Source organism: Tachysurus fulvidraco, chromosome 4 (genome assembly GCF_022655615.1).
Source record: "Tachysurus fulvidraco isolate hzauxx_2018 chromosome 4, HZAU_PFXX_2.0, whole genome shotgun sequence".
In the NCBI taxonomy this organism is placed as follows: Eukaryota; Metazoa; Chordata; class Actinopteri; order Siluriformes; family Bagridae; genus Tachysurus; species Tachysurus fulvidraco.
Window position 1 is genome coordinate 23,833,971 of NC_062521.1, and position 122,427 is coordinate 23,956,397.

At 39.7% G+C, this 122,427-nt stretch overlaps 5 protein-coding genes, 1 long non-coding RNA gene and 3 pseudogenes across 9 annotated transcripts; 1 reads left to right on the forward strand and 8 right to left on the reverse strand.

Annotated features, from left to right (window-relative positions):
• Nucleotides 1–6,357: 6,357 nt before the first annotated feature.
• On the reverse strand, nucleotides 6,358–8,145 carry LOC113637539 (annotated as a pseudogene).
• A 179-nt stretch (nucleotides 8,146–8,324) lies between these two features.
• LOC125141090 (uncharacterized protein K02A2.6-like) lies at nucleotides 8,325–9,999 on the reverse strand. The gene has a single exon (XM_047812808.1). The coding sequence runs from the start codon at nucleotides 9,107–9,109 to the stop codon at nucleotides 8,456–8,458; it is 654 nt and encodes a 217-aa protein (XP_047668764.1). The 5' UTR covers nucleotides 9,110–9,999; the 3' UTR covers nucleotides 8,325–8,455.
• Nucleotides 10,000–10,022: 23 nt separating this feature from the next.
• Nucleotides 10,023–11,489, reverse strand: LOC125141089 (GTPase IMAP family member 9-like). The gene is made up of 4 exons (XM_047812806.1): nucleotides 11,413–11,489; nucleotides 11,084–11,172; nucleotides 10,792–10,828; nucleotides 10,023–10,714 (listed from the first exon to the last, which is right to left on the reverse strand). Exons 1-4 carry the CDS (start codon nucleotides 11,417–11,419, stop codon nucleotides 10,038–10,040), a joined length of 810 nt encoding a protein of 269 aa, XP_047668762.1. The 5' UTR covers nucleotides 11,420–11,489; the 3' UTR covers nucleotides 10,023–10,037.
• A 13,551-nt stretch (nucleotides 11,490–25,040) lies between these two features.
• Nucleotides 25,041–73,170, reverse strand: LOC113637532. Its single transcript, XM_047812154.1, has 11 exons — nucleotides 72,948–73,170; nucleotides 72,420–72,600; nucleotides 72,230–72,318; nucleotides 43,618–43,654; nucleotides 42,804–43,543; nucleotides 33,161–33,403; nucleotides 31,664–31,951; nucleotides 31,353–31,548; nucleotides 26,890–27,017; nucleotides 26,240–26,270; nucleotides 25,041–26,172 (listed from the first exon to the last, which is right to left on the reverse strand). Exons 2-11 carry the CDS (start codon nucleotides 72,424–72,426, stop codon nucleotides 25,322–25,324), a joined length of 2,610 nt encoding a protein of 869 aa, XP_047668110.1. The 5' UTR covers nucleotides 72,427–72,600; nucleotides 72,948–73,170; the 3' UTR covers nucleotides 25,041–25,321.
• On the reverse strand, nucleotides 46,138–47,100 carry LOC113637533 (annotated as a pseudogene).
• A 4,515-nt stretch (nucleotides 73,171–77,685) lies between the features above and the next one.
• On the reverse strand, nucleotides 77,686–81,029 carry LOC113642454 (GTPase IMAP family member 9-like). The gene is made up of 4 exons (XM_027145982.2): nucleotides 80,898–81,029; nucleotides 80,374–80,501; nucleotides 79,726–79,756; nucleotides 77,686–79,650 (listed from the first exon to the last, which is right to left on the reverse strand). The coding sequence occupies exons 1-4, from the start codon at nucleotides 80,902–80,904 to the stop codon at nucleotides 78,764–78,766; spliced, it is 1,053 nt and encodes a 350-aa protein (XP_027001783.2). The 5' UTR covers nucleotides 80,905–81,029; the 3' UTR covers nucleotides 77,686–78,763.
• A 9,905-nt stretch (nucleotides 81,030–90,934) lies between these two features.
• Nucleotides 90,935–111,705, forward strand: LOC113642407 (GTPase IMAP family member 9-like). Of its 4 annotated transcripts, none has more exons than XM_047812805.1 (5): nucleotides 90,935–91,096; nucleotides 94,385–94,432; nucleotides 109,513–109,598; nucleotides 110,257–110,287; nucleotides 110,363–111,705. In XM_047812805.1, the coding sequence occupies exons 2-5, from the start codon at nucleotides 94,426–94,428 to the stop codon at nucleotides 111,226–111,228; spliced, it is 990 nt and encodes a 329-aa protein (XP_047668761.1). In that variant the 5' UTR covers nucleotides 90,935–91,096; nucleotides 94,385–94,425; the 3' UTR covers nucleotides 111,229–111,705. The 4 variants fall into 4 exon arrangements, with proteins under 4 accessions (XP_047668761.1, XP_047668759.1, XP_047668760.1 ...); XM_047812803.1 differs by having other exon boundaries at nucleotides 90,936–91,096; nucleotides 109,513–109,640; XM_047812804.1 differs by lacking the exons at nucleotides 90,935–91,096; nucleotides 94,385–94,432 and adding an exon at nucleotides 99,579–99,704.
• Nucleotides 93,339–95,295, reverse strand: LOC125141091 (annotated as a pseudogene).
• LOC113642462 lies at nucleotides 96,349–99,658 on the reverse strand. Its single transcript, XR_003440568.2, has 5 exons — nucleotides 99,525–99,658; nucleotides 98,652–98,725; nucleotides 98,433–98,502; nucleotides 97,405–97,578; nucleotides 96,349–97,310 (listed from the first exon to the last, which is right to left on the reverse strand). It is a non-coding gene; the product is annotated as an uncharacterized LOC113642462 (long non-coding RNA).
• Nucleotides 111,706–122,427: the final 10,722 nt, after the last annotated feature.

Consider the following 122,427-nt stretch of genomic DNA (forward strand, 5'->3'; position numbering starts at 1 on the left):
TAACTTGTAGTTAAGAATAAGTAGAAAAAAATAAAACAATACTCAAAATAGGTTAAAGTTTAAACAACAAGAACAACATGAACAATAAAGAACAATAATAAGTAGTCTGAATATTTTCAACCAGTATCTAGATATATTTTCTTGGCTGGAATGTTTTAGCCTTTAAGTAGTTGCTGTAGTTTGATAAACACTATTGCAAATCGAAAAATCCCACACTTCAGTTTGCCCATTCCTCAGAGCACCAATGACCAGCACCAGTCCCTCATCATCACCACAAACAGCACCCCAACAAAACCCACCTTCTTATTGTCTGGAGCTACAGACTCATCTGCCTGTTCTTTGTGATCTCCAACCATATTCTAATGTCTTCCAAAGATATTCCAGTGATCTTCCATTGTCTCCAGTGTTGTCTCCTTACCTCCTGTTATTGACCTGCGTTGCTCCTCATTTTGCATCTCTGTCTTCATCATTCATCACCAGACTCTCAGTAACTTTTTGAAATATACTTACATCAGCTCTGCTCATGCACAGTCATCCATTTATGAATCCTGTCCAGCTTCCATGTCATATGATCTCTGCTGGTCCCATCTAGCCTCCAAGGTCCTTAGACCTTCTGGCTTTGCCAGGCTCCCTTATCTCTTCAGATCTTTATCTTGTTCAGTCATTTTGTCTGTCTTTGTTATGAACTTCTGTTCCTTGGCTAGTTGCTTCACTTGACCTCTGTGAGTCTATGCATTCCTGACAGTGAAAATTGTTTTTTAGGAACAGAAAGTTTGTCAGAGAGCATCTGCATTCCATTCAGAATTTACACAGCAAATACCTGGTGTTGTAGAATTATTCAAAGTAGAAGTATTTTAAGTGCCCACAATAACAATACTGTGGATGTCCAGTACCACAATATACTGCATTACTGAATACTGGCCTGTCTATTTGTGACTGTTGGTAATATTATGCAATCGAAGGTCATTTACCCTTACATAGGAGCCATAAGTCTTATTTTATTTGCTTCTCTCCAGACATTTCCTAGAATTGTTTTTATTTAGCATCAAATTACATTTAACAGCAAATGAAAGAAATGGTATTTCCATCTTCAGTCAAAATGTTCTGTCCCCATATGTGATTACACTAAAAAATACCAGCTAGATTTTAAGTTAATAATAATTATTATTAAAGAATAAAAAAAATATTATTTGATTAATCAAAACATTTTGGCTTCAGTATATTTTAAGGCAAGATAATTGTTATGCAAGACACAGAGGAGGAAGCCGGAGTGAAAGCAAACAGAGTTTATTGCCAAAAATACAGAAGTAGCGTTATCTGGTGGTGCGCAGTGGAAGCGCGGCCCACAAAGGTCCAGAGTTATAACGGCAGTCTGTGTTATCCTGTGGTGCGCGGTGGAAGCGCTGCCCACAAAGTCCAGAGCTAGGGGAAGAAAGGCAGTCGGTGAAATACCCAGGGGAGCGCTTAGGGGAAGCACGAAGCTGAACACGAACACTGGAGTGTAGAGGAATGAACAGCCAAACCATGGATAATAACTGACGGTGAGTGCTGGTGAGAGAAGGGATTATATACAGTATGGTGGCAAATGAGAGTGGAATGAGAGTCAGGTGTGTGCAATTAGTAAGCCGGCGAGCCGCTCCGTGCGGGCGGGGCACGCACGGGAGAAGAGCAATAATAGACAATAATAGAATATGATAGAGAGGTACAACATAGATAGATTTTTAAAATGTTATCTTTTTAGCCCAAAAGGGTTTTCAAAAATATATACTGTCAATGTTATGCTTTATCAACATTTAGCTGGAATGCACAGATGTATATAAAGGTTTATCATGTACAAAATAACTAATTGTAAAAGCTTAAATAGACTCACCTTCCATTTCCATTGCACTCAGTTTAATGCTGAGGTAACATGCTTCTCTCTGGTGGTGGTGTTGTGGTGGTGCATATTGATGTAGTAACCAGTGTTTATATACTGTACTCAGGTTATTATACACACCCTCTATCAGATTCTATCAGATTCTTTGGGGTGGATCTCTGATTCTCAGTCCTCCTTTAACATCTGGTTCACAAAGAAAGATTAGCCTGTTTATTGATCCAAACTGAAATTAATTTTATAAAACTTTGTTTACTACAACTATAAGCTGACATTCAGCTTTTGAGTTTGGGTTTTGTACAGAATGTATTTATTCTTTTTTTATTTTAAATAAAAAGTATGAGAAAATGGAGAATGCAAAATTTTTATGTTGTTGTTGTTCTGTAAATTATATCATTTCTAATGTCACCTTTTACTGAAACACTGAATCCTTCTTGCTGGTCAGTTTTTCTGCTGCTTTGTTAAAGTACTACTCTGTACATCTATCTACAAATTGAAAACCAGATCTCACAGGATGGAAAAATATCGCTTCGAAAAAAGCTTTTTCTATTTGATATTGTGATGTAAATCATTTACAGGATTGTTAGTAAAACTTCCAGCATGTCATAAACAAGCTGATGAAGGCTTTTTCATGTTTATAAAATGGAAATTCAACCTTACCTCATGACTCCATCCAAAGAGTTCACTCCAGCTAAAGTCGACGTACCTACAGTATAAGTAGAATAAATATGCAGGATCAAGTGTAGGGGTGTGCCATATCATAACATCCACGATAATACCGGTATAAATTTTTACATAATAAAAAAGTGTCATATCACAAAATCAGTGATATGGTGTTGTGATAACCTATAACTGACTGTTCCCTGCCGTGCACATTGACGCAATGTCAGCAAGTGAGAGCAGCATGTTTGCCTCTGCTGATGGTTTAGTACCAAAAAAGGAAGACACTTCAATAGTATGGAAGTGGTTTGTATACAGGAGGTCAGACATTCAGCAAAACACAGTCGTTTGCAAAATATGTCAGAAAATGGTGTCTGCAAAAGCTGGAAACACAAGGCATGGAGTCAACCGAGCATCACTGGAGTACTCACCAGTTACACTCCTTATGACAGGAAAAGTAAAAAATTATAGATAAAAATAGTAGATAGAAATTACTGATGCAGTTTTGTATTGTTTGGCGAAGGATATGATGAAGTGTTTTGTGAAGTTTGTGAAGTAGGATTCCTTTTATCATGACAGAGTCACATAGTTGCATCTGTACCCCATCTGAAAGAGCCAATTGACCCAAGGTGCCTCAAGAGACCAAAAAAAGGACCGTTGGAAGCTTTTTCAAGGGTACAGCAACAAAGAAGCTGAACTACACAGCTACTTGAATTGTCCACCAGCAGATAGTGAGTGATCCACTCATGTGGTGGAAAATGCATGAGGGGAGCTTTCAGGTCGGATCAGCCATTTAGCCAAGAAATACCTGTGCATCCCTGCTACCAGCACTGCTGCCGAGAGTCTGTTCAGCATCGGAGGGAATGTAGTGGCTTTTCAAAGGTCATCTCTTAAGCCAACATTAGTGAATATGCTGCTTTAATTTTGTTTGCACTAATAAATGCTGCTGCTTGCATGTTGCAATCAGAGATAAAATGTTTTCAGTATTTTTTTTCCCTATATCTGAAATATCGCAAATTTCCCTGAAATATCATGATATAATTTTGAAGCTATATCACTGACTCCTAATCCTGTGTTTATTTTTTAAACTTTCTGAACAAAGCCAAATTTATTTAAAAAATTCCTTATTTTCAAAGAAGGAACACACACACCCTATTTTTTTCTGAGCTATGACAGTGATTGTATTTTAGATCTATGCTGTGTAGGTTTATTGGTTTATTGCGTATAACTTTCTCTGGGGTGGATCACTGAAACTTAGTTTTCCTTTAACTTCAGGATCACTAAAGAAAACTTTAGCCTGTCTGAAGGAGCAAATACAAAAGACAAACGGAAAGATATAATAAGACTCACACCCTGACAAACATCTAACCATCACTGACAAAGTGGTAAAAATCATTAATCAGATGCTATTCTATGTAAACATGCATAGAATTTGTCTGTTACTGACAGACAAGCAAAAAAATATTTTTACCAGTACACTGGCGGTCATTTCCACTGGTGGAATGGAAGTCAACTTATTGGACATTTTCAATCAGTATAAAAAATTACATTTTTAATGGCCACAACTCTGATATAAAAATAGTCAGGACACTGTTGGATTTCAGTGTGAGACATTTTTTCCTCTGTGCATATAACCTTAGTGGTTGAAGAAAACTCCTTCAAAATTTTCAAGGTTATGATCAAGTTTGGGTTACAAAATAGGTTTGATATCCCCATTTGCTTTAAATATGTAATCATTTGTGTGGAAAAAACTAACCTTTTTTACATTTTTCCATGTAGAGTAAGTAAAAACAGAAATAACTAGATTTGAAAAGTTCGTCGCAACAAACTTTGATGTTGGCTTTAATGGTGCAAGTATTCGCAAAGGCCGGCGCATTTTGGAGGCGAGTGGACAGAAAGATTGTGAAAGCTACTGGACAGCTAGGGTGCCAATACATTTGGAGGTGAGTGGACATGAGCATGTGATGTGATCTGAATACCCGTGAGGTAGTTCCCCTCATTGTGCTGAGTGTTTTGATATGTCACATGTCCATGTTGTGCAAATTTTTTATTTTCACATGACGTCACGTGACCTCACGTGACGTCACGTGACCATAATACCCGTGGGGCAGTTCCCCTCATTGTGCTAAGTGTTTTGATATGTCACATGTCCATGTTGTGCAAATTTTTGATTTTGCTTGTGGGGCTACACGTGACGTCGAGTGACGTCACCAGAATACCCGGTGGGGTGCCAATACTTTTGGCAAAAAGTGCTACTGAGGGTTCGGACATTTCATGTCAATACTGCAGTCATTATGGGATTCTACCTATTATACTGCATAGAACAGTACATGCAATTCTTAATGTTGGATGTATTGTGTGTGTGAGAGCTTAGAGGACTTTTCGGAATTCCCTATTCAAGTCTATGGGATGTTCGATTGTCAACTACGGGAAAACCGGAAATTCCGTCGGAACTTCAGAATAAAAACTTGGTCCAGAGTAAGGTCCTAAAGAACTTGTCCGAGTTCGGTGTAAATCGCTCAAAAACTTGCCGAGTTATAAACCTCAAAAGTTTATAATGGAAGTCTATGGGAAAAAAGCCCATTTTGAGCTTCCGTACCGGGAATGCCGGAATTCCGATCGCTTAGAAAAATAGAATGCCGCATTTAAAAATGTTGTCTAATAATAATAATAATAATAATAATAATAATAATAATAATAATAATAATAAGCTTATAACGGAAATCAGAATGTTGGCTTCTACAAAGCCAACATAATTATGAACCACGACAAATTTTTAAAGCCATTAATGTCTACTTTCATATATGTCATTAACTACAACTACGGAGAGCAACATGAAAAAGAAATTCTATACTGATCAGTACATCCTGAAAACAGCCTCTGTTTGTCTGGGAATTTTTTTGTCCATTTGTCAGCTGGTGAAAGTGGCTGTGATCTGCTAAATCTCTAACAAATAATCCAGTAATCATAATAACGTGTCCTTCCTAATAATATTATCCTTCGTATAGTAATGAAGGATAATAACGTATTTGTGAAACAGGAAACACAACAAAGATGTGTATGCACTTGTTACACACACACACACACACACACACACACACACACACACACACACACACACACACACACACACACACACACACACACACACACACACACACACACACACTCTCTCTCTCTCTCTCTCTCTCTCTCTCTCTCTCTCTCTCTCTCTCTCTCTCTCCCTCTCTCTCTCTTCTGGGCGAGAGCTATAGCCTCCTAAGCACCTGAGGTAATTTCTTCTAAACAATTTCTGCTTATAAACACACATTTCAAATTAAATACTTATTTACTTCTGAATATTTAAGGATATGTCCTTAATATTATACAAAGGAGAATGCCTCAGGTAATAAGAGAGGCACATTTCTCCCTCATGTGCACAATCAATGTCGGCAAATCCGTCAAAGCCCGCTAGAGAGCGCCTAAACGCTACCTTTGTAACACTCGTTCATTTAAAGTTTACAGGATGGCAGGAATGAGTGTAGTTTTTGCAGATGCTTGTAGCTTTCTGTTGTGTCTGCGGGCAGAATAATAATAACGTGACACCATAGTTTGCTGTGTAACTCACGTTATTCTTTTACTGAACCGGAATTGAATGCAAATATCAATACATCACTATAGGTCACCACTAGGGGGCAGGCTTATCACAAAACTATGAAACCCCATAGTACATACATTACAATTTCCTCCCCCATTAGATAATTAAACTGAGAAACATGAAATACAAAACCAAAACGTACTGTACTACATCAACAGGTACTAATAAAAAAACGTTTCTAATTAAACATAGCTACAAATCAAGCCTTTGAGGAGGTTTTCTAGTTCTCTCAGGATAACATCTCTGTAAACCTAGGTGAGATTCAGGTGCAGGTGCAGGTGCAACCGGCATTGTGACATCTGGTTCATCTTCATGCAACTCAGCTTCATTCACGATAACTGATGTAGGAGGGGTAGTGTTGACAGCATTGTTGTCCTTGGCATTTGAATCAGGTGTAGGTAAAGGTGGGGATTTTGTCTGGCAATCCAACTGATCTACATGGCGTCTCCAAGTGTTCTCTCCAACCTTCACTGTGTACGTCAAGGGTCTAGTTCTGGTGGTGATAGTACCTGGTTGCCACTTTTCCAGTCTGTAGTCGCGTGCTAAGGCCTCTTGTCCAACTCAGAAATTTCTTGTAGGTCTGTCCTTCATCTGCTCAATTTGTTTGTTTTCCACGTAACGTGCGAACATTGGGTTTGATGAGATCCATGCGAGATCTTAAGTTTCTCTTAAGGAACATCATCGCTGGTGTTTGGCCTGTCGTTTGCGTGTGTTGCATTTCTGTACATGAAAAGAAAGTTGTCTATTTTGTGTTGTAGTGAAATGCTGTCATCGTCCATTGCTTGTATTGCTTTCTTGAAAGTCTGTACAAACCTTTCTGCAAAAGCCATTAGTGGCAGGATGGTATTTCACAGAAGTGATGTGTTTGACACCATTCAGCTTCATGAATTTCTGAAACTCGTCTGAGACGAACTGTCGTCCATTATCTGTGTATATCTGCTCTGGCAACCCGTTCCTGGAGAAAATTGTTCTCAATACCGAAACAGTGTTTTCAGATGTGGTTGTCTTCATCGGAACAACTTCAGGCCATTTAGAATGTGCGTCCACGGCGATCAAGAACATGGAGTCCCTAAATGGTCCAGCAAAGTCAACGTGCACTCGTTCCCATTCCCAGGGATACAAAGGAGCTAATGGTGGAGAGTTCTGGGTCCCTTGACATCCAGGACAAGCCTTTGCCAGATCCTCAATCTGCTTGTCGATTCCTGGCCACCACATAACTATGTGCAAGGTTCTTCATTTTTACTGTGCCCAAATGCCCTTCATGTAACGTGTCCAACATCTTACTGCGCAATTTGGAGGGAATGACAACTCTTAATCCACACATCAGCGTCCCTTGACACACAGAAAGCTGTTCTCTTCTCGCTGAGAATGCCAGATACAGTGAGATGCCATGTGCTGGCCACCCGAGAACTGTGATGTCATAGACTTTGGACAACGTGGGGGTCATTACGGGTTTCTTTCTGAATAGTGGCATTTGTTACAGGTAACTGACTCACAATTGTGGTGTGAAACACTTCAGCTGGATCCACACTATTGACTCGTCTGTTGACTTCAGTGGCAGACGTGACAAGCCGTCTGCGTTACCATGTAGTTTGGTGCCTTTGAACTCAATATCATATTGGTGGGCACCCAAGAAGAGTGATCAATGCTGCAGCCTAGCTGAGGCCATCGCTGAGACACCCCTCTGCACATTGAAGATCAAGACCAAGGGCTGATGGTCTGTGATCAGAGTGAATCTTTGACCATATAGGTAATGGTGGAACTTTTTTACACCCCACACAAGACTAAGTGCTTCTCTGTCTATTTGTGCCTAGTTACGTTCTGCTGCCGTTAGTGATCTCGATGCAAAGGCTATCGGTTTTTCTGTGCCTTCTGGAAACTTGTGTGACAGCACAGTGCCAATTCCATATGGCTATGCATCACATGCCAGCCTGATGGGTATGGATGGATTGAAATGTGTCAGCACTGTATCAGAAGTTATGAGTATCTTGGTCTTTTGGAAAGCTTGTTCTCAACTGTCTGACCATTTCCACTGTGTTCTTGTTTGCAACAGTGCGTTCAATGGGTGTAGCACGGTCGAGAGGGTTGGAAGAAATTTGTGATAATAGTTCACAAGTCCGAGATATGATCGGAGTTGAGACACATTCTGTGGGTGTGGTGCATTTAACACAGCTTCAATTTTGTCCTGTGACTTGTGTAGACCATCTTTGTCTATCACATGACCACAATAAGAAATCCGAGACTTGAAGAACTCACATTTTTCTTTGTTAGCTCTTAGTCCATACTCACACAGTCGAGTCAGCACACAAGTTTTGTAAGTTTTGGAGGTGATCTGCATCATCCTTCCCTGTTACAATATTATCGTCCAGGTAACACTGCGTTCCTGGAATACCCTGCAGCACCTGGTCCATCGCTCTCTGCCACAAGGCAGGGGCTGATGCAATTCCAAAAACAAGATGGTTGTACTGATAGAGCCCTTTATGTATGTTGATGGTCAAGAATTTCTTGGATTGCTCATCCATCTCCATTTGGAGGTATGTTTTGGCCAGGTCAATTTTTGAGAAGTGTTCTCCACTGGACAAGGATGCGAAAATATCTTCAATGCGTGGCAGGGGATACTGTACTGCATGAAGAGCTGGATTAATGGTCACTTTAAAGTCCCCACAAATACGCACATCCCCTGTCTTACCCTTTTTGATCACAGGAACTATGGGCGTTGCCCATTCACTCTGTTCAATTTTAGTCAGGATTCCTGTTTTTTCCAAATGATCCAGCTCTGCCTCCACCTTGGGACGAATTGCATATGGAACTGGGCGGGTTTTAAAGAATTTTGAAGAAGTGTCTTCTTTTAACTCCAGAGTCCCTTTTATTCCTTTAAGTGTTCCTATTCCTTTCTGAAACACAGGTTCTGCATTTTGTACAATTTGCGATAAAGTCATTTGTGTCCCTTTGCATTCAAGTTTTTTATTGCGTGCCAGTCCAGAGGTATTTTCCTCAGCCTTTCGTGTCCGAACAATGCAGGCCCTCCATTTTCCAGGACATACAGGTTGAGCTGTTGCTGATTTTCTTTGTAATTCACAGTTACTGGTAATTTTCCTTTTGGAGACACTTTTTCACCAGTATAAGTCTTTAATATCACTGATGTCTGTTGCAGTGGTATTTTTTGAAAACAGTCGCTTTAAATACTTATTTACTTCTAAATATTTAAGGATATGTCCTTAATATTATACAAAGGAGAATGCCTCAGGTAATAAGAGAGGCACATTTCTCCCTCATGTGCACAATCAATTTCGGCAAATCCGTCAAAGCCCGCTAGAGGGCGCCTAAACGCTACCTTTGTAACACTCGTTCATTTAAAGTTTAAAGTTTTCTATGGCAGGAATGAGTGTAGTTTTTGCAGATGCTTGTAGCTTTCTGTTGAGTCTGCGGGCAGAATAATAATAACGCGACACCATCATTTGCTGTGTATCTCACGTTATTCTTTTACTGAACCCGAACTGAATGCAAATATCAATACATCACGATAGGTCACCACTAGGGGGCAGGCTTATCACAAAACTATGAAACCCCATAGTGCATACATTACACTTTCCTTATATGAACTCCAAAGATTTGTCTTCATAATATTGCCTAGCATAACGAAAAAGCTTCTCTCAACTTCCAGACTTGCTGCTTTCATACGTTTGACAGCCTTCTTTTTTCTCTGTCCAAAACTTCCTCTTACCAGACACCCTTATCCAGAGTGATTTACAACTGAGCAACTGAAGGTTAAGGGCCTTGCTCAGGGGCCCAGTAGTGGCAGCTTGGTGGACCTGGGGTTCGAACCCATGATCTTCCAATCAGTAACTCTACAACCATCTTCTTCAGCTATTCTATTTCCTTCTGTCTCCGTGCTTCATTTTCTTTGAAGATTTGCTGTTTCTCCGCTTCTGTCTCTCTCTCTGCTTCCTGAAGCATCTCTGTAGTGTAATGTTCTCCACCATTTACAGTGACCATCATATCAATCTGGTCCAGAAGCTGGATGACTTGTTCTGGATTCTGGTCTTCATTATTAAACATATGGTATCCTCCATTGCATTTCATGATAAAATTCAAAAGCTTTGTATTGTTTCGAACAAACTGATGAATATTTTTCCCCTTTAGTTGATCTCCATGAGTGAAGAGAGCCATAGTGTACTTGGAGGACTTTTCTCCAAAAATGGCTTGAAATAGCTGAACTGTTTTTTCTTCTTCCTCTGTAAATCTACTTATTTGAATCACAACTAAAAAGACATGAGGTCCTGGAGCAGAGAAGGGAATGCACAGCTTAATCCGACCGACCACCTCATCTACAGATAACTGAGTGTCAAACAGCCCTGGAGAGTCAATAACAGACACTTTTCTTCCATGAACATGTCCATTTTCTTTCTCACACTGTGTGGTTACAGATGAAGACATATCAGATTTAAAAGCCTTTTTACCAAGTATGGTGTTTCCTGTTGCACTTTTGCCCACGCCTGTCTTTCCGATCAACAGGATTCGAAGCTCGTCACTGATTTCTTGAACTGATAGAACATAACATTAATTTCTTGTCTTGTTGCATATTAAAAAAGAATTGGTAAAACTAATGTACAGTACACACCTTGTTCATCTGAAGAACTGTTCTGTTGCTCAAAGAACTGTGGGGAAAAGGTATTTAGACCAATCTATCCTAAAAGTACAAATGTACAAATAATAATATAATGTACAGGAATAGTCTAAAGTATGACCTCTGGTGATCTTAATGAATTTATCATACTATTATCAATATACTTAAATTATTTTTGTCTGTTATAAATGGGACAAGGTTGATGCTAGAGTACGCTTTCATGCACATAATGTAACATTACATTTAACAAGCGAAGCATTAAGTCAGTTGTGAAATTTCAGCCTACCTGAATCCCAAAAGCCGCCACAATCACAAAACATGTCAACAACAGCATTTTAGGAGAAATAAGCCAGGCCATGTACTGCTTTACTTGCCCTGAGAAATTTTATATTAAAATTCAAATAAAGTAAATCAAAGTATGGCAATAAACACAACCATATCACGATTATTATTACAAAATACTGCAATCAAAATGAATGTTTAAACACAACTGTATTAATATAATTATTTGCTATAATTATAAAACCTAGAAACGAAAACAATTTTATTTTGAGAAATCAATTAATCAATTACAATTTTATCAATTACAATCAATTACAATTTTATATGTCTCACCTGCCATCTTGTTTGGGAATGTTTGAGTCTCACAGACCTGAATGTGGAGCTGACCGGCTTTCAGAAACTGAGTTTTGTTTTGCACAGAAAGATCAGTTTAATTTCTACTGAAGCACTTGACCAATTCATGAACTAAGCCTAGTCTGATTTTGTTGTGTGAGAACAAATTATTAGCTCTTTTAAAGCTAAGGCAGCCTTTTATTGTCTTTATATGTTAAATCATTATTATTTAGAAATTACTTATTTAGAAATTACAATTAATAGAGATACTCTGATCACAGCAATTCACCAGGTGTAGCTTCAATGTTTTAAGCTTTTAAGGATTTTGTATGCCTTTTAACATTTTAATAAAAACAACACAAAGAGACACAAATTTATCACAATGCTAGTTTTGCTAGTTCTGCTAGAGCAGAAGATTTTACATCGCTTAGAGAGCTTGTGTTACTTGAGGATTCAAATACAGTACCATCCTCTCCGGAAGGCACTGTTTAAAATCCTCAAGTAACACAAGCTCTCTAAGCGATGTAAAATCTTCTGCTCTACTAGAAGCACACCATCTATCAAAAAGAATCCCCTTATTTTCAATGTATGTTTGGCTGGCAATTTTCCTACGAGTACGAAACTGCTGCCTGTAGGCCTCTGGGACTATCTCATAAGCTTTGAGTACTGCTAGCTTAACCACATCATACTTTAGACTGTCCTCCAATGACAGGGTTGAATAAACCTCCAAAGCTTTCCCAGATAGTTTGCACTGCAACAACAATGACCATACGTCTTTAGGCCAACCCAAAGAAATTGCAATTCTTTCAAAAGTGTTAAATTAGCTGTCCACTTCCGATTCATGAAAGCTTGGCACTAAAGCACTGTGCTTGCACACAACAAAAGTGGCTGAACTCGAATTAGCTGAATTGACACATACCAATGAGGAGATCCGCGGGACAGCGGAAACAGCTGCAGCCTTCGCCTCAATGTCCAACTGTCGAAGCTTTACTTCCTTATCGGCTTTAATTTCGAGTTTGCGCACCTGCAGACGCAGATTTAAATCTGCCTGGCGGATTTGTGCTCTCTCCTGAGCCTCCATCCGGAGCCGTGCGATCCGCACTCTCAACTGTGCGTCCCCTGCTGACCTGGAAGTGCTTGGTGAAAAAGCCTCAAAAGGTGGAAGAGTTGCAATCAATTCAGCTTTTATATGCTTCTTTAAAGTTTGCTTCGGAATCACAATGTGGAAGTGATCAGCTATTATTAACAACTCATCCTTTCTGCATTTATTAATCACCTCCAATGAGGGACTATCTACAAAACTCTGCAGGATAAACGCCATGAAACTTCACCAAAATGCCACAAGAATTAATTTGCTCAACCCAACGTTCACCCAAAAATTCTGCCCGAAAACCAAACACACACCTCAACCCCGAACAAAGGTGACCGCATCCGCTTTTTAACGAGCCCCCAATTATGTTACGTCTCGCTATGGGTCTAGAGGATATGCGGACGTAACACGTGAAACTTTAGTTATTAAAAAATGCGGGTTAAAGAAAACCTCAGTTCTATTGGTGAATTGTCATGTGTGTTCAAGTAAACAGGCAGAGACAGAAGCTGAGACTGGTTTTGCTTTTTAATAAAAATGAGTTGAACAAAAAATAAACATTCAATAATTCCGTAATCAGTGAACCAAAATTAAGCTCAAAAGTGTGTATTTACAAACTATATACAAACTCAAAAGATAACGATAACAGTGAGGGACAAGAGTGGTGCTAAAGAAAAGAACTCAATAAAACAAACACATCAACTAAATCTCAGGTACAAATACTTAGCTAACAAAAGAAAACAGGAAAGAAACATCTTCAGCGTAGAACGCCACTAACTACGCTGCATAATAACAAAAGTACAAGGATTGGCATCCGCTCATAACCTAGTGTGTCTAAACAGTTTCACTCTGCGTGATGAAATGTAAGTCACGTGACAAACTAACCTGGTCCCAATCACTATGTATCGGAGAAGGACTGGAATAGGCACCGTTAAACTGAGATTCGAGTCACAGCATAGACATTGATAACTGTATGGAAGAGTTCACAAAGCGAAAACCTTAACACACAATAACTAAACACATAATTAGAAATAAACAAAGGCAAAACAAGAACAGGTAAGCAAACGCAGGTGAGCAAACAACCAGGTAAGTCAACGCCCCTCTTTCACGCTTGTGTCACATCCTGGTCTTTATATCTGGCCAATAACACCGGATTGGCTTCTGGAGTGGTTCGTGAAATGATGACTGGCGGCTGACTCATCCAATCACAGGACCTGCAAGGCGGAAGAGTAAATAAAGGAGGAAAGAGAGAGAAAAAAATACGGGACATAGCATAGTTAAATTCTGATATTCATACTCTAGCTGGTAGCATAGAGATGCATACAGTGTACAGCGCATAAAGGCTGTGAGCGACTTGCCTCACCCTATATCCTGGAAACACCTCCTGCAACTTATGGGCTTTCTGGTACTGATTTTACCAGAAGTTTATTTGAAGCTAGAACACAGTTGCAGAACCTCTCCACCAACTCATTTCTTCCCTCATTCACCAGTCTTCCAGAATTTAAAGGATCTGTTCAGTTCAGCTGGAATGGCACCATTTTTTGGAGGGAGCAAAACAGCCCTTCATTGTATGGACAGACCACAAGAACCTTGAGTACTTCCAGACAGCAAAGATGCTTAATTCCCACCAGGGCCCTCTTCTTTAGGTAGGTTCAATTCCCCTTTACTCCACCAAGCTGGATGCCATCTCCTGACAGTTTGCTCCTGCTGAGGAGGAACCAGCCACTGAACACATCCTCCCATTTTCAGTTGTGATTAGAGTCGAGAGAAGAGTTCAGCAACCCTGCGCCAACCAACCTATACCTGACAGCTGTCCATAGTTAAGGATCTATATTTCCGATTTGCTGCACTCTTAAGTCCTCCATTGGTGTCAGAATTCTAGCCTGTTCTGATATCCTAGCTCTGCCCAAACACTGTCTCTCCTGCATCAACATTTCTGTTGCAAACTCTTTGTCTATTTGGTCTGGGTGGGATATGCCCACAACTTCTTGACATCAGCCACCATGAGTCACAATTCCAAGGTGCCTAAGGAACACCCACCATTGTTCTGGAACAATGAACATCTTCACCAAGGATCTGGAGCCCTTGGACCCCTCTGCCCTCGCGCTGGCCAAAAGCGCACATTGCTCTGCTCAAGTCATTCAGAAGTTATGCCTAATGGACTAACCAGAAATGCCAGTCAGCAACTTCCTACCATGTTGGAAAGAGGGTCTGGCTGACCACCCAGGATCTGCACAAAGTTCTCCTGACACTGGCACTTCACTTCATTCCCGATCTCCAAGCTATTCAACCCAGTAACGGTTTGCCTAAAGCTTCCCATGGTCCTCAAAATCTACTCTACATTCCATTTTCTGTCTCAAGCCTTTGTAAGCCTTTTCTTTGTCTTTTTGAAACAGAAAACAAAGCAAGGTAAATGGTCAAAAAAGAAACAGACAGAATTGATAAACCACATTTTGCAAAGTCATTAATAAATCAAAATGAGGCACATGTGAGCACAATCAGGAAAAAACAAGAATTGCAACAATGCATAATTGTTAAAACCAAAAAAGTGTAGTCGTTGCATATGATGGTAGTTTGCCGTTGCCACTGACACTGTGCAGAGTGTTGTAATCCACTAAACTGATATGAGCATATAATACTGCAATATAATAATATAATAATGCATAATAATAATATATGTTGCATTCTCTATATGCTGAAATGGTAGAAGTTCAATAGCAGTTGAGAAATCATGGCTTTTTTCATAATTTGCCACTTCACTTCCCCTGATGTACAGTATGGCAGATGCTCTCTCTCTCTCTCTCTCTCTCTCTCTCTCTCTCTCTCTCTCTCTCCCCCCCAAAAAAAACCCCACCATATACAGCTTCTTGCCTGTCTTGAAGTATCACAAATGCTTTTTTACTCATCCTCAAGCTTTACAGGTGCCGTTATGCTTCCTTTCATCTATTAATAATGGGTGATTACAATCAGGAAAAAAGAGTCCAATAACGATACAACAAAGTAAACATAAGATGATGAACTAAGAGGAACTGCTCACTTCTCCTTGGAAAATTTATTTCAACAAAACAACTGAGGAACTGGTGAAAGAACTGGAAGCATTCTGAGGAAAAAGTTACCACCCTGGCGTATTGATTATACCCTCAGCTTGGAATAAACTACTCAAAAGAGCATAAACATAGCCAAAAACAAAATGCTGGTGCATTGTATGAAAAGAGAGCCTTATTAACTGTGAAAGATGATTTATTATGATTATAGAAAAGCATTGTTGTTTATAAAACAGTTTCTCTCTGATTTACTATCCAAGATACCACCCTTGAATCAGTGGTTAGGTAGAGCCAAATCAAAAAAAAGATGTTTTTAAGAACATACTGTGCTGAAAATAAAGATGACTGTGCATGATTACTGCTGTTGGCAGAATATGCCCAGAACTCACTCAAGTGCTCTGCTACTAATCTCACCCTAACCCCAACCCTAATGCATCCTGGGTACCAGCCTCCACTATTCCCATGAAATGCTAACCCCATGGATTCCCCTGCAGTTGACAGATGGTACAGTGGAGTGAACAAGTGTGGGAAAAAGACCACCAAAGACTAGAGCAGAGGGCTCAAACTAACAAGAGTTTTGCATTCAAGAGTCATAGAAAGATGTGCATTTTGCCTAGCCCTCTACTTGTTGTTTGGTGATAATGTAACCTGTGCCTGTTCCTAACATTGATTTTGTCTTACTTTATTAAACTTTAATAAACTGTTTGACTTGCATTTGGTATTGTGATAAAAATAAGCCTGTAATAGGTCATTGCTTAAATTACTGTACTTAAAATAAAAATTAAAAGGAACTATATTCATTTAAATTAAATTTTATTTATATAGCACTTTTAACAATAGACATTGTCTTAAAGCAACTTTACAGAACATAAGAAACATAATACATAATAAAAGGTTAATATAATACAAAGATTTGAGATTAATATTAGACATATTTAAATGTGCTTGCATTTATTCCCAACGAGCAAGCCTGAGGTGACTGATGCAACTGTTAGAATATATATATATATATATATATCACCGAAACTCAGTTCTTCTTTAATCCCAGGTTCACAAAAGTAAATTAGCCTGTTTGAAAGAGCAAATACAAAAGACAAACTGAAAGACACACCCTGACAAACATTCAACCATTATTAAAGGAGTGGCAAAATGATTAATCAATGCTATTCTATGCATTCAGAGAATTTGTCTGTGTTACTGCCAAACAAGTGACATGAAATTAATTCTTTTTACCAGTACACTGGTGATAATTTCCACTGGTAGAATAGAAGTCAAATCTTTTTTTGATTTTCAATTAGTATAAATAATTGAATTATTTTATGGCAACAAGTCTGATAAAAAATAGTCAGGACACTGTTGGCTTTCAGTGTGAGACATTTTTACCTCTGTTCATATAATATTAGTGGTTGAAGTTAACACCTTCAAATTTTTCAAGCTTATGATCAAGCTTGGGTTACAAAATATGTTTGAAATCCATATTTGCTTTAAATATATATACATCTGTGTGTAAATAAAAACTAGCTCTTTTTTCTATGTAAAATAAAAAATAAAAAGGTAAAACACAACCACTACATATTCTTAAAGACATTAGTGTCTACTTTCATATCTGTCATTAACTACAACTATGGAGAGCAACATGACAAAGAAATTCTATACTGATCATCGACACCCTGAAAACAAAATTGTCAAATTTGTCCACTGGTTAAAGTGGCTGTGATCTGCTAAATCAGTAACAAATAATTCAGTAATCATAATTATTCACTGCATATAATAAAATAAGGATTATAAACTATTTGTGAAACAGGAAACAAAACAAAGATGACAAAATCTTTGAGAGATAAGACCAAATAATAAATTGAAGCTTGCTCAAGAGATACATGATAATACTTTGCCTTCTAAAAAGACATGGGGAAACCTGGAAATGTTGGAAATGCACCAACTCATAAATCAAAATGAGACACAGGTTGGCACATTTAGGTAAAAGGAACTAATAATCAGAATCAGAATAAGAAAGAGCTTTATTGCCAGGCATGTTTTCACATGCGAGGAATTTGCTTTAGTGACAGAAGCTCCACAGTGTAACACTGTAACAGAAAGACATATACTATGTAGGCAAAATTGTATGTACACATGTACAGGTTTGAAATGTGCAATTGAAATATACAGTACATATACAAATATAGGCAATTTTTATTTACAAATGTGCAAGTGTGAAAATGTGCAATTGAAGTATACAATATATACAATTTGTATGTGCAAATGTGCACTTATGAAATGTGCAATTGAAGTAAACAGTATAGACAATTGTATGTACATATGTGCAAGTATGAAATGTGCAATTGAAGTATACAATAGTACAAATGTGCAAGCGTGAAATGTGCAATGAAGTGTTGTGAGTTCCATGTGTGTTAAGTGTTCATCAGATGGATTGCCTGAGGGAAGACACTGTTCCTATGTCTGGTCGTTCTGGTGCTCAGGGCTCTGTTCAAAGAGGGAGTGTGCTGGATGTGAGGGGTCCAGAGTGATTGTCTTTGCCCTTTTGCTCTCTCTGGAGAAATACAGATCTTGGAGAATGGTTCACTCAGCAGTCCGGACTACCCTCTGTAGTCTCCTGAGGTCAGATTTGGTAGCTGAGCTGAACCAAACAGTAATTGAGCTGCAGAGGATGGATTCAATGATGGCAGTGTAGAACTGTTTCAGCAGATCCTGTGGCAGGTTGAACTTCCTCAGCTGGCGAAGGAAGTACAACCTCTGCTGGACCTTTTTCACAATGGAGTCAATGTGAATGTCCCACTTCAGGTCCTGGGAGATTGTGGCTCCCAGGAATTTGAATGACTCCACTGCTGTCACAATGCTGTCCATGATGGTGAGTGGGGGGAGAGCAGGGGGGTTTCTCCTGAAGTCTAATATCATCTCCACTGTCTTGAGCGTGTTCAGCGCCAGGTTATTAAGGCTGCACCAGACAACCAGCTGTTCAACCTCCAGTCTGTAAGCAGACTCGTCACAGTCCTGGATGAGGCCGATCAGTGTGGTGTCGTCTGCAAACTTCAGGAGCTTGACAGAGGGGTCATTAGAGGTGCAGTCATTTGTGTACAGGGAGGAGAGCAGTGGGGAGAGGACACAGCCCTGGGGGCACCAGTGCTGATGGTGCAAGTGCTGGATTTTAGTTTTCCCAGCCGCACAAACTGCTGCCTGTCTGTCAGAAAGCTAGTGATCCACTGACAGACAGAGGAGGGCACGGAGAGCTGGGTTAATTTGGGCTGGAGGAGTGATGGGATGATGTTGTTGAAAGCAGAGCTGAAGTCCACAAACAGAATCTTCACATAAGTCCCTTGTCTGTCCAGATACTGCAGAACATAATGCAGTCTCATATTGACTGCATCATTCACAGACCTTCAGATAAGCCAAAACCAGACTTTCAAATGATTTCATGACCACAGATGTTAGAGCCACAGGTCTGTAGTCATTGAGTCCGGTGATTTTGGGTTTCTTTGGAACGGGAATGATGGTGGAGCATTTGAAGCATGAGGGAACTTCGCACAGCTCCAGTGATGTGTTGAAGATCAGTGTGAAGATTTGGCCAGCTGATCAGCACAGGTTTTCAGACAGGCTGGTGAAACACTGTCTGGGCCTGGTGCCTTTCTTCTCTTGATCTTCCTGAAGACCTGACACACATCATCTTTACTGAACTGAATTGTAGGTGTGGCTGATTCAGGGGTTACAGGAGGTGAGAATTGGTCTTTTTCATACCTGCAGTAGAACTCGTAACAACAAGATTAGTATCTAGTACTGGACCTCTCCCTCCTTCTTCATCTTTTTCTGCACAACCTTTTTTTCACAATGACACTATAACTCTGGACTTGAACAGCACAGTGCCACTTAATACACACCATACTGCACATGGACACTTTAAGGACAATCACTAAAACCATACGCATTTAGGTCCTGTAACATGTATTATTCATATATTTTTCACATATATTTTCTACCTCCTTTTGGTTTTATTTTTATCCTTAATTCCATTCCTTTTTATGCTTGAATACCGGACAGATGTAAAAAGCATTTCACTGCATGTCGTGCTTGTTCTGTCGTTTATTATGTACAACATAAACCTTTCATAAATGGACCACACGATAGCCGGCCATGACTTCTTACCAGAACTTTTATTCTTCTCCCCAACAGTATTGTAACACCCCCAATATAGGTTACCAAGCATACTATATGCCTCATAACATAACATCAGTATTATGTTACCGTAAGTAACATAATACTACCACTCGGCGCTTCTCTCTAATTAAAAGCAAAGTACTTTAGACTGGTACATGGAGAGGTCGGTTGGGAACCCAACTGAACTTCTGCCGTGCTGGATGAATCTTCAAAGAGCAGAGATGCCTGTATCTCTGCCGAGTCAGGTAGGTCAGAAGTCACAGGAGCTATTGGAGTTGGTGAGAGATGAAACCTGTTTCTCCTTAAGGTACCTCTGGGTGTCGCTATAAGGTAAGACCTGGGAGAGCCAGCGGGAGACACAACAGTGCCCTTTTCAGAAGTGTCTTTGACCCACACATGTTCACCCGGATGCAGGAAGGTCATGTCACGTGCTTTGTGTCTTTGGTTCAAACATTGTTTCTGTTTCAGTCTGTACGTCAGTTCTTTCTGTTTTAGCTTTTCCAAATCTGCAGTCTCTGGAATGAGCTGAAACGGAATCACAGGTACTTGTGTTCAGAGCTGTCTTCCCGTTAGGAGCTTGGAAGGACTGTAACCGTTGGCAAGAGGGGCTGCACGGTAAGCCATAAGTGCGAGGTAGGGGTCCGCAGACTTCTTAAGGAGGTTCTTGATGGTCCTTACAGCTCGCGCCGCCTCCCCATTACTCTGCGGAAAGTGAGGACTTGCACCATCGACCAAGGCCTTGTTGGGAATTCAGTAGGCATCAATGTCTCTTTAAAGTTATTTTTTTCCCGAGCACATGTGTCACAGTTCTCAATCTTTTTTTTTTTTAAATTAACTTTTTATTCAGAAAGGCAGATTCACATCACATACATTAGTTACAATTCTAGTCGTACAAGTACATAGACGGAGATGGGTATAGATATTTTAGATGAGATTGATCATATTGCCTTCCTGACCTTTTCTTTTATGAACCACAAATTATTCCAGTTAAGAACCAAAACAAAGCAAAACAAAGCAAAACAGAACTGGGGTGTGCACCACCTCAATTAAGTAAAACATCATATAAAAAGAGGGCAGATCTACATTGAGCACAAATACAGTTAAATGAAATCAGGTCTAATTGGTTTTACATACTCAGTCCATTTAGTCCAAATCTTATAGAATTTTTCTTTTTCAACTTTGAGGGAAAAGGATATCTTTTCCATAACATAAATCTCATAGATAATTTCAATCCATTCATTAATAGTGGGTGGATCTACTTTTAACCATTTCCTCGTAACAGATTTCTTACTGGCCGCCAATAGTATCATAAGCAGTTTTTTATCGTTAACGTTCCATGTTTCCAACCCTAGATTACCCAAATATACAGTTTCACATTTAAATGGATTGTTTACATTGAATACATTGTTTATGTGTTCATGGATCTCTTTCCAGTTATTGTCTGGCAGTCCCAAAAAATATGGAAGTGATTGGCTCCGTTAGATCCACAATGTCTCCAACAGGCATCTCCGCTGCCTTGATATCTTTTCTGAATGGGTGTAATAAAAAAAATCGTGCAATATTCTTCCAGCAAAACTCACGCCATGTATCAATCATTTTTGTAAGGACTTTGCTGAGACCCGGCCACCAAACTGACTGCTTAGCTCTTTCTCTGCACTTAGTTATACCCAGACGCCCCTCATGCAACTTACCCAGGATATCAGCTTGGAGCGATTTTGGAATGACAATCCTGAGTCTATTCAATAAGAGTCCATCATGCACACAAAGGGACCCTGAGACAGCCATGTAAGGCTGGATAGTTTGGTCAACCGAGAACTTACTTGGCCAACCTTCCACTTCTTTAGCTGCTGGAGTACAAAATCTTTGTCTTGGTGCTCCCGGATCTCTTTGAGCTTCATTTCAGTAGCTGGAAGGCTCGCCATTACAGAGTCAGCATACAGGTCAATATCCTTTTCAGAAAGCCCTTCCGCTGTACTATTTATGGGAGCTCTAGACAACACATATTGGACTTTTTCAGTAAGTCTCGGAGTGGCTGCGTTTTCTCTGCCAAATGTGGTAAGAATTTACTGAGGTGGTTTACCATTCCCAAAAACCGCCTTACTTCACTGACATTACATGGCTGTCTCATTGCTTTTACTGCTTCCAGCTTTTTTGGATCTGTGCTTACCCCAGATGCCTCAATGATCTGTCCAAGGAACTTGAATTTTGTCTTTGAAAACTCACATTTCTCATTGAGTGTGACGCCAGCTTCCTGAAGCTTTGAGAGCACCCTTCTCAGCCTCTCATCATGTTCACTCTTTGACGATCCCCAGACGAGCACATCATCCATTTGTCAAACAACACCTTCCAGTCCCTCAAGAATCCTGGACATGCGCTTTTGGAAATGCTCAGGTGCAGAAGAGATTCCAAAGCATAGACGGTTATAGCAGTACCGGCCAAATGGAGTTATAAATGTGGTGAGCAAAGAGGATTCCTTTGAAAGTGGAATCTGCCAAAATCCTGCATTGGCATCAAGTTTGGAAAACACTTTGGCTCCTGCAAGTTGTCCTAATGTGCTTTCTACTGAAGGGAGAGGGTGTTTTTCTCTCATAACCGATTTGTTCAATTCCATGAGATCTGTGCAAATTCTTACCTGTACTCTTCGGCACCACAACCATGGGAGCACACAATTCAGTTGGCTCCTCCAACTTTGAAATTACACACTGCTGTTCCATACACCTCAATTCTTCCTTCACCTTTGGTAAGAGAGGGAGGGAAATGCGTCTTGGAGTCGATATGGAGAAAGGTATTGCACCTGGTTTCAGCACAATGCTGTACTCACTGTCCATTTTGCCTAAGCCACTGAAGAGTTGTGGAAACTTCTTTTCTAACCTTTCTTTAGAAGTTAAGCTGACAACATCAAGCCTAGCTACTAGTTGAAGTGCAGTTACTATTGGTCTGCCCAACAAAGGCATGTACCACATAGATTTCCTGAGTCGTATGTTTGTTATGCTTGCCAAGGGTTGCTGAGAATTTCCCTTTTTTTTTTTTCCCTTCAGTGATGTTCCACCTGGTCCCTGAAGGACTATCCTGGGAAGTTTCAGTTTTTGGAACTGGCCCTGGTTGTACAGTGTAACTGGAACTGCTGTTACATCAGCCCCTTTGTCAATTTTGAACATCGTCTTGAGATTGTCAATTTTTATCTCAGTCATCCTGGGGCTTCCTGTTACATCAGATGTCAGTGAACCAAGAAATGCAGTGGCCTCCATTGTATCTGAAGTTAGCGTTGCTATATTCACCTCATGTACCTTCCCTGACTTACATGCTCTAGCATAATGTCCCTTCTTATGACAGAGGTGACATATTGCATCTCTTGCAGGGCATCGCTGCAAATTACTGTACTGTTTAGCTTGTACACTATGCAGCTGTTCGTTTGCCATGTCCCACTTGAAGTTTGACTTGAGCTGATCCTGTTGTTTTTTTTTACTAGTTCACTCTGTCGAACTCGAACAACAGTCTTCTCAAGTGTCAATTCCGGGTCCAGCTGTAGCTGTTCTGATAGCCTTTTATCTGTCAGACCCACGACGAGTCTATCTCTTACCATCTCATTGTGCAGATCGCCGTATCCACAGTGCTCGGCTAAACAGTGCAGCGCCATTATGAAGTGATCCACGGACTCGCCCACTTCTTGCTGCCGCTGATTAAACTTCGCCCTCTCAAAAATCACGTTCCTTTGTTTAATCTGTTCTTTAGTACTTCATAGTCACTCACTGCTTGAGGACTTAAATGCAGGGAGGTGAGTATATCCTCGACTTCCTCCCCCATCATATAGATCAAGGCATTCACCTGATTTTCATCCGCCTGTGTCTCCAAGCCAGATGCAACACGAAATCTCTCGAAACGTTTTATCCATTTCGGCCATTCATCCGCTTTGAACGTGAATTTCTCCGGCGGAGAGACTTGAAACTGAGCCGTGATAGCGTCATGCTAACTCGTCTCGTCAATCCTTCACGCTGACCACACGAACGAAACCGAAAGCTACACAGAATTCAAATTTGCTAACACACACATGCATAACGCTATACTTCTGACCCCATGTTCTGTCGTTTAATAGGTACAACATAAACCTTTCATAAATGGACCACGCGACAGCCGGCCATGACTTCTTACCAGAACTTTTATTCTTCTCCCCAACAGTACCGTAACACCACCCAATATAGGTTCCTAAGCATACTCTATGCCTCATAACATTACTTTAAGTAACATAATACTACAGTGCTCTGTATGTATGTGTATATGACAAATAAAATTTTATTTTATTTTATTTGAGACAACAAAGATGTACCGAATATAAACTAAAACAAACATGTAACTTTTTTGTAACTGTAGCAAAGCACCCTGTGCCTCAAAGCTTCATAGCTCTGCCTGTCTCTTAAATCTTGCAACCCAAATAATCTCTTAGTGCTTGCAACATATCCATTTTTCATTGCACACAACCTTCCCATCAGCCTCTCCATTTGAAGCACCGCTCTCTAAAGCCATCCTGCTTTCCCTGATGTATCACAAAAGGAGAATATAGAAAATAATGTCTCTGATATTTGATATTTAATTTTCAACTCCCATTAGAAAATGTTCTACAGTGTTCTTCTTTTATCCAGATATTTATATTTCGGAATGGTATAGCAGCACAGACCGATGGTCATGGGCAGTTGAAAGCGCAATAGTGCAATACAAAAAACCCAGAATTATAGCAGTTCTTCGACAAGGTGCCAACTAATAGAATCATGAAATCTAAGAACAGAAATCTTATAGTGCAACAGTTGACAAGAGCAACCGACTGTGTACTTATTAGTTCTGGTGTATATTGTACAAAAGACTAAATGATGTGACAGGATGGCAAGAGTGAGTGGTCTTTGCAGGTGCTGTTAGCTTTCTTTATATTAGCTGTAAATCTCCCTAGGAATGGAAACTGGTGTCCAATGTATTTCTAGGAACTGCAGATACATATCATAGATGTTTCATGCTCTAAGTAATAACATTATATTATATGATCCGAACACATCTTGCATACAATACATAGTAACAAAAAGTTTATATTAAGTGCTGCTTTTGTGAAGAGATTTTATAATGTTTATAAAGGATCAGCTGGACTGGTGCTTATACTTATAAAAATGGCAACACCCATGGGCCAGTGTACAGAATCAAAATTGGAAAAAAAAAAGAATAGAAAGATTCCTCTTACATGCCAGTTAATATCAAGGTTACAGTTATAAAAAAAGAAATAAAAAACACAAATGCTTTTGTTGATTTTTGCTAATTTTATTAAGTTAACTCTCTTTAAAGAATAAATAAATAAACAGTCAGAAAATAATGTTTGCCAGGAAACAACAGTGTCAATATTAAGAAAATACACTACAATAATATAGATTTGACTCAAAATTGTTCGTAACTACTGAAAGTATTTCATGAAAAAAAAATTTAAACATAATAATTTTCAATCACACTAAATCTAAAGGAATTGAACATTTTGAACATATTAATTTTTTTATTTAAAAACAATATTTGACACGTTGCTCAAAATTAAATTAGGAGTAAATTATTACTTTAAAATACATTCTGATCTTACATGTTGTTACCAAAGAAAAAAATGTATAATCGGTGTGAGAATTAGCTTGATGATATTGCCTATAAATCCAAACAGAGAAGTGCTTCTCTCAGCTTGCATTCTTGCTGCTCTTATATGTTCCTCATTTCGTTGCGCTTTTGCTTTCTCTAGTGCCTCCCCTTCAAACTTCATCTTTAGCTCTTCTATCTCCTTCTGTCTCTGTGCTTCATTTTCTTTCAGGATCCGCTGTTTCTCTGCTTCTATCGCTCTCTCTGCTTCCTGAAGCATCTCTGTAGTATAATGCTCTCCACCATTTACAGTGACCATCATATCAATCTGGTCCAGAAGCTGGATGACTTGTTCTGGATTCTGGTCTTCATTATTAAACACATGGTATGCTCCATTGCATTTCATGATAAAATTCAAAAGCTTTGTATTGTTTCGAACAAAGTGATGAATATTTTTCCCCCTTAGTTGATCTCCATGAGTAAAGAGAGCCATAGTGTACCTGGAGGAATTTTCTCCAAAGATTTCTTGAAATAGCTGAACTGTTTTTTCTTCTTCCTCTGTAAATCTACCTATTTGAATCACAACTAAAAAGACATGAGGTCCTGGAGCAGAGAAGGGAATGCACAGCTTAATCCGATCAACCACCTCATCTACAGATAACTGAGTGTCAAACAGCCCTGGAGAGTCAATAACAGACACTTTTCTGCCATGAACATGTCCATTTTCTTTCTCACACTGTGTGGTTACAGATGAAGAAGACATATCAGATTTAAAAGCCTTTTTACCAAGGATGGTGTTTCCTGTTGCACTTTTGCCCACACCTGTCTTTCCGATCATCAGGATCCGAAGCTCGTCACTGGATTCTTGAACTGATAGAACATAACATTGATTTCTTGGCTTTTTATCATATTTTTGCTTAAATTATTATAACTTTACCTTGTTCACTTGAAGACTTGTTCTGTTGCATCTGTGGGATAAGAGCATTTGGAGCAGTGGTTTACTTTAGATATTCAATATAAATACTAAGTTTGTAAGTACAGTACAGATCCAACATGCTGGTGAAAACAGAATCCAGATATTTAGAGGAAATATCATCAAAGGAAAGCGATTTTACACCAGATCATGTGCATGCTGCAGAATCAGTTTGAAATTGCTTTTGGTTGATTAAAATATTTTTCATGTCAATTGGTAAACTATATTGAATGCAATGTTTCGGCCCAATACTTTAGCCATAGAAGTATGTGATGTGTTTTATAATTAGTATTCAATATGTTTCTTCCTTATGTGGTCTAAGGAACTTTTTCCTTGCCATTATTGCTTTTGGCTTGCTCATTTGGGATACTTATTTTTAAATTGATATAAAGAGTTTATCTATTTCTGTAAATTTGCTTTGTGACAATGTCCATTGTTAAAAGCACTAACAAATGAAACTGAACTGATTTGAACTGAATTGAACTGAATAAGATAACATATTCAGTAACTTCCAACCACAATTTAATGCTAAGCTGCAGCTCAATTTATTGTACACAATATAACTTAATTCTTCATAACAGAAGTATTATGCCAGTCATGACATTTCAGCCTACCTGAATCCCAAGAAATACCATAAGCAAACATCCCAAACATACAAATAGTTTAGAAGAAGGCAACCAGGACGTTTTCTTCTGTTCTGTGTTCTGTGAAGGCTTTTTTTCTGTAAGCTCATTCTGCAAAGCTGAAAAAGAATGACAGTAATTATTTGTTCAAGTCCAAATAAAATAAAAAATGCAAAGAAATAAAATAACAACTTTATAAATAAATATTTAGAATTTAGGACTTTTCACACTTGAAATATAGAACTCTGGGTCTTTGTAAACCTCGGGTAAACAGAAAGCTTGGTTATCTTCATGTTTCATAGTGCTCATACTTTACCCGTGGTTTACAATTAATCCTTGGTGTTCATAACCTGGTATTTCACACGGTACATTAATAATCTTTGGGTTAACGCTCTTATTTAATCTTTATTCGTTGTTTACGGTTTCAACGACCATGATGTATAACCCTTACGAGTCCATGGTCCCACATGAGGAACCTCCTGAATTTTATTCATGTAGCAATGACAAGTTAAAATACTCCACCATTTATGGTCAAACAGAAAAGAGAAAGACATCATTCTAAATTGCAACCGGTGTATTTTCATTTAAATAAAAAGAAAAATTTGAGTATGGGTTCCCTTCTGAGCCTGGTTCCTCTCAAGGTTTCTTCCTTATATCATCTCAGGGAGTTTCTCCTTGCCACTGTCACCTCCGGGTTGCTCATTAGGGATAGGTATATATAATTATAAATTTAAAATTTATCTTTTTAAAATAAATTTTAAACTTTAATTGTATATATTCAATTGTTTATTTTTATTCTATTTTTACTTCTTTTTATTATTATTATTATTATTATTATTATTATTATTATTATTATTATTATTATTATTATTATTATTATTATTTTATATGCATTTCCTTTTCTCTCTCTCTTTTTTGTTTCTATACTTCTGTAAAGCTACTTTGAGACAATGGGCAATTGTTAAAAGCGCAATACAAATAAATTTAATTGAATAAAATCAAAATGCTGTGATTTTGTAAATCAGCTCTTTATAATGAAGCAAAACTCAACGTATCATTGTTGCACAGACACGAGAATTATGTGTATATAAACACTGAAATGTTTACTTTTAAATGGATTTAAGATGTAATATCCTCTGTGTAAGATGTATCCTCAGTTTTTCTGTCTCTGTTTAACAGCGCTAATCTAGACACATTGTGCGCTATTCATACGTTAATGATCTATGTGGACAAGGTGTTCTTTTGTATATTGCTTCATCTAAGATGTATTACTTACTGTATATCCCCTTTGCTTCTGCGCGCAATTATGGGGTCAGAATTGTTTCGTTATTCTGAATAAATATACTATGATCCACAAATAAATATAAAGAGTTTCACAAATATTTTTAAATCAACAAATGGACAATAAGCATTTGGTAAATATATGTTACAAATTTCACAAAAAGAAATGAAATTCACAAATAAATAAAATGGGATTTGCAAATATTTTTTTTAATAAATATATATTTAATTGTATTTATTTGTGAATGGCTTCCTGCTCATTTGTGAATCGCGTTCTGTGCAATTGTGAATCACTGCGCGCATTTGTGGATTGCGTTCTGTGCATTTGTGGATTTGAAACATTTCTAACGTCAAGACGTGCACAAGAATCCACAAATAGGTGGACTCCGCCCACCGTCTACTCCAGCCAATCGGACAACGGTCTCGTGGCGCTGACCAATCGTGGCACGGTCTACCTCCAACCAATCACGTTCCGATTTACACTCTTCACACTCCATCACAGTAGGTGGCGGTACCAATTGTATATATGTACATAAATGTACATACAATTGCAGATTATTATTATTATTATTATTATTATTATTATTATTATTATTATTATTATTATTATTATTATTATTATTATTATTAAAGAGTACCACCATTTTTTTCTGACAGTGCTCCTAGCACAAATTATATAAGACACCGGTCTGCCCGACCGTTGTCCGATTGGCTGGAGTATACGATGGGCGGAGTCCACCTATTTGTGGATTCTTGTGCACTTCTTGACGTTAGAAATGTTTCAAATCCACAAATGCACAGAACGCAATCCACAAATGCGCGCAGTGATTCACAATTGCACAGAAATCGATTCACAAATGAGCAGGACGCCATTCACAAATAAATACAATTTATAAATATTTTTTTTATTTGCAAATCCCATTTTATTTATTTGTGAATTTCATTTCTTTTTGTGAAATTTGTAACATACTGTATATTTACAGTATGCTTATTGTGCATTTGTTGATTTAAAAAATATTTGTGAAACTCTTTATATTTATTTGTGGATCATAGTATATTTATTCAGAATAACGAAACAATTCTGGCCCCATAGCAATTGCTTGAATGTTCGGTGTTTTGCCGCTTCACGCTACCGACTACCGAGCCTGTTTCTTTAAGTGTTACTCTGTCCTGCTTTTCACGTGAAATGAAACACTCGCTGTTAAATTTCTGAGTGTTCGGTGTTAAGGATTTTACTCGTAACCGTCTAACTTCTAAACGTCGCGTCGTTTCACACTGAACAAGTTTGGCACCAGTGCCAGTGGGAAACGTTACTCAATGCGTAAAAGAGGAAACCCGGGAGTAAGTGTAGTGTGAAAAGACTGGACTTCTTCTTCTTCTTCTTCTTCTTCTTCTTCTTCTTCTTCTTCTTCTTATTATTATTATTATTATTATTATTATTATTATTATTATTATTATTATCATCCCAATCTTAACATCTGATAACATTTATAGAAATTGAATTCTCACCTGCCATTGCACTTGTTGATGGTTGAAGTATCTCTGTTGTGTGGAGCACACACACTAACTTTCAGTGGCTACGTAACTCTGTTTTGTATTCAGGAACGATCACTTTCACTTTCATTTCCTCTCACAGAGCATCATTTACACATCACACTGGATCTGCTCGTGGCACTCATTCATTTCATTAGTCAGCATTCACACATTTACATTTACATTTACATTTACAACATTTGGCAGACGACCTTATCCAGAGCGACGTACTCTGTAAGTGCTTAAATCTCTATCATTGGATACATTAATGCTGGTTGATTAGGTTCCATACTTAAGATACCATGAGTAAAACATTGTTCAAAGGTACAATGAAAAAGTGTCAAAGGTTGTGTTTTTTTAAATGCAAAAGATAGGGAAAGAAGTGCTTGTGGAAGCGTTTTCTGAATAAGTAGGTCTTCAACTGCCGTTTGAAATAGCCAGTGAAAAACAAAATCCTTGTGGTCTTCAATTTTTCCCCACAATGTCTAAAATCTATCTGTCTCACAAAACAAAATATGTTATGTGCAGAAAGAATTAATGCATTTTGAATACAATATTATTAAATTTTGCAAATTAATTTAAGAAATACTTCATAACTAACCGGACGAACATGTTTGCAAATTTGATTTATTTCGGTTTTGATATTTGCAAAGTTCCACCTGGAAGCATATTATTTACACAAGGGTGTGGCATTAACTGCTTTAATACTAATGTGTTTATTCCAGTACTTCTGCACATGTACTATAGAACATACAGTATTTACACTGATCAGGGCACTTTTGTGTATTGTCTTTTGTTTATTGTTTTTGTTTGCACTGTCTTTTGTCCTGCACTGTCTTTTTGTCTGTCTTGTTTTTCTTGTTTGTCTTGTCCTGCACTGTTTGCACCAGGTTGCACAGATGCACTTTATGTATCTAGGACTTTTTGTTTGTCCGATAAATTATACAGTGACAATCAGTGGTCAATGTGATGATATTTATTAACAGAGCTCATGTCAGACATACCACACATCACATAAGAACATTGCTCTCATGTGTTCTTATTACATACAGTATGCCCCCAAGGGGTGGGAGGACGTTCTTAAGCAATATCACTGTCATTTACACTTTAAGCATCACTCATTCAAGAACACTTACAATGACCATTTCATGAGTTCCCACTTACAACGTCCCTTTCACGAGCTCACATATTGAACAGGTGGACACCTGATTGCTGACTGCTGATTGTTAATAAAACATAATTAAGCACAAAGCATCCATCTAGCCTACAGTACAGTAGTCTGCAAGGCAGATATATAATCGTGTAAAAGTGTGTCTGCAATTATGTACCTTCAATATTCATGAGTTTGATTTTTTTCTAAAAACAGTCAAAATGTCCACATTCACCATACAAAAAGTTCTCTTTCATCATCTCGTGTTCGAGATCCACCTATGGGAAGGGCATCCGTTCCTGACCTCTACAGAAGCATCCAATTGCACCAAGTCTGGCTTGACAGACAGGAGCGCGTGCCAAAGGCAGGTAAGGTAACGCCCCTTACCCGAGTGCATAATGCACCTGCACGCGCTGCCATTCCTCAGTTTACTTTCGCTTCTCACGACTTCTGATCCTACCTCACAGCTCCCTGGTTTTTTGGACTGCACTTTCTGTCTTCAGGAGGACATATCGCTTGATCAGCCTCCGCCGGACGTGTTCGTCCTCAGCCAGGTTAGCTTCGCGAGCCGCCTGTCTCAAGAGGCTATTGATCTGCCATAGAACTGTAGCCATTGCCTGGCGCTCCCAAAAAAGCTCCTGCGTCGCAGGCTCAAGACGGCCACTTCCCAGTGTGTCGACTGCGAGCTGTCCGAATCGGAGGGGGAAAAAGGAGACCCCGCCACGCTCCCGGGGGCCACCCGTGGCGCGGCTTCCTCTGACTGGGCCGACATGTGTCCTTCCCAGTTTGAGGATTTACTACCGGCCAACGACCGCTTCCCCGAAGGACTGGCAGGTTCTGGGGATGAGGCCGAGGCGGGCCTTCTCGAGGGCTCGGATGACGAGGTAGCCATCCCGTCTTCCGCGGCCCCTCAGGCTCCCCCCGCTCCACCTCAATCGTTGCTGTTGGAGCTTTGCGAACGCGTGGCCGCGCGCCTCGACATCGAATGGCCGGCTCTCCTGAACGCTTCGGATCAGGAGAGGGACGTGTATGACGGTAAGCTTCTAGGGCCTCCTTCCGGCCCGAGGAAGCAGCTCCTGCCCCTCCTCCCTGCATGTGCAAAACACATGAGGTATTGCTGGGGAGATCCGCTTGATCTAAAACATGGTCTCGCGGGGCTTTAGGTGAAGGATATGGCGGGTCTGGGCATGGGCGACCCCCCCGTTATCGAGCCTTCCATCGCCAGACACCTTAACCCATCCCTGGGCGGGTTGCTCGCCCCACCCAAGCCCGTCCTCCCGGGCAAGATGGATCGTTTCTCCGCATCAATTTTTTCCACATAAGCATCTATCCTCCGCACACAAAATTCCTTTGTTTCGCCTACCAAGGTGTATGTTACGAATTCACAGTCCTTCCGTTCGGGCTCACGCTGAGTCCGCGGACGTTCTGTCTGTGTGTGGAGGCGGTGCTTGTCCCGCTGAGAATAGCGGGTCTCAGGATCCTGACTTACATAGACGATTGGCTTATTATAGCCGATTCGAGAGAGAATGTGATTCAGAACACTGCCCGTGTGCTCTCACACATCGCTGCGCTCGGTTTCAGAGTCAATGAGTTAAAGAGTAATTTCACTCCCGCTCAGGAAGTCATATTCCTGGGTCTGGAGCTGAATTCCATCGCGATGCGCGTTCGCCTAGCGCGGGGGCACGTCTCTTCATTCATGAACTGTCTATCGCGGTTCAGAGAAGGGGTGCGGATACAGTATCGCACATGTCTCAGATTACAGGGTCTTATGGCTTCGGCTGTCCATGTCTTGCCTCTAGGTCTTCTGAGAATGAGGGCTTTCATGAAGTGGATTTTGTCCCTTCATCTCTGCCCGTTGCGCGATCTTTTCCGCTTTGTCTTGGTGACGCGCGTGTGCATGGCCGCGCTGCGCCACTGGAGAGCTGCGGAGTTTTACGCACATGGGACCCCTCTCGGGTCGATCATGATGCGGAAAGTGGTCACGACAGATGCCTCCTTGACAGAGTGGGGAGCCACTCAAGAGGGCAGATCAGTGAACGGTGTGTGGCCGATCTCACTTCGCTCAGCCCATATAAATTACTTGGAGCTCCTCACTGTGTGGAAAGCTCTGATGCATTTCTCACCCCGCCTGCGGGGGCATCATGTGCTGGTACGCTGCGACAATACGACAGCTGTAGCGTATATCAACCGTCAAGGCGGCATGCGCTCCTCCAGGCTTCACGCTCTGGCTCACAAGCTGTTGGTATGGAGCACGCAGCACTTTCTGACGTCCCGGGCCTTTTGAACAGGGGTGCAGACCTTCTGTCGAAGGGGAACCCTCTGTACGGAGAGTGGAGGCTCCACCCCCAGATAGTGGAACTGCTCTGGGAGAGGTTCGGCCAGGCTGCCGTCAATCTCTTCGCCTCGTGCGAAAACGCCCACTGTCCTATGTTCTTCTCGCTTCAGGACGAGGACGCCCCCCTCGGCGTGGACGCTCTGGCTCATCCATGGCCCAGCGCGCTGCTCTACGCTTTCCCTCTGCTCTGCCTGATATCCCCGACCCTGGCCAGGGTCGCGGTGCAGGGTTTATCTCTGATCCTCATAGCCCCCAGGTGGCCCAAGGCACCTTGGCTGGCGGAGATAATTCCTCTTCTGTATGCGGAGCCGTGGCCCCTCCCGTTGTGTACGGATCTCCTGACCCAGGCAAACGGGGAGATTTTTCATCCTCACCCAGGCAGGGTGGCTCTCTGGGCCTGGCCCGTGAGAGGGCGAATTTGAGCACGCTGGGGCTTCCCCCCCGTGTTATTGCCACGATTCAGAGTGCCAGGGCCCCTTCCACACGCTCTCTCTATGATTGCAAATGGCGTGTGTTTGAGGCGTGGTGCGAGGAGCACCAGCTCGTCTCGTATCTGTGCTCAGTCACTGATATTTTGGGTTTTCTACAGGGCCTTATCGATCGTGGCAGGTCTTTTTCGACAATTAAGGTCTATTTGGCGGCTATCGCTGCATGTCACGCCGGGACGCTACGGTGGGGCAGCACCCCCTTATCCGTAGATTTATGAGGGGCGCGCGCCGCTCCCTGCCGGTCACCAGGAGTGTGGTCCCGGATTGGGATCTCTCCTTGGTGCTGGAGGTGTTGGCCCAACAGCCTTTTGAGCCCCTGGGGGATATCTCCCTCAGGTTGCTGTCCTTCAAGACGGCGCTGCTCCTGGCTTTGGCTTCCGCCAAACGTGTTAGTGATTTGGATGCGCTCTCGGTTCATTCCTCGTGCACCAAATTCTCGCTTAGCGGGGATAGGGTTTGGCTTAAGCCTAACCCGGCCTTCGTGCCTAAGTGCTTTCCAGCCTTCACTGGTGGTGTGATTGAGCTCTCCGCTTTTCACCCTCCTCCTTTTTGTGCATGTTTTTCAGGCATATGGTCTTCTCCCCGCCATACGCTCGGATTGGTCCATTTACATGTTTATTTACATGTTCTTTACCTGCAGGCTGCCCGCTTGTTGGACGTCAGCGAGGTTTTAACATGCATGTTGCCGCATGCTGTGTTTCCCTTTGGCTGAGCTTTTTGCCCCGCGCAGTATGTTGTGTCTGCTGCTTTGTGACGTGCCGAGCACCACCTTTTTGGCCGTCCTCTGGCTTACAGGGCCTCGCTGTGGGTGTATTGGGCAACCTGGGAGTTGTCTATATCTCCCATAGGTTGATCTCGAACACGAGATGATGAAAGAGAACATTAGGTTACTGTCGTAACCCCGGTTCTCTGAAACATCGAGTGGAGAGATCCACCAAGTTTGCCACGCTTGCTGAATATGTACACTGAGGAAAGGCAGCGCGTGCAGGTGCATTATGCACTCGGGTAAGGGGCGTTACCTTACCTGCCTTTGGCACGCGCTCCTGTCTGTCAAGCCAGACTTGGTGCAATTGGATGCTTCTGTAGAGGTCAGGAACGGATGCCCTTCCCATAGGTGGATCTCTCCACTCGATGTTTCAGAGAACCGGGGTTACGACAGTAACCTAATGTTATCTTTATTACATTTTTGTTTGGAGTTCCCAAGGGTATGCAATGAAACATGATTTGGTCATGTATTTAATATATTGATTCATTTATTTATTAATCTATACTTAATTTGTCAATCCATAAATTTTTGCTTCTAAAATTAATACGTTGTTTGGTTGTGGAACATTCTGTGATAGCGCTTTCACCAGCAGAGGTCCTCGTCGAGCTCTGATTTGAAAAGCTTCGGGTAATGAACCTTTTTCCGATACAATTGGGTTGAAAGCTTCACTGCGCCATCACTAGTGCGAGATGCATACGCAACTGGTCTGCCCTCCTGCATACAAGCAGCACCAAGCCCGAAACATGAGGCATCACAGGTTAGTGTAACCGGCTTCTTCACATCATAGTATGCTAGGTGGGGTGGGCAAACATGACTTGAGGGTTTCAAATGCATTTGGTGTTGCTGGTACCAGCACCACGCAGTCTCTTGTGTGTCAGCTCTCTGAGGGGTGTGGCAATGTCGCTGAAGTTTGATATAAATTTCCCCAGATAATTTACCATTCCAAGGAAACGCTGTAGTGCAGGGACATCCTTGGGGACTGGCATCTCAGAGATTGCTTTTGTCTTGGAAGGATCAGCTTTCAGGCCTTCACTTGTAAAGATGTGTCCCACATAGCTGACTTTATTTGCATTTAACAGGGTTTAGCATGAGCTTGACCTCACACGCTCTGTTCAACACTCTTTTCAAATGAAGAGCTCTTTTCCAAAACATGATAAACGGCAAAATTAGAAAAAACGAGTTTTTCATGTCACTTTGCTGTGTTGTGAACCTATATACTGCTCCATCAATGTTTCATGCCAAAACGCTATATTTCCTTGTTTACAATGTACTGCAAGATGCGCCAAACCTGTTTTTTGCCTAAACGCTATATGTCCTCTCGACCAATCAGAATTCAGTGAGCACTCGACGCAATCCAACATGTCGGCGGTCTGAGGCGAGAGATGTTTGTTTGTGTGCAGTCTTCAAAATTAGTGTTTTTAACTGTAATAACAATTTTTTTGGCCTGGATGAGCCAGTGAAACCTACTTTACTGGATATTGAATATTATAATATTGAAACCTGAAATTGAAAATATTTATTTTTTACTATTTATTTTATGTTACTATTTATTTTATTTGGGTTATTTATTTCCCTGATGTCATGTTGCATGTTTTCTTGTTGGTTTATGTCTCTTTTTATAAAAAATAAATAAATAAATAAATAAATAAATAAATAAATAAATATAGGATGGATGTATAGCGTTTTGGAAAAAAATAAAAATAAACTTTGAATTCATATTCAACAAAATTGTTGTTTCATTTAACAATCACTGTTTAACATGTTCAGACTGAGCCAACAGACCGTTTTAACAGGATAAATTGAATATAAACAAAATGTGTGGGTCAAGGTAAAAAAAGTAATTTTCATAAAAACTATTAAAATGGATTTATAGCATTTTGGAAAAGAGCTCCTCAAATTAATGTCGTGTTCAGCAATGTTGCACGAGGATACCCTGAAAATAACTGCTCCATCGAGCAGTTGGAACACTTTGCTAGCATTGAGTTTATGCAAAAAGGCATACGAAGAACTCTATAGCGCCCAAATGGGGTGCTAAATGTGGTCATCATGGAGAACTTGGGGTCTAAGCGAATCTGCCAGAAAGAGTTCTTCGCATCGAGCACTGAAAATACAGTTGCCCCTGACATCTGGGACGCCACTTCCTGTACGCTGCGCATTGGGTGATTTGATCTTTTTAAGGCAGAGTTGAGATCTTTTGGGTTGATACACAGACTGATTTCTTGTCTGTATTGCATCCACATTAGTGGCAGTCTGAGTTACAGCAAACATTTTATTTTCCTCTGTCATTTCATGTATGAGAAAAATCTAGATGGCTTTAGTTTGAGTTAGATCACTGTCTCTCAACAGTACTTTCCTTAAGCTTTCACTTTTGATGCCACATAATATCCTATCACAGATCAGCTCGCCAGTCAGTTCTCAGTTTAATTCTGAGATAACTGATGAATGCCTCAATAGTCTCCTCTTGTTTTATTTTGTTGAGGATTGCATATTTCATGGAATTTTGTTTTCAGGCACTCTGGCTCTTCTCTCGTTTCAGCGGTAGTCAAGATCGCGCCATTCTTGCCCGGTGCATGCACCTCCGCTGCATAGACAAATGAATATATGCCCTAGTCTTGGCAGGCTTATCATAGTGCGCGGCGTTGATGAAAATGTCATAATCTTGCTCGAAGATTCACCAATTGTCGGCAATATTTCCATCAAAAGTGAGCGGGTCTGGTCTTTGAAAGCAATCCGCCATCACTGTGCGGTCTCCTCGATTAGTGTAGGCTCTGTTTTCTATAAAACAGTGACTCACAGGCAAACAGTCTGATAAATTATCCAGTGACAGTTAGTGGTCAATGTGATGATATTTATAAACAGAGCTCGTGTCAGACATACCACACATCACATATGAACATACAGTAGCTCTCCTGTGTTCTTAGTACATACGCCCCATCTCTTTCTGTCCTTTAGGTGGTGCTATGGCTATAGTAAATTCATTTTCCTACACCAGGTCTACGTGTAGTGTAGCCAGGCAAGCAGTGGTGTGGTTGGCTAATTATTCTAGACTTTTTAAGCAGGCACTAGGGAAGAGGCCTCGAAATGTGGGCCTTGTTTTAAAAGCATGTGGGATGTACAGTGGTGCTGCTTTGTTTGGTTGTGTTTGAATTTGCCTCAGATGAGGTAGGCTGAGTGGTTGTTATTTTATATTGTTTGATTTGTTTATTTATGGGGATTTATTTTGATGCTATGGGAAAATTGTGTTTTTGTATATTTAGATGCAGATAAATTGAGTAAATTCCTCTCATTTTGAAGGGTAAGTAGAACAGGAAGTAGAACAGGCAAAGCATCTTTTGAATAAGTGCCAGTCCCTCTTTTCTGTAAGTGAGGGTGATATAAGGTGTACATCACTAATTACACACGAGATCCCTGTGGTGGATGATAAACCAGTTCGACAGCCATATAGGTGAATCCCTCCCTCTCGGTATGAGTCAGTGCGGGCCCATATTCAACAACCTCTGGATAGTAAAGTGATAAGGGAGAGTAGTAGTCCTTATTCCTCTCCTATTGTCTTTGTACAAAAAAGGATGGGACAAATAGGATGTGTGTCGATTATCGTCAGCTTAATGCAAAGACTAGGAAAGATGCATTGACTAGAGATTACAATCAGGTACAAGTGGCTGAGGCCGATAACAGGGGGTTGCTACTGACCCCGGAAAAGTGGCAGCAGTGAAAGATTGGGGTCACCCAGAGTATTTGGTGAACCTTTGGTCATTTTTAGGGTACGGCAGTTATTATTGACGTTTTATTGAGGTATTTGCTCAATATGATACAGCTTCTAGCAGCTTCTTTGGAGTAGATCTCTGATTCTCAGTCCTCCTTTAACAGCAGGTTCACAAACAAAGATTAGCCTGTTTATTGATCCCAACTGAAATATAAACCTTTATTTTCAACTATTAGTTGACATTCAGGTTACCTTTTGAGTTTGGGTTTTGTACAGAATTCATTTATTCTTTATTATTTTAAATAAAAAGAATGAGAATGGAGAATGCAATTTTTTTATTCTGATAGAGACATGTTTATGTTGCTGTTAATTATGTCATTTCTAATGTCACCTTCTACTGAAACACAATCCTTCTTGCTGGTCAGTTTTTCTGCTGTTTTACTCTGTACATCTATCTACAAATTGAAAACCAGATCTCACAGGATGGACAAATCTCGCTTTGAAAAAAGTTTTTTCTATTTGATACTGTGATGTAAATCATTTACGGGATTGTAATAAAACTTCCAGCATGTTATGAACAAACTGATGAAGGCTTTTTCAGGTTTATAAGATGGAAACTCAACCTTAACCTCATGAGTCCATCCAAAGAGTTCACTCCAGCTAAAGTCGACCTACCTATAAGAAGAATAAATATGCAGGATCAAGTGTAGGGGTGTGCCATATCATAACATCCACGATAATACCAGTATAAATTTTTACATAATAAAAAAAGTGTCATATCCCAATATCAGTGACGTATCATGTGATGATCTATAACCGACTGTTCCCTGCCATGCACATTGACGCAATGCCAGCGAGTGAGAGCAGCACATCAGCCTCGGCTGATGGTTTAGTACCAAAAAAAAAAGCTACTTCAATAGTATGGAAGTGGTTTGTATACAGTAGGTCAGACATTCAACAAAACACAATCGTTTGCATAATATGTCAGAAAATGGTGTCCACAAAAGCTGGAAACACAACTAACCTGTTTACCACTTCATTCAATACATACTGTAAACCAGTGTTGTATAAAGTACTAGAAAGCAATACTTGAGTAAAAGTACAAGTATCGTACTAGAAAAAGACTTTGGTAGAAGTGAAAGTTACCTTTTAGAATATTACTCAAGTAAAAGTCTTAAAGTATCTGATATTTACTGTACTTAAGTATCAAAAGTAATTTTCTGATATTTAATACTTAAGTATTTGAAGTAAAAGTAAAAAAGTAAAATTTCAGTGATTTTCGGTAGGTATAAGAGCAGGGGCGGTTCTAGGGTTTCATCTTTAGGGGGTTTTAGCCCTCAGTGAGAATTTAAAACAAGAAGAGTTTATATTATATATTATATGACTACATAGTAAGCCATTAATGCAATATTAATGTAATGATGCCAGTCTTGAATCAAATCAGTTCATGTATGTGTGCATTCTTTACAAACAGTGTGTCCAATGAATGCACTCACTCACTCACTCACTCACTCACTCACTCACTCACTCACTTTCTACCGCTGATCCAAACTACCTCGGGTCACGGGTAGCCTGTGCCTATCTCAGGCTTCAATACCAAATCAATACATTTTATTTTTATTTAGTATTGAATTTATTGTTTGCATTAATATTTTGTTTGTGCTACAACTCTGGTAATAAGAATAGTGACATTTCACTGCTTTTGGTTGCCGTATTTGCAGCTTTCAGCCGATTAACGTTATAAATGCCTCCAGCTCTGACTGCGCGTGCACGCTGCGCATGCCTGTGCTTCTCCGTAGAGCGTGTGGAGCGTAATGCAATCTAAGAGCAGTGATTCGCCAAACCTCTCTTATTGCAGTTTTACACATTTCTTCTAATTTTATTTTGTAGTAACGAGTAACGAAGACGCTTAGTGGAAATATAACGGAGTAAAAATATACATTTTATCTAGGAAATGATGTGGAGTAAAAGTGAAAGTTGACATAAATTTAAATAGCGAAGTAAAGTACAGATACAGTACGTGACATTTCTACTTAAGTACAGTAACGAAGTGTTTGTACCCTGTTACATTACAACACTGCTGTAAACACACGAGTCATCCGAGCATCACTGGAGTACTCACCAATTACACTCCTTATGACAGGAAAGGCAAACAGTAGATAGAAATTACTGATGCGGTTTCGTATTGTTTTGCAAAGGATATGATGAAGCGTTTTGTGAAGTTTGTGAAGTAGGATTCCTTCTATCCTGACAGAGTCACACAGTCACACATCTGTACCCCATCTGAAACAGCCAATTGACCCATGCCTCCAAGAGACCAAAAAAAGACCCTTGGAAGTGTTTTAAAGGTTACAGCAATAAAGAAGCTGAACTACACAGCTACTTGAATTGTCCACCAGCAGATAGTGAGTGATCCACTCATGTGGTGGAAAATGTGTGAGGGGAGCTTTCAGGTCGGATCAGCCATTTAGCCAAGAAATACCTGTGCATCCCTGCTACCAGCACTGCTGCCGAGAGGCTGTTCAGCATCGGAGGGAATGTAGTGGCTTTTCAAAGGTCATCTATTAAGCCAACATTAGTGAATATGCTGCTTTAATTTTGTTTGCACTAATAAATGCTGCTGCTTGCATGTTGCAATCAGAGATAAAATGTTTTCAGTATTTTTTTGTCCTATATCTGAAATATTGTTATCGCAAATTTCCCTGAAATATCATGATATAATTTTGAAGCTATATCACCCACTCCTAATCCTGTGTTTATTTTTTAAACTTTCTGAACAAACCCAAATTTATTTCAAAAAGTCCTTATTTTCAAAGAAGGAACACACACACCCTATTTTTTTCTGAGCTATGACAGTGATTGTATTTTATATCTATGCAGGTTCATTGCGTATAAGTTTCTCTGGGGTGGATCACTGAAACTTAGTTTTCCTTTAAACCCAGTATCACTAAAGAAAATTAGCCTGTCTGAAAGAGCAAATACAAAAGACAAACGGAAAAATATTATAAGACTGACACCCTGACAAATATCTAACCATCACTGACGAAGTTGTAAAAATCATTAATCAGATGCTATTCTATAGCCCTAATCGGACGGGATTAGTTTTACGTGGGGACGTGGAGTAATGCAATTTTACCTCAGGATGTCTGTAATATTAATTGCCCAATTCGCACGGGACAAGACATCTCAGTAAAACTAGCAGAAGTGGGAGGGGTAACTCGCTTTACGCACTACAGTAACCTCCTTGTCGTCATGTGCGTATGACGTTGCTTCCTGTTTCAAGCGCGTCCATGCTTTTAAACAGGAAATGACGGAATTTTACCACACATATTTACGGCGGGTCTATTCGGACGGGATTAGTATTACCTGAGGTAATTTTTCCGGACCTTTTTACAGAAGGTAAAAGTTGCCGTAATCTTTACTGACATTGTCCGTAATGATTACCGAGATGGCACATTCAGACGGGACTAAAATCACAGAGAAGCTCTGGTAATAATTACTTCACCCCCACGTCCCCACGTAAAACTAATCCCGTCCGAATAGTGCTTATGTAAACATGCATAGAATTTGTCTGTTACTGACAGACAAGCAAAAAAATATTTTTACCAGTACACTGGCGATCATTTCCACTGGTGGAATGGAAGTCAACTTATTTTACAATTTCAATCAGTATAAAAAATTTAATTTTTTAATGGCCACAACTCTGATATAAAAATAGGCAGGACACTGTTGGATTTCACTGTTCATATAACCTTAGTGGTTGAAGTTAACGCTTTCAAATTATTTTTCAAGGTTATGATCAAGTTTGGGTTACAAAATAGGTTTGATATCCCCATTTGCTTTAAATATGTAATCATTTGTGTGGAAAAAAACTAACCTTTTTTTTTTTTTTTCCATTTTTCCATGTAGAGTAAGTAAAAACAGAAATAATTACGAACCACTACAAATTTTTAAAGCCATTAGTGTCTACTTTCATATATGTCATTAACTACAACTGCGGAGAGCAACATGAAAAAAAAATTCTATAATGATCATGTACACCCTGAAAACAGCCTCGTTATTAATCATAATAACGTGTCCTTCATAATAATGTTATCCTTTGTATAGTAACAAAGGATAATAACGTATTAACGTGAAACAGGAAACACAACAAAGATGTGTATGCACTTGTTACACACACACACACACTCTCTCTCTCTCTCTCTCTCTCTCTCTCTCTCTCTCTCTCTCTCTCTCTCTCTCTCTCTCCCTCTCTCTCTCTTCTGGGCGAGAGCTATAGCCTCCTAATCACCTGAGGTAATTTCTTCTAAACAATTTCTGCTTATAAACACACATTTCAAATTAAATACTTATTTACTTCTGAATATTTAAGGATATGTCCTTAATATTATACAAAGGAGAATGCCTCAGGTAATAAGAGAGGCACATTTCTCCCTCATGTGCACAATCAATGTCGGCAAATCCGTCAAAGCCCGCTAGAGGGCGCCTAAACGCTACCTTTGTAACACTCGTTCATTTGAAGTTTACAGGATGGAAGGAATGAGTGTAGTTTTTGCAGATGCTTGTAGCTTTCCTTATATGAACTCCAAAGATTTGTCTTCATAATATTGCCTAGCATAATGAAAATGCTTCCAGACTTGCTGCTTTCATACGTTTGACAGCCTTCTTTTTTCACTCTCCAAAACTTCCTCTTCAACCATCTTCTTCAGCTCTTCTATTTCCTTCTGTCTCCGTGCTTCATTTTCTTTGAGGATCCTCTGTTTCTCTGCTTCTGTCTCTCTCTCTACTTCCTGAAGCATCTCTGTAGTGTAATGTTCTCCACCATTTACAGTGACCATCATATCAATCTGATCCAGAAGCTGGATGACTTGTTCTGGATTCTGGTCTTCATTATTAAACACATGGTATCCTCCATTGCATTTCATGATAAAATTCAAAAGCTTTGTATTGTTTCGAACAAAGTGATGAATATTTTTCCCCTTTAGTTGATCTCCATGAGTAAAGAGAGCCATAGTGTACCTGGAGGACTTTTCTCCAAAAATGGCTTGAAATAGCTGAACTGTTTTTTCTTCTTCCTCTGTAAATCTACTTATTTGAATCACAACTAAAAAGACATGAGGTCCTGGAGCAGAGAAGGGAATGCACAGCTTAATCCGACTGACCACCTCATCTACAGATAACTGAGTGTCAAACAGCCCTGGAGAGTCAATAACAGACACTTTCCTGCCATGGACATGTCCATTTTCTTTCTCACACTGTGTGGTTACAGATGAAGAAGACATATCAGATTTAAAAGCCTTTCTTCCAAGGATGGTGTTTCCTGTTGCACTTTTGCCCACACCGGTCTTTCCGATCATCAGGATTCGAAGCTCGTCACTGATTTCTTGAACTGTTAGAACATAACATTGATTTCTTGTCTTGTTGCATATTAAAAAAGAATTGGTAAGAATGTACAGTACACACCTTGTTCTTCTGAAGAGCTGTTCTGTTGCTCAAAGAACTGTGGGGAAAAGGTATTTAGACCAATCTATTCTAAAAGTATAAATGTACAAATAATAATATAATGTAAAGGAATAGTCTAAAATGTGACCTCCAGTGATCTTAATGAGTTGATCATACTATTATCATTCATTCATTAAATCAAACTTTTTTTATTTTAATTTTTAATTTCTACATAATATTTTAACATATAAAGACAATAAAAGCTGCCTTAGCTTTAATCATAATCTTAAGAGCTAATAATTTGTTCTCACACAACAAAATCAGACTAGGCTTAGTTCATGAATTGGTCAAGTGCTTCAGTAGAAATGAAACTGAAACTGATCTTTCAGTGCGGTGAGACATATCATCTAAAATAGTTTTTGTTTTTAGGTTTTATAATTATAGCAAATAATTACAGTAATCCAGTTGTGTTTAAACATACAGTTTGATTGCAGTATTTAGTAATAATAATCATAATATGGTAGTGTTTATTGCCATACTTTGATTTACTTTATTTGCATTTCTCAGGGCAAGTAAAGCAGTACATGGCCTGGCTTATTTCTCCTAAAATGCTGTTGACATGTTTTGTGGTTGTGGCAGCTTTTGGGATTCAGGTAGGCTGAAATTTCACAACTGATTTAATACTTCTCTTGTTAAATGTATGTAATGTCATTATATGCATGAAAAAGTACTCTAGCATCAACCTGGTCCAATTTGTAACAGACAAAAATAATTTCATTATATTGATAATAGTATGGGGGCACGCGGCTTAGTGGTTAGCACGTTCGCCTCACACCTCCAGGGTTGGGGGTTCGATCCCCGCCTCTGCCTTGTGTGTGTAGTTTGCATGTTCTCCCCATGCCTCAGGGGTTTCCTCCGGGTACTCCGGTTTCCTTCCCCGGTCCAAAGACATGCATGGTAGGTTGATTGGCATCTCTAAATTGTCCGTAGTGTGTTATTGTGTGAGTGAATGAGAGTGTGTGTGTGTGTGTGCCCTGAGATGGGTTGGCACTCCGTCCAGGGTGTATCCTGGCCTGATGCCTGAAGACGCCTTAGATAGGCACAGTCTCCCTGTGACCTGAGAATTTCGGATAAGCGGTAGAAAATTAACGCTCTTATTTAATCTTTATTTAATCTTTATATCTGTTTACAGTTTCAACGACCATGATGTACAACTCTTACCAGTCCATGGTCCCACATGAGGAACCTCCTGAATTTTTATTCATGCCGCAACGACGAGTTAAAATACTCCACCATTTATGGTCAGAGAGAAAAGAGAAAGACATAATTCTAAATTGCAACAGGTCTATTTTTATTTGAATAAAAACAGAAATTTGAGGATGGGTTCCCCTTTGAGCCTGGTTCCTCTCAAGGTTACTTCCTCATATCATCTCAGGGAGTTTCTCCTTGCCACCATCGCCTCCAGCTTGCTCATTAGGGATAGGGATACAGTAGATATAAATGAGGCAGGTTCTAGGTTGCTTTAAATCTGGTCATTACTGCAGGGAGATGTAGATTTAGGGGAGTGAGGTTGTGAGTTTAAATTATTGAATTTTTAAAAATCCTAAATATACTCACTGTATCACACTCATTGAATTATGTATTATAGGACTAGTTTTAATGCAATATATATTAAATTCTTATTTGTTCTGTCTCTGTTGTCATGCTTATAAACCAGAGAGTATTCTTAACTTATACTTTTAACATTATATCTTACAGTATTAGAGAAATGCCAGGATTGTGTGGTTGACTTTATCACATTGCGGGGTGGAATAATTGTTCTTGCAAATATTAATAATTTTCTGTAATTTTCTGTAAATGCTAAAATCAAAAACATTTCTAAAACACAAACTCTGTTTGGGCTGATTGCTTTCAATACGCTTAATGTATGTTTGTGATGTGCAGAGTATGAAAAAGAAATAATGAAGTTAATAACTCAAGTAAAGGTAAATAATTGCTGTTCAATAGTATATGAACAAAATGGTGAAAAGTGCCAATAAAACCAAAGAAAAAGTCATAGCATATTTCCATGTTAAATGTTCATTACTACATTCCTCTGATTATTATTATTCCTCTGACAAAATGCAACTTTTAAGAATGTTACAAAATAAACATTACTAATTTGTTAAAACATAACAAATAACCAATTTGGTGATGACATTATTCTGCTCAGACATTACTGATTTAAAATTAAAAACATAGTGAGTAATTATTCACTCACTCACTCATTTTCTACCACTTATCCGAACTACCTCGGCTCGCAGGGAGCCTGTGCCTATCTCAGGCGTCATCGGGCATCAAGGCAGCATACACCCTGGATGGAGTGCCAACCCATCGCAGGGCACACACACACACTCTCATTCACTCACACACTGCGGACAATTTTCCAGAGATGCCAATCAACCTACCATGCATGTCTTTGGACCGGGGGAGGAAACCGGAGTACTCGGAGGAAACCCCCGAGGCGTGGGGAGAACATGCAAACTCCACACACACAAGGCGGAGGCGGGAATCGAACCCCCAACCCTGGAGGTGTGAGGCAAACGTGCTAACCACTAAGCCACAGTGCCCCCCCGTGAGTAATTATTTCAAGTTGAAATTTGAAACATTGCCTGATGAAGTATACGTGTATATATAGTGTAATTTCAAATAACAGCTGAAGAATCTTTTCAAAATAATAGTAATAATCTCTTTCAGCCTTTTCTCTTGCTTCCTCTTCATGTTGCTTAGTTTTCTCCTTTTTTCATTTTCAATGTCTTCTCCTTCAAACTTCTTGCTCAGCTCTTCTATCTCCTTCTCTCTCCGGGCTTCATTTTCTTTGAGGATCCGCTGTTTCTCTGCTTCTATCGTTTTCTCTGCTTCCTGAAGCATCTCTGTAGTGTAATGTTCTCCTCCATTTACATTGACCATCTTATCAATCTGGTCCAGAAGCTGGATGACTTGTTCTGGATTCTGGTCTTCATTATTAAACACATGGTATCCTCCATTGCATTTCTTGAAAAAATTCAAAAGCTTTGTATTGTTCCAAACAAACATGAATATTTTTCCCCTTTAGTTGATCTCCATGAGTGAAGAGAGCCATAGTGTACCTGGAGGAATTTTCTCAAAGATTTCTTGAAATAGATGAACTGTTTTTTCTTCTTCCTCTGTAAATCTACTTATTTGAATCACAACTAAAAAGACATGAGGTCCTGGAGCTGAGAAGGAAATGCACAGCTTAATCCATCTGACCACCTCATCTAAAGATAACTGAGTGTCATACAGCCCTGGAGAGTCAATAACAGACACTTTTCTGCCATGAACAAGTCCATTTTCTTTCTCACACCATGTGGTTACAGATGAAGAAGACACATCAGATTAAAAAGCCTTTCTTGCAAGGATAGTGTTTCCTGTTGCACTTCTGCCCACACCTGTCTTTCCCATCATCAGGAAAGAACATAAGTCTCTAGGTTACGACCGTAACCCTAGTTCCTTGAGGAACGAGACGCAGCATCGAAACGCTATGGGAACGCCTTCTGCGTGACCGCGCTCTGAACCACGTGTGTAATCTGACCAATAGGCGTTGGGATGTGACGTCATCGGCGGGTGACGTCGCGTAAACAGGAAGCTACAAATGGCTGTGAGATGTACAAGACACTAGCTCCTGTGAGAGAAGGTAAGCGCCGCAGGGATGCAGGGAGTGTGGCACGGAGACGCAGCGTCTCGTTCCTCAGGGAACTAGGGTTACTATCATAACCTACAGACGTTCCCTTTCGGAACTCGAGCTGCGTCGAAACGCTATGGGAACGAGTGTCCAATCACGCCACACTGACCAGACCCTGCGTAGAGAATGAGGGCCTTGGCACCTGCACATAGGACAGAGGAGCCCGGGGTGGCTCTGAGGTCAAGGTCATAGAACCTGACAAAGCTCAGCGGGGTGGACCAACCCGCAGCGTCACAGATGTCTTGGAGTGCCAGTTCAGCAGACCAGGCCGTAGAGGCCACCACAATCCGGGTGGAGTGAGCTCGGACCCCGAACGGTGCGGGGAAGCCAGCGGGCTTGTGAGCCGACAATCGCATCCACTAACCATCTGCTCAACATCTGCATAGCGGCCGGGAAACCCTTCCTGTTAGGGCCGTAGCAGACGAGCAGCTGCACCGATTCTCTCCATGGACTCGTCCTGCGGAGGTAAGTGACCAGTGCTCACACTGGACACAGTCGGTTCTGTCGCTTCTGTTCGGGGGCTGTAAATGGAGGAAGCTCTGGAGCGGAGAAGGGTCTCTACTACCTCGGTAGAGAGACCAGCCGCTATTCAATTCAATTCAATTCAAGTTTATTTGTATAGCGCTTTTTACAATAGACATTGTCTCAAAGCAGCTTTACAGAACATAAACACAGAGCAGAAGGTAAACATAATTAATGATAAAGGAAATAACGAATAATAAAAGAAATAAGAATTATCAGAATAAAAATTCTAGATTATTATTAGATGTATATAGTTCACAGTGTGTATGTATTTATTCCCCTATGAGCAAGTCTGAGATGACTCAGGCAGCAGTGGCAAGGAAAAACTCCCTTAAATTGGTAAAGGAAGAAACCTTGAGAGGAACCGGACTCAAGGGGGAACCCATCCTCATATGGGTGACACTGGGGGTGTGATTATAATATACAGTCAGTTAAATGTGGTATTAGTGTGAGGTTCAAGGACTTCTGATCTCCTGAGTACCACAGAGTCTAACTGGAGATGTCTCAGGATTCTTAGAGTCGGCCTCGGCTCAGTGGACGTCCAAAGGCTTCGTCCCACAGAGGACGTTGGGAGCTGGTACAGTGTCTGGATGCCTCGGGATGGGTACAAAGAGAGAAGCAGTGGAAAGGGATTAACATATCTGCTGTTCATAAAAATGTGCTGGTCTGATGTACTGGTGCATGATATTATGGGATGTATTATGTGTACGCCTGACTAAAGAGATGAGTTTTTAATCTACATTTAAACTGGGAAAGTGTGTCTGCGCCCCGAACACTATCAGGAAGACTATTCCAAAGTTTGGGAGCTATATAAGAAAATGCTCTACCACCTTTAGTAGACTTAGATATTCTGGGAACTACCAGAAGCCCTGAGTTTTGTGATCTCAGAGAGCGTGAAGGATTGTAACGTGTTAGAAGACTAGTTAGATACATGGGAGCTAAACCATTAAGAGCCTTGTACGTAAGTAGCAGCAGTTTGTAGTCAATTCTATACTTAACAGGTAGCCAGTGTAGAGATGATAAAATTGGGGTTATATGGTCATACTTTCTTGTCCTAGTGAGAACTCTGGCAGCTGCATTTTGGACTAACTGTAACCTATTTATTAAAGATGCAGGACAACCACCTAGTAATGCATTACAATAGTCCAGTCTAGAGGTCATGAATGCATGAACTAGCTTCTCAGCATTCGATTTTATCAGTGAAGAATCTCATAAAGTCCTCACTACTGAAATGTGATGGAATAGTGTGTTCAGATTTCTGATTTTTTGTTAAACTAGCCACTGTGCTAAATAAAAACTTGGGATTGTTCTGGTTATTTTCTATGAGTTTGCTCAGGTGCTCAGCTCTGGCAGCTTTTAGAGCCTGTCTGTAGCTGGACATACTGTCCTTATACGCAATTCTAAACACCTCTAATTTAGTTTTTCTCCAGAACTGTGACCCCTCAGGGGCCACAGCCACAGCCTCCACAGCTCTGGTCAGGGGTGCACCAGGGTTCCATCTGCTTGTGAGAGGAGATCCCTCCTGGGAGGAATTTCCCACGGAGGGCCCTCGAGTAGGGACACCAGATCCGCAAACCATGGCTTGCCCGGCCATCGAGGTGCTACCAGGAGGAGACGGACTCCATCCCGGCAAACTCTCTCCAGGACTCCAGGGAGCAGTCCAGCCACGACTGTACCATGGCATCCAGACCTAACGAGGCTGGGTGAGAGAGAGAGAACCAGAGGGGACAGTGCGAGGTTTCCCGGGTTGCGAACAGAACCACCTGGGCTCTGTAGAACCTCCGCCATATGAACTCCACCACCTCGGGGTGGAGACGCCATTCCCCAGGCCTCGGCCCCTGCCTCGACAGGGCATCTGCTCTGACATTCAACCGTCCCGGGATATAAATGGCCCTCAAAGTGAGAAGTCTGTTCCGAGACCACAAGAGGGCCGCTCGTGCTAGCTTGTACAAAGGGCGAGATCGGAGGCCCCCTTGGTGGTTCATGTAGGAGACCACCGCAGTATTGTCCGTGCGGACCAACACATGGCGATCTTGCAGGTCCGGGAGGAAGTGTTTTAACCCCAAAAACACCGCCATCATCTCCAGGCAATGAATGTGCCACGAGAGACGTGGGCTGCTCCACAGACCTTGGGCGGAGTGGCCACTCATGACAGCACCCCACCTCGTGAGGGTGGCGTCTAAAACTACCTCTCACCCCCTCGCTCTTACTCGCCGCAACCTTCACTCTGTCTCACCTTCATCTGTAGCTTCTGGCACTCTTTCTTCCCTTCCTGATGCTGTCTTTTTCCTCACTACCCTTAGACTCAGCCCCAGATACTTTCCTCTCATCTCTTTCCTCAACTATGGACTTCCTCTGCCCTATGTTCAATAAACCCAAGAAAACTTCTTGTTCTGCTCCTTGGCTTTCAGATGTGCTGCGCAACAATCGAAGAGAGCTAAGATCATCAGAGAGAAAGTGGAAGAAATCACAACTTGATGCAGATCTTGATTTTTACAGAACACTTCTTGTCAAGTTCTCCTCAGATGTGACTTCTGCCAAGACTTCCTTCTACAAGGAAAAGCTTGAAGCTTCCTCACATGACCCTCAGAAATTCCACAACATCATCTCTTCTCTGCTCAACCCCCCGGCTCCACCTTCTTTATCCTCCCTGACTGCAGAAGACTTTGCTTCTTTCTACCAGGAGAAGATTGAGGAAATCTGCCGGACCTTCACTTCAGCCCCGACTGCACTTACATCTCAGAGTATGGATTCCCCTACACCTTCGTTGTCACATTTTTCAACTGTGGCAGCAGAAGAGATTTTACAACTCATCCAGTCCTGCAATCCTACCACCTGCCCATTGGATCCACTCCCTACCACTATGCTCCAGACCATCTCACAAGACCTCTTGCCCTTCATTTCCACTATCGTCAATAGATCCATAGCATCTGGTCAGGTACCAACTACTTTCAAGAGAGCAAGGGTTATTCCCATCCTAAAGAAACCTGCTCTGGATCCATCAGACAACAGTAACTACAGACCGGTATCACTTCTCTCATTTCTTTCAAAAATTCTTGAACGCATTGTCTATAATCAACTGTCTGTCTATCTCTCACAGAACAACCTCCAAGATCCCAAACAGTCTGGCTTTAAAGCAGCTCACTCTACAGAGACAGCCCTTTTGGATGTCTCTGAGAAGCTACATACTGCTAGATCAGCCAAACTATCATCCGTCCTTATCCTCCTTGACCTTTCAGCAGTGTTTGATACGGTCAACCACAAGACTCTCTTATCCTCCCTCAAGAGTCTTGGGATTTGCGGATCAGCTTGGGAATGGTTTGCCTCCTACCTGGAAGGACGCTCATATCAAGTAACATGGAGGGGAGTGACATCTGCTCCACGCAGACTCTCCACTGGCGTCCCACAGGGCTCAGTACTTGGTCCTCTTCTTTTCTCCTTGTATACTCACTCTCTTGGTGAAGTTATTTCATCACATGGGTTCTCTTACCACTGCTATGCTGATGATACACAACTTATCTTCTCTTTCCCACCCTCAGATGCCACAGCTTCTGACCGGATCTCAGCATGTCTGGCAGAAATTTCATCATGGATGACTGCTCATCAGTTAAAGCTCAATCCTAGCAAAACTGAACTGCTGTTCATCCCAGGTGATTCATCCCCAGGTCACAATCTTGCTATATCCTTGCACAACAATCTGATCTCCCCTTCAGCCACAGCTTGCAACCTTGGGGTAACCATGGACAATCAACTGTCCTTTTCCTCTCATGTTGCAAATGTGACTCGCTCATGTCGGTTTCTTCTCTACAACATTAGAAGGATTCGGCCATTTTTGTCCACACAGACTGCCCAGGTACTTGTTCAGTCTCTTGTCATTTCTAGACTGGATTACTGCAATGCACTGCTGGCAGGTCTACCTATGAACGTAATCCGTCCTCTGCAAATGATCCAAAATGCAGCTGCCCGGCTTGTTTTCAACCTGCCAAAGTTCTCGCATACCACCCCGCTGCTGCGATCCCTCCACTGGCTTCCGGTAGCTGCACGCATCCGATTCAAAACACTGATGCTGGCCTACAAAGCCAAAAATGGACCAGCTCCCTCTTACCTCAAAGCCCTCATCATTCCTCGCACTGCACCCCATAACCTCCAATCTACCAGCACTGCTCGACTGGTTCCACCATCTCTCAGGGTAAGAAGCAAGTATACTACAAGACTCTTCTCTGTACTGGCACCAAGGTGGTGGAATGAACTTCCCCTAGAGGTCCGGACAGCTGAGTCACTGGCTATTTTCAAGCGGCGGTTGAAGACCTACTTATTCAGGAAGCACTTCAACTAGCACTTCTTTCCTTATCCTTTGCATTTAAAAAAAAAAAAAAAAAAAAACCTTTGACACTTTTTCATTGTAACTTTGAACAAATGTTTTAAACTCATGGTATCTTAAGTATGTAACCTAGTGAACCAGCATTAATGTATTCAGTGTTAGAGATTTAAGCACTTATGTACGTCGCTCTGGATAAGGGCGTCTGCCAAATGCTGTAAATGTAAATGTAAATGTAAATGTCTCTCGTTAGCGTCACGCGGCAACATGGAGCCCCCAACACGGGGCCTTGGGACAGAAATGTTCGGTCTTTCCAAACATCCAAGGCTCGAAGGGCACGCCGCGAGACCTTGATGGAATGATATGGGTTTCCTCTGAGAGAAAACCCCCTGCCCCGGAGCCACCACTGGAGGGGCCTCATGTGCAGGAGGCCAAGCGGGATTATGCTGGACGCCGCAACCATGAGCCCTAGCAGCCTCTGGAACTGCTTCACAGTGAGTGGCTGGCCTTCCTGCACTCTCCTGACCGAGGTGAGGATGACTTCGACCCGAGCAGGTGACAACCGTGCCTGCATCCTGGCCGAGTCCCATATCACACCCAAAAAGGTGGTTCTCTGTGTTGGAGAGAACACGCTTTTGCTGGCGTTTAGCCAAAACCCAAGCACCTTCATGCAGGCGAGGATGACATCTTGATGACGCAATGCCTGGCACTCCGACTGAGCCAGAATCAACCAGTCGTCGAGGTAGTTTAAAATGTGGATGCCCTGGAGCCGCAGCGGGGTCAGTGCTGCGTCGACGCATTTCGTGAAGGTGCGGGGCGAGAGTGCTAGGCCGAACGGGAGGACCTCTCCACAACAAACCTTTGGGTGGAAAGGTGGGGAGGGAACCGCTGGAGGGAAGCCGCGCCCTGAAGCACATCTTGTGGCAGGGCTGACAGACCGGCCTCCATGACCCGAACGGGCGGAGGCATGTACTGCGGCCGTTGACACCTCCTGAGAGGCGGCGGGCCTCCCCCATCTGTACAGAGATTTTGGGTGGAATTGGAGGGAGGTTCCTGCTGGAGGGGGGCCGTGCTCTGGAGCACATCCTGTGACAGAGCCAACGGCCTAGTGCCCCGGCGGTGCAGGGGAGGGATGGGCACAGACACATGAGGTGTGCCCCATCCCCCCAACCGTAGATCGTCAGGATCTACGCACCACTGCCCGTTTGTCGGAGGCGAGGGTGACCCTCAGGGTGACCCTGCTCCTTCCTGGGCCTAGAGCATCGCCTTGGGCCCTTAGGCCCTGCCCGATTTGCCTCAGCAAGAGCGGGACCGGAGCCGCGAGGGAGAGCGCTCTTCTCGAGAGCCGATTGTGCATGCTCCACTCCCAAGCAAACAACGCATCGATCGTGCGAATCCTTCCCAGTAATAAAACGGGGAAACGGAAAAACACACTTTCAGAATTTCTGTCTGCCAGCCATCACTCGATCAGAAAAACTTAGTATCAGAAAACAGCGCTTACCTGAACGAGCAGAAGCTAGCGTCTTGTCCATCTTGTAGCCATTTGTAGCTTCCTGTTTACGCGACGTCACCCGCCGATGACGTCACGTCCCAACGCCTATTGGTCAGATTACACGCGTGGTTCAGAGCGCGGTCATGCAGAGGGCGTTCCCATAGCGTTTCGACGCAGCTCGAGTTCCGAAAGGGAACATCATTTTCTTGTCTTATTGGCTTTTTGGCATATTGCTTCTTAAAGTATTATAACCTTACCTTGTTCACTTGAAGACTTGTTCTGTTGTATCTGTGGGAAAGCAGCATTTAGAGCAGTGGCTTAATTTAGATATTCAATATAAATACTAAGTTCGTAAGTACAGAATGGATCTAACATGCTTATGAATCCAGATATTTACAGAATCCAGATATTTAGAGTAAATATCATCAAAGGAAAGTGATTTTACACCAGATCATGTGCATGCTGCACAATCAGTTAGAAATTGCTTTTGGTTGATTAAAATATTTTCATATCAATTGGTAAACTATATTTAATGCAATGTTTCGGCCCAATAATTTAGCCATAGAATCATCTGATGTGTTTTACAATTAGTATTCAATAATTATTTTATGTTTCTTCCTCGTGTGATCTAAGGACCTTTTTTCTTGCCATTATTGCGTTTGGCTTGCTCATTAGGGATACTTATTTTTTAAATTTATATCCAGAATTTATTTATTTCTGTAAATCTGCTTTGTGAGAATTTCCATTGTTAAAAGCACTAACAAATGAAACTGAACCGATTTTAACTGAATTTAACTGAATAAGATAAAATATTCAGTAACTTCTATCGAACATTTAATGATAAGCTGCAGCTAAATTTATTGTACACAATATAACTTAATTCTTTATAACAAAAGTATTATTCCAGTCATAACATTTCAGCCTACCTGAATCCCAAGAAATACCATAAGCAAACATCCCAAACATACAAATAGTTTAGAAGAAAACATCCAGGACGTTTCCTTCTGTTCTGTGTTCTGTGAAGGCTTTTTTTCTTTTTTTTGCAAAGCTGAAAAAGAATGAAAGTAATTATGTGTTTAAATAAAATAAAAAGTTGCAATGAAACAAAATAACAACATTATGGTGTTTTTATTAAGTTAAAATACATGTTTAGAATTTAGGACTTTTCACACTTGAAATATAGATCTCTGGGTCTTTGTAAACCCCTGGTAAACAGAAACCTGGGTTATCTTCATGTTTCACACTGCTCATACTTTACCCATAGTTTGCAATTAATCCTTAATGTTCATAACCTGGTATTTCACATGGTACATTAATAAACTTTGGGTTAACGCTCTAATTTAATCTTTATTCGCTGTTTACAGTTTCAACAACCATGATGTGTAGCCCTTACTAGTCCATGGTCCCACATGATGAACCTACTGAATTTTAATCATGTAGCAACGACGAGTTAAAATACTCCTTAAAATACGATTTTGTAAATCAGCTCTTTGTAATGAAGCAAAACTCAACGTATCATTGTTGCACAGACACCAGAATTTTGTCTATATAAACACTGAAATGTTTACTTCTTGTATCTTACTTTGTCTAATTATATAAGATGTATTACTTAGATCCCCTTTGCTTCTGAGCACAATTGCTTGATGTTCTGTGTTTTGCCGCTTCACGCTACCGACTACCGAGCCTGTTTATTTATGTGTTACTCCGTCCTGCTTTTCACGTGAAATGAAGCACTCACTGTTAAATTTCTGTGTTCGGTGTTAAGAATTTTACTCGTAACCTTCTAACTTCTAAACGTCACGTCGTTTCACACTGAACACGTTTGGCACCAGTTCCACCGGGGAACGTTCCTCAATGCGTAAAAGAGGAAACCCGGGAGTAAGTGTAGTGTGAAAAGACTGGACTTATTATTACTATTATTATTATTACTATTATTATTATTATTATTATTATTATTATTATTATTATTATTATTATTATTATTATCCCAATCTTAACATATGATAACATTTATAGAAATAGAATTCTTACCTGCCATTGTACTTGTTGGTTGAAGTCTCTCTGTTGTATGGAGCAAACACACTACCTTTCAGTGGCTAAGTAACTCTATTTTGTATTCAGGAACGATCACTTTCACTTTCATTTCCTTTCACAGAGCATCATTTACACATCACACCCTGGATCTGTTTGTTGCACTCATTCATTTCATTAGTCGGCATTCACACATTTACATTTACAGCATTTAGCAGACGACCTTATCCAGAGCAATGTACATACGTGCTTAAATCTCTATCATTGGATACATTAATGCTGGTTCATTAGGCTCCATACTTAAGATACCATGAGTTTAAAACATTGTTCAAAGGTACAATGAAAAAGTGTCAAAGGTTGTGTTTTTTAAATGCAAAAGATAGGGAAAGAAGTGCTTGTGGAAGCGTTTTCTGAATAAGTAGGTCTTCAACCGCCATTTGAAAATAGCCATTGAAAAAGAAAAGAACCCAACACGTTTGAGGTGCAGCACATTAGAATATACAAATCACCAACCCAGTCTCACGGCAGTTCGTGACATAGGTCACGAAATGTATTCTATTTCATTCGTGTTCTTGGAGATGAATTTCCCTTTTTTAAGCGTCACAAAACACGGACTTTCGATCTAATGTATAGGAAGCATCTTTCGTGTTTGCACCACATTTTTCTTTCTGCCACTCCGATGCATCGTTTTTGCTCATTTGTTGTTCATTTTTAAACTTTAATCACTACATTTCTCATCATTTAACCAGGTCTATCCTTGTTTTTTATTGCTTTATATTCTGTAGGGTTCTAACCATTGTGCTATGGTTTCTTTTCTGAGAAAAGCCGTTTTTCCATTTATTTGGTGTGTCAAATCGGACAGTAAACTAAATACTTCAGTACCCATGAGCCTGTCCTACTTTTATTGTGTTGAAGACGTCAGCTAAAACTACCTGATGACTCTACGAACATTTATGTATTGTTTGTTGAAATGTTATTCTAGAGTGACCCCTTTTGTTCAAATGAGGTATTTTGAGGCATATTATTGTTTAAGTCCTTATATGATGACATCCGAAAGGTGAGACTAGTTTTCAGCAGCAGCAGGGAAGAGCATGCGGTCATGGCTATGCTCCTTGATTTAAGTTGATTTGAAGGCACTTTCGGTATGTGGATATTGTTACGTTATAGTTCCCATGCATATTTATAGTAAATTGTTATATTTTATATGGCAGATGTTAATTTAATTCTCTGTTTTTGTGAATGGCACAATCTATTTCTGAAACAGTTGATGATAGCTACAAGGAATGTGAAGGGCCTTTGTTGTATTTATGTGAACATATTATTGATTATGTATGCTTAGAGTTCTTTATTTTGTACCTTTACAGTTTTATGTTACTCCTTGGACAGCAGCACATTTTGAAACCATTACAGAGTTTGTTGTCTTTGGGGGGCATTATCTGACTGCATACTCAAGCAAGGTGTTTGAGATAAAGGGCAGAACAGATCATTTATAACAATGATATACACACACACACACACACACACACACACACACACACACACACACACACACACACACACACAGTACTGGCACGACACTGACTTGATCAATAACCAAGAATATGAATGACTTCCATTATAGCATTGTATCCATTGCAGTAAATAAATGAACATTAACAGATAAAAATCTTAAGATGTTCTCTGTATGCATAAAGAAAACTTCAACAAAGAATGACACTGGCAGTATTGAAACGTCCAAAATATACACATTTAAAGAGGCACTTAAAATAATAACCAAAGTGTCACTAAATATGCCATTACTAGAACTCACTGTTCATATTTTGGATTATGCTTGCAGATACGACCTGAACGTGTTCTGTAAGGTATATTACTGACCTTAATATGAGATTGTACAGTGTGTATTAGCAGGTCAGTAGGAGTGGATTCTGGTTGTGAAATGTGTATTTGTGGTGAGTGTGGTGTAGGGGGAGCAAAGTCCTGTGTATGTGTAGTGGTGTTCTGAGAGTCAATGTTCTCGGGGTTGAGCCGTGATGGTGGGGGCTCAGCAACAGGAAGGATGTGGCGTCGGTTCCTCCTGTATGTTCTCCCATTGCATTGGATTGTGTATGACCGAGGCTCCTTATTCACCTTTACTGTGCAAAGGTGGTCATATCCTTTGGGGGTTTGAGACATCATAGTACCGCTTCTGGATCATTCTCTTATGACAGCGCTGAGCGGTGACTTGCTGTGCATGTTTGGGGGCTGGCTCCAATAGACTAGAATTAACAGGAATGGCTTACCGTGTCTGTCGTGACAGCAGGCGTTGTGTAGGGGAACCCAACATTGAGTCTTGGGGAATGTTTCTCAGATTTAGGAGATTGAGAACTACATCCGTCCCATCTCTGTTGTTTGGCACTGCGGACCGCTCTTTCTGCCAGGCCATTTGACTGTGGGAACTCTGGACTACTGGTGACATGTATAAAGTCCCAATGTTTAGCCAATTCTCTGAATCGCTGACTTGTGTACTGTCTTGCATTATCAGAAATGAGTGTGTGAGGTGTGCCATGCACAGAGAAATGTCTCTACAATTTAGTTTAATACAGCTGACGATGTTATGTCACGGAGAAAGTCAATCTCATTCCAACCTGAGTATGAATCCACAAGCACCAGGTAGTTTTGGCCACACCACTTAAACATATCTGTTGCTATAGAAGACCAAGGTAAGTCTGGAACAGGGTATGGCTTTAATGGTTCTTTTGGTTGATGTGGCTGTTGCAGACTGAGCATGTAATTAGTTCTGCAGTGATATCAGCTGTCATCATTGGCCAGAAAAGTTTACCTCTAGCTATGTGATTAGTAGCATCCAGACCAAGATGACCTCTGTGGACTATACAGATGTATTCTCTCTGTAATGAGCGAGGAATGTTTTGTTGCCCTTCATCACTATTCCGTCTTCCACAGCAAGCTCATCTCTGTAAGGAAAGTATGGAAGCACAGCAGGGCACAAGCTATGTTCTATAGTTGGCCAACCTCACTGAATCACAGTACTGAGATCCTGTAGCACCTCATTCTCTGCCGTATGCTTTCTGACTTCCTCCAGTCGGGCGGTCGAGATGTAATTGACAGACATGACCTCAAATGTGTCAGGAGGGACTTCTGTGTTTGGAGCTCGAGATAGGGTGTCCACGAGATACATGTGCTTACCCTTCCTGTAAACCAGAGTGATGTCGTAGCACTGTAACCTGAGCAACATTCTTTGTAGTCTTGCAGGGGCTGGGTGGATTGGTTTCTTTAGAATGGTCACCAGGGGTTGGTGATCTGTTTCAACGAGTCTGGGTTTTCCGTACACATAGTCTATGAACTTAGTACAGGTAAACACGACAGCTAGCAGCTCCTTTTCTATCTGAGCATATTGTGTCTCTGTGTCTGTGAGGCGTGTGTCAAAAAAATTAACTGATTTTCATTGAAGCTTTGTATCGAAGCTTGTTTCGTTCTGGCAAAATCACGTGACCAATGACGTCTGAAGCTTCATTTTACACACACCCACATGACTGCTTCGTTATCTGATTCAAGGGTTTAAAATCGTGCGCGGAACACCCTCGTGGGTTATATTGGACTATTGCATTACACAGAATCTATTACTGTATAGCGAGTTTAGGAGAGCTTATTGTTGCGAGTTGTCAATGGAGCCTGTTACAAAAAGATCGTGTTCTGAAATGTGGGAACACCTTCATTTGATTTTGCCCAATAAGGTGGATATACAGTATAAGGTTTTGTTGTAAAGCCTATATTTATAACTTAAATCTCACTCATCATTGGGCAATTATATGATTCAATGTAACATTTCATGTCATATTTTGACATATATATTTATTGGATAGTAGTAATAAGTTAAAATATATAGGAATGCAAGAAAAGCCATTTGTGCACCGCCTGATACCATGATCTTTTTTTAAATGGTTCACACTTTATACTTTTGAGACAAGGTCTATCCTTGATCTGTTTTGAGGCATTTTTTTGCAAAGCATGACAGTGCCAGATACTCTGTCCAAGATGTAGCCAACACCCAAGGCTAAAGCCTACTTTTATTTTTATTCAATTGTTTTAATTATTAGAATAATTAAGTGGTTTAAAAGTGCTGCTGTTATTTTATTCTTGTCAAAATAGGAACACAGTCTCTCTCTCTCTCTCTCTCTCTCTCTCTCTCTCTCTCTCTCTCTCTCTCTCTCTCTCTCTCTATCTCTCAATTTAAGTGTGCTTTATTGGCATGACAAAAACTGTACATTTGTATTACCAAAACAATTAAATTTAAACAAAGTACATTGTGCATAATTAAAAGTAAAATAGTAAATTATAGAAATACAATAAGAGTGTACATTAAATAATAAGAACTCTCTTAGGGCTACAGCTGTGACCTTAACTTCGGATATGTGGACATCAATACATATGGATTCTTATTTAGCTGTTACTTGCCATTTCATTGACAGTAAAGAACAACGTTATTGTTAAAAAAAGCTATTGACTTCCCAGGGCTTCACGAGATCAGGAGCAAGGCAAGGAAGTTTGTTGCTTATTTTATATCAGGCACTGTTGCAAAGGATTGACTTGTCAGTTTCCAGCAACAGATGGCAAACCTGCTCATAAATTACAACAGGAAGTAGAGACATGCTTCTCTTGTTTACAGCACATTTGACATACTGTCTAGAATTTATGAACAGCGTGAACCAGTTGGTGCTGCACCGGTGTCCCTGAGGACAGATTTGGCTCCTCTATCCTCAGCAGAGTACCACACAATGTGGGAGTGCCTTGGTGTACTGTCTCCACTAAAGGATGCAACTGCTGAACTTTCAGCAGAAAAAACTGTGTCTTGCTCCAAGGTCATTCCCCTCATTCGCATGTTGAGGCATGCTATATCTACAAAGTAGCAAGTGTTGACTGATGAGAAAGCAGCACAGCTCTGCACCAACCTCATCACACTAATGTCTGAGAGGTTGTCTCATTATGAAACAGCAAGCCAAATTACCCTTGCCACTCTCCTGGATCCATGTTTTAAAACCATTGGGTTTTGCAATCCATCCAATGCCCAGAATGCTATCAAAAGTCTTACAGCTGAGTGTGCAACAAAGGTAAGGGAAACAGCATCTGACCCCATACCAGAGCATGGGGAAACCACTACAGCAGCTGCAGGCACCTCAGGTAGGACTCAAAGTCTATAATGGCCCCATTCTATTTTACTGCACATATAAAATCTTGTGAATTTTTCCACTTTTCAGGGACAGGACTGTGGGATCTTCTTGATCAACAGGTGATGGAAACAAGAAAGGTTGAGGTTCAGCGTGACCTGAGTGAAACCAACATCCCCCGCTCTGAAAATCCACTTCAGTTTTGGCACAAGCACATTTACCCCTGTTTATACATGCTGGCCCTGAGCTTTTTGTGTTCTCCTGGCTCTTCTGTGCCCTGTGAACAGGTATTTTCTAATGCTGGCAAAGTGGTCAGCAAGAAAAGAAATATGCTCAGCCCCAGCACTGTGGAGAAAATCCTGTTCCTAAATAAAAATCAAACCACATAAGTTACCCATAAATCACTACAATTAATTCCCCCAAGCTTATAGCAACATTAATTTCCATCCCATTATGTATGCATTTCTTTAAGCAATATCACTCTTATTTTCATCTGTCATTTACACTTTAAGCATCACTCATTCAAGAACACTTACAATGTCCATTTCACGAGCTCACACTTACAAATAAGACTGTGTGTCTATATAGTCATGTTGAACAGGTGGACACCTGATTGCGGACTGCTGATTGTTAATAAAACATAATTAAACACAAAGCATCCATCTAGCCTACAGTACAGTAGTCTGTAAGGCATATATATAATCGTGTAAAAATGTTTCTGCAATTATGTACCTTCAATATTCATGAGTTTGATTTTTTTCTAAAAACAGTCAAAATGTCCACATTCACCATACAAAAAGTTATCTTTATTACATTTTTGTTTGGAGTTACCAAGCGTATGCAATGCAACATGCTTTGGTCATGTATTTAAAATATTGATTCATTTATTTATTAATCTATACTTAATTTGTCAATCCATTAATTTTTGCTTCTAAAATTAATACGTTGTTTGGTTGTTGAACATTCTGTGATAGCGCTTTCACCAGCAGAGGTCCTCGTGGAGCTCTGATTTGAAAAGCTTTGGGTAATGAACCTTTTTCCGATACAATTGGGTTGAAAGCTTCACTGCTTCAAGAAAGCTTCACTTCACCATCACTAGTGCGAGACGCATACGCAACTGGTCTGCCCTCCTGCATGCAAGCAGCACCAAGCCCGAAACATGAGGCATCGCAGGTTAGTGTGACCGGCTTCTTCACAGCATAGTATTCTAGGTGGGGTGGACAAACATGACTTGAGGGTTTCAAATGCATTTTGGTGTTGCTGGTACCAGCACCACGTAGTCTCTTTGTGTGTCAGCTTTCTGAAGGGTGTGGCAATGTCGCTGAAGTTTGGTATAAATTTCCACAGATAATTTACCATTCCAAGGAAACGCTGTAGTGCAGGGACATCCTTGGGGACTGGCATCTCAGAGATTGCTTTTGTCTTGGAAGGATCAGCTTTCAGGCCTTCACTTGTAAAGATGTGTCCCACATAACTGACTTTATTTGCATTTAAAAGGGTTTAGCTTGAGCTTGACCTCACACGCGCTTTGTTCAACACTCTTTTCAAATTAATGTCATGTTCAGCAATGTTGCAACCTCCAACAATGATGTCAACAATAATTGCACAGGGATACCCTGAAAATAACTGCTCCATCGAGCGTGGAACACTTTGCTTGCATTGAGTTTATGCCAAAAGGCATACGAAGAACTCTATAGCGCCCAAATCAAGTGCTAAATGTAGTCATCATGAAGAACTTGGGGTCTAAGCGAATCTGCCAGAAAGGAGTTCTTCGCGTCCAGCACTGAAAATACAGTTGCTCCTGACAACTGGGATGCCACTTCCTCTACGCTCTAAGGCAGAGTTGAGATCTTTCGGGTTGATACACAGACTGATTTCTTGTCTGTCCTTTTTATGTGTAGCCACCATGGACGAGCCCCAATCAAAAAAAGTCGGCTCTGAGATTGCCAAGGCTCTCCATGCGGTCCAGCTCTGCTTTTACACGGCTTTGCATTGCAAGAGGTTAGCTACATAAGCTACAAGGTTATGTGTCTTTGATTGTTTCACTGGTCGTTCGTTGTTGGCAATTTGTTCAAAAATCATTTGTGACATTTGTTACATTTTGCCCCAGTGTCAACTTTCACTTCAATTGGAGTTTTGTTTATGTGTAAAGTGACAAATCCCTTCTCCAACCCTGGCATTTGAGGGTTAGCAGTGTTGACAAACTTGTTAAATTTGATGCCATCAACATAAAAAGTGTCATCATGGACAAGGGGTTGATCTACTTCGAGTTCATGTACCGCTTTCCTATGACTGAATTTCTTCTGACCAAACTGATTGCGTGCTTTGCAACATTTCTTGTAATGATTCATTTTCTTGCAGTCATGACACTGTTGTCCAAAAGCTGGTCATTTCTCTTTCTTTCCTGCATGATTGCTTTCACAGTTTCTACAATTGGTTATAGATGGTGAATCGTCTTGCGCTGTTCTTCTGCTGGAATTTGGCTGTATTGCATCCACATTAGTGGCAGTCTGAGTTACAGCAAACATTTTGTTATTTTCCTCTGTCATTTCATGTATGAGAAAAATCTAGATGGCTTTAGTTTGAGTTAGATCACTGTCTCTTAACAGTAATTTCCTTAAGCTTTCACTGTTGATGCCACATAATATCCTATCACAGATCAGCTTGTCAGTCAGTTCTCAGTTTAATTCTGAGATAACTGATGAATGCCTCAATAGTCTCCTCTTGTTTTATTTTGTTGAGGATTGCATATTTCATGTAATTTTGTTTTCAGGCACTCTGGATCTTCTCTCGATTCAGCGGGAGTCAAGATCACGCCATTCTTGCCCGGTGTGCGCACCTCCGCTGCACAGACAAATGATTGCTCTCGTTCTATGGCTTCCGGTCCTGCCAGATTGAGGAGGATATATGCCCTAGTCTTGGCAGGCTTATCATAGTGTGCGGCGGTGATGAAAATGTCATAATCTTGCTCGAAGATCACCAATTGTCGGCAATATTTCCATCAAAATTGAGCGGGTCTGGTCTTTGAAAGCAATCCGCCATCACTGTGCGGTCTCGAGAAAATTCCTCAATTAGTGTAGGCTCTGTTTTCGACAAAACTTAGTGACTCACGGGCGAACACTCCGATAAATTATACAGTGACAGTCAGTGGTCAATGTGATGATATTTATTAACAGAGCTCGTGTCAGACATACCACACATCACATCACATATGAACATAGCTCTCCTGTGTTCTTAGTACATACGCCCCATCTCTCTCTGTCAATTAGGTGGTGCTATGGCTATAGTAAATTCATTTTCCTACACCGGGTCTAGTGTAGTGTAGCCAGGCAAGCAGGGGGTGTGGTTGGCTAATTATTCCAAGACTTTTTAAGCAGGCACTAGGGAAGAGGCCTCGAAATGTGGGCCTTGTTTTAAAAGCATGCAGGATATAGTGTTGCTTTGGTTGTGTTTGAATTTGCCCCAGATGAGGTAGGCCAAGTGGTTGTTATTTTATATTGTTTGATTTGTTTATTTATGGGGATTTATTTTGATGCTATGGGAAAATTGTGTTTTTGTATATTTAGATGCAGATAAATTGAGTAAATTCTTGTCATTTTGAAGGGTAGGCAGAACAGGAAGTAGAACAGTCAAAGCATCTTTTGAATAAGTACCAGTCCCTCTTTTCTGTAAGTGAGGGTGATATATAAGGTGTTCATCACTAATTACACACGAGATCCCTGTGGTGTATGATAAACCAGTTCGACAGCCATATAGGTGAATCCCTCCCTCACGGTATGAGTCAGTGCGGGCCCATATTCAACAACCTCTGGATAGTAAAGTGATAAGGGAGAGTAGTCCTTATTCCTCTCCTATTGTCTTTGTACAAAAAAGGATGGGACAAATAGGAAGTGTGTCGATTATCATCAGCCTAATGCAATGACTAGGAAAGATGCATTGACTAGAGATTACAATCAGGTACAAGTGGCTGAGGCCGATAAAGCAAAGACTGCTTTCTGTACTCCATTTTGCGTATTTGAGTTCAGTCGTATGCCTTTTGGGCTGTGTAATGCCCCATCAACTTTCAAGAGACTCATGGAAGGTATGTTTGGAGATAGGCGGTTCCACTCTTTGTTGTTGTACTTGGACGATATTATTGTTTTTCTGTCTACTGTACAGGAGCATTTGGTACGGTTGGAAGAGGTATTTGTCCGGATGCAGCATGAGGGTCTTAAGATCAAGCTAAATAAGTGTAGCTTTTTCCAGAAGCAAGTAAAGTACTTAGGACATGTTGTATCCTAACAGGGGGTTGCTACTGACCCCGGAAAAGTGGCAGCAGTGAAAGATTGGGGTCGCCCAGAGCATTTGGTGAACCTTCGGTCATTTTTAGGGTACGGCAGTTATTATCGACGTTTTATTGAGGTATTTGCTCAATATGATACAGCTTCTAGCAGCTTCTTTGGGGTAGATCTCTGATTCTCAGTCCTCCTTTAACAGCAGGTTCACAAACAAAGATTAGCCTGTTTATTGATCAAAACTGAAATATAAACCTTTATTTTCAACTATAAGTTGACGTTCAGGTTACCTTTTGAGTTTGGGTTTTGTACAGAGTTTATTTATTCTTTATTATTTTAAATAAAAAGAATGAGAATGGAGAATGCAATATTTTCTATTCTGATAGAAACATGTTTATGGTGCTGTTAATTATGTCATTTCTAATGTCACCTTCTACTGAAACACAATCCTTCTTGCTGGTCAGTTTTTCTGCTGCTTTGTTAAAGTACTACTCTGTACATCTATCTACAAATTGAAAACCAGATCTCACAGGATGGACAAATCTCGCTTCGAAAAAAGTTTTTTCTATTTGATACTGTGATGTAAATCATTTACAGGATTGGAATAAGACTTCCAGCATGTCATGAACAAACTGATGAAGGCTTTTTCAGGTTTATAAGATGGAAACTCAACCTTAACCTCATGAGTCCATCCAAAGAGTTCACTCCAGCTAAAGTCGAAGTACCTATAAGTAGAATAAATATGCAGGATGAAGTGTAGGGGTGTGCCATATCATAACATCCACGATAATACCAGTATAAATTTTTACATAATAAAAAAAGTGTCATATCCCAATATCAGTGATGTATCATGTGATGATCTATAACCGACTGTTCCCTGCCATGCACATTGACGCAATGTCAGCGAGTGAGAGCAGCACATCAGCCTCGGCTGATGGTTTAGTACCAAAAAAGAAAGCTACTTCAATAGTATGGAAGTGGTTTGTGAAACACAACTAACCTGTTTACCACTTCATTCAATACATACTGTAAACCAGTGTTGTATTAAGTACTAGAAAGCAATACTTGAGTAAAAGTACAAGTATCGTACTAGAAAAAGACTTTGGTAGAAGTAAAAGTCACCTTTTAGAATATTACTCAAGTAAAAGTCTTAAAGTATCTGATATTTACTGTACTTAAGTATCAAAAGTAATTTTCTGATATTTAATACTTAAGTATTTGAAGTAAAAGTAAAAAGTAAAATTACAGTGATTTTCGGTAGGTATAAGAGCAGGGGCGGTTCTAGGGTTTCATCTTTAGGGGGTTTTAGCCCTCAGTGAGAATTTAAAACAAGAAGAGTTTATATTATATATTATATGACTACATAGTAAGCCATTAATGCAATATTAATGTAATGATGCCAGTCTTGAATCAAATCAGTTCATGTATGTGTGCATTCTCTACAAACAGTGTGTCCAATGAATGCACTCACTCACTCACTCACTCACTCACTCACTCACTCACTCACTCACTCACTCACTCACTCATTTTCTACCGCTGATCCAAACTACCCCGGGTCACGGGGAGCCTGTGCCTATCTCAGGCTTCAATACCAAATCAATACATTTTATTTTTATTTAATATTGAATGGATTGTTTGCATTAATATTTTGTTTGTGCTACAACTCTGGTAATAAGAATAGTGACATTTCACTGCTTTTGGTTGCCGTATTTGCAGCTTTCAGGAGATTAACGTTATAAATGCCTCCAGCTCTGACTGCGCGTGCACGCTGCGCATGCCTGTGCTTCTCCGTAGAGCGTGAGGAGCGTAATGCAATCTAAGAGCAGTGATTCGCCAAACCTCCCTTATTGCAGTTTTACACATTTCTTCTAATTTTATTTTGTAGTAACGAGTAACGAAGACGCTTAGTGGAAATATAACGGAGTAAAAGTATACATTTTTGTAGTGGAGTAAAAGTGAAAGTTGACAAATTTAAATAGCGAAGTAAAGTACAGATACAGTACGTGACATTTCTACTTAAGTACAGTAACGAAGTGTTTGTACCCTGTTACATTACAACACGGCTGTAAACACACGAGTCATCCGAGCATCACTGGAGTACTCACCAATTACACTCCTTATGACAGGAAAACAAACAGTAGATAGAAATTACTGATGCGGTTTTGTATGGTTTTGCAAAGGATATGATGTGTTTTGTGAAGTTTGTGAAGTAGGTTTCCTTCTATCCTGACAGAGTCACACAGTCACACATCTCTACCCCATCTGACCCAATGGGGAATAGCCAATTGACCCAAGGTGCCTCCAAGAGACCAAAAAAGACTCTTGGCAGCGTTTTAAAGGGCACAGCAACAAAGAAGCTGAACTACACAGCTACTTGAATTGTCCACCAGCAGATAGTGAGTGATCCACTCATGTGGTAGAAAATGCATGAGGGGAGCTTTCCTCGGATCAGCCGTTTAGCCAAGAAATACCTGTGCATCCCTGCTACCAGCACTGCTGCCGAGAGGCTGTTCAGCATCGGAGGGAATGTAGTGGCTTTTCAAAGGTCATCTCTTAAGCCAACATTAGTGAATATGCTGCTTTAATTTTGTTTGCACTAATAAATGCTGCTGCCTGCGTGCTGCAATCAGAGATAAAATGTTTTCAGTATTTTTTTTTCCTATATCTGAAATATTGTTATCGCAAATTTCCCTGAAATATCATGATATAATTTTGAAGCTATATCACCGACCCCTAATCCTGTGTTTATTTTTTAAACTTTCTGAACAAAGCCAAATTTATTTCAAAAAGTCCTTATTTTCAAAGAAGGAACACACACCCTAATTTTTTCTGAGCTATGACAGTGATTGTATTTTAGATCTATGCCGTGTAGGTTTATTGTGTATAAGTTTCTCTGGGGTGGATCACTGAAACTTAGTTTTCCTTTAAACCAGGATCACTAAAGAAAATTGCCTGTCTGAAAGAGCAAATACAAAAGACAAACAGAAAGATCTAATAAGACTCACACCCTGACAAACATCTAACCATCACTGACGACGTGGTAAAAATCATTAATCAGATGCTATTCTATGTAAACATGCATAGAATTTGTCTGTGTTACTGACAGACAAGCATAAATTTTTTTTTTTACCAGTACACTGCCGATCATTTCCACTGGTGGAATGGAAGTCAACTTATTGGACATTTTCAATCAGTATAAAAAAATTATTTTTTTAATGGCCACAACTCTGATATAAAAATAGGACACTGTTGGCTTTCAGTGTGAGACATTTTTTTCCTCTGTTCATATAACCTTACTGGTTGAAGTCAATTCATTAATCTTAATAAAGCTTGGGTTACAAAATATGTTTAAAATATGTTTGAAATCCCTTTTTTGCTTTAAAGATAAACAAAAACAAACAAACAAAAAAAACACCTTTTTTTCTATGTAAAATAAAAAGGTAAAACACTTGAGTGAACCACTACAGATTTTTAAAGTCATTAGTGTCTACTTACATACCTGTCATTAACTACAACTATGGAGAGCAACATTACAAAGAATTTCTATACTGATCATCGACACCCTGAAAACAAAATTGTCAAATTTGTCCACTGGTTAAAGTGGCTGTGATCTGCTAAATCAGTAACACATCATTCGGTAATCATAATTATTCACAGCATATAATAAAAGAAGGATTATATACTATTTGTGAAACAGGAAACAAAACAAAGATGACAAAATCTTTGAGAGATAAGTACAAATAATAAACTGCAGCTTGCTCGACAGATACATGATAATACTTTGCCATCTAAAAAGACATGGGGAAACCTGGAAATGTTGGAAATGCACCAACTCATAAATCAAACCGAGACACAGGTTGGCACAGTTTGTTAAAAGAAACTAATAACAAGACAAGTATCTAGTACTGGACCTCTCCCTCCTTCTTCACTTTTTTTCTGGACAACCTTTTTTTTCACTATGACACTTTAACTCTGGACTTGAACAGCACAGTGTCACTTTATAGACACCAAACTGCACATGGACACTTTAAGGACAATCATTAAAACCATACACATTTAGATATAATCTGTATAGTGCATAAAAAGCATTTCACTGCATGTCGTACGCTGTATGTATGTGTATGTGACAAATAAAATTTGATTTGATTTGAGACAACAAAGAAGATGTGCAGAATATAAATTAAAACAAACATGTAATTTTTTGTAACTGTAGCTAAGTGCCTCAAAGCTTCATAGCTCTGTCTGTCTCTTAAATCTTGCAACCCTTCTGATCACGCAGTGAAAGTGACTAGTTGAAAGCGCAATAGTGCAATACAAAAAAGCCCAGAATTATAGCTGTTCTTCGACAAGGTGCCAAATAACAGAGTCATAAAATCTAAGAACAGAAATCTTATAGTTAAGGACTTAACAAGAGCAGCTGACTGTGTAATTATCAGTTCTGGTGTATATTGTACAAAAGACTAAATGATGTGACAGGATGGCAGGAGTGAGTGGGGTCTTATGTTAGCTATAAATCTCCCCAGGAATGGAAACTGATGTCCAATGTATTTCTAGGAACTGCTGATACATATCATAGATGTTTCTTGCTCTAAGTAATAACATTATATTATATGATCTGAACACATCTTACATACAATTCAGAGTAACAAAAAATTTGTTTTAAGTGCTGCTTTTGTCAAGAAATTTTATAATGTTTATAAAGGATCAGCTGGACTGGTGCTTATGCTTATAAAATGGTAACACCATGCTGGGCCAGTGTACAGAATCAGAATTGGAAAAAAATTATCTTACATGCAATTTCTCTTACATGCAATTTTACAGTTATTATCAAGGTCACAGTTATTAAATAAATAAATAAATAAATAAATAAATAAATAAATAAATAAATGCACTCCGTCCAGGGTGTATCCTGCCTCGATGCCCGATGACGCCTGAGATAGGCACAGGCTCCCCGTGACCCGAAAAGTTCGGATTAGCGGTAGAAAATGAATGAATGAATGAAAACACAAATGCTTTTTCTTGTTTTTTGCTAATTTTATTGCGTCAAAGTTTTGCCTAACTCTCTTTAAAGATTAACTAAATAAACAGTCAGAAAATAATGTTTGCCAGGAAACAGGGTCAATATTAGGAAAATACACAACATTAATATACTGTAGTTACTGTTTCAGCCTGCATCATTGCTATTCATCTATGTTATGGCTGCTATGCTGGCTTTTAGATTAGATTAAAATTGTTCATAACTACTGAAAGTATTTCATGGAAAAAACAAAATTAAACATCAAATACTTTTTACTTTTATCAAATACTTTTTAATTTTCAATCACACTAAATCTAGAAGAATTGAAAATTTTGAACATTTGGATTGTTTCTATTATTTTATTATAAAAACAATATTTGACTCTTTGCTCAAAATAAAATTAGGAGTAAATTATTACTTTAAAAGAAATTCTGATCTTACATGGTGTTAATTAAAAAGATTTTTAATTGCTGTTGCACATCGCTTGATGAAATAGGATATAATTCCAAACAGAGAAGTGCTTTGTTCAGCTGCCATTCTTGCTGCTCTGATATGTTCCCAATTTAGTTGCTCTTTTGCTTTCTCAAATGCCTCCCCTTCAAACTTCTTCTTTAGCTCTTCTATCTCCTTCTTTCTTTGTGCTTCATTTTCTTTGAGGATCCGCTCTTTCTCTGCTTCTATCGCTCTCTCTGCTTCCTGAAGCATCTCTGTAGTATAATGCTCTCCACCATTTACAGTGACCAACATATCAATCTGGTCCAGAAGCTGGATGACTTGTTCTGGATTCTGGTCTTCATTATTAAACACATGGTATCCTCCATTGCATTTCTTGATAAAATTCAAAAGCTTTGTATTGTTCCGAACAAACTGATGAATATTTTTCCCCTTTAGTTGATCTCCATGAGTGAAGAGAGCCATAGTGTACCTGGAGGAATTTTCTCCAAAAATGGCTTGAAATAGCTGAACTGTTTTTTCTTCTTCCTCTGTAAATCTACTTATTTGAATCACAACTAAAAAGACATGAGGTCCTGGAGCAGAGAAGGGAATGCACAGCTTAATCCGACCGACCACCTCATCTACAGATAACTGAGTATCAAACAGCCCTGGAGAGTCAATAACAGACACTTTTCTGCCATGAACATGTCCATTTTCTTTCTCACACTGTGTGGTTACAGATGAAGAAGACATATCAGATTTAAAAGCCTTTTTACCGAGGATGGTGTTTCCTGTTGCACTTTTGCCCACACCTGTCTTTCCGATCATCAGGATTCGAAGTTCATCACTAAATTCTTGAACTGATAGAACATAATATTAATTTCTTGTCTTGTTGCATATTTAAATTTTTCTCATAATGTTAATGTACCGTACACACCTTGTTCACATGAAGAGCTTTTCTGTTGCTCACAGAACTGTGAGGAAAATAACAATTAATCTGGTCAATTCTATGTAAAACTGTATACATAATAATACAATGTACAAAAATGATCAATATGTGACCTTCTGTAAACTTCACATTAGTTTAATTATATTACTTATACTTATTACTTATATTATATTATTAGCTATCTAACTATTATAACCATTATTACATGTAATGAAATTCTTGTTTATATTATATTACAGACAGCCTTTTCTCCCTGCTGCTATTGGACTTTACAATCAAAGCTGCTCCCAGGGAACCAGTCACCAAAATACACACTGCAATAATAACAATTATATTGTATTTAAAACAACATGTGCAATATTACCTGTGTGTAATATGTCTGTTAGCATAACTACTTACTCGTGTTTTCTTTTTTCTTCTTTGTATTTATATATTGTGTTGTGTACTATATTATGTCTTTATTCTTTTATATATTTGCATTTATTTTTCTTTGCTGCTGTAACAGAGAAATTTCCCCATTGTGGGACGAATAAAAGTATATCATATATTATCTTATCTAATCTTAGAATTTGGAGATGTTTTAGATTACAATTGTAAACAATAATACAAAAATATACATTTGCTTATGCATATAATGTAACATTACATTTAACAAGAGAGACATTAAGACAGTTGTGAAATTTTAGCCTACCTGAATCCCAAAAGCTGCCACAACCACAACCAAATATATCAACAGCATTTTAGGTGAAAGGAGCCAGGCCATGTTCTGCTTTAATTGTCCTGAGAAAGTTTAGGTTAAATTAATGTTTAAACATTACCATAATTATTTGCTATAATCATAAAACTGAGATATGAAAACAATATTAGTTGATATGTCTCACCTGCCATCTAGCTTGTGAATGTTAGAATCTCACAGCTCAGAGTGTAGAGCTGAATGTCTCTCTGAGACTGAGTTTCGTTTCCTGCTAAAAGATTAGTTTCTATTTCATTGCCTTGCCTGCATCAACAATCACACGAAACAGGATCCTTTTGTTTCCCCACTGGACAACCCATGAACTTGTTCTGTGAGAACAAATGATTAGTTCTTAGATTATGGTGAGGGGAAACTAAGAAAAAACCTTTTATTGTATATTTTAGATGTTAGAACATTATCAGTGAGAAAGTATAATTAATAGAGGTATTTATATAGCATTAATTTAGTATGTGTGGCTTTCAAGGTTTAAATTTAAATTCCTAAAATATGTTAATTTGCAAAACTGGGGAATACATCATATCAGGATTACTTCATACATGGCTATTTCCATGAACCTACGTGCTTGTTACCCACGAAATGATAACATTAAGCAGGATATTGATTTTTTTTTATCATTATTTATTCCTCTCGTGCAGAACTCACAATGTACACATACGTTGTTGTTGCTGTAGTTTAAAGTTCAGGTTTTGTGTGTACGTGTGGTCAAACTGCAAAACAAAAACTCAAAATTACTACACAGCATTGCCCACATAACCAAAAACAATTTAGAAGCCAAATGCACCATATTCAATTAAATTCAATTCAAGTTTATTTGTATAGCGCTTTTTACAATAGACATTGTCTCAAAGCAGCTTTACAGAACATAAACATAGAGCAGAAGGTAAACATAAGGAATGATAAAGGAAATAACGAATAATAAAAGAAAAAGAATTGACAGAATAAAAAATTCAAGATTATTATTAGATGTATATAGTTCACAATCTGTATGTATTTATCCCCCTATGAGCAAGTCTGAGGTGACTCAGGCAGCAGTGGCAATGAAAAACTCCCTTAAATTGGTAAAGGAAGAAACCTTGAGAGGAACCGGACTCAAGGGGGACCCATCCTCATGTCAGGGTGACACTGGGGGTGTGATTGTAATATACAGTCAGATAAATGTTGTATTGGTGTAAGGATCATGGACTTCAGATCTCCTTAGTATCACAGAGTCTAACTGAAGATGTCTCAGGATTCTTAGAGTCGGCCTCGGCTCAGTGGACGTCCAAAGGCTACGTCCCACAGAGGACGTTGAGAGCTGGTACAATGTCTGGATGCCTCAGGATGGGTACAAAGAGAGAAGCAGTGGAGAGGGATTAACATATCTGCTGTTCATAAAAATGTGCAGGTCTGATGTACTGGTGCATGATATTATAGGATGTATTATGTGTACGCCTGACTAAAGAGATGAGTTTTTAATCTACATTTAAACTGGGAAAGTGTGTCTGAGCCCCGAACACTATCAGGAAGACTATTCCAAAGTTTGGGAGCTAAATAAGAAAACGCTCTACCAACTTTAGTAGACTTAGGTATTCTGGGAACTACCAGAAGACTAGTTAGATACATGGGAGCTAAACCATTAAGAGCCTTGTATGTAAGTAGCAGCAGTTTGTAATCAATTCTAAACTTAACAGGTAGCCAGTGTAGAGATGATAAAATTGGGGTTATATAGTCATACTTTCTTGTCCTAGTGAGAACTCTGGCAGATGCATTTTGGAACTGTAACCTGTTTATCAAAGATGCAGGACAACCACCTAGTAATGCATTACAATAATCCAGTCTAGAGGTCATGAATGCATGAACTAACTTCTCAGCATCAGAGACAGACAGGATGTTTCTCAGCTTGGCTATATTTCTAAGGTGGAAGAAGGCTGTTTTGGTAGTATGGATGATTTTTAAAAGACAAGTTGCTGTCTAATATAACACCCAGGTCTTTCACTGTTGAGCTATTAGTAACAGTACATCCCTCTAAATGGAAGTTAAGTTGTGAGAGTTTCTGTGCACTGGTTTTTGGACCTATAAGTAGTATTTCTGTCTTATCAGAGTTTAACAACAGAAAATTGCAGTTCATACAATCTTTTATCTCTCTAAGGCATTGAGTTAATTTGGACACTGTGGCTATTTCATCTGGTTTTGATGAGATATATAACTGTGTGTCATCAGTGTAACAATGGAAACTAATCCCATGTCTTCTAATAATGTTCCCTAATGGAAGCATGTATATCGAGAAAAGCAGAGGTCCTAGAACTGATCCTTGAGGGACCCCATAATTAACTGGTAATAAATTGGAGGATTCACCATTTAATTCTACAAAATGGTATCGGTCTGACGGGTATGATCTAAACCAACTTAAAGCCTGTCCATGAATACCTGTGTAATTTTGTAAGTGATCTAGAAGAATGTTGTGGTCTATAGTGTCGAATGCAGCACTAAGGTCAAGTAGAACTAATAAGGACATACAGTCTTGGTCCGAAGCTAAGAACAAGTCATTTGTAACTTTAAGAAGTGCAGTTTCTGTGCTATGATGGGGCCTGAAACATGACTGAAACTCTTCAAGGATGTTTCTCTCCTGTAAGAAGGAGCTCAGCTGAACAGACACAACCTTTTCAAGTATTTTAGACATAAATGGAAGGTGTGAGATAGGTCTGTAATTTGATAGTTCATTTGGGTCTAAGTTAGGTTTTTGATGAGTGGCCGAATAACTGCCAACTTGAAAGACTTCGGGACGTGACCTAAAGATAATGAGGAGTTAATGATATTAAGTAGAGGCTCACCAGCTTTATGTAACATTTCTTTCAGTAGTTTAGTTGGGATGGGGTCTAGTGAACATGTTGATTTAGCTGTAGTAACAAGTTTATCTAACTCTTCCTGTCCTGTACTTGTAAAGCTCTGTAAAGCCTTAGGTGAGATTGTGTCACTAGTTGTGTCTCATATGTTGAGCGTCACCTATTTTATTCCTGATACTTTCAATTTTATCAGTGCAGAATCTCATAAAATCCTCACTATTGAACTGTGATGGAATAGTGTATTCAGATTTCTGTTTTTTTGTTAAACTAGCCACTGTGATAAATAAAAACATGGGATTGTTCTGGTTATCTTCTATAAGTTTGCTCAGGTGCTCAGCCCTAGCAGCTTTTAGAGCCTGTCTGTAGCTGGACATACTGTCCTTATACGCAATTCTAAAAACCTCTAATTTAGTTTTTCTCCATTTCCGTTCGAGGTTACAGGTCTCCCTCTTGAGCGTATGAGAATAACTATTATACCACGGTGCGTGTTTTATCTCTAACCTTCTGTAATCTGACTGGGGCAACAGTGTCTAATGTGCTAGTGAATATAGCGTCTATGCTGCTAGTCATTACATCTAGGTCGTTTGTGTTTAAGGGTATAGTAAGAAGTCCAGACAGATCAGGCAGGTTATTTGTGAATCTGTCTTTAGTGGTCGGAATAATAGTTCTACTGAGTCGATAACGTGGGGAGAGATAATTAGTCTGTTCTACGGGTAGTGTGTACATTATGAGGTAATGGTCTGTGATGTCATCACTTTGGGGAATGATATCAATATCAGTGACATCTATTCTGTGTGATATTATTAAATCTAGTATGTGATTACGTCGATGAGTTGCTCTAGTGATGTTTTGTTTAAGCCCAAGTGAGTTTAGTAAGTCCATAAATGTGAGTCCTAAAGCGTCGTTTGTGTCGTCATCATGAATGTTAAAGTCTTCTACAATTAATGCTTTGTCAAAGTTAACCAATAGGTCTGAGAGAAAATCTGTGAATTCTCTAAGAAAAACTGTGTAGGGCCCTGGCGGTCTGTACATGGTCGCTAGAGCAAGAGACATTAGGGATTTTTTCGAGTGCATGTGCAATAGTGTAACATTAAGGACAAGCACTTCAAAAGAACTAAATCTATGCTGTGTTCTCTGGGTAACAGTAAGGAAATCACTAAAGATAGTGGCGACACCACCTCCACGACCAGTCAGACGAGGCTCGTGCTTATAGATATATCCTGATTGTGTAGACTCGTTTAGACTGATGTATTCATTTGGTTTAATCCAAGTTTCGGTAAGGAAGAGTGCAGTAAGGCTATTTTCTGAGATGATTTCATTTACACTAAGTGCTTTGGGTGCAAGCGATCTAATGTTCAGAAGCCCAAACCTTAAGAACTGTTTTTGTTTGTTTCTTTGGCATTTTTCTGGTCTAATTACAGTAAGATTATTTCGAGAACTTCTTACGTATTTACTTTTTGATCTCACTGCTCGGGGATGTTCATATATTGCATGAACATCTCGACAAGCAGTATAAAAGCAGTAAATGTCTACACAACATCAAACATGTAACATTTGCCGTTTAGGCGCTTCGGCGCTAATTACAAATAGCGATTTAAATAACAACTCAATAAAGTGAAGTGAAGTGACATACGGCTAAGTATGGTGACCCATAATCAGAATTTGTTCTCTGCATTTAACCCATCCAAAGTGCACACACACAGCAGTGAACACACACCCGGAGCAGTGGGCAGCCATTTATGCTGCGGCGCCCGGGGAGCAGTTGGGGAGGATTCGGTGCCTTGCTCAAGGGCACCTCATGGCTGGCCCGAGAGTCGAACCCACAACCTTCAGGTTACAAGTCAGACTCTCTAACCATTAGGCCACGACTGCCAATAAATATCAATTCATTTAAATAACATATGAATCACTCGACACGCTGGGAATATGTAGTTTTGTTATTGTTTTGAAATGGAAATTTTATACACGTTCTAACAAAGTTTAACATAACAACATGGCTTTCAGTGTTTTTTTTTTCTAACTAACTGCAACCTTTTTTCTCTAAGCAATCACGTGAGCGCACCATACTAGCGTCCTTAAAAGGGCAGCACCCAACAGTGTTTGACTATTTTATTATATGTGTGATACTGTACATTATACTGTAGCTTTCTAAATGTCCTTAAAAGACGAGAACCGTTCAAAACAAAAATTGGTTATTTTTGTTTATTATAACGGTTCCTTTGTTGAACAAATTCAGTCCACAACAGCTGTGAGCATTGGAAAGTTCAAATTTTAAAATTATGACTCAACAACAGTTCAATTCGAGGATAAATCCAGTCCAAAACCTTTCCAGTTCCACATGAATCGATTCAGCACGTACAAATGAATCCCCACGATTGAACTAGGAAACGAGACTGAAATCACTTCAAACGCCAAGCTCATTAACAGTCACATTTCCAATTAACAAAATAAACCACAGGGATTTTAAAATGTACATCCACACGCTCTAATATTACTGAGTGATTCGTCCTCTATAACTACTGGTATCTTATGCTGTAGAAGTAAAAATAATGAAGACCAGATCAATGTCCATAATATTTAGGTACACAAATTTATGTATTCAAGTCATGGAGAAATGGATTAAGGGCAAGATATCATGTCACAAAAAGTGGTGTGAAGTTACAAAATAACAGAAATAAAGGCAAAAGTACAATTATGATAATTGCACAAAAAAATACTTTAAATTGTAAATTTAAGTAACATTAAAGACATAATACAACTCCATCATTGAAGAAACAAAAAGTCAGGAAAAGTCAGCAAAACATATCAATCGGAGGCAAGTGGGGAATGCAAAAATGAATCCCATAGAGATTTTACTTCCACCTTCAGAAACCATCAAGATTAAATGGGCAGTAATGGGCATAATAACACTCCTGAATGAGACAGGTTCTAGGTTGTTTTAAATCTGTTCAATACTGAAGGGAGATGTAGATTTACTGTAGGGGTGAGATTACTGTGAGGTGGTAAGATTTAAATTCCTGAATTTTTAAAAATCCTAAATATACTCACTGTTTCATACTCATTGAATTATGTATTATAGGACTAGTTTTAATGCAATATATATTAAAATCTTAATTGTTCTGTCTGTTATGGTGCTTATACACCAGAGAGTATTGTTAACTTAAACTTCTAACATTATATCTTATTAGAGAAATGCCAGGATTCTGAGGTTGACTTTACCACATTGCAGGGTGGAATAATTGTTCTTGCAAATATTATTAATAATTTTTAAAATAAAAAAAAATTCTAGAACACAAACCCTCTTTGGGCTGATTGCTTTCAATACGCTTAATGTATGTTTGTGATGTGCAGAATATGAAAAAGAAATAATGAAGTTAATAGCTCAAGTAAAGTAAAGTCAATAGTATATGAACAGAATGGTGAAAAGTGCCAATAAAACCAAAGAAAAAGTCATAGCATATTTCCATGTTAAATGTTCATTACTACATTCCTCTGATTATTATTATTCCTCTGACAAAATGCGACTTTTATGAATGTTACAAAATAAACATTACTAATTTGTTAAAACATAACAAATAACCAATTTGGTGATGACATTATTCTGCTCAGACATTACTAATTTAAAATTAAAAACATAGTGAGTAATTATTTATAACTGCATTTTCAAGTTGAAATTTGAAACATTGCCTGCTGTCATTCCAAAATATCGTAGTATAATTTCAAATAACAGCTGAATAATCTTTTCAAAATAATAGTAGTAACCTCTTTCAGCCTTTTCTCTTGCTTCCTCTTCATGTTGCTTAATTTTCTCTTTTTTTTCTCTTTCAAAGTCTTCTCCTTCAAACTTTTTGCGCAGCTCTTCTATCTCCTTCTCTCTCTGTGCTTCATTTTCTTTGAGGATCCGCTCTTTCTCTGCTTCTATCGCTCTCTCTGCTTCCTGAAGCATCTCTGTAGTGTAATGGTCTCCACCATTTACAGTGACCATCTTATCTATCTGGTGTAGAAGCTGGATGACTTGTTCTGGATTCTGGTCTTCATTATTAAACACATGGTATCCTCCATTGCATTTCTTGATAAAATTCAAAAGCTTTGTATTGTTCCGAACAAACTGATGAATATTTTTCCCCTTTAGTTGATCTCCATGAGTGAAGAGAGCCATAGTGTACCTGGAGGACTTTTCTCCAAAAATGGCTTGAAATAGCTGAACTGTTTTTTCTTCTTCCTCTGTAAATCTACTTATTTGAATCACAACTAAAAAGACATGAGGTCCTGGAGCAGAGAAGGGAATGCACAGCTTAATCCGACCGACCACCTCATCTACAGATAACTGAGTGTCAAACAGCCCTGGAGAGTCAATAACAGACACTTTTCTGCCATGGACATGTCCATTTTCTTTCTCACACCATGTGGTTACAGATGAAGAAGACATATCAGATTTAAAAGCCTTTCTTCCAAGGATGGTGTTTCCTGTTGCACTTTTGCCCACACCTGTCTTTCCAATCATCAGGATTCGAAGCTCGTCACTGGATTCTTGAACTGATAGAACATAACATTAATTTTTTGTTTTATTGGCTTTTTATCGTATTTTTGCTTAAATTATTATAACTTCACCTTCTTCACTTGAAGGCTTGTTCTGTTGTATCTGTGTGAAAACAGCATTTGGAGCAGTGATTTAGTAGATATTTAATATAAATACTGTTTGTAAGTACAGATCCAACATGCTAGTGAAAACAGAATCCAGATATTTAGAGGAAATATCATCAAAGAAAAGCGAATTTTACACCAGATCATGTGCATGCTGCACAATCAGTTAGAAATTGCTTTTGATTAAAATATTTTCATGTCAATTGGTAAACTACATTCAATTCAATGTTTCGGCCCAATAATTTAGCCATAGAGGCATCTGATGTGTTTTACAATTAGTATTCAATAATTATTTTATGCTTCTTCCTGTTGTGGTCTAAGTATCTTTTTTATAGCCATTATTGTGTTTGGCTTGCTCATTAGGGATACTTATTTTTTTTTTATTATATCCAGAATTTATTTATTTCTGTAAATCTGCTTTGTGACAATGTCCATTGCTAAAAGCACTAACAAATGAAACTGAAGTGATTTGAACTGAATTGAACTGAATAAGATAAAATATTCAGTAACTTCTATCCAACATTTAATGCTAAGCTGCAGCTCAATTTATTGTACACAATATAACTTAACTCTTCATAACAGAAGTATTTTGCCAGTCATGAAATTTCAGCCTACCTGAATCCCAAGAAATACCATAAGCAAACATCCCAAACATACAAATAGTTTAGAAGAAGGCATCCAGGACGTTTTCTTCTGTTCTGTGTTCTGTGAAGGCTTTTTTTCTGTAAGCTCATTCTGCAAAGCTGAAAAAGAATTAAAGTAATCATGTGCTCAAGTCCAAAAAAAAAAAAAGAAAAAAAAAAAGTATTTGCTTCTGCGCGCAATTGCTTGATGTTCGATGTTTTGCCGCTTCACCCTAACGACTACCGACTACCGAGCCTGTTTCTCTAAGTGTTACTCTGTCCTGCTTTTCACGTGAAATGAAACACTCGCTGTTAAATTTCTGAGTGTTCGGTGTTAAGGATTTTACTCGTAACCGTCTAACTTCTAAACGTCGCGTCGTTTCACACTGAACACGTTTGGCACCGGTGCCAGTGGGAAACGTTACTCAATGCGTAAAAGAGGAAACCCGGATTTATTATTATTATTATTATTATTATTATTATTATTATTATTATCATCCGTAATTGAATTCTCACCTGCCATTGTACTTGTTGATGGTTAAAGTCTCTATGTTGGACGGAGCAAACACACAACCTTTCAGTGGCTAAGTAACTAAGTTTTGTATTCAGGAATGATCACTTTCACTTTCATTTCCTCTCTCAGGGAATCATTTACACATCACACTCTGGATCTGATTGTGGCACTCATTCATTCCGGTAGGAGGCATTCACACATAACAAAATCCTTGTGATCTTCATTTTTTCCTCACAATGTCTAAAATCTTTCTGTCTCACAAAACGAAATATGTATATGCAGAAAGAATGAATGCATTTTGAATACAGTATTAATACATTTACAAATTGATTCAAGAAATACTTCATAACTTCAGAACCGGACGAACATGTTTGCAAACTTGATTTTTTTCTGTGTTGATATTTGCAAATTCTCCACCTGATAGCATATTATTTACACAAGGGTGTGGCATTTAACAGTTTTAATAATAATGTGTATATTCCAGTAGTTCTGCACATGTACTATAGAATATACAGTATTTACACTGGTCGGGGTGCTTTTGTATATTGTCTTTTGCGTACTGTCTTGTATTTTTTGTTTGCACTGTCTTTTGTCCTGCACTGTCTTGTTTATCTTGTCCTGCACTGTTTGCACCAGGTTTCAGAGATGCACTTTATGTGGCTAGGACTACTTACTAAGTCCTTACCTCTGTTTTTGTTTTATGTAGCACCATGATCCTGGACGTTGTCTCATTTCACTGTGTACTGCAACAGCTATATGTGGTTGAAATGACAATAAAAGCTTCTTGACTTGTCTTGATCAAGACTTCTCTCATATAGGGATTGGTGATTTATCAGCGTTTGGTGAGTAATCGAGGATTAATTGGACTCTCTCTCTCTCTCCCTCCCTCTCTCTCTCTCTCTCTCTCTCTCTCTCTCTCTCTCTCTCTCTCTCTCTCTCTCTCTCTCTCTCTCTCTCTCTCTCTCTCTCTCTCTCTCTCTCTCTCTCTCCCCCCAATAGGTGGTGATATGGATGTAGTAAATTCGTTCTCCTGTTCCTCTTCATACACTGTTAAAAATTGCTGTTAATTTACGGCAAATTTTTAACAGTATAATACCGTTATGTTAAAAATCAGCGCATTAGTGTTTTTTTTTTACGGTTGGTGATATGACATTGACAAAATTTAATAGCACGTTACCGTATTTATTGCACGAAAGCAAGAAACCCACACTTAACAGTATTTTGGGTAAAGAAAACTGTAGCGAGCACTTGTGGATTTTCATCCGTCTTCATCCTATGATTTAACCAGTGAGTGCACCTTTGCCTTGCTCCTTATAACTTACACTGTAACGAGTCTGTCTGTGTTTTCTCTTGGCTCTGTCTGCTGTCATTTCCCTGCTGTTAATTACTGACCCCGCCCACCTATCTGTTACCATGGACATTAACTGCACTCATTCTCTTGTCGGAACTCAGAGCCGGTCTCCAAGTCGACACATCACAGGGTGATCTCTTCTCTTAGGCCTTTAGTTAAATTTCACTGTTAACTCTATAATTACTACAAAAATACTGAGAAAACTCCTCAGACCTGGATGAGAATGAGCAAACTTCTTTATTGTGGTCAATCAGCCAACAAATTATAAATTGCCAAATTCAAAGTAACAAATTGCCAAATTAAAAGTAACAAATTGCCAAATTCAAAGTAACAAATGAAAACCCCCTAAAAGAGCATGTCATGCAAAATCAATCAAGAAAAGCAAGAACTCTCGCGACGTCCTTGCAAAAATAAAAACCACCCACCTTGACACGCGGACACGGGCATGCGCCCGCGTGCGCGCGCACGCGCCCCCACACGCACACACACACCTTCACCCCCGAAGAACCCAAAAAAAACCTCAGATATCTTCTCAATATATACCCTGGCGCTCCTAGGAGCCCAGGTGCCATATCACCTTATTTACCAAAATCATCTCCTATGTTTTCTAAATACACTGACCCAATTTCCCCTTATTTCCCATTACCTTTCACCCATATGCCCATTTATGGATTTTCCTCCCCTTATTTTTCATGACCTCAGACTAAACACCTGGGCCTTCTTCAGTCTGCACAACAAGTTTATGAGCACCACATGCCCATATATGGATTTTCCTCCCTTTATTTCTCAGGGCCTAGGTCTGTGGACCACTGTTTTTTTCATTCTACATAACATGTTATTGCTATGGACCAAGGTCTGAGAACCATGGTGTTCTTCATTTTCCATAACAATTTATGAGCTAAGGTCTGGGAACAATGGTATTTTCCCTTCTACATAACAAGTTGTTATTACAAATGTGCTCAGACTGACTAGGCCTAACAGCCCCGAATCTGGTTGCAATAAACATCTTTGGCCTACAACATCACCTACATATGTCTTATGACAGCAATTGTAATATTTTGCAAGGCCTAATACTTTACTTTGGTTATAGTATTGTAAGGAATAATATTTTAATTATTTCTACTAAGATTTTTTCCAACATTCCCCCCTGTGAGACTGTAAAGTCTCACCAAACTTATGTTGCAGTGTTCTGGACTACCTTGTCATTTCCACTAACCCATATATCTATCTAATCACGACGACCTCTACCCCAACTTACAACAACTTACAACATTCCCCCACAACAAAAACAAAAAAACCCATAATACATAAAACATAAACACAATAACATAAAACAGAATATTACTCCCCACAATGAAAACAAAAAACCCATAATACATGAAACATAACAAACACAATAACATAAAACAAAACATTACTCAATGTCCACAATTCACACATGCTCTTTCTCAGAAGGTGAGCCAGGAGTGAGCGAAAAACCCTCTTTGGAGTCAGATTTGAGGGAAAATTCTCACTCTGCCTGCATATATAGCGCGACAGTGAAAGCAGTGTCACCAGGGTCACCGAAACATACAGCATAAACATACTAAAGGTATGGTAAACATAATAAACAAACAAAAAACACACAAAAACAGTTGCAGGGCATAAGAAAACTAGCTGTCCCTACGACCACCACCAATAGTAATTGCGATGCATGGTTTGAATCCACTGTGGCAGGGGGGATGCGTAGGGATCTCCAAATGTCATTGTGGCGATAAGCGTGGAAAGCTCGAGTTATGGGAACAACCGCATCCGAATCACCCCCTGTCCATGAGTCCATGAAAGTGGGTGGCCCTTGCATATCCTGTAGACCTTGATGCACATCTTTGGTGTGAGATGTCCAGAGTTTATATACACAAAAGAATAACATACAGTACTGGTGTACGGCAGCCTGCCGTACATGGAAGGAAATAATATACGCATGTGCATGTCCACGTCCATATGTCAAGGTCACACAAAAGGAAAGATGTACCTCATATGTGTGTACCTGCAAAAACAATCCCTTGTCCAGAGATTAATCATTCTCGTGGCACGAATGAACCCACAGTCCTTCAGGGAGGACTAAATCTGCATGTGCAAGGATAAGTGACACGGGGCGTGTGTCCTCAAGCAACGTGAACCAGGTGTCAGCCGTCGGCGGGGAAGGGTATGTTAGCCAGGTGCAATGTGGTGATACACCCAGGTCGAAGTCCCCCCAGATGAAGTCAGACAGGTCTACCTCGTTGTCCAGTTGGATGCACGTGTAGCAGTAACCGGGGGCGTCGAGGCGACAAGCGACACTCCGTGAGCTCGCCTCTAACCGGGCACAAGTGCGGGGTCACTGGACTTGTCTCTCCATGGGTTCGACATAGCCTGCAACAAAGCCTTACAGGCAATAGACCAGTAGACACAAGATACCAACACCCATTACGTAAGCATATGTACAGAAAGGTTTGTGTGTAGTCAGTCTGGATTCAGTCACAATTAAGGCATTAAGGCCATCACCAGTAATATGGTGCCTCGTGTACACAACACTTATGAAAGATATACACACATAGGGGATACAGACAAACAGGGACACACACCAATATGTTACAGTCCTGTATACGCGCAACCAGTTCCAGTCCGAATCACTATTGTTCTCATCCAGCAGTGGGAAGGAGTCTGGATCCAATTAAACCAACATACACTGATCCTCTTGACTTAATACATAGTGGAAACTTCTAGTTAGGCCGCATCTGAACAGTCATATCTGTAGGGATTGGCGCGGCTACCGGCTGATACGCACAGGATCTACTTATGTTGCCCATCCATTTCGGCCCATGTGTTCTGGCTGCCGAACCCAGCAGGCAAAGTGCAGGACATAGATATGTATCATTATATGGAGATTTATCACACTCGTCCTAAATATTCCACCTTTCTCTGGCAGAATTGTAGCTTCTCTTTACTAAACTTGTGCCCGTTGTTTGCTAGGGCCTTCAGTACTGTTATTGAATCCTGTACACATTGCTCTTTCGATTGGCTACAAATCAGTAAGTCAGGCTCTCCATTTGTAAATTCACCAGATCTCTGGTCAGTACTTGGTTGAATATCGATGGATTTTCACAATATCCTTGTTGCTCTTAACATGTGAATGCAAACAAGTGCTGAGAGTCAGGGTGCAATGGGACACTAAAAAATGCTTAACACAGATCAATTACTGTATACCATTTTGTTCCCTCTGGAATATTTAATAACAAAGTTTGTGGATCCGGGACCACTGGGGTCTCAGCCACCACTATCTGATTGACTGGTCTCAAATCGTGGAACAATCTCCATTTATCTGAATTTTGGCTTTCTGATCGGACAAAATCGGAGTGTTGCACTGACTTTTTGTGGGGATTAAAACTCCTGCTTCTAATAACCCTTTAATAGTTGGTCCTATCCCTTCCTCTACTTGCTTAGACAATGGATACTGTCTCTGATAAAGTAATGGTACATTGGGTCTAACCTGTATTTTTGCTAATCCCGCTGACTTAACTAGTCCTACATCTGTTACATGTTTTGTCCACAGTTACTCTGGGACTTGACTTAGTGCTTTGTCCACTTCTTTCTCTGTTGACTCTTCCTTATCTGCCATCTGTGGCATCTGTATCTCTACTTCTACTCTTACTAGAATTTATGTTTGTTCACTGACTTACTAACATGGTTGTGTATGATTACATGATAACATGATTGTCCCCTAATCTATCCTTAAAATCTCTATCTTCTGACATATGTACTCTATGGTCTTTAGTCATGTTACTCACTACCCTTTCTGCCTCTTTTATCTTAGGCCCTAAATCTTTGGATTCAAAAACCTCGCCCGATCATCAGGGAGATGTGGGAGACTGCGTCTCCAACTTGATACCATTCTTGAATCAGTTCAGGGAGTTCAGCATATGTAGCTACTCCTTGCCGACCAAGGATTATGCTGTGCGTGGAGATGTGATATTTTCTTCCTTCTAGTCGTTCTTATCATTATGATGCATATTCTTCATCTTTTCCCCCTTCATCATATTTCAGGGTACAATGCCATGGTCCTCTAGCTTCACGGCAATCTGGTCGTATGTAGTTTAGCCATGGTTTCCATACTGAGTATTCTTGCCATATTTTTTGATGTATCTTTGTCCTTGACTTCCATCCAATATACCTTGTCCAGTTCTGTCATTTCATCTTCTTGGCTTACTACTAGTTATTGTCGAGCTAACATTTCTGGGAGTGTTATCCACACTCCTGATGGCCCACAGTGTATTTTGGCTCTTAATTTGCAGAGCACATCTCCCCCAAGTAGATTGGTTGGAGTGTCTGGGAAATATAATAAATATTTTTTTTCCAATGCTTGTAAGTATTGCTCCTGTGTCACTCAGGAATGGGGCCTGTACTTCATTTCCAATTCCCACCATAATTGGTGGTTCTTGTGCAGGATGCAATAAGGTGGCACACTGCACCAGCTCCCCCTCTTTCTTCTCTAAGCCTCTTCACATTCCTGCTGGGGCTGGGCCCAATGGACTCCCTCCTAGTGGTGCTGGGGCTTGTCCTTGAAATCCTGGGCCCATCCATTGGCCTGCCCAATTTCCATCTCCTTGTGGTGTTGCTGCGAGTGCATGCTGCATTCCTGACTGCCCTGCTCCTTGTTGAAACATTGGAGCAGGCATCTGTTGTCTTCCTTGGCTTCCCATGTGCACAGCGCAATCTTTGTCATATCCATCTTCCCTGGAAAAGCATCACACAAAAAAGCCTTACGCTTCATGTAATTCCATTATGAAGTCAGAGTACGTGGCATTTCTCCCATTCTCATGATCTGGGACTCTGGGTGTCTCATGCACAGATTTTCATACTTCTTCCGTGCCTTCCTTATTCTTTGGAGATTTTTGAATTGTTTCTCCGCTCGTTTCTGTTCTTCCTCCAAGTTTTTTTATATTCAAACTCCAATTCCTCCACCTTCATCTCCAGTCGTGATGCCTGACCTCATAACTCCTCCATCGTCACATCTGCTTTCTGGCTTCGTTCCAGAGCTTCCTTTATTGCTCTTTCCTGCTGTTTCCAGGGGGGTCAGCTGCACTTCTCCCTCCAGTCTCACTCTCACTCCTCTCATATCGTGCTGGGGCTCCACATCAACTGGGGCCGCCCTTGGGCTTATGTCGTCATCGCTCACCATTTCCATTGGGGTGAGAGACTTTTGGTCACTCCGTCCTTTTATTCTCTCGCCGGGCATCTCTGTACCTTCCACCAGCTGTTGATGCCGTTGCCGCACCTCCCCTGTCTTTCCATTGGGTAATAAATTCCCATCTGCCTTGGTCTGTTGTTTCTTTTCTTGCTCCTCCTGGACCGCTATGAGGGTCCTTTTTGTCACACAGTCGTTTGGTTTGCTTAGGGACCCCTGGGCTTAGCTGAGGTTCTTATGATGTTCCATGTTCCATCTGCCCGGGCTTTATTGATCCTCTCCTTCCCGGCTGGCAGACATCTTCCATTCGTGGCTTAATGTATTCTCTTGCCCAGGGAGTCGGTGTGCTGTGTTTTTTTAAACCTGGCGGGCGTGTGTATTCAGTCAACCACTCCATATTACGCTCCTCTGCTTGTTGCCTCGATAAGTGGGAGTGACCTTCCTCCCATCGGGCATTAGCTTTCTCCACCTCCCTGTCCCAGTACAGGCGTCGGTATTCATCATCTTCCAGCGCTTCCTCTCTTCCTCCTGTAGCCCCTTCTGGGCATTCTGGGTATTTTCCTTCTTCTCCTCTGCTGCCGCCCTTTACCATGGGAGGGCAGTCCTCTTGCTCTCCCTTGGGACGTTCTTTTTCTGCTGACGTCTGCCGGATTACTCCTCTGACTTGCCCTTCTATAATCTCCAGTTCTATTTCTTGTGTTGATGGATCCCGTTGTACTCGGATCTGTAATGTCTGTAATGTTCGTTATAAGATGGGGGTTGCAGCTGCTCCTCACATTCACCTGAGGGTGGGGCTGTAGCCTACTCTTACTCCTGTTCTTTACTCTGTTCTCCCTTTAACCCCTTTAACCCTGTAAAGCCCACCGTTGTAGAATTACACCACCTTGTTTATTTGTCCAGTCACTTGGCCATGAACTCACCCTACCTGCAAATTTATTTTTTTATTTATTTTTCCATGACTGGTTTTGTCAAGATCCGTATAAAATTCCTCAAAAAAAAAAAAATTTTCTGTGTTCATTACAATGTCTAGAACACATACATATTTAGTTAATTTGGAAAACTAGAGCTTATGTCCATGCTGTAATTCTACAAGTTTGGGCCAAAGTGGGAGTCAAAATAGCCTTATGCCTTATGCCTTACATAAAGACACTGCACTTCTTACATCATCACAAATCGAAATTTAAATTGTAAAATGATTCATTGTAATTCATTTCTAAATGTGCTTTTCTGTTAAATTTATACTTATTTTCAATTAGACCATAATTACAGGGACAGGTGCAAATGGATATGCTGGATAATATGTAGATTTCTCTTTCAGTTAGTCTATTCTTCCAGTTTACTGTAATAGTGGATACACAAACACACTGTGTAGCAAGTGCAATGTTCGCCTGTGCTTTTCAGTAGAAAAGAGCTGTCTTAGGGCCTATCACTGCAACCAATCACAGACCAACCACACCAAAAGTGACAGAACAAAAACAAAGGCAAAGCAGAAACAAAAACTCTCCTAAATATTTTCTTCTCAATACCCATATCAATAAATGCCCATTCATACATCATATTATTATGCACAGTAAGCAATCAACCCTGCAAATGAATGCCTAAATGCTCTGTATATCTGATCAGACAAAGTGAGTACAAATACAGAAATTCTGCTCCTAGCAGAGCCCAACATTGCAATATTACAACATTTTCCTAAAAAACTTACTAAAATGTAAAAAATTTAAACAAAAAATATTTCTCATGCTTTTTACTTCTCCCAGCATTTTATACTTACTCTCATCTTCCTGCATTTTACCTCATCAAACGTGCCTCCTTCAGGCCACTGCAATTCTCCTTTTGTCCGGTCTTGCCATTTTTTCCATGTACTGTACTTCTTAATTTCTTTTTCAGCCATCTTGTGCTTTATTATTACAATTGCAGCTGGAGTAATTAAGTTCTTTTACCTTTCTCCATCATGCACCCTTGTCTCGCCCTTGTGGCACTGTCACGTGGTTCTGTACTTATTGCAGTTGAACGTGTATTCTTTTTCTGGAAAACGTGGTTGTGCAGGATTCCTTCTAGTATAGTTCTCAAGAAAGACAAGGCAGATATCAAGATCAGAGTATAAGTCCAATAAGTATAACTTCAATCAAAATAAAAATTAAATTAAAATTGATTAAAATCAAATCAACTGAACATTCAAATAATTACATACTCAACCAAGTATTGACCTATTCAATTAATTAACTCACTAATAAATCAAACAAAATCAAATAAACAATCAATCAATCAAATAAACTACCAGTTAAATCACTGTTAAATCACTTAGATAAATAATCAAAACAAATTGTTAAGTTGTAAAAATTAAATTGTTGTTACATTGTCAAAAAGGAAAAAATACAAATAAAAAATAAAAGTGAAAAGAACAAATCAATTAAATTGTTGTTAACTTGTTGGTAATTGTCTCATCTAACGACCCACTTATAACATAATATAACTCTACACGGTTAGATAATGCTCCAAGTTTTCAGCTTCTAAAACCTCTAACACTCAGAAAAGAGAGAAAGAAAAAACAACAATCTCATTGGAACCAAAACAATCTCTCTCTCTCTCTGTGTGTGTGTGTGTGTGTGTGTGTGTGTGTGTGTGTGTGTGTGTGTGTGTGTGTGTGTGTGTGTGTGTGTTACAAATGTCAAGGTGATTCTAGGCCTTACTGGCACAGAGTTACAGAAGCTAAAATGGAGGGTTTCTTTTACTGAAACAAAAACACTACATTAGGTTTTTATATGTCTTAATGTAATTATAAATCATATTGTAGTTTATGTCTAGTCCTGTTATGAATTAAAAACAGATTCTATGTATGTATGTATGAATATGCATATGTGTGGACCCAGGAAGACTAGCTGATTGCATAGACTTTCAGCTAATGGGATCCATATAAACAAACACAAACAACAAAAAAATAAAAAATAAAATAAAACAAAGACAAAGACAAAAAATAAAATAAATAAAATAAAAATAACTTACACCTGGTGTAACACTACTAAAAAAAACTTTCCCCAACAAAACAAACAAAACTTATGAAGTCAAAAAGAATGGCCCAAGAATTGTTTAAATTCTTTAACAAAATTAAAATGATTTATTATATGAATGTTTGCCCACTAGGCATTAGTATCTGCTCACAAAAAGAGAAAAACTCAGAAAAGCTGTTCTGTGTGTATGTGTGTGTTTGGGAATTAAGTCATAACATTCACCTTGCCAGATGGCCCTTATCGCTCCTCGTTAAAATCGTCTCCTTATTGGCTAAATTTTATTATTGGGGACGTCAGAGTCTCGCTCTTTGTTACTGGCTGGCCCAACTGCCAAACAAATACCTGTTACCGGCTATTGGCTTCTAAGCTTGTCTATCTCTGCTCTATGGGGCACCTATTGGCTCATGTGAGGCTGGACTACAAACATGACACCGAATTTGTAGTTCATCAACTAGGAAGCGAGAGTCGGAAAAAAATTGACGGGAGTAAACTCCGTGTACAGTCTTCGGTCAGAAAAATAACTATTGTAAGGCGAACACAGCAATTTGGATTAAAAGGCTTAGATACTTCTTGGACCCTTGGGGATTTATTAAAAAATATTGAAAACTATGAAGCAAGGTGAATCAGATGAATCAGGTGAATCTTATTTTCACTCAGTGTGTCTCATACAGTTCTCTGCTATAACTGAATGCTTGTGTAACTTAAATAAATGTTATGTTCTGCTTGTGTGACTTAGCGCTTTTTTCCGTTGCAACTCATTTTATAAGATCTTATAAGTGCCATAAAACACTTCACAATTGCTTGTTTGTACTTTATCACACATCAAACTGAATCGTCATTCAGTTTGACAATACACAAATACACATGTGCACATAAACAATTCATACGCATTACACACCGTACACGTATCATTTATTATATACTTATTGGCGTACACTTATTTATGAATACTCATTTGGCTCTGTCCACTTATCAATGTGTACGTTGCCGTATCCACTTATCATTGTGTATCGCCGTATACTTATGATGATAACGTGCACGTATATAAACACTTATAAATACTGGGTACTTTACCGTACCCCAGGTACTTTACCGTACCCCCAGGGGGCCCCCACCAGCCCTACCTTATCTAGGGCCAACGCGTTTTCACCACCTGCCCGTTCAGTCCCGGCTGTGAGTTATATACACACCGGCGGTACGCCACAGGAATTTTCAATCCTTAATACTAAAAATATAAGTAAGTAAAAAAATGTATACACCAGAATTCACTCATGAGTTTTTTTCTGTCACACACACACACACCCCTCACTCTGTCTCTCGCTCGCTCTTTCCGTGTGTGTGTCTCTCACGACAGAATGCACCCATGAGATTTTTGTTCTGCCACACACACACACCTCTCCCTCTTTCTCCGTGTGCGTGTCTCTCACGACAGAACTCACTCATGAGATTATGCCTGTCACACACACACACCTCTCTCTCTGTCTAAGTGTGTGTGTGCCTCTCACAACAGAATCCGCACATGAGATTTTACCCTGCCACTCACACAGTCACAAATCACAACAAAAAACAACTTTATCTATTTCCCTTCTCATCCAGTTATTATACTGATTATACTGTATTTCACCCTTAAGAGTTCTTGACTTCAAGGGCAGCTGTCCGCCTCCCAGGGCCACCCCTCCCTTTTCAGGTCACAGATTCACTACGCACAGACTTCGAATATAACAGGCGTCTGCTTACCTTAATATTATGGCCGGCCTCTGTGACCCTTCAGAGAGAGTGGTCCTGGTCCCGGACACAGGTCACGCTAGCCCCTTTGAAGTCCCATCTGGGGTGCCATTAGATATGTCGGAACTCAGAGCCGGTCTCCAAGTCGACACATCACAGGGTGATCTCTTCTCTTAGGCCTTTAGTTAAATTTCACTGTTAACTCTATAATTACTACAAAAATACTGAGAAAACTCCTCAGACCTGGATGAGAATGAGCAAACTTCTTTATTGTGGTCAATCAGCCAACAAATTATAAATTGCCAAATTCAAAGTAACAAATTGCCAAATTAAAAGTAACAAATTGCCAAATTCAAAGTAACAAATGAAAACCCCCTAAAAGAGCATGTCATGCAAAATCAATCAAGAAAAGCAAGAACTCTCGCGACGTCCTTGCAAAAATAAAAACCACCCACCTTGACACGCGGACACGGGCATGCGCCCGCGTGCGCGCGCACGCGCCCCCACACGCACACACACACCTTCACCCCCGAAGAACCCAAAAAAAACCTCAGATATCTTCTCAATATATACCCTGGCGCTCCTAGGAGCCCAGGTGCCATATCACCTTATTTACCAAAATCATCTCCTATGTTTTCTAAATACACTGACCCAATTTCCCCTTATTTCCCATTACCTTTCACCCATATGCCCATTTATGGATTTTCCTCCCCTTATTTTTCATGACCTCAGACTAAACACCTGGGCCTTCTTCAGTCTGCACAACAAGTTTATGAGCACCACATGCCCATATATGGATTTTCCTCCCTTTATTTCTCAGGGCCTAGGTCTGTGGACCACTGTTTTTTTCATTCTACATAACATGTTATTGCTATGGACCAAGGTCTGAGAACCATGGTGTTCTTCATTTTCCATAACAATTTATGAGCTAAGGTCTGGGAACAATGGTATTTTCCCTTCTACATAACAAGTTGTTATTACAAATGTGCTCAGACTGACTAGGCCTAACAGCCCCGAATCTGGTTGCAATAAACATCTTTGGCCTACAACATCACCTACATATGTCTTATGACAGCAATTGTAATATTTTGCAAGGCCTAATACTTTACTTTGGTTATAGTATTGTAAGGAATAATATTTTAATTATTTCTACTAAGATTTTTTCCAACACTCTCCCCCAGGTGTTTTGTCTTAGTCTGTGATTGCCTCCGTCTTGTGATTGGTTCTTGTTCCCTATATCTACTGTTTGTTCATTTCCCTGTTGTGAGTCGTTGTTTAGTGTTAGTATGTGCTGTGGGCTTATGTCTGTTCCTGTTTCCTGTCCTGCTCAGTGTTCTGATCTGTTTTGCCTGCTTGTTTGTTACCTGTTTCTTGTTTTTGATTATTAAAAGGATTTACTGCATATGGATCCGCATTCGCCTGTGTCAACCCGTGACAAGCAGAAAATTCACCCCAGATGAAGCACTAGTAGTCCATCACAGGGCACAATGTGCACAATGCTCATCCATAACTATATGCATGTTAGAGTAGCCAATATCACTGAATGGTATGTTTTAGTGCAGTGAAAAAAAATCCAATAAGCTTGAGTACAAACACAACAACAATAACCCCAGCTCAAGATCAAACCAGAAAGCCTACAAGACCACGATATTCCTTGCAAAATAATACAAAGCAATTAATGATAATAGTAGTGTTTTGAACAATACCAATGCACTGTAGTAATGGTGAAGGCACTGGGTCCATCTGCTACTGGTTACTATTTATTGCACCTAAAGTCAGCATGGAGGTGAAGCAGGGCATCTGTTTTTTTGGCATTTTTCCAAATCCCAGGTTAGCATCACGTCAGGAAACCTTCAGGTTGACCAGTGTTAGGAGCTCTGTAAACTCCAACGTTGAGCCATGCTGTTTCAGGGTTTCACATAATTCCTGAATGTAGAATGTTCCAGACTTGGTATTGCGAAAAGAATAGAATCCTATTCAGAAAAATATTAAAATCAGTGATTTCATTTAAATACGATCAGCAACTGAATCTATATGACCAATAAGTTATAAACAGGGTTATGTATATAAATAAAGTGAGCTACTGTGTTGGTATTGGATAAGCAATAAAAATATTTCATATGTTCTTTTAGCTCTGACTCACTGATAAGAGACAGAATTTCAATCACTCTTTTGTTCTATACTAACCCTCTGCTACAGAGTAACACATGAGGAAATCTGCCCCTGCCGGGATGGTGTAGATGTATGGTAAGTCCTCTTCTGTATCATCAGAAGACCCTCCTGCCATACCAGTCACAGCATCTTCATATTTCTCACCGGCACATGCCTACATTCACAAATACACATATTGTTTGTTTTTATGAATATTTGTTATATGTTAATAACATATGTAGCATTTCCTGCATATATAATGACATTTTTATGAATATTTGTTTGGAATTATATGATTAGAGATCATTCAATCATTATCATATGCATAACCAAATTATAACATCTGTAGCATTTCCTGCATATGTAATGCAATAAATGCTGGTACATTTAATACAGTATTGTAAAATATTAAAGGAAAAGTAGTCACTTGGAAAATGAAGATCTTGGGCTACAAGACTCTTGCACTTATCTCCTCTGAAGGGATCTGTTATTTCCTTGATGTTGATCATATCATCCCAGGCAGAAATTTGCCCTTCTTTACCATGAGTCAGGAAAACGCAAACAAAACAGTCGGCATCTGCATGGTCCATTTCGGCAACTGTGTATAACCAAAAGTTAATATTGTTTATCCTACAGAATTTATAGCAAATAAATCAGCTCTCTGAACCATGTTGAAGTTCAAGAGCATTGTACCTTTAAGTATTTCCTCGAGCACCTCTGTCTTATTTTTGTTATCATGTATGTTCACTTCAAATCCTAAGACTTGAAATCTGAAATATAAGTAGCAAAATGTTCACAGTTTATTTTCTATCTTATTTTTACAACTGTACTTTAGGTATTTTAATCTTTAAAGGCTAGATTCATAATTATAAATATTCATTAGAAAAAAAGTGTGCCCTGTGATACAATTTACCAGAGCCTTACAAAACTAAAAGTCTAAAATGTTTATTTGTCCAGGAAAAAACAGATATCTATTCAGTGAAGACGAAACTTATTTCATTCAGTTTTTGTGTGCACCTTTGATTCAGGTTGTCTTTGTCTATCTTTGTTCCACGGCGTTCCTCAACAAATTGAAAATGTTCATGGTTGAAGATTAGTGCCAAGCCTCGCCTCTTGTGGTTCATCTTGTACTCCATTGTTGGATCAGTTTTACTATCAATCAAAAGCACATGATATACAAGTCTGATGCAGCATCAGGTTTCAAAGATGATTTAATTCTTTATTTGATCATACGGGATAATGTCGATGAAAATATAATATTTACAGAGGTCAGGTTTAATATGAAAAATACATTACAGATTGCAAAACTGTAAGGAGTAGCAGCTGTATTTGTTAATATTTATTCAAGGTGAAATCAGATACACAGCTTTCCAACGAGGGTCAAAGTGCCTTAAACTGAAAGAAATTCAATAAAAAACTGCAATTGCATCCACCAACTATACAGATTTGTGACAATATGAGTGGCTTCCCATGCTGTATCAACACTGTTCCCTCAAATATGAAAACATTTGAGCAACTTTTTGAGAGTATATTACATAAAAAAAAACTCTTTGTCCACCAGCCTCTGACATTTTCTGGCTCCTTAAACCCAAAGAATGAGGAAGTTAAATGACTTGCAAGTTTGAGCTGGATTATCTGATCAGACTCTACTTACTTTAGCTTCAGCACAAGTTAGAGAGCTATTTCTGAAACAAAAATGTTTTTTAAGAATTAGATTTTTTTTAAATATTAAAAATATCTTAATTGTAATGAACAAATTAATATAACATATATTTTATAAATATAATATTACATGATATAAAAAATATAACATTTTTATAAATAAAAATATAACTATATATTAAAAATATATATTTAAAATATAGCTACTACCTTATAGAAATTACAAACTTGAAACTAAACTTTAAAGGGCAATAGAACATTATATATATATATATATATATATATATATATATATATATATATATATATATTATATATATATATATAAATCTTTATGTGAGAATGAAGAGAAATGTACTGAAAGAAAGAGGTGAAACTCACCTGAGACCTGGAGCTAACTAAATGAAGGGTGACGACGAGCTCAGGTATTTAGAGAATGCAATCTTTATATAACAACAGCAAAAACTTTTTCTATACTGTTAAAAATTGCCCCGTTAAATAAAATTAAGTAACTGGCAGCACGGTTGCCAGCAAGTTACTTTTATAATAACAGTGTCTTCCTGTTGTTGAAATTTACACTTTGTTACTGTTTTTATAAATACAGCATAAAGCTGTTATTTTCTACATTAACAATAAATTATTGTCAAAAGCATTAACAGTTAATTAATGTTTATTTGCACTTTTTTAACTGTAAACTACAAATATGTTGCTATTATACTGAGAAATGGGCTTAAGAAAAAAACGTTTTAATAATGTACAAATATAGCCTTTGAAACATTAAAAATTGAACACAATGCAGTGTAACTTCAAAACGTGCTTTATTAAAACTTTGAAAAACAAAAGCCACTTTAATCACAAAATATTCTCAAAATTAGTGGCTGATGCAAGTGGAAAGACTAAAACTTTTGTTTCACTGAATAAACAAAACAATATATTATTAGAAAAAAAATTAATTAGTGACTGAGAGAAATACTGAGTGAATATGAATTATTGAAACATTAGTAAATAAGAATTACAAGAAATAAGAAGTCAAAATTTAGGTATTCAAGAATGAACACCTGAAAAAATTGTGCGACTTTCACACTAAAAGCATATTTTCGTTGTGTGTGAAGTGTATGTCTGAGGTATGTGTGTATGTTAGTGAATGATTGCGTTCACTTATATGAAGAACCATTCAAAATCCATTAGCTTCTTAAGGAGTCTGGCAACCCGAGTGTTGCATGATTTCTTTTTGTGAGCGACCTTTCCTTTCCACTTTGATAGGACTTGTCCACCCTTGGTGCCTTTTTCAGGATTTATGCCAATGAAGCACCTGAAAAAAATGAATACATTCAGAATTTTTGTGGGTAAATGTTTACATAACGAGAATGTGAATAGAAATTAATATATGAATTGAAGCATCTAACCTCTGAATAAATTCCAACGTGGATGCAGCTTGGTACTCCACATTGAAAATGTAGAAAGTCGAAAACACATCAGCAAGCCCAGACAGGAAACTAGACAGGACTAGATGCCCTTACAGATTATTTGCCCCTCAAAACTAATCATCCATTTATGAATGCAGCTTCCTGGTTTTTCACCTAAAACGTTCCAAATAAAAAACAATGTCAGGCAGTCACATAACATATTCATTTTCTACTGCAAGTTTACAAATAAATGCAAGGGAAACTGAAATCACTTTACCTTGTCACAGAGCCCTGTTCTTATAACATAACAAATGCATTTCAAAATGCTGATTGTGGACTGGTCTGGACAGACACAGAAGTCAACATGTGTACATACTGTGTATCAACCCAGTGAAATTGTTGCTGCAATTTTTATGATTTATTTAACTCAATATTTTTGCTCAATAGTTGAAGGGTAAAAAAAAATTATTAATTAGTCACCCTCACTTTCAAAAAGTTTTCATTTTCAAAACTAAGCTATTTTTAATATTTTTTCATCATTTCTGTTCATCCATTAAATGTCCAGTCAAATCCAGGGTAAATGGAAACACAAACACACTAGCCTGACAGACGAGAACAAACCTCATTGGTTCTCACATCAAACAAGCATTAAGCTTATTTGCTCTATATATGCTCAACTTTTATACATGAATAAACAAAATTAAATCCATACATTTACAATAACTTTATTAACTTTTTGAAGCATCAAACTTTTTTTTTGTTGTTGTTTTTGGACTTTCAGTTGATGAACAAAAATTGATGAGAGAATTTTATTAATATATTCATTTGTTTTCCAAACATGAATAAAAGTCTTAACCGCTTGGAACAACATGAGTGTGGGTAAAAGAAGGCAGAATATTTATTTTGTGTGAACTGTCCCTTTCAGTGTTGTATAAAAGCATTTACCATGTTTGCTAAAATACAGAAAAAACACCCTTTGTGGCTTATGCAATAAAATAGACTATACATTCATACAGTTCTATACATACCAAGGAGTATCAGTCGAGGAGTTGCAGGTAGTTCAAGTGTCCTTTCTACATCAGCTGCAGTGGAAGGTGCCTAAGACACAGTTGCAATGATTAGGACATAGAAAATACACTAACAATAATGCCTTGTATGCATTTAATTTTTAAAAGAGCATGTCTATTTCAGTTTTTAGGAAAATCATACCATGATAGAAAATGAACGTCAACAACAACAAAACTTACATTTGCAGAAAGGATCAGCCCTTCCTGAGACTCAGAGAAGGAGAACGAATTTACTACACCCATAGCACCACCTACTGGGTAGAGAGAGCGCGAGAGAGAGCGCGCGCGCGCGCGCGCGCGCGAGAGAGAGAGAGAGAGAGAGAGAGAGAGAGAGAGAGAGAGAGAGAGAGAGAGAGATTCCGATTAATCCTCAGTTACTCACCAAACGCTAATAAATCACCAATCCCTATATGAGAGAAGTCATTAGGAGTAAGTCTTGATCAAGACAAGTCAAGAAGCTTTTATTGTCATTTCAACCACATACAGCTGTTGCAGTACACAGTGAAATGAGACAATGTTTCTCCAGGATCACATAAAACAAAAACAGAGCTAAGGACTTAGTAAGTAGTCCTAGCCACATAAAGTGCATCTGTGTAACCTGGTGCAAACAGTGCAGGGCAAGATAAACAAGACAGTACAGGACAAAAGACAGTGCAAACAAAAATACAAGACATTATACAAAAGACAATATACAAAAGCACCCCGACCAGTGTAAATACTGTATATTCTATAGTACATGTGCAGAACTACTGGAATAAACACATTAGTATTAAAACTGTTGAATGCCACTCCCTTGTGTAAATAATATGCTATCAGGTGGAACATTTGCAAATATCAACACAGAAAAAAAACAAGTTTGCAAACATGTTCGTCCGGTTATGAAGTTATGAAGTATTTCTTGAATTAATTTGTAACTGTATTAATACTATATTCAAAATGCATTCATTCTTTCTGCGCATATACATATTTCGTTTTGTGAGACAGAAAGATTTTAGACATTGTGAGGAAAAAATGAAGATCACAAGGATTTTGTTATGTGTGAATGCCTCCTACCGGAATGAATGAGTGCCACAATCAGATCCAGAGTGTGATGTGTAAATGATGCCCTGAGAGAGGAAATGAAAGTGAAAGTGATCATTCCTGAATGCAAAACTTAGTTACTTAGCCACTGAAAGGTTGTGTGTTTGCTCCGTCCAACATAGAGACTTTAACCATCAACAAGTACAATGGCAGGTGAGAATTCAATTACGGATAATAATAATAATAATAATAATAATAATAATAATAATAATAATAATAATAACAAATCCGGTTTCCTCTTTTACGCATTGAGTAACGTTTCCCACTGGCACTGGTGCCAAACGTGTTCAGTGTGAAACGACCCGACGTTTAGAAGTTAGACGGTTACGAGTAAAATCCTTAACACCGAACACTTAGAAATTTAACAGCGAGTGTTTCATTTCACGTGAAAAGCAGGACAGAGTAACACTTAGAGAAACAGGCTCGGTAGTCGGTAGGGTGAAGCGGCAAAACATCGAACATCAAGCAATTGCGCGCAGAAGCAAAGGGGATACAAGCATGGGCGTAAATTTCATTTAACAGTAGGGGGGGGGACAATAAATGTAAAATTTCTCATGAGCAATTTTTGAAGGGGGGGGGACACAAATAATAGTTAAATTGTACTTATAAAGATATGTCCCCACAGTGAAAAACTTTGCTTCTATCATTATTATTGTAGTCATTTTATCTAGTCTATGACACTGCAAGGCAAGTTTATTTATACTGTAGCACATTTCATACACAATGGTAATTCAAAGTGCTTTACATAAAGAAAGTAAAACTATCATAAAAATAATCACAACAATAAAAACAAGTAATTAAAAAAGGTTTAAAATTTTATTTAAAATTAATTAAGACACTTAAAAAGAAATTGATTATACAAAAAATACAGTGAGGTCAGTTCGGACGTAGCACAGTGCTCATTTGTAAATGCACAGATAAACAATATGCTAATTGTGGCCGTTAATGTTAAGTTAACATTATGCCAAGTCGTCCCAAATAAAACAATGCATGGGAAACGGCTTTGGCGTGTTAGTTACAGTGCATTATGGAACAAGCAAGTAAACAAGCTAATTTTAACTAGATAAGTAATATTTTAATCGCTAATATAGCAGATTCATGGAAAAAACATCGGTAATCAGCATTTTTGCCGCAACTAATTTATGAATGAGTCTGCATCAACTACATTAAAGAGAATCGCTTAATTTAAGGTGAATAAAATCCCCGACTTAATGGAGTTGAACATTAACTGAGCCGCAGCCACACACCTGACTCGTGTGTGCAGAGTAGGTGAGATGTACTGGGAAAGCAGGCAGTGGGTCAAACCACTGTGAGGAAGGGGAGGGGGGACTCAACTAAATGCATTTCTTGCGGGTTTCTAAATGCATTTTTTGCGGGGGTTTTTCTACTTAGACAATTATTTAGGTATACATACATATATTTTTCATAATAGAGAGTGCGATATTTTTTTAAATAAATTTTTTTTGGGGGGGACAATACTCGGCGGGGGGGGGGGGGGATGTCCCCCCGTCCCCCCCGGGATTTACGCCCATGGATACAAGTAATAAATGTAATGTTGTTTGTTAAGCAATAAAATGAGACGACACGCGCTGGCTCTAGACCTCACATGTTTTCTTTACTTCCCGGTTGTTCCACATATGTCACGTGCTTAGTGACGTTGCACTCTTACACTTGCATACATTACATCTCCCTTTTTAAAAAAAAATAAAATAAACAGTTCTCAACATTAAGTAATGCATCAATCAACACAAACATTGTTCCTTAACTACAGTATATAACTAAAACATTTACTCTGATGCATTTACTTCAGCAACTGTGTTAGTGCATTTTAAAGTCTTTGAATCTTGCAGGAACTTTAACCTCTCTCCCAGATCTTGTTATGATAATCGGCTCGTTCTCACAAGATTTTTCTTGATGTGTTTGCTCTACCACAACAGGTAAGTCTGGAGTCCACTTTCCAGGTTTGCCTTAGTGCTCGACTCACTGTCACAGTCATCTCGATCACTTCTGGATGGAAACTCTTGTTCTTTTGTCTTTAACAGATGCCTTCTGTTTCTTCTATAAATCCTTCCATCAGGTGTGAAGAATGTATGACCGTGGAGAATCATTTTCTTCAGAACTGTTGCAGGATTCCAAATTTGTCCTTGCTGTATCCTCACTTTGTCTCCTGGTGATATGTCTGGCAATTGCTTTGCGTTTTTGTCATAATAAAGTTTTTGTTTTGACTGTCTGTTGCTGAGTTTTTCTTGAATTTGTTTGGTTCCCTTTGGAGTCAACAGTGTGGTGGAAGTTGGCAATTTACTTTTCAACCTTCTGCCCATTAGTAGTTGTGCTGGTGACATACCAATGCCATCTAACGGACTAGATGTTTTGGGTTCGAACTCCCAATTTTCTGCAAAAAACTTCAATTCTTGACTTGCATATTGTGGACCATTATCTGATATGATCACATCCGGTATGCCATGTCTTGCAAACATTGATTTTAATGCAATGATAACACTTCTGCTTGTAGTGTCATTCAGTTTTGCATCTCTGGAAACTTGGAGTAGTAATCTACACACAATAAATACTCAGAGCCATTGTGATGAAACAAATCGGTACCAACCTTTGCCCATGGTCTGCTAGGCAATGCATGAGGTATTAGTGGTTCATTTGTTTGACTATTTCGATGAGTGTTGCATATGGGACATTGGGATACCATTTTCTCAATTTGAGCTGACATGCCTGGCCAATATATGATGTCTATTGCTCTTTCCTTGCATTTCACCATGCCCAAATGTGACTCATGAATTCTGTCCAGCATTTCACTTCTCATCTTGTTTGGAATTATGAGTTTTGCAGCTTTGAACATCAGCTCTGATGTGTAGCTGAGTTCCTCTTTAAATGTCCAATATTTCTGAATATCTTTGTGCACTGAACTTTTTTCTGCAGGCCATCCTTTCATGACATATTCTTTCAGTCTCTGCATTTCAGGATCTTCAGCTGTTGCTTTTTTGAACTCTGTCAGTTTCTCTTCAGACATAGGTAGCTGAGGTGTGACATAGTTCACCACTAACTCTTCTTCAAGCAGGTCTTCTGTGTGTTCATCAAGGTACGCACGACTAAATGCATCTGCTATGTGCATCTGTTTGCCCGGCTTGTATGTAACATTCAGATTGTACCTTTGGAGTCTGAGCAACATCCTCTGTAGCCTCAATGGTGTCTGATGTAGAGGTTTTTTGTATATGCTCTCAAGTGGCTTGTGATCGCCTTCTACTTGAATGTCTCTGCCATATACATATTGGTGGAACTTTTCATATCCATATACAATTGCAAGTAGTTCCTTCTCTATTTGAGCATACCGACGCTGGCAATCTGTGAGCGCTCTTGATCCATATGCTATAGGTCTGTCATCTTGTAGTAAAACTGCAACCATGCCTTCAGAGCTGGCATCTACTGACAATGTTAATGGCTTTTTGACATCATAGAATTTCAAGGTTGGAGCATTCGTTGCTAAAGCTTTGAGCCTCTGAAAACTTTTCGCTTGTTCACTTCCCCAGGACCATTCCACGTCATTTTCTAGCAGCTGTCTGATTGGAGCACTTACATCTGACAAATTGGGAATGAATTTAGCTAAATACTGCAACATACCCAGAAATCTTTGTAGCCCTTGCTTGTCTTCTGGTGTAGGTAACTGAACTACAGCTCTAACTTTCTCTTCATCTGGTTTCAGTCTATTTGCTGTAAGTACATGACCGATGTACTTGATTTGTGATGTTCTGATGTGACATTTCTTTTTGTTCAGCTTGAGGTTATATTCCTTTGGAGCAATTTTCTCAGTCTGGCATCATGTTCTTGTACTGTTTCGCCCCAAACCAATAAATCATCCACAATGTTTATCACTCCATCCATGTCTTCAATCAACTGTGCTACTGCTCTTTGGAATACTTCTGATGCAGACGATATTCCAAAAGGTAAACGCAGGAATCTGTATCTTCCTATAGGCGTATTAAATGTACACAACTTGAAGCTTTCATTGTCCAATTTGATCTGCCAGAACCCTTGGTTGGCATCAAGTACTGAGAATATCTTGGCATTTGGCATATTTGCCACAACTTCTTCTACTGTAAGTAGAGGATAATGTTCACGTTTGATTGCCTTATTTAAATCTTGTGGGTCGAGGCATATATGAATTTTGTCTGGCTTGACAATTTTTACCATGCTGCTTACCCAATCAGTTGGCTCTGTTTGTCTTATTATAACTTTCATGTCTTCCATCCAGTGCAATTCTTCAATTATTCTTTCTTTCAGTGCAACTGGAACTTTTCTTGGAGCATGAATAACAGGCTTTACTGATGGATCAGTTTGAATATGATGATATCCTGGCATGCATCCTAGTCCACTGAACAGATCTTCAAACTCTTTCAGAATGTCATCATCATTAGCAGACACTTCATGTATCCTTTTCATCATGCCTAATGTCTGACATGTGGATCTTCCTAATATTGCAGGAGCATCTTTTTCAACAATCTGGAACAGAATCTTGTGATTTTGACCTTGTATTCACAGGTTAGCTGTTTCTGTCCCAATGGTGACATTTGGTGTCCAGAGTATGTAGTTAGCTTGCATGTGGATTTCAGCAGCTTTTCCATTATGTTTAGTGACATAACGTTGCATTCTGCACCAGTGTCCATCTTGAATTTCACATGGTTGCCTCCTATCTTGAGAACTTCAGACCACTCCTCTTTTTTATGGAATTCAGTAGTGACAGATTGTACATTTTTTTAGCTTGTTTCTCTGAACTTCTAGTGTGCCCAGGAACATATTTTTGTCACCTTCCTCTGTTCAAGCGTGTGCATTTTACTGGGGTGTGGTTTCGCTCATTCGCTCAAAAACACTTTTGCGAAGTGTTTTTTTTATTTACACTGTCTGCATGTTTGTCCATAGGCAGGGCATTTTCTCTGTTCGTGTTCATAACCACATCTGCTGCATTTTATGTCTTCACACAAACACTCCTTATTTGCACATTCTTGTTGATTTTTCGCTTAATTTTCACAGTTATGATCTTGTGCATGTCTACTTCTTCATTTAGTGCTTTTACTTGGCTAGACGTTATTTCGTTAGCCCGACAAATGTCCACAGCTTTTGCTAGCGTGAGATCTGCTTCTCTTAGCAATCTGGCCCGTACTGTGTCATTTCTTATGCCACAAACAATTCTGTCTCTAATTAGTGAATCATGCAATTCTCCAAACTCACAGTCTTTCGCCTTGTTCTTTAGCTCTGTGACGTAGGCATCAATATTCTCAGACGGTCCTTGTGCCCTCGTGAAGAACATGTGACGTATATAAGTTAGGGTTTTTCTCGGTTCACAATAGTTTCAAAATTTCTGTTTGCAACTTTTATTGCATCCTCACCCGCGACGTGCAGAAACGTGGCACATTGCACTTTTTCTGACTTTTCCGTGATACCGCTAGCCGTTAGGAACAAGTCAAACTTTTGTATCCAAATCTTCCAGTTTTCAGCAAGATTTCCCTGTAAAATTAGGTTCGATGGTGGCTGTAACTGTGCCATTTTTTTTTCGTTGCACTCACAACTTCTGACACCATGTAATGTTGTTTGTTAAGCAATAAAATGAGACGACACACGCTGGCTCTAGAACTCAAATGTTTTCTTTACTTCCCGGTTGTTCCACATGTATATGTCACGTGCTTAGTGACGTTGCACTCTTACACTTGCATACATTACAATTAATCTTAGATAATTACACAAAGTAAGATACTAAAGAACACCTTGTCCACATAGATCATTAATGAATAGCGCACACTGTGTTTAGATTAGCGCTGTTAAGCTGAGACAGAAAAACTGAGGATAGATATTACAAAGAGGATATTACATCTTAAATCCATTTAAAAGTGGACATTTCAAGGTTTATAGAGACATCATTCTCGTGTCTGTGCAACAATGATACCCTGAGTTTTGCTTCATTATAAAGAGCTGATTTACAAAGTCACAGCATTTTGTTTTTATTCAATTCATTGTATTTGTATTGTGCTTTTAACAATTGCCCATTGTCTCAAAGTAGCTTTACAGAAGTATGGAAACAGAAGAGAGAGAAAAGGAAATGCATATATAATAATAATAATAATAATAATAATAATAATAATGAGAAGAAGAAGAAGAAGAAATAAGAATAAAAATAAATAATATATACAATAATATAATATAATTAAAGTTTAAAATTAATTTAAAAAAGAATAATTAAAAATTTCCATCCATCCATCCATCCATCTTCTACCGCTTATCCGGGGCCGGGTTGCGGGGCAGCAGTCTAAGCAGGGATGCCCAGACTTCCCTCTCTCCAGACACTTCCTCCAGCTCTTCCGGGGGAATACCGAGGCATTCCCAGGCCAGCCGAGAGACATAGTCCCTCCAGCGTGTCCTAGGTCTTCCCCGGGGCCTCCTCCCGGTTGGACATGCCCGGAACACCTCCCCAGGGAGGCGTCCAGGAGGCATCCGAAACAGATGCCCGAGCCACCTCAGCTGACTCCTCTCCTCTACTCCTACCCAAAGCTCATGACCATAGGTGAGGGTAGGAACGTAGATCGACCGGTAAATAGAGAGCTTCGCTTTGTGGCTCAGCTCTTTCTTCACCACAACAGATCGGTATATCGACCGCATCACTGCAGAAGATACACCAATCTGCCTGTCAATCTCCCACTCCATCCTTCCCTCACTCGTGAACGAGACCCCAAGATACTTAAACTCTTCACCAAACTTAAGGGAGCAAGCCACCCTTTTCCGACTGAGAACCATGGCCTCGGACTTGGAGGTGCTGATTCTCATCCCCGCCGCTTCACACTCGGCTGCAAACCGTCCCAGTGCACGCTGAAGGTCCTGGTTTGAGGAAGCCAGCAGGACAACATCATATGCAAAAAGGAGAGACGAAAACCTGTGGTACCCAAACCGGACTCCCTCTGGCCCCATACTGCGCCTAGAAATCCTGTCCATATAAGTAATGAACAGGACCGGTGACAAAGGGCAGCCCTGCCAGAGTCCAACATGCACCGGGAACAAGTCTGACTTACTGCCGGCAATGCAACCAAACTCCTGCTCCGGTCATAACAGAGGGCCCCGGACCCCATACTCCTAGAGCACCCCCCACAGGTCACCACGAGGGACACAGTCGAAAGCCTTCTCCAGATCCACAAAACACATGTGAACTGGTTGGGCAAACTCCCATGTACCCTCCAGCAACCTGGCGAGGGTATAGATATGGTCCAGTGTTCCACGACCGGGACGAAACCCGCATAGTTCCTCCTGAATCCGAGGTTCGACTATCGGCCGAATTCTCCTCTCCAGTACCCTGGCATAGACTTTTCCGGGGAGGCTGAGGAGTGTGATCCCCCTATAGTTGGAACACACCCTCCGGTCCTCTGTCTTAAACAGACGGACCACCACCCCAGTCTGCCAGTCCAGAGGCACTGTCCCCAACCTCCACGCGATGTTGCAGAGGCATGTCAACCAAGACAGCCCCACAACATCCAGAGACATGAGGTACTCAGGGCGGATCTCATTCACCCCCAGTGCCTTGCCACTGAGGAGCTTCTCAACTCAGTGACCTCAGCTTGGGGAATCGACGAGTCAGACATGTCGGTGGGGTTGAGGAGACATGTTGGTGGGGTTGAGGAGAACCTTGAAGTATTCCTTCCACCATCCGAGGATATCCCCAGTCGAAGTCAGCAGATTCCCACTCCCACTGTAAACAGTGTGGGCAGGGCACTGCTTCCCCCTCCTGAGGCGCCGGACGGTTTGCCAGAATTTCTTCGAGGCCAACCGATAGTCCTTCTCCATGGCCTCACCGAACTCCTCCCAGACCCAAAGTGTTTGCCTCCGTAACCACCCGGGCTGAAGCTCGCTTGGCCCTTCGGTACCTATCAACTGCCTCCAGAGTCCCCCGAGCCTTCACCCTGAGTCTTCAGCTTGACGGCATCCCTTACTTCCGGGGTCCACCACCGGGTTCGGGGATTGCCACCACGACAGGCACCGGAGACCTTACGGCCACAGCTCCGAGCGGCCGCGTCGACAATGGAGGTGGAGAACATGGTCCTCTCAGACTCAATGTCTCCAACCTCCCCCAGGATCTGGTTGAAGCTCTGCCGGAGGTGGGAGTCAAACGTTCCCAGCAGACCCTCACAGTACATTTGGGTCTGCCAAGTCTGTCCAACTTCCTCCCCTGCCATCGGATCCAACTCACCACCAGGTGGTGATCAGTTGACAGCTCCGCCCCTCTCTTCACCCGAGTGTCCAAGACATACGGCCGAAGGTCAGATGAAACAACCACAAAGTCGATCATCGACTTCCGACCTAGGGTGTCCTGGTGTCATGTGTACTGATGGACACCCTTATGCTTGAACATGGTGTTCGTTATGGACAAACTGTGACTAGCACAGAAGTCCAATAACAGAACACCACTCGGGTTCAAGTCGGGGGGGGCGACAGGTGCCCATGTGAGCGTTGAAGTCCCCCAGTAGAACGACGGAGTCCCCGGTCGGAGCACTTTCCAGCACCCCTTCCAGACACGCCAAGAAGGTCGGGTACTCTACACTGCCATTTGGCTCATAAGCACAAATAACCGTGAGAGACCTATCCCCGACCCAAAGGCGCATCGAAACGACCCTCTCATTCACCGGGGTGAACTCCAACACATGGTTGCTGAGTTGGGGGGGCTATGAGCAAGCTCACACCAGCCTGCCGCCTCTCACCATGGGCAACTCCAGAGTAGTAGAGAGTCCAGCCTCTCTCAAGGAGTTGCATTCCAGAGCCCAAGCTGTGAGTGGAGGTGAGCCCAACTATATCTAGTCGGTATCTCTCAACCTCCCGCACCAGCTCAGGCTCCTTCCCCCCCAGCGAGGTGACATTCCATGTCCCTAGTGCCAGATTCCGTGTCTGGGGATTGGGTCGCCGAGGCCCCCGCCTTCGACTGCCACCCAATCCATATTGCACCGGCCCCTTACGGTTTCTCCTGCAGGTGGTGGGCCCACAGGAGATCGGCCCCACGTCGCTCTTTCGGGCTGAGCCCGGCCGGGCCCTGTGGGGCAAGAACCGGCCACCAGGCGCTCGCATGCAAGCCCCAACCCCGGGCCTGGCACCAGGGCGGGGCCCCGGTTGCGCCTTACCGGGCTACGTCACGGACCTTGATTTCACTTTACTCATAAGGGTTTTTTGAACCGCTCTTTATCTGGCCTGTCACCCAGGACCTGTTTGCCTTGGGAGACCCTACCAGGGGCAAAAAGCCCCAGACAACATAGCTCCTAGGATCATTCAGGCACGCAAACCCCTCCACCGCAATAAGGTGGCGGTTCAAGGATCACTAATGAGCAAGCCGGAGGCGGCGGCGGCGGCAAGGAAAAACTCCCTGAGATGATATGAGGAAGAAACCTTGAGAGCAACCAGGCTCAGAAGGGAACACATCCTCAAATTTTTATTTTTATTCAAACAAGAATAAACCTGTTGCAATTTAGAATGATGTCTTTCTCTTTTCTGTCTGACCATAAATGGTGTAGTATTTTAACTCGTCGTTGCTACATGAATAAAATTCAGGAGGTTCCTCATGTGGGACCATGGACTCGTATGGGCTACACATCATGGTCGTTGAAACCGTAAACAGCAAATAAAGATTAAATAAGAGCATTAACCCAAAGTTTATTAATGTACCATGTGAAATACCAGTTTATGAATACCAAGGATTAATTGTCTACCATGGGTAAAGTATGAGCAGTGTGAGACATGAAGATAACCCAGGTTTCTGTTTACCCAGGGTTTACAAAGACCCAGAGCTCTATATTTCAAGTGTGAAAAGTCCTAAATTCTAAACATTAATTTTAACAGAATAAAAACGGCATAATGTTATTGTTATTTTATTTCATTGTAACTTTTTATTTTATTTGGACTTAAACACATGATTACTTTCATTCTTTTTCAGCTTTGCAGAATGAGCTTACAGAAAAAAAGCCTTCACAGAACACAGAACAGAAGAAAACGTCCTGGATGCCTTCTTCAAAACTATTTGTATGTTTGGGATGTTTGCTTATTGTATTTCTTGGGATTCAGGTAGGCTGAAATGTCATGACTGGCAAAATACTTCTGTTATGAAGAGTTAAGTTATATTGTGTACAATAAATTGAGCTGCAGCTTAGCATTAAATGTTTGATAGAAGTTACTGAATATTTTATCTTATTCAGTTCAATTCAGTTCAAATCAGTTCAGTTTCATTTGTTAGTGCTTTTAACAATGGACATTGTCACAAAGCAGATTTACAGAAATAAATAAATTCTGGATATAATTAAAAAAAAATTATCCCTAATGAGCAAGCCAAACACAATAATGGCAAGAAAAAAAGATCCTTAGACCACAAGAGGAAGAAATATAAAATAATTATCAAATACTAATTGTAAAACACATCAGATGCTTCTATGGCTAAATTATTGGGCCGAAACATTGAATTGAATGTAGTTTACCAATTGACATGAAAATATTTTAATCAGCCAAAAGCAAATTCTAACTGATTCTGCAGCATGCACATGATCTGGTGTAAAATTCGCATTTCTTTGATGATATTTCCTCTAAATATCTGGAATCTGTTTTCACCAGCATGCTGGATCTGTACTTACAAACAGAATTTATATTGACTATCTATAATCACTGCTCCAAATGCTGTTTCCCACAGATACAACAGAACAAGGCTTCAAGTGAAGAAGGTGAAGTTATAATAATTTAAGCAAAAATATGATAAAAAGCCAATAAGTCAAGAAATTAATGTTTTGTTCTATCAGTTCAAGAATCCAGTGACGAGCTTCGAATCCTGATGATCGGAAAGACAGGTGTGGGCAAAAGTGCAACAGGAAACACCATCATTGGAAGAAAGGCTTTTAAATCTGATATGTCTTCTTCATCTGTAACCACACAGTGTGAGAAAGAAAATGGACATGTCCATGGCAGAAAAGTGTCTGTTATTGACTCTCCAGGGCTGTTTGACACTCAGTTATCTGTAGATGAGGTGGTCGGTCGGATTAAGCTGTGCATTCCCTTCTCTGCTCCAGGACCTCATGTCTTTTTAGTTGTGATTCAAATAAGTAGATTTACAGAAGAAGAAGAAAAAACAGTTCAGCTATTTCAAGAAATCTTTGGAGAAAAGTCCTCCAAGTACACTATGGCTCTCTTTACTCATGGAGATCAACTAAAGGGGAAAAATATTCATCAGTTTGTTCGAAACAATACAAAGCTTTTGAATTTTATCAAGAAATGCAATGGAGGATACCATGTGTTTAATAATGAAGACCAGAATCCAGAACAAGTCATCCAGCTTCTGGACCAGATTGATATGATGGTCACTGTAAATGGTGGAGACCATTACACTACAGAGATGCTTCAGGAAGCAGAGAGAGCGATAGAAGCAGAGAAACAGCGGATCCTCAAAGAAAATGAAGCACAAAGAAAGAAAGAGATAGAAGAGCTAAAGAAGAAGTTTGAAGGGGAGGCACTGAAGAAAGCAATAGAGCAACTATTTCGGGAACATATTAGAGCAGCAAGAATGAGAGGGTTTCTCGACAAAAATTTGTTAGCGGCGGTGGCGGCGGCGGGGGGGGAAAGCGGCGGCTGGGCGGGGCTAGGGGCGGGACAAGGCTTCTTTGTGAGATAGACCACAGACATTTAACAATTATTTTACTACATTTAACAATTATTCATTTAACACTAAATATAAAATTTAAACAACATATAATAAATAAGAAAGTGCAAAACAACATTCAAAATTTTGTGTACACGCGTTTTATCAACTGGTTATCCTCCAGACAGTGACGGACCACGTCTTTCTCTCATTTCGGCCGTGTGGCGCGCGTGCCCGCTCGCATTGTGAAGCGCGTCCGCGCTATTCTCCGAGATGCACTTGACGGCCTTTTGTCAGCGGAATTTTTTTATGTTTGGACGACCTAGTTAAGGCGGTAGGGCTTCCGAGCTTAGGCAGGCCGCCCGAACTGCAAAGTGCTGCGGGAAACCTTGGATTATAAATTTAACAACATGTAAGATCAGAATTTCTATTAACGTAATAATTTACTCCTAATTTTAAATATTGTTCAAATGTGTCAAATATTGTTTTTAAATAAAATAATAGAAAACATTCAAATGTTAAATGCTCAATTCTTTTAGATTTATTGTGATTGAAAAGTATCCCATGTTTAAATTTTCTTTCAGTAGTTATGAACAATTTTCAAAAAATCTAAAAGCCAGCATAGGCAGCCATAACATAGATGAATAGCAATGGTGCAGGCTGTTTTAATATTGACACTGTTGTTTCCTGGCAAACATTATTTTCAGACTGTTTATTTATTTAATCTTTAAAGAGAGTTGGGCAAAACTTTAAATTAATAAAATTAGCAAAAAAACAACAAGAAAAGCATTTTTTTTTTTTTTATAAATGTGACCTTGATATTACTGGTGAGTAAAATTACATGTAAGGAATCTTTATCCTTTTTTCCAATTCTGATTCTGTACACTGGCCCAGCATGGGTGATACCATTTTTTATAAGCATATAAGCATAAGCACCAGTCTAGCTGATCTTTTATTAACATTACAGTATAAAATCGCTTCACAAAAGCAAAGTTTAGTAACAAAACAAACTTTTTGTTACTCTGTATTGTATGTAAGATGTGTTCAGATCATGTAATATAATGTTATTACTTAGAGCAAGAAACATTTATGATATGTATCAGCAGTTCCTAGAAATACATTGGGCTCCAGTTTCCATTCCTGGGGAGATTTACAGCTAAAGAAAGCTACAGTAACAGCACCTGCAAAGACCACACTCACTTCTGCCACCCTGTCACATCATTTAGTCTTTTGTACAATATACACCAGAACTGATAATTACACAGTCGGTTGCTCTTGTCAACTCTTGAACTATAAGATTTCTGTTCTTAGATTTCATGACCTTGTCAAAGAACTGCTATACTGGGCTTTTTGTATTGCACTATTGCGCTTTCAACTACCCATGACCATCAGTCTGTGCTGCTGTACCATTCCAAAATTCAGGGCTATCAAGTGTCACACATTGAGAGTGACAGTCACACATTTGGGTCTTTTGTTACACTCTCACGCCAGACATTGTATTTCTCACACAGAAAAACTTTTTTGACTATTTTTCATATACGCCCAAAATGTATCAGTCTGTATCTATTTTTTAATAACAATACTAAAATGTCAAACCTTACTTCTACTTCTACTTATACCAAATCATACTTCTGGTGCCACTGTTGCTGTTTCTCCAGGCCTTTAAAAGGACATGGTGTCAGTGAGACTATTCAAATAACCTCTATAATTCATTCATTCATTCATTTTTTTCTACCGCTTATCCGACTTCTCGGGTCACGGGGAGCCTATCTCAGGCATCATCGGGCATCAAGGCAGGATACACCCTGGACGGAGTGCCAACCCATCGCAGGGCACACACACACTCATTCACTCACGCAATCACACACTACGGACAATTTTCCAGATGCCAATCGACCTACCATGCATGTCTTTGGACCGTGCCACCCACCTCTATAATTGTTTTCTATAATATATATGTCATGATTTAGGAGAACAAAATGCAAGTCAAAGAGTTTAATAAAGTTTGATAAAGTAAGACAAAAATAATCTTAGGAACAGGCACCGGCTAAGTGATCACCAATTGGGGGCTAGGCAAAATGTACATCTGTCTATAACTCTTGAATGCAAACTTCTTTTTAGTTTGAGCCATCTGCTCCAGACATTGGTGGTCTTTTCACCACGCTCAAGTCAAGAATTTATTGTCATTTCAACCATATATAGCTGTTGCAGTACATAGTCAAATGAGACAACATTTTTCCAGGTTTGTGGTGCTACATAAAACAAAGACAGGGTTAAGGACTTGGTAAGTAGTCCTAGCCCCATAAAGTGCATCTGTGCAACCTGGTGCAAACAGTGCAGGACAAGACAAACAAGACAGTGCAGACAAAAATTTACAAGACAATACAAAAAAGACAATACACAAAAGACAATAAACAGAAACAGTGCTGATACGTGTAAATACTGTATGTTCAACAATATTGCATGCAGTAATACTATAATGAACACAGTTTCATAGCAGCAGGTCCCTGAGATAATGTATAGGATTGTGCAAAACAACAAACGACTGAAATGTTGGACTGTATGTGCAAAACAAATGAAACGTTGGACAGTATGTGCAAAGAGGAAAACAGTGTGCAAAACAGCATGTAAACTGTTTAATGGATGTGAACAGCATGTAAAGAGGTTGATGGATTTACAGTATATTGGAAGTGTGTGTATTTCGTGTAGGTCTGTGCAGTCCATACAGATGATGTGCGTGTGTATGTTGTGGTCAGTACAGTTCAGTTTCAGTAATTAAGGAGTCTGATGGCTTGTGGGAAGAAACTGTTACACAGTCTGGTCGTGAGGCCCGAATGCTTCGGTACTTTTTTCCAGATGGCAGCAGGGTGAAGAATGTGTGTGAGGGGTGTGTTGGCTTTGCAGCCGCAGCATGTTGTGTAAATGTCCATGATAGAGGGAAGAGAGACTCCAATGATCTTCTCCGATGTCCTCACTATCCGCTGCAGGGTCTTGCGATCCAAGATGGTACAGTTCCCAAACCAGACAGTGATGCAGCTGCTAAGAATGCTCTCAATGGTCCCTCTGTAAAAAGTATTCAGGATGGGGGAGGGAGGTGTGCCTTTCTCAGCCTTTGTAAGACACTGCAACATTGCTGAACATGACATTAATTTGAAAAGTGTTGAACAGATCGCATGAGGTCAAGCTCAAACTAAACCCTGTTAAATGCAATTTTCAGCTGGATAAAGTCAGCTATGTGGGACACATCTTTACAAGTGAAGGCCTGAAAGCTGATTGTTACATCCTAATTTAGTCTAGAGTTGGGGGAACGAGTAACAGAATAAAAATGGTGTGATGTGTGGAAGCAGCACGGTTCAATTCCCAACCCCAGGGCTTTTAACAAAGACCAAAACTTAATATCAAAAACAAAAGTTCTTTTGTTGTCCAAATGTGGGAGGATTTCAAGGCTTCAAGAGAGGGAAAGGCCAAAATAAAGCACAAACATAAATCCTCTAACTATTAGAAAGAAACTAGCTAGACTACAAACAAAAACAAAACTTACAATAATAATCTAACTCCCTAACTAGCTTAAAAAAGAGAAATGAAAGAAAATGGCACCCACCACTTAACAATATAACTTGATAGGTAAAGAAATAAGAAAAGTATACACAAAAGAAGTAACTTATAAAGAAAATGGGTTTTCTTATAGCTTACAATAGCACTTTGGGAAAAATTCGATCAACCGAATATAAATCAACAATTTTAGGGTTGAGGAAAAGTGTGCGCGCGCACACACACACACACACACAGCTCTATGCAATGGTGCAGCTTTTTACTCCCTGCTTGTTAGAAGTAGAGAGCGGAAAAACAGGAAAGGGAGAGAAACGGGAAGAAAGGAGAAAAACACAAAAAACATACGTCCTTGGACGTACTGTACTGTAACACTGATCCTTCCAAGACAAAAGCAATCTCTGAGTTGCCAGTCCCCAAGGATGTTGCACATCAGTGTTTCCTAGGAATGCTAAATTATCTGGGGAAATTTATACCAAACTTCAGCGACATTGCCGGACCCCTCAGAAAGCTGACACACAAAGAGACTGCGTGGTGCTGGTAACAGCAACACCAAAATGCATTTGAAACCCTCAAGTCATGTTTGTCCACCCCACCTGTCTTAGCATACTATGATGTGAAGAAGCCGGTCACACTAACCTGCGATGCCTCATGTTTCGGGCTTGGTGCTGCTTGCATGCAGGAGGGCAGACCAGTTGCGTATGCGTCTCGCACTAGTGATGGTGAAGTGAAGCTTTCTTGAAGCAGTGAAGCTTTCAACCCAATTGTATCGAAAAAAGGTTCATTACCCGAAGCTTTTCAAATCAGAGCTCAACGAGGACCTCTGCTGGTGAAAGCGCTATACCAGAATGTCCCACAACCAAACAACGTATTAATTTTAGAAGCAAAAATTAATGGATTGACAAATTAAGTATAGATTAATAAATAGATGAATCAATATTTTAAATACATGTTGCATTGCATACACTTGGTAACTCCAAACAAAAATGTAATAAAGATAACTTTTTGTATGGTGAATGTGGACATTTTGACTGTTTTTAGAAAAAAATCAAACTCATGAATATTGAAGGTACATAATTGCAGACACTTTTACATGATTATATATCTGCCTTACAGACTACTGTACTGTAGGCTAGATGGATGCTTTGTGTTTAATTATGTTCTATTAACAATCAGCAGTCAGCAATCAGGTGTCCACCTGTTCAACATGACTATATAGACACACAGTCTTATTTGTAAGTGTGAGCTCGTGAAAGGGACGTTGTAAGTGTGAACTCATGAAATGGACAATGTAAGTGTTCTTGAATGAGTGATGCTTAAAGTGTAAATGACAGATGAAAATGAGAGGTATATTGCTTAAAGAAATGTATACATAATGGGATGGAAATTAATGTTTCTATAAGATTGGGGGAATTAATTGTAGTGATTTATGGGTAACTTATGTGATTTGATTTTTGTATAGGAACAGGATTTTCTCCACAGTGCTGGGGCTGAGCCTATTTCTTTTCTTGCTGACCACTTCTCCAGCATTAGAAAATACATGTTCACAGGGCACAGAAGAGCCAGGAGAACACAAAAAGCTCAGGGCCAGCATGTATAAATAGGGGTAAATGTGCTTGTGCCAAAACTGAAGTGGATTTTCAGAGCGGGGGATGTTGGTTTCACTCAGGTCACGCTGAACCTCAATGGATGCATTGGCAGTGGCACTCTTCACCTTTCTTGGTTCCATCACCTGTTGATCAAGAAGATCCCACAGTCCTGTCCCTGAAAAGTGGAAAAATTCACAAGATTTTATATGTGCAGTAAAATACAATGGGGCCATTATAGACTTCAAGTCCTACCTGAGGTCCCTGCAGGATTGCAAAACCCAATGGTTTTAAAACATGGATCCAGGAGAGTGGCAAGGGTCATTTGGCTTGCTGTTTCATAATGAGACAACCTCTCAGACATTAATGTGATGAGGTTGGTGCAGAGCTGTGCTGCTTTCTCATCAGTCACCACTTGCTACTTTGTAGATATAGCATGCCTCAACATGAAAATGAGGGGAATGACCTTGGAGCAAGACACAGTTTTTTTTCTGCAGAAAGTTCAGCAGTTGCATCCTTTAGTGGAGACAGTACACCAAGGTACTCCCACATTGTGTGGTACTCTGCTGAGGATAGAGGAGCCAAATCTGTCCTCAGGGACATAGGGTGCAGCACCAACTGGTTCACGCTGTTCATAAAGTCTGGACAGCATGTCAAATGTGCTGTTCTAGCATGTCTCTACTTCCTGTTGTAATTTATGAGCAGGTTTGCCCATCTGTTGCTGGAAATTGACAAGTCGCTCCTTTGCAACAGTGCCTGATATAAAATAAACAACAAACCTCCTTGCCTTGCTCCTGATCTCTTGAAGCCCTGGGAAGTCAATAGCTTTTTTAACAATAAAGTTGTTCTTTACTGTCAATGAAATGGCAAGTAACAGCTAATAAGAGCTAATAAGAATCCATATGTATTGATGTCCACATATCCGAAGTCAAGGTCACAGCTGTAGCCCTAAGCACTTCTTCTTTAGCTCTCTGTTTCTTCTCTGTAAACCTTTCTCCCACCATTGTCTTCAGTGTTTGCCTTGATGGGAGCATGTATGTAGGATCCAAGAGGCTGACAAAATTTCTGAAGCCAACATCCTCCACAGTGGTAAAAGGCTGTGAGTCTTGGACAATCATGTTTACAAGAGCCTCATCAATCTTGTCTCTTTTGTTTCCTACAACAGAGAGAGAGAGAGAGAGAGAGAGAGAGAGAGAGAGAGAGAGAGAGAGAGAGAGAGAGAGAGAGAGAGTCCAATTAATCCTCAATCTTATTATTTAATGTATATTCTTATTGTATTTCTATAATTTACTATTTTACTTTTAATTATGCACAATGTACTTTGTTTAAATTTAATTGTTTTGGTAATACAAATGTACAGTTTTTGTCATGCCAATAAAGCACACTTAAATTGAAATTAAGAAAGAGAGAGAGAGAGAGAGAGAGAGAGAGAGAGAGAGAGAGAGAGAGAGAGAGACAGACAGAGAGAGAGTGTTCCTATTTTGACAGCAGCACTTTTAAACCACTTAATTATTCTAATAATGAAACGGAAACAATTGAATAAAATTAAAGTAGGCTTTAACCTTGGGTGTTGGTTACATCTTGGAATGCTTTGCATGAAAATGCCTCAAAACAGATCAAGGATAGACCTTGTCTCAAAAGTATAAAGTGTGAAACATTTTAAAAAAATCATGGTATCAAGCGGTGCACAAATGGCTTTTCTTGCATTCCTATATATTTCAACTTATTACTACTATACAATAAATATATATGACAATATATGACATGAACTGTTACATTGAATCATATAATTGCCAAATGATGAGTGAGATTTAAGTTATAAATATAGGCTTTACAACAAAACCATATATACCCACCTTACTGGGCAAAATCAAATGAAGGTGTTCCCACATTTCAGAACACGATCTTTTTGTAACAGGCTCCATTGACAACTCACAACAATAAGCTCTCCTAAACTCGCTATACAGTAATAGATTCCGTATATCGCAATACTCCAATATAACCCACGAGGGCGTGCCGCGCACGATTTTAATCCTTTGAATCAGATAACGAAGCAGTCATGTGGGTGTGTGTAAAACGAAGCTTCGGACGTCATTGGTCATGTGATTTTGCAGGAACGAATCAAGCTTCAATACAAAGCTTCAATGAAAATCAGTTAATTTTTCACAGACACAGAGACACAATATGCTCAGATAGAAAAGGAGCTGCTAGCTGTCGTGTTTACCTGTATTAAGTTCATAGACTATGTGTATGGAAAACCCAGACTCGGTGAAACAGATCACCAACCCCTGGTGACCATTCTAAAGAAACCAATCCACCCAGCCCCTGCAAGACTACAAAGAATGTTGCTCAGGTTACAGTGCTACGACATTACTCTGGTTTACAGGAATGGTAAGCACATGTATCTCATGGACACCCTATCTCGAGCTCCAAACACAGAAGTCCCTCCTGACACATTTGAGGTCATGTCTGTCAATTACATCTCGACCGCCCGACTGAAGGAAGTCAGAAAGCATACGGCAGAGAATGAGGTGCTACAGGATCTCAGTACTCTGATTCAGCGAGGTTGGCCAACTAAAGAACATAGCTTGTGCCCTGCTGTGCTTCTATACTTTCCTTACAGAGATGAGCTTGCTGTGGAAGACGGAATAGTGATGAAGGGCAACAAAAGATTCCTCACTCATTACAGAGAGAATACATCTGTATAGTCCACAGAGGTCATCTTGGTCTGGATGCTACTAATCACAGAGCTAGAGGTATACTTTTCTGGCCAATGATGACAGCTGATATCACTGCAGAACTAATTACATGCTCAGTCTGCAACAGCCACATCAACCAAAAGAACCATTAAAGCCATACCCTGTTCCAGACTTGCCTTGGTCTTCTATGGCAACAGATATGTTTAAGTGGTGTGGCCAAAACTACCTGGTGCTTGTGAATTCATACTCAGGTTGGTATGAGATTGACTTTCTCCGTGACATAACATCGTCAACTGCATTAAAATAAATTGAAGAGACATTTCGCTCTGCATGGCACACCTCACACACTCATTTTTGATAATGCAAGACAGTACACAAGTCAGTGATTCAGAGAATTGGCTAAACATTGGGACTTTATACATGTCACCAGTAGTCCAGAGTTCCCACAGTCAAATGGCCTGGCAGAAAGAGCGGTCCGCAGTGCCAAACAACAGAGATGGGACGGATGTAGTTCTCAATCTCCTAAATCTGAGAAACATTCCCCAAGACCCAATGTCAGGTTCCCCTGCACAACGCCTGCTGTCACGACAGACACGGTCAGCCATTCCTGTTAATTCTAGTCTATTGGAGCCAGCCCCCAAACATGCCCAGCAAGTCACCGCTCAGCGCTGTCATAAGAGAATGATCCAGAAGCAGTACTATGATGTCTCAAGTCATCCACTGCAACCTTTGGCTAAGTTGTTAGAATGCAAACCCACAAAGGATATGACCACCTTTGCACAGTAAAGGAGGTGAATAAGGAGCCTCGATCATACACTATCCAATGCAATGGGAGAACATACAGGAGGAACCGACGCCACATCCTTCCTGTTGCTGAGCCCCCTCCATCAAGGCTCAACCCCGAAGGACATTGACTCTCAGAACACCACTACACATACACAGGACTTTGCTCCCCCTACACCACACTCACCACAAATACACATTCCACAACCAGAATCCACTCCTACTGACCTGCTAAAACACACTGTACAATCTCATATTAAGGTCAGTAATATACCTTACAGAACACGTTCAGGTCGTATCTGCAAGCCTAATCCAAGATATGAACAGTGAGTTCTAGTAATGGCATATTTAGTGACACTTTGGTTATTATTTTAAGTGCCTCTTTAAATGTGTTTATTTTGGACGTTTCCATACTGCCAGTGTCATTCTTTGTTGAAGTTTTCTTTATGCATACAGAGAACATCATGAGATTTGTATCTGTTAATGATCATTTATTTACTGCAATGCAATGGATACAATGTTATAATGGAAGTCATTCATATCGTTGGTTATTGATCAAGTCAGTGTCATGCCAGTACTGGTCATTGATAAATATGTTTTCTTCCCTTTCATAGGAGATTTCAGCTAAAGGAAGGGGATTATATATATATATATATATATATATATATATATATATATATATATATATATATATATATATATATATATATAATTGTTATAAATGATCTGTTCTGACCTTTATCTCAAACACCTTGCTTGAGTATGCAGTCAGATAATGCCCCCCAAGACAACAAACTCAGTAATGGTTTCAAGATTTACTGCTGTCCAAGGAGTAACATAAAACTGTAAAGGTACAAAATAAAGAACTCTCTCTCACTCACTCATTTTCTACCGCTTTATCCGAACTACCTCGGGTCACGGGGAGCCTGTGCCTATCTCAGGCGTCATGGCACGATACACCCTGGATGGAGTGCCAACCCACCCCCCAATAAAGAACTCTAAGCATACATAATCAATAATATGTTATTTATTTGATTCTCCTGATTTCTGCAGGCCGTGAATTCTCCTTCATTGCACTCAAACCACTTCCCAGGTAATGTTACTTGAATGCAATGATCAAATTTGAACATTTAGAATTCGCGGCTTGCAGAAATCACCCAATCGCAAATGCGGACGCCCGCATTACCCGTGAGCCTCAGCATCCGTTGCTATGGAGACAGAGACGGAGCCAGTCCGCTTTGCAATTGGGTGATTTTTTTTGGGTGATCTTCAAATTTGATCGTTACATACAAGTAACATTACCTGGGAAATGGTTTGAGAGCAATGAAGGAGAATTCGAGGTCTGCAGAAATCAGGAGAATCAAATAAAAAGGATGGTCATGACATCGTATTGTTGAATTATCAAGCACACTTTCGTGTTTATGTGTTGAAAGAAAGATGAGGATATCATTAAAAGAGAATCGGCGGTGGGTCATCAGGTAGTTTTAGCTGACGTCTTCAACACAGTAAAAGTAGATAAGGCTCATGGGTACTGAAGTATTTAGTTTACTGTCCGATTTGGCACACCAAATAGATGGAAAAACGGCTTTTCTCAGAAAAGAAACCATAGCACAATGGTTAGTGTAATGAGTGGGATGTTGTTTGGTCCACTAGGTGTAGGTGGCAGTAATGGGTAGTATAAAGGTGGATGCATTGAGTGAAGAAGTGGAGTAATTTGTATGGGAAGGATGTCGCCGGTGGAATAAAGAAAACCAGTTTATGCAATCTAGAGTTCGTCGTATTTGTATGATGCCTGACTAATACAGTTAGAAACCTACAGAATATAAAGCAATAAAAAACAAGGATAAACCTGTTTAAATGTTGAGTAATGTAGTGCTTAGCCTTCCTCTTATGTTAGCTTTCTGTTACCATCTCTTATGTTAACGGGTCGGTTTTGTCCCGTGTCTTAAAACAGTCATAAAATTGCCTCAAAACAATTATTTATCATCTGATTTGTTTCCTACCTCTTAGATACCATGTTAGGTTTCCTTATCCATAAAAAGATTGGTTTTAATATTTTTGGTGTGGCCCTTGGGCCTTGAAACAGCACCTAATGAAACAGAAGCTAGCGCTCTTTGGCCGCACCTTAAAAATTAAAAAATCATTTCAAAGTTTCCCCCTTCCCAAAAAGAACCCGCTATGCTGCACGATTGAAAAATAAAGAAAAAAAGCAGGCGACTCACCAGGGGAAAGCAACAGGAAAATATAAGCCAAAAGACCTTTTCTGCCCACACAGCATGCAGATTCTTTGACCATGTAATGGTCTCTATTCTTTTTCTTACATGGTTAATGCTTTTTTAATAAGTTTATCACTCATAAAGATTCTGCACTGGTCTATTCTGCTTTGCAATAGATGATAAAGGTTTTTTTTTTTTTTTTTTTTTTTTTTTACACATGATGCACACTTTAATTCACAGTGACTTTTTGAGGAGAAAAACAATTTATTTGATCCAGATTTAATTTTCCATTTCAAAACTATTTAGTAATAGCACATTTCTTCTGTATGATGCTGCTGTGTACTTTCCATTCCTCTAAACAAAATGTCAACTCACCTTGGTATTTGAACCATCCACTTT

What these genes read in the sequence shown, in the direction of transcription:
- LOC125141090 (XM_047812808.1), bottom strand. Translation starts at nt 9,109, where the DNA reads ATGACTTTATCGCAAATTGTACAAAATGCAGAACCTGTGTTTCAGAAA.
- LOC125141089 (XM_047812806.1), bottom strand. An exon ending in TGGCGGCTTTTGGGATTCAG is followed by an intron (nt 10,829 to 11,083) that starts GTAGGCTGAAAT and finishes TTTTCCCCACAG; the next exon opens with TTCTTTGAGCAACAGAACAG. An exon ending in CAGTTCTTCAGATGAACAAG is followed by an intron (nt 10,715 to 10,791) that starts GTGTGTACTGTA and finishes ATGTTCTATCAG; the next exon opens with TTCAAGAAATCAGTGACGAG.
- LOC113637532 (XM_047812154.1), bottom strand. An exon ending in GGGTTCCCCTTCGACAGAAG is followed by an intron (nt 31,952 to 33,160) that starts GTCTGCACCCCT and finishes TTGCACATGCAG; the next exon opens with GGAGGAGGGGCAGGAGCTGC. An exon ending in TGGTATTTCTTGGGATTCAG is followed by an intron (nt 26,271 to 26,889) that starts GTAGGCTGAAAT and finishes CTTATCCCACAG; the next exon opens with ATGCAACAGAACAAGTCTTC.
- LOC113642454 (XM_027145982.2), bottom strand. An exon ending in TGGTATTTCTTGGGATTCAG is followed by an intron (nt 79,757 to 80,373) that starts GTAGGCTGAAAT and finishes GTTTTCACACAG; the next exon opens with ATACAACAGAACAAGCCTTC. An exon ending in CAAGCCTTCAAGTGAAGAAG is followed by an intron (nt 79,651 to 79,725) that starts GTGAAGTTATAA and finishes ATGTTCTATCAG; the next exon opens with TTCAAGAATCCAGTGACGAG.
- LOC113642407 (XM_047812803.1), top strand. An exon ending in TTGTATTTCTTGGGATTCAG is followed by an intron (nt 109,641 to 110,256) that starts GTAGGCTGAAAT and finishes TGTTTCCCACAG; the next exon opens with ATACAACAGAACAAGGCTTC. An exon ending in CAAGGCTTCAAGTGAAGAAG is followed by an intron (nt 110,288 to 110,362) that starts GTGAAGTTATAA and finishes TTGTTCTATCAG; the next exon opens with TTCAAGAATCCAGTGACGAG.